A 121,896-nucleotide genomic window follows, 5' to 3' on the forward strand; every position below is an offset into this window, starting at 1 on the left:
ACTTTGTGTTTTGTGTTTAAAATAGCGCCACCTGCAGGAAGTTGTTATTTAATAACTTGAGTATTCTTTGGGTTATCAAAATTATTTTAATAACTTTTTGTTATGAGGGTTCATAGATGCTGTGTGCAAAGTTTGGTGCAAAACGATGAAATTGCCTAGGAGGAGTTCGAAAAAGTATGTTTACCACATTTTGCAAATTTGCGGGGAAAAAACTTGATGCGAAAAAGGGCGTGGTCGATATCACGAGATTCAGCACAACTCAGTGAACACGTGGATATAAGGTTTTTGAATGTGCGATAAAGTATGTGGGAGTTATTAGCCAAAACGCACTTTCCTTTATTATAGCGCCACCTAGTGGTGGAAATTCAGGATGACAATTGATTGTAACATTTTTCGGCAGGTGTGACTTATATTTAAAGTTTCATGAGGCTTGGGGTATGTTCAGGCAGTGAAAAATGCGATCATTTGGGAAGAAGAAGGAAAAAAATCATTCGAAATACAATAGGGACCTCGCAGGTTGTTGCCTGCTCGGCCCTAATAATCATAATCTAATAATATATTTAGAATATATAAAGCAATCTGAGTGGGTCCATTCTGCATAATGCATACTTTTAATTTTGATACTTTAAGTAGGCCTATATTTTGATGCTGATACTATTGTACTTTTACTTCAGTAAGTTTTTAATGCTTTTTTTACTCGTAGTGGAGTAATTCTGCAGTGTGTTATTCGTACTTTTACTAAAGTAAGAGATCTGAACACTTTTTCCACCACTGATCATGTAATAAATTAAAAAAGGTATTGTTATTGTTATAGATATTATTATTAAGCAACGGTTTTGGTTGCGCAATCTTGCTCTTGAACACCTAAGTGAAACGCGACGTCGCAAAGTAATTACGTCAGGAATTGGCGACTTCACGCCTGCGTACTGCAGATCCAGCGCTGATGCAAGAAATTTTCGGCGCAGCATTGTGGGGCTGATCGAGGGACAAAAAGTAGCCAGATTTCAGTCACTTTTCTGTCCGCAAACATGTCAGGAGACGAGGTGAGTCTTCTCAGCTTATCCGCTGTTTAGTCCGCGTCGGTGTTTGGACTTGTTGGGTGACACCGGGTGATTTATAAGGTCGGATGGGTGTTGAGGACTTTGGGCCTTGGCACTGCTGCTCCCCTCCCTGTCCGCACCAGCTCTCACATGGCTGCAGCCGAGCTAGCAACTGCCCGACCAGCTAAAATGACACGAATATAGACAGTACGCCATTATATCACGATCTATCACATCGTGTGGTTCATTACATCCCCATTTGGGTTATGAATCCGCCCTGTCACAGCTGCTGGAGAACTCACATTGAAAGGCTGAAGGTAGCGAGCTAGCTAGCGGTTAGCTGGCCGGTAGCTGACGCTGAGCTGCGGCGCTAACGGTCGATGTTCTCCAGCAGAAACACAAAGCTGCTTTAACGGCAGCAACCAAAACTCAGCTCTCGAACGGAAAATCCCTCAGTGTGATGCTGGTCAGCATTATCAAAAAATTACAATATCACAAAATATTGTCACACTCTTAAAATAATCGCCTATGTCATTTTTTATGTCCATTGGCTTTTTTTTGCCTAAATCATCTCCTCATGACGCCGGCCACCTATGGTAAAATCGCCTACATCCTCAGTTGATCAGATCATGTGATTTTACCCCTTTAAGATCATCACTTCTCTGACAATTTGCCACATTCATAGGCATCAGATAAGAACCCAGCAAAAAAGAGCTAGATGGAGATTGTTTAGTTATCAATTTAGTTTATCAGTGTTTTATTGTTCACTCTAATATTGGTAACACTTTACTCTAAGGTGTCTACATAAGAGTGACATGAGCGTGTCAAAAACATGACATGGGATGTGTCATGAACATTAATGACACATTGAAGTAACATTAATGCTCATGATACTTGTCATTGTAATGTTTCTGACAGGCTTGTGTGACTCTTATGTAGACACCTTCAAAATAAAGTGCTACCATATCTTGCTTAAGTCACAAAGGCATGTTCAAAAAAAATTATTTATTTCTCCTAAATTACATAATTTACACACAGTCTTATTACTATGCCAATAGCCATCCTTTGTTACATCCTTTTGAGTGAAACGATCAATAAATGTCATATGTTACACTTTTGGTGAAGTTTTTTGTGTTTCCTGCAAAACTTGAAAAATGAGTTAGGCGATTATTTTAACAGGGTGACGAACTGTTACTTACCTTTCCAGATTTCATCTTTGTATGTGTCGTACATGTGTTTTGAGTGTAAATCCATTCCAGTTGATTTGTGCAATTCCTAAAGTTTGCTATGTGGCACACCTGAGAAGACAAAGCTCTTATCGTGAAACAATTTAAAAACCAGAAACCTATCTAACTTTAAGATGAAGGATTTAATACATTCCCTAGGGTGGGCATGGACAGGCTTGCATTAGCTGCTAACACATTAGCTTAGATAGACATTAGACAATGGCATGTTCAAAAAATTGCCTAAGTCATTTATTTCTCTGCCTGTTATTACTATGCCAGTAGTCATCCTTTGTTACATCCTTTTTGAGTGAAATGATCAATAAATGGCACATGTTACACTTTTGGTGAAGTTTTTTGTGTTTCCTGCAAAACTTGAAAAAATGAGTTGGGCGATTATTTTAACAGGGTGACGATATATTTTTTCTGTCTTGTCTATACGCTTTAAATCGATTTATAATTGGTAGCATGATCTGAGATGACCGTTGGTTTATGAAAACAGACTCTGGAGATTTCTCTTAACTGACGTCATCCTTTGTAGCTAGAGCTTGTGTATCTGACAAACCAAAGAAAATATATTTTACCATGATATACAGTCATGGAAAAAAATATTAGACCACCCTTTTTTTCTTCAATTTCTTGTTCATTTTAGTGCCTGGTACAACTAAAAGTACATTTGTTTGGACAAACATAATGATAACAACTAAAATAGCGCATAATAGTTTATTTTAAGAGCTGATATCCAGCCATTTTCCATGTTATTTTTTAATAATGATTTTGGTTGTTATCAAGAAAACCATGGAAAATGGCTGGATATCAGCTCTTAAAATAAACTCTTATGAGCTATTTTAGTTATCATTATATTTGTCCGAACAAATGTACTTTTAGTTGTACCAGGCATTACAATGAACAAGAAATTATTGAAGAAAAAGGGAGGTCTAATAATTATTTCCATGACTGTACTATGTAATTTTATAGTTTCCTTGTGATAGACTATGAAGGGACTTTCACAGGCTGTCATTCAGCTGTAACACAGCATTTTAGAAAAGTAGCTGAGTTAACAAAAGCCTTTATGACTAGGAAGAGTATTGCAATATTTCATATCAAGTCTTGTATTAAAAAACCTTTATGAATACAATATATCGATTTTATTTTATGGCTACTGTTTGTTGTGGGGACATTGATTGTTTTCTTTTTTGATTAATCTATTATTTTCCTGATCAATTGTTTACTCCTACTATGCCAGAAAATTGTGAACATCACAATTCCCCAGATTCCAAGTTGACATCTTCAGATTTCTTGTTTTGTCCAACAAACTGCCCAAAACCAATAAAACAATATTTGTCCTACTTAATAGTCTGCAACCAGATGAACTAAAACTTGACATTGGAGCTGCAACTTATGATTATTTTGAGTATTTATTATTCTGATGATTTACGAAACGTCTGTATAATATGTCCATCCCAGTGTCTCAAAGCCCAAGGTAATCTCTTGTTTTGTCAGTCCAAACCCCAAAGGTATTCAGTGAAATATGAAACGACAAAAGCAGGAAATCTTGCTAATTGAGAGGCTAAAAACAACCTTTTCTGTTATTTGAAAAAAAGGAAAATATACTAAAACTATTAACTGATTATCAAAATACTGGCAATGGTATAAAAGTGATAATTCACAAAACATATATTCCTCATGGGGGATGGCCTTCCCCTCTGCCTCGTCTGGTATTTATTTAAAATATCAGGACACATTGTCCTGTAACCAATAATGATCACAGTGAGACACGCTAAATTAATTGTATCTGCTGGGTCACAGCAGATCATTTTCAAAGACATGTTAAGAAAAACAAAGTTCTAAGACATTAAATGTCTCCCGAAACACAAATACCAATAATAACAGAAGTGGAAGCTAGAAAAGATTTAACTAGCTCAGCAATTGTTTCAACAACAAATTATTTCCCAAAAGGGTAAAGGTTGGTTATAAACTTTTCATAGTTGTAAAACTTCATTTTCTCTTTTTCTTTTCTCTACCTCAGATGATTTTCGATCCCAACATGACCAAGAAGAAGAAGAAGAAGAAGAAGCCCTTCATGCTGGATGAAGAAGGAGGCGAGGGAGTGGGAGGAGAAGAGGCTAAAGAGGTGGAGGCGAAGGAGGCCGAACCAGAGACCGGAGATGACAAAGACATGGATCTAGATGAAGATGAGGGCAGGAAGAAAGGTCAGAATGAAGGATCTCGCATTTTACACTTCCTGCCAGTTAAATTAATGATGCATGGTCGGTTGGAATTGAGTTTGTTTTGTCTTCTCTAGAGCCGTCCGATGACTTGAACGACTTGAACTTCTTCAACCAGAAGAAAAAGAAGAAAAAACCCAAGAAAGTATTTGATAATGATGTTGAGGAGGGATTAAAGGTCAGTCACTGTTAAACCAAAACCAATTCTTCTTGTTTCTCCTCATCACCTGTATTCTGCATATTTCTGTTTGCTTCCATCCTCTTTATCTTTGATCAGTATTAGGCCCCCAGGCACATTTGTTCAAACTTTCAATAATAAAATATTCAAAATGTCATGAGTATAATCATAAATTTGATGCTCCTGACTCATAGTCGTTTGGATGTTGCTCTGCTGTAAAGTAGCTGTTAGTATTGAAATCCTCAAATTACTTGACTGGCTTAAGTGATGCTCTTAACTTCTGATTGGCTCAGGCTATAATATATCCGCCCCACCCTCAGCTCTCGCTCCATCTCTGCTGTCTTTATTTCTCTGTCTGCTTCTACGTGTGTGTCTGCTCGTCTCTTTCTCTCTCACAATCAGCAGCGGTACAAGGCTATTTCTGAAAGATCTAGATGGAGCTATCGTTGCAGAATGCGAGCTCCATGGTGCAGCGTTTAGGGCCCAAAAGGAAGCAGACACCAAAACATAGTGGCATAGTTTTACTTTGTTTATTCAGCTTAGGTAACTTGCTTATACTAGTGAGGAAAACCCCAGTTTTTGTTTTTATAACTTAATAACAGATAGTTTAATAACTTATAACCATTTTTGCCAGTTCCACAATATTTTCATGTTTTACAGTTTTTATTTTGAAATTCTCTGATTTAGTCCGTGGTTTCTGCATCACGGAAAACACGTAGCCCTATATTTCACATCAGCGCATCTTCTTCACTTCTACCATCACTTTCCCATCACTCTCCTTTTTCTTGTCTTTGTCACATTCACACGGCTACTTCTCAACATTTCCTCGCTAAATGTTACTTGTCATTGGTTCCGGAATCAGGAGCTGAAAATTGAAGGAGAGCAGACAGAGGTGCTGGAGGAGGACAACCTGGACCTGATGCTTCCTCAAAAAAAGAAGAAGCCAAAGAAAGTGGACTTTGATGAGGGAGAGACACTGGAGAAGGATGATGGTGAGAATAAAGTCACCTCAGGTTTAAATCAGACAACTAAAGGAACACGTGTCTGTATTAACATGTTTGTATGATGTGTTACCAGCATTGGAGGATGATGAGGGGAAGAACAACGATGGAATCTCATTCAGCTCCTCCACAGGACCGGCCTGGGCTGGCACTGAAAGAGACTACACATATGATGAGGTAGGGTAGCTGTAAACCTACACACACACACACACACACGCAGGCACAAGCATAATACAGATCCAATTAAACGGCTTGAGGATTTCATTATAATTGAAGTCCAGTGTGAATAAGTAAAAAATAATGAAATCTTACAAGTAATTAAGACAGAAAAATTTAATTTCACATTGATTACAATGTAAATTTTGGTTAAATCTTTTTGGCTATTCAGAATTCAGCTGTCTTTTATAAAAAAACTGTTCTGCAAAGTGCTTAGGTGCATCTCAATAACATTACATTACAACACATTATATAGATCCATTACACACAGAATTAAACATTTCATGTCTTAATTAATTTAATTTCTTCTCATAATGATTATGGCTTACATATAATGAAGACTTAAAAGTCAGTGTCTAAAAAAAATTTAATTACAAAAGACCAATTTTAAGTTAAAGTTTTTAAGTTAATTTTAAGTATGTTTAATCTGGATATGTTGGCGTCTGAAAAGTATGTCCATCTATATGCACTCAATACTTGGTTGGGGCTATTTGACTTGAACTACTGGAAATTTACTTTTCCGTGATATTCTAATTTATTGAGATGCACCTGTACATACAGACACTGCAAATTTATTAAAACCTCATAAGAATTATGTTTAAAATTTACAACTATCTTGTGGCTTTGCTGATGGATGTAATTATCGTTAAAGTACGGTCAGGTAAAACTCTAAACATCAATTAAAAATAGGGGAAAACCCTGAAAAAGAGTGCTTCCTGTAACTGCAGAACTCACCTGAGAATCATTACGTTTTAAAGGTTTATTTTATTATAAAAGTCCAGTGACCATTATCTGTACATTCATGGCCACATTGAAAACGACAACTGCTTATCGTTTATTCGACATTCTATTCATTGTGTCAATTTGCCTAAATGTAAACAATACAGGGGCTCAAGCTGTAAACCTCAGCTAACACACTGACTTCATGGCAACATTATGCTTCTTATTTACATCCAATAAAACCCCCAAATGATGGAATCATGATAATTATTATCCACACAATAGAGCTAAGACAAAGAATAAGAGGAGAAACCAAGTCCATCAATTTGAGGATTTCATGTTTTACCTTTAACTCTCTGACTTTTATTTTTCTGGAATATTGACACTTTCCTCTAATCATTCATATTCAGGCATATTGAATACCTGTGGACATATAGACAAAGGTCAACATTTTTAACAACAGTTGGCGTAACTCTTTGTGCTTTCTCCATCTTAGCTCCTGAACCGAGTCTTCAACATCATGAGAGAGAAGAACCCGGACATGGTGGCCGGAGAGAAGAGGAAGTTCGTGATGAAGCCTCCTCAGGTGGTCCGAGTGGGAACCAAGAAAACCTCCTTCGTCAACTTCACAGACATCTGCAAACTGTGAGCCTCCCACTTTACCACACCTGTACACCTCTCACACGGTTTAAAGCGTTCTCTACAAAATGTCCTTTCATGTTCTCCATCACAGGTTGCATCGTCAGCCTAAACATCTCCTCGCTTTCCTGTTGGCTGAGCTTGGAACAAGGTAAGGTTTTGTGTTTACAATCATTATATTCATGAATATACAGTAATTTTGATTCAATTAAAAACTTTAGTTACTAAAATGTGCATTGTTATAAGATGTTGATTTGTGTCGTTTTTTTCCTGTTCACAGTGGTTCCATAGATGGAAATAACCAGCTTGTGATCAAAGGCAGATTTCAACAGAAACAAATAGAAAATGTGTTGAGAAGATATATCAGTAAGTAGAACTTAAACCTAGTAAATGGCTATTAATTATAGTAATTACACATCCAGTTTGCCTCTTTTCAAAACAATGCTATGTTTTTTTAAGTCCCTTTTCCACCATACTCACTCAGTATTCAGCTGTGGTTTCTGAATTGAATACATAAATTATTTATCCAATTTACAAAGAAAGGTCCCTTGCAACCACGACCTACTCCTGTATTAAATCATTTTTACTTTGAGGACTGCATCTTCATAAAACTGTACCAATTAGCAAGACAATGTGGCATTTTAAGTTCGTATCTTGGATTTTTGGAGCTATATAGCTCTAGAGACCAAAACTGTTTTTGTACCAGGCTGTAAACACGTTTATTTCTGCTTGGGCATTTTAACATTGAGGTCTATGGGGACTGACTTACTTTCTGGACCATTCAAGGGAGTTTTTAGCACTTGAGGTAGCTTAATTTTTCTGCCCCGGAGATTTCCGCTTGATTTAATATCTAATTGAAAGGAATCATTATCTCATAAACGTTTTGAAAAGAAAAAAAAACATTTTTTCAACATGCTGTACAAGAACACCAAGAACAAACAACATCTGAAAGAACACAGTGAACTCTTGTTAGTGCTGCTGTGCTAATGACTGTCTTCTCACCCCCCGCAGAGGAATATGTGACGTGTCACACCTGCCGCTCCCCAGAGACCATCCTGCAGAAGGACACTCGCCTCTATTTCCTGCAGTGTGAAACGTGCCACTCCCGTTGCTCCGTCGCCAGCATCAAGACCGGCTTCCAGGCTGTGACGGGCAAGAGGGCGCAGCTCCGCGCCAAAGCCAACTAAAGACCACCGAAACCGGGCTCCCACCCCTCTTCTCTCGGCCTCCACGTTCCCTCAGAAGGGCCGAAGCCGGAGGTCGGACGCCCCCTTGATTTGCTAAAAGGACTCTATAAATCGAACTGCGGGAGGGTTTGGCTGTTGTTTAGTTGTGTCGTGGCCTAACCAGGCAGGGAGTGAGAGAGTATCTAAAGCTGACTGACGGGGTTCAGGCACCGTAAGCAGATGATGTGTACCGCACACACTGTTGGATGCGTTTGATTTGTTGTCTGGCTGATGAACCCGCCACCTCCTTGTTTTTTTTTCTCCCCATTTGCTGTGATTCTTGATTCCTGCAAGAAAACCCTGATTTAATATGGCTTCTTCATTCCTTCCTCCTCCCATTTTGCATACACCAGACATGAATGTTTCTTTGGATAAGGAAAACATTTCTCCATGCAACCAGCCACACTGTAGTTAGGCTAAGTTCATCTACAGCGACAGAGCCCTGTTGCTCTGGTAACTGTAGTCATGTGGCCCATGTGGTCACCTATTTACTCTTGAATTCCACATTGCTTAAACTCAAGATTGTGTTCCTGTTTCTGGTCTGGTCTTAAATCAGAAAAACGGACAGTCCAGAATTTCCTCCTCCAGCTTATCAAAGATAGAAATCAAAATCACTGGGCTTGAGTTTGTCACTGGAACTAGTCTGTGATAGGCTCCCAACACAGATTTTGTTTGGATCATCTTATAGCAGGAAATGACCACAAGGTCAGACAACGAGGGTTTGATAAAGGGGAGAGCACATTCTCACAGAAGACTTTAATAAAAAATAGATTTGTGAGACAGACAGAAATTATACAGTGTGTTTGAGTGCTTTTGTGGCATTGATGAGTGTACATTCTTCCTTTTGACTGACTTCTGAAGGTCAGCACATTTTACCAAACATTAAAGATTTGATGTGAAAATGATTACGATGAATTGCCTCCCCTTAAAAAGAGGTCAGTCTTCTCGAACAGATCTTTATTAGTAAGTGAGATTCAAGAAATTTACATCACAAGCTAGCCAGGATATGAAGAGTTTCAGCCCGGTGACACTGGAAACTACATGATAAACATGATATTGGTTCTATTCCTGTTGAAGGATATGGATATAAAGGTCTGGTTGGATCATTTTAAAACCTGGTTTTTACAAAAATAAACATTCTACTCTCTCTCTCCATTACTGCTCTCTCTCTGTGCTTACATCCATGTTGCAACAATGTGTTTTATACAGATTTTCTTTTTTAAATGATATGCCTCTTAAAGTTTTTTTTCTATAAAAATCTAACCATAGTGACTAGAGACAGTTTGTTCTTTGAGGTGAATCACTGATTACCCAGCAGCAGGGTTTGATCCTCATTTGCTGCCATTACTTTTGGCCAAAAATTGTTTCTCGCAAATAATTCATTTATATAGCGGTGCTAGAGACAAATGGAAAAAAAAAAGTTCAATATGAATTCTGCTAAATGCTAATATTGTGTAGATGTTGAAAATTAATATATACATATTTTGGATTGTACTTTACTGAACCAGATTTTAATATACAAAGCAATATGATAATAAAATGTTTTTAACCCAAGGCCAACATTAAATGAAGTAGTAAGATTGGTAGTTTGTCAGGTCCACGTCGCACATCACTCTCACTGATTATAAATAGTCAATATTTTATAACTAAATTACCTTTTGCACCAGGATTTATTTGGATAAAGGACTTGTTAAAGTCATGTATTACTCCGGTCATTCTGTGGTGAAATGGGTTAACTTGTAATCTGAAGGTTATTTGTTTTTTTACATGTTTTTATTTTTGTTGTGCTGTTTTCATGGTAGGGTCTTTCTTTGGATGAACAATTCCTTTCTTAATTAACGAGATGAATTTATTTAATTTTATGACAGCAAAGCAGTAATTCCAACTAGAAAATTTCCTCTGGGGAAATTCTGAAAGGGCCACTGGGGCTACTGCCGGTGTGTGTACACTATGATGAGATTCTTCAGAGATTTCAAACAGTTAATACTAGTAATATTATAATACTATATTATATACAAGGAGCACACCTACAACAAGCATTCATTTTCAAGTATTTCTTTATACAGCAACCTATGCCCTTTAACCTCAAAATGTGTGTGTGTGCGTGTGTGTGTTTGAAGCATGTGTATCTGGAGGAGTGTGCGCGCTTACGCACGTGTGTGTGCGTGTATCTGTAACTGTAATCACAGCAAAGATCAAAGGCAATAAGAGCAGAGCAATCAACAGAATTAACTGCCACCAACTGTCAAATGTTCCGGAACAGTGGCAGCAGCCAGAGGTGGACAGACTTGAATTTCTGGCCATTTTTGGCAAAACCATAATACCTATCATTGAACCGACTTCACTTTGAGCGTCCTGAATTCTTCCTGAACGTCTACATATGGTTTTTTTTAGGAAACATGAAAAATTAGCTTTGTTAGAGCGATCAAAAAAAACTGTTACATCTCCCTTTTTCAGAAATCTTCCTGTGTTTTTTTATATGGGAGCCAATGAGGCTGTTGGTGTTGCTTCTGTGCGTCCTACGCCCAAACTATAACTGACAGCTTTACCAGAGGATTGTGAGTGAGAAGACAAATTTTCCTACGTTTCTATGTATAAATTATTTCTGTAGAGTGGAATTTGCGGCCTGGAGCGCAGTTTTCGAATTTATTTATTTTTACTTGTGTCACGAACAATTTGTATTCCATAGAGAAAAGTAATAGCACACCGATCCCGATCAAACCGCACGTTTGGAAATATAATAGTGGGACGAAATTGCGTCCGGAAGAGGGAGAAGAAAAAATCCACAGTATAACAATGACCAGTGCTCGGTGCGATTGCCCCGTGGCCCTAATTATACAATTCTCACCCGTTTGACTGACCAGACATCCCATGAGACAAAACACTTAAACAGACAATACAAAAAGGGTGTGAAAAATAAAGCAGACTAAGCAGAGTAAAGCTAGATAAAAAGATAAATAAATGAAATGATAGACTTTGTCATTATTAATTTTAATACATTCCATTAATTTATAATTTTCTAGTAATATATATATACATATATATGGCATATCTGGATTTAAATAGTTTCAAGCACTTGGCAGAGTTTAGTTTTTATAAAATAGAGGGGGGTCTTTAGATTTGCAGAATTTGGAGGAAATAAGTAAACATTTACTATTAGGTCCAATTGTCAATTAACTGATTCCTGAACAACTAGTGAGGAAAGCATGAAACAGATACAGGCCGCACATAATTTTCTCTCAAGGCCGAATCTTAAGCAGAAGATCTCAGTTTTTATACTGTTGTTTGGTCAAACATATTCAAATTATTACTTCCAAAACACTGAGCAAGGAAGCATTCCTTAGTGAGATCATAAAGGGTGTATAAGATGAGTAAATACAGATTTAAGAGTGAAGTGGTGTATACAGTCATGGAAAAAATATATGAGATCACCCTTATTTTTCTTCAATTTCTTGTTCATAAAGATAAAATCCTGTCCTGGGAAGAAGTTAAAAAAGCAATCGAAGGCGTAATCTCAAAAATTTTCTTGATAAACCCTGCCCTTTTTTATTTTAGGATCCTATCCCCCGGGTCACACATATACCCCCATATTAACAAATATTGATAGATTTATGCCTTTTACATGCTAAAACATCAATTGCATAATTTGGGGAAAAGATTAGTAGACCATACAGTCATGGGAAATATGATAAGACCATTATTTTCTTCAATTTCTTGTTCACTTTAATGCCTGGTACAACTAAAGGTACATTTGTTTGAGCTCATAAGAGCTAAATTTAAGAGCTGATATCTAGCCATGGTTTTCTTGACAATGATTTTAGTTATTATAAAAAAAAAAACATGGAAAAGGAACAATTAATTGAAGAAAACAGTGGTCTAATATTTTTTAATGACTGTATAGTTTGCATAGATTAAGGACTTTTAATTTGAAGTATGATACCGGAAATGTCCCACCGCTATCTTGGCGCTGATTGGCTGGTGTGGCGGTTGGTTGGAAGAGAAGGCAGGGCGCTGTCGGCATCATCCAGCTTGGAGACGAGCCGCTCGGAGAACAGTCGAGAACAACGTGGATCAGAAACCATGCCGCGTGTTTATATCGGAAGACTGAGCTATCATGTCCGCGAAAAAGATATCCAGCGATTTTTTAGCGGATACGGAAAGCTTATGGAAATCGACTTGAAAAATGGGTGAGTTTTTTTAAGTGAAAATGAAAACGCGGGTTAGCTAGCCTTAACAGTAACCAACGGTAGTCATGTTAACGACGTCAGCGCTGATACATTAACATTTAATGCTTTTAATTGAATATATTTTGCTATACAGGCAAGCCAGTTTGCAAAGTGACACGCCTGGCTGTGTTTTGATCGAATATCATGACTAGTTTATTGCTGTTCTTTAACTTCTCGTGTCATCGTGTGGCAAATGTCGCATGGCCAACATGGCGTCTTTGTGTTTGCTACCGCGCGGAGCTAGCAGGCCCAGCTAACCATAACTAGCGTAGCTCGCTAGTTCAATGTAAATTAACACGTGACGCATTATTTTTATTGTTGTTATTGTATTATATTATATTTACACTGTTTCCCTTCCAGCTATGGATTCGTGGAGTTCGAGGACAACCGGGACGCCGACGATGCTGTGTACGAGCTGAACGGGAAGGAGCTGTGCGGGGAGCGAGTGATCGTGGAGCATGCCCGCGGGCCGCGGAGAGACCGAGATGGCTACGGTGGGGGTTACTGGGGTGGTGGGCGCAGTAAGTGCAGTCTATTACAAGATACCCTCTCTTCCCCTTCCCCTTGGGGTGAGGTGTCGATGTGGACTGCACAGATAACTTTTTTATTGTTAAATACTGTCGCTAATTAACTGACTCTCAGCACAAGTGTATACATATTTAACTATGGCAGGCGACTCTTGATTTTCAGGTACACTGTCACGGTTTATAATCAGAAGGCTTGAATCCCATCATAGTGTGTCATGTGGCTACACATTAAATATTGCTTAGTTTGCATGCAATCTTTAAAAGTTGTTACTCAGTAATTTTATACTCTGTTCCTGTTGACTTACATAGCGTTATGCCCACATGGAGAAATTTCTCATCTACCTTCCTCAGGGAGTTTAACTCTAATTAAAACATTTTTTGTGTGTTTTTGCCACATCCTGTTGAACAGTACATCAGGGGTTGTGACCTGCCCGTTTTTGCTCCCCCCAAGTGATCATGGGCCACTATTGATCGGTCTGTGGTTCATTATTGGGGTGGAACAATAACAAGCAAGTCAGAGTCCTCAAATAGCAGAGCTCATGCTGTTGAGTTTGCCATTAGCAAAGTAATTTGAAATCAAGGCTTTTCTTTCACAGATTGAAGTTTTCTTGGGTGATAGTTATTTTTGGAGAGCCATGTTTTGAAGGCGTGAATTTCCAAATTTGTTGTTTGCGCCACAGAAGAAAGCTATATCAAATTATTATTCACTTCAAACCTAGCTAGTGTAGTTGTAGCTTAATCATTAGGACTAGACTAACATTTTCATGTGAAATGTGTATTTTTTAACTTTGGTATATATTTTTATATTCGACATTAACAAAAGTCCTTGATGTTTCAATTTGAAAGAGTCCAGTTGCGGGCTGAGGCTGAGAGTCCATTGAGGCTAAAGATGACTGGCTAAGATGACTGCCTGTCCCGTTTGGCCTTGGCTTTCACCTTACAATGTGTGTGTGACCTTTGCCCCCCCTTGATCCTTGGCTGACCTAACCGGAAGCCATGATGACAGCAGCCTTTTGCCAATAGACCAGGGGTGATGGTGAGGATTGCCATTGGTTTCTATGTTGACAGCAAACATAAGTGGAACGGCTCAAGTAAAGAACTTACAATCAAAAATGTTGTAAGTGAGAAAACAAAATTTCAGGCCGACAAACGGTCAAAATACCAAAAGACTGGTGTATGTGTTTCTCTACACCGTTCTTTATCAATTTGATTGAACAGTGTCCTTGACCGCAACCTATGTGGATACCTCCTTTCTCTTTGTGTTACAGGGTTCGGAGGTCTTGAAAGAACATCACTGTTCATTTGTTTATGCAGCTAAAGCATCACGGTGTGATGTACCGGAGTAAGATAGGCTTTGTATAGCCGGAAACAGATGCAGTGGTGTTCTTTGCAGCAGAGAACAACAACAAAATGCTGAACAATACAAAGAGCCCGTGCAGTGGCCTGTAGATCACTTATCTGAAGCTTTGTGTTTGAAAATGGGATCAGAGGGCCTCTTTTCATTATTAAGTTCCAATTTATAGCACCTTGGACTTTTATCTGGCAAGTCACTGCCCTGTGTTCATTTGATAACCCAGACCAGTAGTTTTTTTGGCCTTGACCAGCTTGTTTTTGTTTGCTTCTAACTTTTTTTCATGTGCTGTTGTTTTTAAAGGTAGCGGTTACAGCAGCCGAAGCCGCTCTGGCAGGGATAAGTATGGGCCTCCAGTCCGTACTGAGTACCGTCTTGTCGTGGAGAACTTGTCCAGCCGCTGCAGTTGGCAGGACCTCAAGGTACACATTAAAACACAAACCATTGTTTCTCCTAAGGAGTTGGTAGTGTAGTTGTAAAGCTGTTTAGATTAAAACTCTCGACATATATGATTGTTTTTCCCAATTTATTTTTTTTTGTGTCCCACAGGACTTCATGCGCCAAGCAGGAGAGGTTACTTATGCAGATGCCCACAAGGAACGCACAAATGAGGGTGTGATCGAGTTTCGGTCCCACTCTGACATGAAGAGGGCCATTGACAAGCTGGATGGTACAGACATTAATGGACGGAAGATTCGCCTGGTGGAGGACCGACCTCGCAAACGAAGGTCTTACTCTGGCAGCCGCTCTAGGTGGGAACAATGAATATGCTCTTTGGTGCTTTCAACTTTTAGTAGTTGCCTCTGTGGCTTACCATCTCATAGCACTGATCTTGCACAGGAACTGGCTGTAGTTTTGTTTTTGACACTGTGCTTTCATCATTAGATCTCGTAGTCGCCGCCGCTCCCGCAGCAGGAGCCGCAGAAGCAGGAGCTCCAGGAGTCGCTCCAGATCTCACTCCAGGTGAGAAATGATCTTAAAAAATATTAGACCACCCTTTTTTTTCTTCTTGAGTTATGTTCATTTAATGCCTGGTAAAACTAAAGGTACATTTGTTTGGACAAATATAATGACAACAAAATAGCTCATATGAGTCTAATTTAAGAACTGATATCTAGTCATTTCCCATGGTTTTCTTGATAATGATATTGGTTATTAAGAAAACTATGGAAAATGGCTAGATATTAGCTCTTAAATTAAACTGTTACAAGCTATTTTTGTTATCATATTTGTCCAAACAAATGTACTTTTAGTTGTACCAAGCATTGAAATGAACAAGAAATTGAAGAAAAAAAGGGGTGGTCAAATTTTTTCCATGACTGTAGATTGATGGTGTTCAGGTTCTGATGTAGATGAGTATGGTACAGAGGCTATTCAAGTGAGTCAGTTTTGTTTGTGCATTCCTGTAAAGCACATTTTTTCCCCATTCTTTACAGGTCTCGTTCCCACAGCAACAAGAGACGTCGCCACTCCCGCTCTAGATCTGGAAGGAAGTCTCGCTCCAAGTCAGGAGACAGCAAATCACGATCTCGCAACCGCAGGTCCCGTTCTGGCTCCCACAAATCTAAATCTCGTTCACGCTCCCGCAAATCCATGTCCCATTCAGCTGACAGGAAATCCAAATCCCGTTCAAAGAGTCGCTCAAAGGTAAAGTCAGAGCGGGATTCTCGCAGCCGATCCAAGGAGATGTGTGTTGATAAGAAGTCCCGCAGTCGTTCGGCTTCTCCAGTGGAGAACGGAAATGAGGAACGTGTCGCCAAGTCTCCCTCGCGCTCCCCGTCCCCACATGAGGATGACCGCCGGTCCAAGTCCAGGGAGAAGCGCTCAGCCTCCCGCTCAAAGTCCCGCTCAAGGTCTCGCTCACGGTCTAGATCAGCTTCTCAGGATTAGTGGAATTAGAAAAGGGTGGCATTTCTCTCATTGAGCTTGATCCCTATGCTGTACATAATCAGCGGTGTTGTCATACTGGCTTTATGCTTCATGGTTTGTCTACTTTTCTCCTTCAGTCGTGCACTTGTCCTAAACATTTTAGCTGCAGTTTTATTAGAGGACGCTCCATGGTGACTGGACTACTTTTAGGTCTCTAAATCATCTGCCTTCCAAAAATTTAAACATTGTCTCAATTATTTTCTTTCTAAATTTGAAGTGATAATCTTAAGAGCTGCAAAGTTCATGGTTCAAGTCACTTTGTGACTTTTTCGAAAAGTTTCAACTTGATTGGTAAACTGTAGGTTAGTCCCACCAGTTTGTTTTAATCAAAATATGTATAGCTTTGCAAATATTAAGTTGTCTATATTTTACTTTATAATAGTCACATCACAGTTTGCAAGAGTTAGTTGTTTAGTTGGTAGATCAATACAATTTACAAGCACTGTAATTGCCCTCAGACCATGAACGGCTGGAGCGTCCATTAGGCATTGTTTGATGCAAATTTTTTGTCTTGTGCATTCAAACTGCATGGTTGTGGGAGAAAAGTAGTATTTGGTTACAGATTGAAGCAGTTTCCCTTTTGAGCTGCAGTCTAGATGCTTTCTCAAGGAATTGGCCAATCTTGGTGTTGCCTTGCGCCACTCAAAATGCACAACTGGGATGTAAGAACTTGTACTGAAGGAACAGCATATTTCCAGGAAAAAAAACAAAAACAAGGGTTTGTATTTCATGTTTTGAAAACTTGCATTATAGGTGGGTTATCCCTTTTTAACCTCTTGTACATAGACCGTGTGATCAGCATCAAGAACTTATTTCTTAATTTTTGTTGCTATGATGTCAACTATTTCCTTTCCTGTATCTTTGAGCAGGTAATCTGCAAAAGACCTTTTTGCTCTGAATTTGTTTGCCTAGAGCTTTGTGGCCTCTGATGCAATGTCCCGATTTTCGTGCATTTTGCTTAATTCTAAATGCAGCCCTGATGAAGTCCTTTTTCAATTTGTATTTCATCTTTTTTTTTTCTCTGCGTGTCTATTCCCAGGGTTAAGGTTTTTGTCAAGTCTCTGCTTATTTAAAGTGTGCAGCCAGTGCTGGAGTTTTTGTACTTGAAAGGAACATCATTCAAATCTCTCGAGGGTCTGTTTGTGGGTTTATAACAATCAGACTTACTGAACGCACCCCCATCTCCCCATCTTGTGGAACAGATTCATAGTATTTTTTTTCTTCATGCGAATGAGATCTAACAAATGTCCTTTTTTTATTGTATGTTCAATTAAAGATCTTAATGAAAAATACTGCTGTGTGGTGTTGCTCTGTGTGAGAATAAGAGAAACCTTGACTGCAGTATCGACATGACCTATATCCTGTTAATTATATAATAAATGCTCTTTCATTATGGAGCGGCCCTCTGGAAAAAAATGAACAGGATAGTTTTGCAGCTGTAAGAAGAAGCAGTGTTTTTAAATGTCAATTATAAGCGACCGATCTCCAGTGTCCAAACTAATCGATAGTCCACTACATTATTTTCACATCGAAAGTGGAGCGGCTGCACTGGAAGTCTTTTGGCGTTACATTGTAGCCAACGAGCGGCGGTGACTGTACTGGCGGCCCACGCATGCGCAGTCTGAGCCCCGGAGCCGCAGGAGATCATAGCTGGTAAGCCAAATTTCAGTTCCGAATTGATCTGCAAACACGAATTTATTTCACATTTATGATACACCTCTATTTATAGCAGCCACGAACATCTTTAACCTACACACGTTTAAAAGGGACAAGTGTAAATATGTGTTTTTGTTGGCGTCCGTTGTGGATATCATCAACCACAAAGCTTTCCACCTTAAAAATATATACATTTGACAATACCACGCGTTTAATTAACCTATCGAGTTAAATACTTTTAAATAAAACAAGTAGTCGCACCGATGTTACAGAGATATCTAACATGCTTAACGTTGTTGTGAGGTGAAAATGTTTCTCATTCATTTGAAATGCAGCCGGAATGGGAGACAGGGTTCATTTTTCACTAAATGGGATTTTCACAGCATTTAAGACACTGCTTTTATACATTTTTTTTTGCCTCAATGATTTTTTTTTCCCTCCGCCATTTTAACTGAAATGTATTTTTCGAATATGTGTGGACTTAGAAGCGTGTGCGTAAATATTGTTGGTGTGCCACAATTATTGCCTTTTTTTCATTGGAGGTAATGGATGGCTGTTAAAAAGTCACACGGGGTCATGGCTGTTAATGGAAGCTTCTGCTCTGCCATCATGTTGTAAATGCCACCTTTAAAAGTTACTCATTTCATCTTTTTTTTTAAGTTGGAGAGGAAATATCAAAAATAAAAAGTGTTTTTTTTTTTTGTTGTGGGAATTTTTAAATACATTTTTTGATAAGACTTAATTCATATTTCACAGAACCATTTTAGGAAAAAAATAAGTATAAATGTAGAGAAAAGTGCCCATCAGCAGTTTCCATGGTGATATAAAATACAAAAATGTTGTCTTGTAATTTTTTATGTATGCACAAAAGTGGGTTCAACTGCACCAGAAAGCATAGCGTTTTTTTTTTATTGTTGTTTTTTTTTACTGTTCCTCACACCTTTGTGCTCTCCAGCGCTCCGGAGTAAGGGACAGAGACACTGTTATGAGTGCCAAAGTGAATATGGAGGCTCCACCCAAAGAACCCGACCGCACCTCTCTGGACCCAACAACCTCCTCATCCCCAAGCGAGGCCGTCCTCATCTGTGGGAGTGATGGTGTGGCCAAGAAGGCTCGTCCTCAACCCCAAACCACCACCGCTTTCCTCCTACCAGGTGGGCACAGGTCTGAGGGTGGCAGTGAGGGCACATGGGTGTACAGAGGCCCCTCTTTAAGTCTAGGTAACACATACAAGCGTATTAGTAAAAATAAGACATGAGCCTGACCTCCTTTAACTGAGGATCCCTTTGAAAAGAGAGCGTAAGCATCGGAACGCCTTGGTAACTGATCTCTAACTGTATTACTTAATATTCACATAAAGATGCTTTATTGATGTGAAAATGCAACATATATATATATATATATATATATATATATATATCTACCACATTTAAAGGGGACACATTACGCTCATTTTCAGGTTCATAGTTGTGTTTTGGTTTTCTACTCAAACATGTTTACATGCTTTAATGTTCAAAAAACACTTTATTTTTCTCAAACTGCCTTTCTGAATATACCTGTATCCACCCCCTGTCTGAAATGCTCAGTTTTAGCGCCTGTCTCTTTAAATCCCACCTCTGAAAAAAGTCCAGTCTTCTCTGATTGGTCAGTGTATTTGGGTTTTCCACAAACGTGCTCTTGGTGTTTCTGCACCATCATTACAGCGAGAGAATGACTGTAATGGCACTGCAGCGGCACTTTCTCTCTATATAAAGTATAGTTGTGACATCAGTACTTTACACAAGTGCTGACAGCTCATTTAAAGGCACAGTTTCTGAATATGGGCTGTGCATTTCTCTTTGGAGCATTCTTATACTTTCATACAGCAGCTATGCCTAATTTATAATCAACCTTTTAACAATATGGGATGTTAAAAATGTATTGAAATATATGATAAGAAAATATAAGATACGCCTTTATTCATACCCATAGGGTGCAGCTATGATGTTTATGTCTTTCTACTAAGACTAACACAAAGACTATTTGCCTGATTAACATGGAGATAAAATGTTGAACTGAAACTAAAAGGGGAACGCCACTGATTTTACACATCAGCGTCTTTCCACAGTTGATCAGTCCACGTGAAATGCAACTGCACATGTGGGAAAAAAATGTTGTAGAAAGCTTTTTGTGGCTCAGAGAGAGCTGTGTCCTCAAGTTAAATTTCTTGTCTCTGCATCAGTTTGGGATAAAGTCTATACGTTGTGAAATTAAGAAAAATCTGGGGGTGTGGAGGGAGAAAAAAGTGATCTTACAAGACCTCTCTAGCTGCACGAGGGTACATCAGCCACTACAAGCATAACACAACCACATCTCTGAGTAAACTGTTGGCAGTTGCATTGTGTGTAATGTAGGTTTTGTCAAAGAAGAGGGATGAAATAAAGAGAATTTCACACAAGTGTAATGCAAAATCTATGGAGGACCTTTTTAAACTATTGGATGTAGCTGAAGAGACACTGCTCTCTCAACTAAGTTGGACTTTTTGTTGCAACAGGTAAATTGCTTTTCTTTTAAGGTTTCTTTAAGATAAAAGAGAAAACCAAATGATGCAATAAATTAAAACATCATGTGGTAAGCAGATTGTGCTCTCTTGGGTGGGCTCAGGCAGAAGGTTAATGAATTTGAATGGTGCCTCTCTCTAGCTCCTGCTGCCAGCCATCAGAAGCTGGAGGTGACTCCAGCTGTTGCTATGGGAGACCCAGGTAAAGGAGGCCGGGCCAATGAGACGGCCACACCCACTCTGACAGCACAGATGGGCGGGGCTTGTAGCATCGTACACGTCCTGGAGTGGAAGGAGGGGATGGCCATCCTGCCCAGCAGCAACCTCAAGGTAAAGTGACATTTCTGGCTTTAAAACAATATTTTGTTCTTCATGATGTAGCTGCCCAACAAGATATTGTTCGCTCACATCAACATCAACTTCAGGGAGGATTTCAAGTTGTTTTCACTGGCTTGTTTTCTCCTTCAGGAGCTTATAGATTGTCCTGGTGGCTCACTTGGTAAAGTCTGATTGATCTTATTCCCACAGCAGTTAGAATAACTTGCATCAATGGGAAACTCCATTCACAAGAGGAGGTTGACAGTGAATGAGGTGTCAAGAAACAGACAAACATTCATAAAAAGGTGAAAAGCATGGGTTGGTGGGCACTCCAAATTTGCACAAGCACTAAATAATTTAGTTTTTTTTATGTAAGGCCCCTTAAAACAATGTCACTGCCGATTGTTTTTATGTATGAATCTTCCACCTAGACTGTGATGTATAAATATGAAATAGACACAGTAAAAAATACCCTGTACCGGGTAGTATTACGTCTCGGTTTTAAACGTGGGCAAGGGTTTTTTGTTTACTTGGCTATCAGCTTGCAACTCTAATATAAAAGCAAAAATCCCAGCTGTGAACTAAACAATGAGAGCATTATTGCTGATTCGTGATGATCAAATCCCAGTTCAATTACCAGATACCAGGTATCTTCTAGTTAAACAAAATGTGATAAATGTTTTTTGTCACATTAAAAAGGGAACAGGTTAGGGACATGGAAACAAAACAGGCAGAAATAGACAGAAAAATTAGTTTTGAGGAGAAACAGGGTTTAAAAGACAAATCATCATCACAAAACAACAAGACACATTTTAACAGATGGATCCGTGGATGTGTGTGTGTGCTCGAATTGTGTGTGTTATAGTTCTGTGTGAGTGACGTAGGAACACTGAGCACACTGATCACCCCAGGGACCACCAGCAGCACCACTGAACCAGCAGCCGGGACTTCTGGGAGATGTGCTGACGCAGAAAGTGCTCCAGCAGACAAGCCAGGTAGAGTCATCATGGTTACATAAGGCTGTAGTAACGTCAGCGACTGAACTCAAAATACTGCAGTTTATTGCCAGTTTAAATGCCTGACACAAATTTAAATACCTCAAATTATTTCTAAGCCTTGGCTTTGGTTGTATCACATCTGCTAATTAAAGCATGCATTTGATCAATAAAGCTTTTGTGTGACGGGAATAAAAGACCCCAGTGTTTCTGCTGCTGATGCAGGTGTCATGCTAGTTAAGGACTGTTCCTTTCTATACAAGGCTGCACTGTTATCCAAAGTGTTTCAGTGTTCCCTTTTCAATGAATACTTGAGCAATAATTGCATCAGCTGCAGCAGAGCTTCTCTTGACAAGTGAGGAGAGTGCAGCTGAAGGTTTATGTTTAAAATATCAAGCAGACATCACTCACAGGTTTAGAAAAATCCTGCTGAAAGTGTGTAAAAGTAATCAAAGACTTCTGGGAAGAGCCCAAAATAATAGGTATTGTGCAGTAACAGCACCCACATGAATTCAATAAAGGAAATACAAATTCATCAAGACAGGAGATCAGCAGATTTTTTATATTTTAGGGTCTTCACCCTTAACCCTTAATAGGGCACTCATTGAAATACTTGCAAATTCCAAATTTCAACCCTAGAGAATATTGGAGGATATTACATACTGCCAGAATGTGTAAAAAAAAACACACGGACCCGGGGGATGGGGGTAATATTTTGAGAAAAAAGTTTACCAGATTAAAGTGGTAAATCTACGAGAAAAAATGCGCAGATTTATGAGATTTAAAGTGGTGAATCTGCGAGAAAAACGTTTTTTTTTCCCCACATTTTTCTCTGCAAGTTTTTTGCGCAGATTTGCCACTTTAAATCTCTTAAATCTGTGGCTTTTTTCTTGTAGATTTGCCACTTTAATCTAGTAAATTTGCAACTTTTTTCTTGAAATATTACCTCCCCTCTTACTTGGCCCTAATATGCCGTCATAGCCAAGTTCTCCTTGTACAAGTCATTGAAGAATAACACGACTGTTACTTTCAGATTTTTTTTCAAAATTTTTCATTTTTACATTGGAGGTCAAGGTCAACAAAGTTAATATTATTATATTATTATCATACTGATTGGTCAGATGTCATGGTGTCACTGTCTGTGACGAAGCCTGATCTTTGCTTATCAGCTGGAAGAAATCCATGTGGTTCTACGACCTCACAGAAAGACAAGGGGACCTCATTTTGATATCCACTGAAGTTACCAAATATAGTTCTTCGCCCGATAAAGGGTTAATAACTTCACCCGTCTTTTAAATGCCAGATGTGTCGGCTCCGGTTGGCTCCGTGAGAGGAGCGGCTGTGGAGCCAGAGAGGCTGGTGCTGGTCAAACCTGATGTCCAGGTTGGACCGGGTCAACAGAACCATGATGTCAGAGCTCAGAGGATGTACGCAGAGGAGCTACGCAGAGAGCCGCTCACTGACAAGTATGTTGGTAACAGATGCTTCTCCTTCATCTTCACACATGCATCTACATTAAAGACTGTATAAGAGAAGTGGACAGAGCCTCCGGGCTTGAAAAGTGAAGCTAATGCTGAAGTGCCTTAAACCTGCATTCTTTCTAACGGCCTGTAGGGGGCAACTTCACCCGCCACAAAAAGAAGTCTATGGCCGTGTTTACACTTTGTGTTAAAATGCGTCTTGGGCGATCGGATCACAAGTGGTCAGCGCTAAATACTGTATTGTCTGTAAAGTGTATTGTGATCGGATCGTTCAAACCGCTTGCCGAGGTGGTCTAGGACACATTTGACCACATATATTTTGTCCCAGACAAGAACATAACAGGAAAATATCAAATCAATGCAGGCAGTGTGGTGGTCGTTTTGATGACAGAGCCTGAACTGTCGAACACAACAAGTTGCTAGTTACAAATGTTTATGTCCTGCTTATGTAATTCTACGATTCTACAAAGTTATTTAGCAGACGCTTATATCCTAAGTGACGTACATTTGAGATACAAATACAAAGATGTAGTCAAGAAACAAAGTTTGAGTCAAATAGGATGCAAGTGCTTTTAGGCAGTGTGATCAGTCAGTGCAAACATTTTCATGTTATAACATTATAACGTGAAATTATCATGTTAATTCATGATTATATATTTTCATGTTATAACGTGATATATAGTGTTAGCCCCTAGCCCGTATCAATCACATTGCAATTAAACAAATCAAATAAATGAATGATACACATTTTAGTTGGTCTCTCTCAACCGAGTTGGTCTTGGTCTTGGTAGCCCACTAACGCTAGTATGCTATCGTTCACCGCTCAACGTTAGCATGCTATGATCGGCCGATAACATTAGCATGCTATTGATCTGTCCAGATCTGTGCATCACTTTTAAGTGTCCTCTGGACATACTTCTGTTGTGTTGTGGTCTTTGCAGCGCGTTTTCTAAATGCTGCGCTTGTGTTGTCAAATTGATGATGTTTTCTCAATTTGCTTGTGTTTTGTGTATTTGCATGTGTTTTTTAAGTTGCAGCGATGTGAGGTCTCAGGGCCACCGTAGAGATGAGTAACTAATTGCAATTGGCCATACATGTAAATAAGTTTATCTAAAATCTTTCTTAACTAGCCTAATAAACACAGTTTAAATCGAGCGACTCAAGTTGTTCTTCTTATTCTTGTTATTGTCCGACGTAAGAAAATAGAAGTGGCGCAGGTAGTAACGAAATCTGACCACACAATCGGTCATCTGTCCACTTGTGATCCAATCGCCCGAAACGCATTATTAATTCCAAGTGTAAGCATGGTCTATAAGAAAATTACGGTACTTTTAATTTGATTTATTACCACAGTAAACATTTTCCTAATGAGTTTATGCTCTGAATGAAGTAGACATGTTGACATGCTGAAACTGTGCGTAAACAGACTACAATCAACGCGTTTAGACTCTGTTTCTGTTTCTGTCGTCTTCAGGAGGAGTGTCGGGGTAGAAAAGGTGCCAGCAGGCGGCAGGGTCTCCACCCTTAACCCCGATCACCTGAAACCCATGAGGAAGAGGAAGAGGAAGGAGTACCTGAGTCCCTCGGAGGAAGACTCTGACATCGAAGGCACGGTGGGACGGCAATAATATTTCCATTTATTATCCAGAGATAATTTGATGTTCTCGTGTCTGTTGAGTTCAGTCAGATGAACTTTATTTTGGCCGTTATTACTGAAAATATTTCAAGTGACGTAGTTTATGAAGGTCAAATCATTGAATGAGTCTTCCTATGTGTAATTTCTATGAAATGTTTTTTTAGGATGAGAAAATGGATGATTCTAAAGTAGACAACAGACACATCAGAGGAGGTTTGAATATATAAATATATTTTCGTTTAGTTGAAACATTTTACATCCTTTTTTGTGCTTCTTGAGTCATTTGTTTCATGTCTTTCTCCTCCCTTCCTCCTTTCTCTCTTACATACATATAATGCATGTCAGAATGACATATCCATGATGATATAATGCAATTCCATACAACAACACAGCAAATTCTGACTTAAAATCTTCCATTAAGTTGAATCAATGTCTCTCTGACACCATCAAGCAGTTGTTAGTTATTTTTTATAGTCATCTTGCAGTGAATTGCTGCTGAATTCATCCAGCTCCTGCATGTCTCTAATGCCATTTATCTTTCCCTGACCCTTAAGTACTTTTTTCTTTAATTATTTTCCCTGATAGAGGAAAGGAAGTGCCTTAAGATTTAAGAGTTTCACCTTGAACATGTGCATGAAATAACAGATTATCCACCATAAGCCTGGAGTCTGTTTCCTTCCCAACATCTTTTTTGTGTTTTATGCATTAAAATTATTTCCTTTCCCTTTGTCTTTGCCTAAATTAACCAGCTAATTTGTATTTTTTGGTGAAGCTGGAGACAGTAAGACAGAGCAGTGGACGTGGGCTCTGTATCTGGAAGAGACCAAATCTGTTGCTGCGCCCAATAAGCTTTTCCAAGAGGTATGTTTGAGTTTAATATGCAGACTGTATGGTGCTGTTTCAGGCTCATGGACACACTGGTTTACCCAGTGCGGCCATGATTTTTTACTACTCTTTTTTACTGTCAATGCAGCTCGACCGACAAATCGCAGAGACAAATCTTTTGCCCTCAGTATAAAAAGAGTGTGGCATTATCAAGGGAGGAAATGAGAAATGTAAATTTACCTGGGAGGAAAAGATTAATGCAGCTGAAGGGCGTTCATTAATATTCTGTTTCAGTGTGGGGTTGAGGGAGTTTCATCTTAAAGGTATTTCTCTAAGAGTCAAAACAGTTTTGCAACACAAGCTTTGTTTTGAAGATACTTTTTGACATTACACGTAGTATGAGAATGATAAAAACTCTGTAACTGACATTTTCTTTTGCATTATCCTGTTTATTTTCACTTAATTTTATTTATATGTGTACTAGAGGTGTGAATCAGCTGAGGCCCCACTATATGATTTTATCCTGATACTTCAGTCACGATATGATATTATTGCGATTTTAAGCATTCATGATATATTCGTGAGTATTGCGATACAATATATTTCGATTTAACTGTTTAACTGCATTTTTTGTCCCCAAAATTATATTCAGATTAAATTTAAATTGTTTTGTCAAATAAGAGAAAATTATCAGTCTATTCATTTCACTTCAGTCTTTTTATTCCTCCACAATGAGAGCCAAACCCACAGACTGACCAACAAAGTATTCAGTCAAACTTAACTGAACTGATATTAAGTCATGGACGACAACAATTGTAGCATTTTCTTACTTTCTTTCCTCAACTTTAAGCTTCACTGCTGTGATTTTTTTTTAATGAAATATATAGAAAAACCTAACTTTGCAGCGTTATTTCGTCAACTTCCTATCACGACATCCTGGCACACCTATAGATTCTTTAGATCTTCTAGTTTATATGATACCAGTATCTCCAGTATATTCCTAAAAGTGAGCCCGCTACGGCCTCCGAAATCGGCGAAAATACTGCCGGCCCGCCGGCCATCGGAACGCTGAATATCGATACTTGCCGGCCATGAATCGATATAATATTGCCACACAAAATATTGCGATACTTTGCTGTATTTAATTTTTTCCCCCACCTCTAATGTGTACTGAAGTATTTGCTTTTTCCCCATGCGTCCAGACACAGAGAGTGCCAACAGTAAAGAACGGCTTTAAGCAGGGGATGAAGCTGGAGGGCATCGACCCGCAGCATCCGTCCATGTACTTCGTCCTCACTGTGGCCGAGGTGAGCCAGACGTCCATTACCACGGTCGATGAATCTTAATAGCCGGGCTGATTATTAAGGATTAAAAATCATCGTTTGCTCACAGGCTGCTTTGCATTCAGGAGGAGTTCAGCGCCTGGTCGCCTTCACCAGCCTGCCTGTGTTTTTCCTCTGATTCTCGTGTCATCATGTAGGTCTGTGGTTACCGGCTGCGGCTTCATTTTGATGGCTACTCTGACTGCCACGACTTTTGGGTGAATGCCAACTCCCCCGACATCCACCCTGTAGGCTGGTGTGAGAGCACGGGACACAAACTGCACACTCCCAAAGGTCAGAGGTCACAGCGCTCTGGATAGGCCAAATAGAATCGAAAGAGAATAAAAAAAACCTGAACTTGATCTCACCTTTCACATGATAATTCTTTGGGAATAGTTAATTTCTTTACTACACTGCCTTAAGCTGTTTCCACAGATTGCTAATACAGTCCTTGAAAAAAATATTAGACCATTGTTTTCTTCAGTTACTTGTTCAATTCAATGCCTGTTACGACCAAAGGTACATTTTTTTGGATATATATAATGATAACAACAAAAATAGCTCATAAGAGTTTAATTTAAGAGCTGATATCTAGCTATTTTCCATGGTTTTTGATAATGATTTTGGTTATTATCAAGAAAACCATAGAAAATGGTTATATTAAACTCTTATGAGCTATTTTTGTTGTTATCAATATATATATCCAAAAAATGTACCTTTAGTTGTACCAGGCATTAAAATGAACAAGAAATTGAAGAAAACAAGGGTGGTCTATAATTTTATGACTGTACATTGCAATGAATAGCAAGGCCACAGTGAGCTCCTATAAAGATGGGATGTTTTATCATATATGAGTCATTTCATCCTCCCTCTGTCTCTCTGTTTTCCCTGTAGGCTGTAAAGAAGAGGAGTTCACCTGGACCAACTACCTGAGAATGACTAAAGCACAAGTGGCATCCAAAGAACTCTTTGCCAGTCCTGGGAGGGTAACTGCTACTATGTAATATACGGTAGTTGTGTTATCTAGCAGTGTGAATGGATGAGGTGAATGATTGAGAGTCAGGAAAACTCCAACACCAATGAGAAGCAATTGTGATAAAACTAGCTCTAATTTCAGACCAAAAGTGCCAAAAGTCAGGCCTATGCTTGTTTGGGTCAGTGGTGTGAAAACTATTCAGATCTGTTACTGAAGTAAAAGTACTAATAACACACTGTGAAGTGACTCCACTACAAGTAAAAGTCTTGCATTCAAAACTTACTGAAGTAAAAGTACAAAAGTATCAAAATGTACTTAAAGTATCAAAACTAAAAGTACTTGTGATACAGAATGACCCCACTCAGATTGTTTTATATATATTCTAATTATATAATTACATTATTTGTATTGATGCTTTTATGTAAGCAGCGTTTGAATTCTGTAAAGACAGGGCTCATTTAATTAGTGAATATACTGTTATAAAATTTAATTTAAAAAAGTCTAATCACTTTAAATCAATTATATGTTTTATATTTACTTTAACTGAAGAGTAACTAAACCTGGCAGCTAAATGTAGTGGAGTAAAAAGTACAATATTTGCCTCAAAATGTAGGTAAGTAGAAGTATAAAGGTACATTAAATGGAAATACTCAAGTAAAGTACCTCAAAATTGTACTAAATTACAGTACTTGAGTAAATGTACTTAGTTATTCTCCTCCACTGGTTTGGGTTGACTTAATTCTGCGAGCTCATGTTCAATGCTTGCAGCGTTCAAATTTCTGTATGTCAATGTTTAGCAGTCTGCCCCTTTTTTAATGATTGGTGAACTCATAAACAAATTAAGAAACAGTCAAACTGCACAATCATTTTTAAACCACCTCCTCATCATTTGTCAGCTTGTCCTCAGCTCTGTCTGTCTCTACCTCCTTATGTGCACTTACCAAAGTTATAATAGTTTTGTATTTTTCATTAGTTTTAGTTTTAATTTCGTTGTGTTTTTTTGTTTTTAAATTCAGTTAGTTTTAATTAGTTTTTAGAGTGAGTTTGCTAGTTTTAATTTGTTTTTTGGGTTGTTTTTTTAAATGCTTAGTTTTAGTTTAGTTTTTATTCGTTTTAGCTTTTTTGTAATGAGGTTTTTGTTGGGTGCAGATTCAAAAAGGTTACAAAAAATGTTGCCTTTATTTCCTTTGCCTTACCATCTCAGCCCCAATAAGGTTATTAACTCATAAAAAATAGATAGATGAAATTGATTTCATATCAACCAAAAGGTTTATGTATGAAAAAAGTTGACAAAGACAAAAAACCAAGGACATTTTCACTATAATTTTAGTAGGTTTTGTAACCACACAATACAGTTTCAGTTAGTAATCTTTTTTTTTTTTTATGTTGTTTTTTAAAAAATTTTAATCTTTATTTCAGTAAGGTTTCTTTATTTCATTTTCGTTAACTATAATAACCTTGGCGCTTACCACATAATTTCTAATATTTCTGCTTTCTGTCTAGGTTGATGTAAAGTGCAGTTTCGAGATAGGAATGAAGCTGGAGGCCGTCGACCGTATGAACCCCTCCCTCATCTGTGTAGCAACCGTCACCGACGTGGTGGACGACCGCTTCCTCGTTCATTTTGACAACTGGGACGACACATACGACTACTGGTAGGCCTCAGAAACACTGGGGATGTATGGGCTTTGGAAAAGGACTGAAGAAACAATATAGAAGAGATATGTTACTGAGTTACTATATAACATTGTTAAAATTGACAACAATCTCTAATTGGATCAGTAGATACATTCTTTTGTCAAATCCATTTTTTTCAGTTAGGGATTTTATCGTAGGTTAAGTCCTTCCTTTCTTTTAATGATTTGGTGAGGGTTATCCATGCATTTGTCTTCACTAGATTGGATTATTGTAATACCCTCCTTGTTGGTGTCTCTCAGATTTCCATATCACAACTCCATTTAGTCCAGAATGCGGCTGTTTGACTACTAACTGGAGCACTTAGGCGTGAGCACATTTCTGTGATTTTAAAGTCCCTAAACTTGCTCCCTGTATCTTTTAGGATTCATTTTAAGATTTTATTGTTCACCTTTAAAGCTCTTAATGGGTTGGCCCCCTCCTATCTGTCTAGTCTTCTGCACCCCTGTGTTTCCTCATGTTCATTGAGGTCTGTGGACAGATCACTCCTGACTGTCCTGAAAACAAGACTAAAGCAGAGAGGTGACAGAAGCCCACTAGTTAGTTCCCCTGGGCCTCTGTTCCCATACAGGTACTTTTGTAGCGGCTAACCAACGGAGTCCGAATGTGACAACAGACCGACACGGCAAGCAGTGTTGCCAACTTAGCGACTTCGTTGCTATATTTAGCGACTATTCAGACCCTTCTAGCGACTCTTCTTCAAAAACGCAACTCGGAAAAATCCAGCTACTTTTTCTGGTGTTATTGGAGACTCGTTCCTTCTCTTATTAACAAGCGGTGTACCAAATCACTCAATAATAAGCGGCCCAGTCCTCCTGCAGCAGTCTCTCCCAGCAGCAGTCAGCAGAGCAGGAGCTGTTAACCCCTCAGTGTCCAGTTTGCACCAGTCTGCAAATGAATCATGTATACTCGAAATTGCCACTCAATAGCGGCTCAGTAGCAGCTCAGAAGCGGCTCAGAAAATACCTACCCGAGGCAGGTACTTTCTGAGCCGCTAACCGGTGAAGTTGGGCGGATCTTGGATGGATCCTCTCTCCCAAGCGACGACCATAGCGGCTCACTAGAGGGAAAAGTACCTAATGGAAACGCGCCTAGAGCCTTTGCTGTTGTGGCCCCCAAACTCTGGAATGAGCTCCCCCTACAGATTAGACTGGCCCCTACACTGCTTGTTTTTAAATCTCTTGTTCTCCCTGGCCTCTGAAGTCTCTGTCTGATAGAGGGTTGCTTTGTGGTCTGAAATCTTGTGTTTTTAATCTGTGTTAACTGTCTGTATTCTGTATTTTGTAATTTAAAGTTTATTGTTGCACGGCGCTTTGGACTACACTGTTGTTTTTAAATTAGCTTTATAAATAAATTGGTATTGTATTGTATTGTTTTCTACATTGTTGCAGGTGTGATTCCAGCAGTCCGTACATTCACCCTATTGGCTGGTGCCAGGAGAGGGACCTCCCCCTAACACCACCCCAAGGTGACCAGTTTGTTCCCTGTTAGTTATTGATTTAATCATGTTCACAGTCATAAAACGGTTTGTTAATTTTGAAAACAACTCGACCCCCATATAGATGGACATACTTTTCAGAGGCCAACATTTCCATATTAAACATTCTTTTTAAAATTTGTCTTTTGTAATATTCAGTTTTTTGAGACACTGAATTTTAGGTCTTCTCTAAATGTAAACCATAATCATTATAATTAGAAGTAATTAAATCAATTTAGATGTGAAATGTTTCATTCTGTGTGTAATGGATCTATATAATGTGTTATTTCCACTTTTTGAATTGAAATACTGACATAAATAAACTTTTCTGTGATATTCTAATTTATTGAGATGCACCTGTACATGTATACATGAAATATGATTATTCCAAAGGATTCTTAGTACAAATAGGACAAATATATAGGGAATGCATTTTTATGTTCACTGACTGACTTATTTTTTGTTTTGTTGCACCAGATTACCCAGACCAGGCCCGTTTCTCCTGGCCTCAGTACCTGGAGGAGACCGGCTCTAAAGCGGTGGCCGCTGACGCCTTCAAAGTGGTGAGAACAAAAATAAATGTACTGCTTTTGATCCAATTCAAAGTATGAGATGAAAAGAACACACAGCTAACAGTAGTTACAGTATGGGCTGGCAGGAAACTGCAGCGACAGTGAAGGCAGAGAGAGTTGAGAGACAGAAAATGTCAGAGTAATTAAAAATAATGAGAAACATGGTTTGTTACAGTCCCAATCAATTACAGTGTAGCATGAGTGTCATTAGAGCCGACAGATCTTTAAGAGTGCTGCAGTGAGTACATTAGGCACAGTTTATGTAACTGATGCTAAGGCACATTTCCCTTCTCTCTCCCTTCAAATCCTGTTATCTCACTACTGTAAAATCTATAGTAAAAGGCATTATTTTGATAAGAAGTTTAAAAAAGCAATCAAAAAAATTATCTCAAAAGATTTCTTGATGAACTCTGCCCTTTTTATTTTAGGGTCCTATCCCACCGGTCACACACATACCCCGAGTTAACGAATAAAAAATCAATTGCATTATTTTTTTAATAGATGAGTCGACCAAATGTGACCTTTTGGATTAGGCAGATGTTAACAGCTTTACCTCTGGAAGAAATAACATAGTTATGGACAAAATATTAGACCACCCTTTTTCTTCAATTTCTTGTTCATTTTAATGCCTGGTACAACTAAAGGTACATTTGTTTGGACAACTATAATAATCAATATATTTGAAATGAACAACAAAAATAGCTCATAAGAGTTTAATTTGAGAGCTGATATCTAGCCATTTTCCATGGTTTTCTTGATAATGATTTTGATTATTATCAAGAAAACCATGGAAAATGTCTGGATACACAGACATTTTCTGGGTGACCCCAAACTTATTTATAGTATTTATATACCCCAAAAAACACAGCAATTAAATAGTAGAAATTATGTTCGCTGCAAGTAAAGCCAGGTAAAGTGAAGTAATGGTATGGAAAGTATGTATGACATGTTAGGCTGTTTAGTGGAAAGTATAAATTACTGTGTTTTCCAACTCTGCCTTTGCAGCGTGCGGCCCACAGCTTCCAGCCTCAGATGAAACTGGAGGCTGTGGACAAGAGAAGTCCTGGTCTGATCAGAGTGGCTACAGTGGAGGAAGTCGAGACTCATCGCATTAAAGTAATACTCCATGCATGTGTTTGTATGTGTGTGTGTACTGAATATCTGAGATTATGAAGGTTATGGTCTTGTATAGGATATTCCCGCTGGAATAAGATCTTACATGTATTGAGCTAAGCATGTTTGATAAGATAGTATTTAATGTTTGTATTTCTCCCTCAGGTCCATTATGACGGCTGGAGTCACGTCTATGATGAGTGGATGGACTCTGATCACCCTGACATCCACCCAGCAGGCTGGTGTGAGGCGACCAATCATCCGCTCAAAGTCCCCCCACGGGACGCCAAAACACAGCAGCCACATGGTAGCAACCAGCACTTCGGTCAAAACTGGAAGTTAACTTTCTTTCAATTCAAATCACAGTTATGCTTGATAGATTGACATTGAACTGGAGCAAAAAAAGGTGCAAACTGTATACAGAGCTGACTGTATACAGGAAAGATGCCGTGTGCCGCAAATGGTAAAAACCCACTGAGCATGATGCATATTCCAAATGAGCTGTACACATCTCCCAAGAATGCCCCCTAAAAGCTCAACATTATCAGCATCCCGCACGTCTTAATTGGAATATCCAAAGGTCAAACGGAATATTCCTTTTGTATGACTCATATCAAATTTGTAATAGTGTCACGTTGGAATAATAGTAGAATGTTAATGTGCATGTAAACATTAGGGAAAAAATCAATACAGCATAGTATCGCAATATTTTGCGTGGCAATGTTATATCGATTCATGGCCACCAAGTATCGATATTTAGCGTTCCGACAGCCATCGGGCCGTCAGTATTTTCAACATTTTCTTTTCTTTTCTTCTTTAGGAATATAATGGATATACTGGTATTATATGAAACAAGAAGATCTAATGAATCTATAGGCATCATGTGCATCAATATATCATGAAGTTCATCATCGGGAAGTTGTCTAAATAACGCTGCAAAGTTAGGCTCTTTTTATGTTTCATTCAAAAAAATTCAGAGCAGTGAAGCTTAAAGTTGAGGAAAGTTTGAGAAAATGCTGCAGTTGTTGTTGTCCATACATGTTTGATATCAGTTAAGTTCAGTTTGACTGAATACTTTGTTGGTCAGTCTGTGGGTTTGACTCTCATTGTGGAGAAATAAATAGACTGAAGTGAGATCAATAGACTAAGAATTTTCTCTTATTTGCCAAAACAATTCTTGATTGAATTTAATTTTGTGAACACAAAATGCAATTAAACAGTTAAATCACAATATATTGTGTTGCAATACTAACCATATCACAACATGCTAATAATAATATAAAATCGCAATAATATTGTATCGTGACTACAGTATCGGGATAAAATCGTATCGTGGGGCCTCTGGTGATTCACACCTCTAGTCATCGTCACAGTTTGCACTATAGATTCACCAACCACTTAAAACTATCCTGACATTGATTTTTATAAATTCCCCCATTTACTCTGTTGCTTTTTTATTGATTCACAGATAGGATATGATGTTTATATTTGTAATATATATATTTTTTGATGTTTTTCATTTAATTGCCTGCAGGTCTGTGAACATCAACTGAATGTGTGTGAGGTTTTATACGTGTGTATTTTTAAATGTGCAGGTGTGAGGGATCTTCCTGCTCTAGGCCAGTCCGCCTACCCCTCCTCTGTCCCCTGTAAACCCATCAGCCACCCCAGAGCCAACAAGTACAGCTTCCACAACAGGTCAGCCTAACTCAGCACCATCATGCAGGCTTTATTCACCTGAACACTCATTAAAATTGCACATTAATACCTGACATCCATTCTGAGCAAAAGAAAAATGTTTCGAAATCTTACGCCTCTGTCTTTGCAACAGGAAGTGTCCAACTCCTGGTTGTGACGGTTCAGGCCATGTGACCGGTCGTTTCACTGCCCATCACTGCATATCCGGCTGCCCATTGGCTGAACGAAACCAGGGCAGGCTGAAGGCTGAGCTGTCGGACTCGGAGGGGAAGAGGACCCTCTTCTTTGGCCAGAGGACCAAGAAGACCCATTACCGTGGCAGGTAAAGTGTGTGTGCATGTGTGTATATGCATGCATGTTTGCATTGGTTTAAAATACATGTTTTCTTTATTTTTAGGATTGGCCGACCTCCCAAATACAGGAAGAACCAGCAGAGAGACTACCAGAGTGAGTTCCTTTAATGCACTGTTGGCATCCTCCATTGATGAGAGGATTTTACTCTGCAGCTCCAGGGTGTCTGCCTGTCAAACCTGCAGCCTTATCCTGCTTTAAGGAGCTTATTATGGATTTCAGTGGAAATATTTCATGTCCCCTGCAGATGTAAATGTTGTCTCAGGCTCATATATGTCCCAAAAGGGAACACAATTTGCTCTGCAGTCAACTCATTTTTGGAAAATTTGACGTTAAAATGGCAAATGCAGGACAACTAACTGTTGGACATAAGTCACTGTTTTGACTTCTGTGAGCAGGATAAGCACAGGTGGAATTAATACTTTTACTGATGGTGAGTCTGACTATCTGAATCCAAGCATGTTTTTGTGTGTTTGTCCTCAGACATGTCCTCAGAGGGCGTGTATCCGTCTCTGTTCATGTCGGCTCTGAGCAGTCAGTCGGACAGGACTCTGTCTCTGTGCTGGGAGCAGCACTGTAAACTGCTGCCCGGCGTCCAGGGCATTCACGCCAGCCAGGTGGCTGCATGGAGTGTTGAGGAGGTGAGCAAATCATGTCACTTACCTACAGTCATGGAAAAAATTATTAGACCACCCTTTTTCTTCAATTTCTTGTTCATTTTAATGCCTGGTACAACTAAAGTTACATTTGTTTGGACAAATATAACGATAACAACAAAAATAGCTCATAAGAATTAATTTAAGAGCTGATATCTAGCCATTTTCCATGGTTTTCTTTAAAATGCTTTTGGTTATCATCAAGAAAACCATAAAAAGGCTAGATATCAGCTCTTAAATTGAACTCTTATGAGCTATTATAAGATATATATTGTTTGTTATCATTATATTTGTCCAAACAAATGAACCTTTCGTTGTACCAGGCATTAAAATGAACAATAAACTGAAGCAAACAAGGGTGGTAATATTTTTTTCCACAACTGTACATACTGTATGTATTCTTTCTGGCTGCTTTGAATGTTTGAAACGTGATATATTTGTTCAACAGGTCTTCAGGTTTGTTCAGAATCTAATCGGCTGTGAAGAACAGGCTCGTCTCTTCAAAGAAGAGGTAAGACTTTCAAGTGGATACGAACAAAATGTGCCCCATACTACATCCTTCCATGAAGTTTTATAAAAATCTAGCTGGTAGTTTTTTTTCTTTTATCCTGCTGACAAACAGTCAAACAAACAGAGCTGAAAAAACTGCTTGGTGAAGGTAACAACAATCTGAAAATGATCTTTCAGCTGACAGTATCTGCTTGTTATGAGCTCTACCATAACAGTCATACTGATTCCGCAACGGTGTAATATTGACGTCCCCAGTATGAATTCAAGAGGAGACGGTAGTGTGTGTAACAAAACAGCAGTAGTATGTGAACAATAAGCGACGGCAGCAGCAAGTGCATTCAAAACAATGATGGCGTTTCTCACTGTAGAGATTCTACAAACTCAAGCAAAGTTGTTTTGCTTTTTTAACATGATTCGATTACTGTCGAACTCAAGTGAGAGGCGTGTTTCTGATGATACGTCCAGTGGTGGAATGTAACTAAATACATTTAGTTAACAACTCTGAGGTGCTTCTACTTTGCTTGAGTAACTTTATACTTGTACTCCACGACATTTTGAGGCAAATATTGAACTTCTTACTCCATTACATTTAGCTGACAGCCTTAGTTACTTTTCAGGTCAAGATTTAGCCCGAAAAGCTTGATTAATTTAGAACAATTTAACTTTTTAATTTTTTTTTTAAATAAAACCTCATAACAGTATATTAAGTATTTAAAATGAGCCCTACCTTGAGAAAATTAAAATTAAATCACTGCCTACATAAATGTATCAATAATAATAATCTAATTATATATTTGGAATACATAAAACAATCTTGGTGGGTCATTCTCCATAACAAGTACTTTTACTTTTGATACTTTAAGCACATTTTGATACTTTTGTACTTTAACTGAAGTAAGTTTTGAATGCAGAACTTTTACTTGGAGTGTAGTAATTTCAAATCAATTTTATTTTTTATTTATATCGCCCAAAATCACAAATCACAGATTTGCCTCAAAGGGCTTTACAGACTGTATATGGTAGGACATCCTCTGTCCTTAGACCCTCACATCGGCCAGGGAAAAACTCCTCAAAAACCCTGTTAACAGGGAAAAAAGAAGAAGAAACTTCAGGGAGAACGACAGAGGAGGGATCCATCTCCCAGGATGGACAGACGTGCAATAGATGTTGTTGTACAGGACAGATCAACAGAGTAGAATAGAGTAGATAGAGGTTGAAGGAGGAGAGGGAGGGAGGATAGAGAGAGACGGTTGAGAGAGAGACAGAGAGGAGCAGGAGTTCTGGGAGGGGCACAGCAGCAGCACAGAAACACCGGAAGTGACACAATACGCTCACCTCAGCACGTCCTCTATGGCGGTTCACAGTGTGGTATTAGTACTTTTACTCAAGTAAGGGATCTGAATACTTTTTCCACCACTGAATAGGATCGTTTTCTTTTTTATTACCTGGTGTTGCTCATGGTGTTGGTGTTTCCGTCCTGCCGGTTCTGCAGGTTCACATCGATCCCGCCTCGTACAGTCTCACCAATTTTAACACCTCTGTTACTACCTCTGAAGGCGGCACAGAGTCGGGATCACCTGGTCCTCCCGTTAGGCCTCTGTGACTGAAGGCGAAACTTTGGGGTGTAAATATCGTGGCTTGAAATGGCTGAAAGGGGCCACTGTTTCCTCTTTGCTGATGATGCTCTCCTTTTTTTTTGCATGTCATCATGATTTTGTACTGTTGTTATCACATCATTATGTGGTGTTTGTAACAGTTTGATAACTTGCCAGTGTTGAAAAGTACTCAAAGAATAGTGTTAGAAATGACCATCAAGCCAAATAATTTTATTATAAATGTATTTCTGTTTTGTCCATTCCCCGTCTGATGAGTGCCCACGGCAACCCTTTCTTGACCTGTCACCTCCACATCCAGTTACATCACCAACCTTTGTGTCTGCATCCCTCCAGATGATCGACGGGGAGGCCTTCCTGCTGCTCACCCAGACCGACATTGTGAAAATCATGAGCATCAAGCTCGGCCCCGCCCTCAAGATCTCCAACGCCATTCTCATGTTCAAGAGCACAGACGAGGTACTCAAGTGATCCCGCCCCTCTCCTGACCAGGGGCGTCAGGCCGCCACTTATCATGTGCCAAATTCATTTTGTTGCAGGGAAAAAGACCCTGGACCCTTTTTCATGTGTTTGGTGTCCTGTACCCATCAGAGAGGGGGGGAGGGGGGAGGGGGGAGGTCTGATCAGGGTTAATAAAGGAGAGGTTGGAAGAAGAAGAAGAGAAATAAAGAAATACAGATATTTTTTTGGAGAATTGTTATAAAGCTGATGGATAAATTGGTGTGGGGGAGGCTGATGAAGGTGAGGTGGAACATCAGTTTGGTGGTTTTCATAATATTACCACCCAAACCTCACTGGCAGAGTTTCACATCAGTTACACATCTGCCAGGTATGTATATTTCCAACCAACTGTTTTTAATGCTGAGGTGGACAAGTGGCCAAAAAGAGGAGTTAAATGCAGTAGATGAAGCTAGTCAGTGAGGCTGTTACAAGCCTCACGTTTTGTGCAATAAAAAAGTCAAGACAGAAGTACTGTATTAGGTAACGCTTGATATTACAGCTCCTTTATGTGATAAAATAAAGAGTCAATATATATAAGCTGCTGTGTTCACTTAAAACAGAGAGAACACCTTTTCTCAGTTTCCCGCTCACACTGAAGTCATTAAACTACTTTCTCACTGCACCCTTAATGTGAAAACTTGAGTGATACAGGAGCTGTAATAAGAAATGCTACCCTCTTATATAGAATCTGAGTCAAAGAACAGAAGCAACAATGTTTTGAGTTTTTATATCTATATGCAAAAGATCTTAAATTATTATTTTTTTGGAATCAATGAAAGTGAAACTTTGCATTGGAATTTTAGCACAACTGTGAAAACTTAAAAAAGATTTTACACAATGATGTTCCCACACTTGGTCACTAGAGAGTGCAGAAATCCATGTTTTAGCACCACGGACATGGATTTGGTATCTAGACAGTGGATTGTCTGCAGTTTACGTGTGATGGAGACAACATTCAGAGTGTGTTCTTCAAAATGTTTACATTATGTGTCAGAATTGGTTAAAAACATTTGATATTGTGACATGAAAGCTATTTTACTGGAGTGTTTTAAGGGCTCTTGGAATCTTTCTTCTCTGTGTGTCTCTCTGGTGGGATTTGTGTGTGCGTATGTGTGTATGTGTGTGTGCGTGTCAAGATAATCTTGGGTCACAAACTTCATTCAATCCATATGAATCAATAAACATCCAAAACTGTCTTGTCTGATTAAAGCCGCCGCCTCTTGTCTTTTATGAGCGATCACAGACGCTGCATTTCCTGTGCTTGTGCAGGTGTGTTGTGTGTGTTGCAGTATTGACTATAAACTTACTTTGCTTATATTACATCCCCCCTATTCACCATATTGTCGTCAACAGTTGGCTGTGCTGGTTCTTTTCACGCCATTTCTGCTGTCGCGTTTTATCTCCTTGTTCCACTGCAGAGGCCAGAGAACAAGCTGATAACCTGCAGAAAGACCACACAATGAAAGTTGACTTTCTGGTGGTAAATGTGTCATCTGGGACAGAATGGCAGGTGTCTTATTTTTGATCATTTGGAGGGAAAGATGCTTAATAACCAAAATTATTATCAAGAAAACCATGGAAAATGGCTAGATATCAGCTCTTAAACCAAACTCTTATGAGCTATTTCTGTTGTTATCATTATATTTGTCCAAACAAATGTACCTTTAGTTGTACCAGGCATTAAATTAACAAGCAATTGAAGAAAAGGGGTGGTCTAATATTTTTTTCCATGACATATTTTTTTATAAATGAGTATGCTTCTATGTCTTATTTTGAAAGTGAACCGAGTCCGGAAGTTAAATTCTTTGAAGTCTGGAGAGACAACACGCTTCTTTTTCACACACACACACACACACACACACGTTGCTCCGCCTCGTTTTGAAGCTCTGTAACTTTTCATCAATGATTCACTCTTGAAGTCGACCTTCTTCATGACCGTAAACAAAAAAAAAAGAGCCTGACCTCAGATCAGCTTCAGCTCAGTCAGCTGTGTGCTGTGAGTCTGCTCAGAGCGTCTGATCTCCTCCTCCGCACACAGGTGAGCAACTACTGATTTCACACTGAAAACCCGGATTATCAATTGAGTCACTGTTTATTCATTACTTATATATATTGTTGCCTATTTTAGGGAGAATCAAATATGTGCCAGGATATTAGGAGATTCTCATGATTCTCCTAATTCGCGTTATTTTGTTTTTGTTCAGCTAATCATCTTGCTAGTGATCTTATTGTGCTGCTAATATAACGGCATTGCTATTTTATATATTTCACAATGGTAGAAGGAGTAGCCTTCTCAGATCCTATACTCAATTAAATACTGTAGTTGTAAAATACTCCATAACAAGTAAAAAAAAGGTATGAGCAAAATGTTCTTAAAGTATCAAAAGTGATGTGCAAAAGGCTCCATTTGAAGTGTAATATTATATTTACATTGTTCTGTTTTTGCAAATGCATGTAAAGTACCTTAATGTCGTAGTTCATCGCTGTGGAGCCATTCTTACATACTTTTATCTACTTTATCTCTTTTTGTCATTTGTAACTATCACATGTAGATAAGTAAAAGTAAATGCATTTTTATTTTTATTTGTCAGTAAATTTTTCCTTCTGAAACGTAGTGGAGTAGAAGTATTAAATAGTATAGAATGGAAATACTCACGTAGAGTAAGTATGTCAAAATAGTACTTAAGTACAGTACTGTAGTAAATATACTTTACATTTCAACACTGATATTCTGATGTAAGACTATCTGAGATCCTTACAGGGTTAATAATGACCAGTCTGTTGCTGATCATCCGTGACATCACTGTTAGTCTATGCAGAGTTCAGGCTGTCGGTCTTTGAATCTGTGTTCATACAGATCACAGACCAAGTTGTCATTTTTTTCTTCTTTAATGAAAACTCATAATATTTCTGAAGAGGCTCAGTTTTGTACTAAATGGTGAGTCTATATTTGATTTGCGTTATCAATCTCCTTGTGGGACATACCTATAACATATTGGTAGAGGTCTCTGATTTATTCATCTTGACTTCAGTCAGGATATTATTATTTTATTCATCTTGCAGTAAGCCACTTATCCAAACTGCAAAATAAAAACAGGGAATGGTTTACATATGCATGTTGTTGATGGAATGACTTGTAAACTAAGTCCAGTGGTGAAATGTACTCAAGTGCTGTACTTAAGTAAAATTTTGAGGTATTTTTACTTTACTTGAGTATTTCCATTTTATGTAAGTTTATACTTCTACTCCACTACATTTTGAGGGAAATATTGTACTTTTCATTCCACTACATTTAGCTGACAGCTTTAGTTACTTTTGAGATGAAAATCATGATACATTTAAAGTGATTTTTTACCTTTTAATTCAACATCGTAACAGTATATTAAGTAGTAAAAATGACAATACATAAATACATAAATGCTCCAACAATAATAACCTAATAATATATTTAGAATATATAAAACAATCTGAATGGTTCCATTCTGCATTAAGAGTACTTTTACTTTTGATACTTTAAGTACATTTTGATACTGATATTTGTGTACTTTTACTTAAGTAAGTTTTTAATACAGGATTTTTACTTGTAGTGGAGTATCTCTGCAGTGTGGTATTAGTACTTTTACTTAAGTAATGGACCTGAATACTTCTTCCACCACTGACTAAGTCCATCTTTGCCCTTTTCTCTACTCAATATGCCAATAACGCATTTTCTTCATGCAGATACTAATGTGGGAGAACAAGCTATAACATTAATACAGCCTGCTAAAAATGGACGATTTCAAATAATATAAATGTTGCACTGTGGACCGGGATGCTGTTATTAATAGAGTATTTTCTTAGGGATCATACAGAAGTTTGCAGTAACATGCAGATTGATTCACAATGGGGAGTAACGTCCAAAATGGACTCAGTCAGAGTCAGAAGCTGCTTTGTGGCGTGAGAGTTAAAATGAAAGATTTGTTTTGAAATCAGTTATTTGACATGACCATCTCCAGATAGTTATTAACCTAATTCGTATTAAAATGTTTCTCCGTGAATACACAGCTAATTTTGGGGATGAGGTCTGGAATTATTGCAGATTTAATGTAGTTCTGTGCGTCACAACTTTATAATAAAAAATGCTTTGTTCTGGTAGAACATTTGTTGGCAGATTGAAATGTCAAATTTGGCTCCTTCATCTTTTTTTATGCCTATAAATAGACAAACAGGCCTGGAGCTCCCGAAGGAAAAAAAAACAGTACCTGTAAATGACATTGTTGTCATCCCGCATGTTTTAACAGGTATGAGAATGAAACAACAATATTTACCATGTAAACGTGTTTAATGATACAGTCCCTACACACACACACACACACACACACACACACACACACACACACACAATATAAACACGATGCCCTTCATTGTGTTACTGTTGCTCCAGCATCTCGTGCTCTACAAACCAGAACTACCAGCTCCTCTGGATCCTCATGCTGTCATACTGATGTCAGCAGTTGATTTGGACACACACACATGCACACACCCTTTTGAGTTCGGGGTCATGAGAAAAAATCTTAGGACTGACAGGTGAAGGACTAAACTGCCCTTGAGCAAGGCATTTAACCCCCCACTGTTCCATGGGCACGCAAAAAAATGTGCTGCTCACCACAATACGATTTTATCACGATAAGATATAATTGCGATTTTAAGCATTTTGCGTTATAGTGAGTATTGCGATACAATATATTGCGATTTAACTATTTAACTGCAACTCTAGATAGATAGATAGATAGATAGATAGATAGATAGATAGATAGATGGATAGATTACTTTTTTCGTCCCCGAAGGGAAATTCGGTTGTCACAGTAGTCTGGTATTCAAGTACAATAAAATACAATAGAATAAAATATTGAGGTAGAATAAATAAAAACAACAATAGAAAAAAAACATAGAATAGAACAAGGACACTTAAGAAGTTAAAAAAAGAAGATCAGTTGGTAGGTTGGCAAGATGATGATAATTATACTGATGATATGATGGCAACAATGCTATACAGTATATAATAGTATATAATAATAATAATAATAATAGTACAGTATATAATATATAATGTAATAATAGATAGTAACAATATAAAATAGAAATAAATAAAACAAAACAGAAAATTCTCAGTCTATTCATCTCACTTCAGTCTTTTTATTTCTCCACAATGAGTCAAACCCAAAGACTGACCAACAAAGTATTCAGTCAAATTGAACCGAACTGATATCAAACATGTATGGACGATAACAATTGCAGCATTTTATCAAACTTTCCTCAACTTTAAGCTTCACTGCTCTGAATTTTTTGAATGAAAGATAATAAAAAGCCTAACTTTGCAGTGTTATGTCAACAACTTCTTGGCATGATATTCCTTATATCATCGATTTCATATGATACCAGTATCTCCAGTATATTCCTAAAAGTGAGGAAAAAATTGTGAAAATTCTGACGGCCCGTCGGAACGCTAAATATCGATACTTGGCAGCCACGAATCAATATAATATTGCCACGCAAAATATGGCGATACTCTACTATGCTTTACTATACTATGATGTATCAATTTTTTCCCTACCTCTACTGCCCACTGCTCCTCATCATGGTGTGTTTGAATTTCCCCATTGTGGGACTAATAAGGGAATCTTAATCTTATATGTGCTCAAAGGGGTTGAAATTCATAGAGCTGTGTGTTGTTTGGATTTCTGCTGTATCTGGGACTTCCACAACAGGAACAGAGCAGCAATTGTGAACACCAGCAGATCTCATGTGAATAATGCAAATAAACACAAATGATCCTGCAGTCACACTGAATATTTGCGACGCTTCTGATGTGAACCCGCCACCACAGTTGCATGGTGCTGACTCTGAATACTTCCCCTCACAGGTCTGTCAAACACTGATGCTGATTCTGTGGGAGTGGAATGGATAATGGCCATGGCAAACTGTAATGTGAGTGTATAAATTACTGTTTTATGTTTGCCTGATGCTTCTTGTTTATTTCATTTTTGGGCCATGTGACAGGGGAGCCCAGTTTAAACTCCATTTACAAGAAAAGGATGTTTGTTTAATACATCCAGGCGATCTGGGGTGAACGTGTTGTGTTTTAGTATGATTTAATGTCATGTCACATTATATTAAATCATGAAATACCTCCACCGCCCCAAACAAATTCCTCCATGGATTAAATACATCAGTCAGATGGTCTCTAACAGTGGGATCTTTTCATCTGAAGTTCTGTGTCTACTCAGTGGTCACTCATTATGAGGCAATGTGATGCAGATCCTCGTGTTTTTATCCTATGTAGCTGTTGGTGCGTCACTAGTTTATTGAGATAATTTAAGATGATAAATGACTGTTAGTATTAATGTAGAGGGTTTTTGGTTTTCTTTTGTTGACTTGTTTTGTGTTTGTTTGTCCTCCAGCTGCGGTCACCGTCCTCCTCTGCTCATGATGATGTCAACCTGGGACCTTCAGCAAACCCACAGTCAGTAGCTCTGCTCTCATAATCAAGCACAAGATATAATAAAGTGTATTTTTTATTTATACAAATATTGAGACTTTATTCAGTAAAAAAAATTAAAAAAAACAGACGCTTTATTGATTTCTATGTTATATACTGTATTTTATGTATGAAAATGCAGCTTTCTAAAGACAGAAGCCCTTTTTACTGTGTTTCAAATGTCTTAATTTTGAAGCATTATTCACAGAAGTATCTGAACACGATGTTTGCTTTTATTCTTAAAATATCAAAATATGCATCTAGATAATTAAGGTATCAGAAAAGACAAAACGTGACAGAATCATATGATTCAGCAAATAAAATACAGTAAGGCCATTAATAAATAAATAAATAAATAATGTCAAACAACAAAATTTAGAAAAAAATCAAATAAAAAATGTATTAATTCAAAAAATACATTTCATACCATCACCTATAGTAATTCCACCTATTTGAGATTTTTTTAAATAAATAAAATGAATAATGTCAAACAACAGAATTCAGAAAAAAAGATCATATCACAAAAGTAAATAAACTAAAACATGTATAAATATCATACCATCAACTATATCAATTCCACCTATTTGAGAAATAAACACTAACATTTTAACTTAAAAATAAAAAACCCTAAATCCCACCCCCCCATTCAAAAAGTCTCCTTTTTTACTGATAGCATTTCTACCACTTGTAAACTAATTCAAACAGCGCTCTTCACAGGTTATTATGTAATCGTGTCGAGTTTTTAATAGACTACTTGTCTTGTTTCAGTGCCAGGCCCACCGACTTTGACTTCTTGACTGTCATTGGCAAAGGGACCTTTGGAAAGGTAACACTGAAACAATTACTTATTTATCTATCTATCTCATTATTGTTGAATATATCTTGTGTTGTTTGTTCAGCAGTTTCCTTATTGCAACTCATTCTGGTCACATATTCACCAGCAGTGAAAGTGATTAACCCCTGAGCGTCACTGGGGACATTTTTTTTAGCTTTTTAATTCTTCACTCATCTTGGCTCTGGTCATCAATTATTGTAGCCAAGATAGAGACACTCAGACACACTCACCCTTAAGGACAAAAATTGAAACCAAAATCTTTGATCCCACGGCCATTAGAACATAAAAATCATGCATTCTGTTATACCAGGCTTTTGATCTATAGTGCTTCTACTCAAGTAAGGGAATACTTTTTCCAACAGTGTTTATGGAGTACTGCACTGTTTGATGCAGTGCTTAATAATCAGTGTTGTTTCTTATCAGTGACATCCCAGACTGTGACTAAAATAATTTTAAAAATCCCTTAGCATTTCATGTATAATAATAATTCAGTTGAGGTGTATTTTTAATTTTGAAAAAAAAAAAATCAACAACAGTGTGTCCAAACAGTGTGACCCCCCTCAAAAAAAGTCATATAGTATATATAGTATGTATAAATTTTGTTAGTCTGTAGGTCTGTTGATACATATTAGAGCATAATATAGCCAGAAATGACAGAAAAACAGCATATTATGGGACGTCCAAAAATGACCCCCTAAAAAAAAAAGTCATACATGCATGCATGTCGATTTTTGTCAAAAACTGTCAAATTTTAAAATGCCTAAAAATGCTGAAAATGGCCCAATTACACTCTGTTGATACATGTGGTAGTATAGTTTGTCCAAAAATATCCCACATGAACCGTTGTGTGTCTTACTAATGTTGCAACAACATTATGTAAACAAACTGGAATTAAAAGGCTTATGATTCTAAAAAATGTATGAATATTTGTTATGATCAGAACCGAAGTGGGTTAAAAGATTTAACTCAGTGAAAGTCGAATATAATTTGCTTCAAATATCTTTATTGTCTAGCATTATTCACAGAAGTATCTGAACAGGTTGATATTTGCTTTTTGTCTTAATAAGCATAAAATATCAAAACATACATCAAAATAATGTATTATTATTTTTATTTGCAGATGTATACGTAGATATAGGTATGTATATATGGGATAGTCCTGTCTATGTACAGTAAGTGTATACAGTCATGGAAAAAATTATTAGACCATTGTTTTCTTCAATTTCTTGTTCATTTTAATGCCTGGTACAACTAAATGTACATTTCTTTGGACTATTATAATGATAATAACAAAAATAGCTAATAATTTGTTTTTATTTGAGAGCTGATACCCATTTTCCATGGTTTTCTTGAAAAAAAAACAATCGTCATTATCAAGAGAACCATGGAAAATGTCTTGATATCAGCTTTTAAATTAAAACTTATGAGCTATGTTTTTATTTTATACAGTCTATGGTTGTACCAGGCATTAAAATGACAAAGAAATTGAAGAAAACAAGGATGGTCTATTCATTTTTTCCATGACTGTATATGAAGAACATGATATGTAAACAAATGCAATGCAATTTCTATTAACTCCTGAAATAAAGTATTTTTAAAAAAAGATATCAGAAAGACTAAGCATTACAGAATCATGTGATTGAGCAAATAAAAATACAGTAATGCAGACACTTTTTGTCCTCTCAGGACATCAGAGGTAGTTTTAAAGTGAGCCACAAGGGTTAAACTAGACTGTGTGAACACCAAATAATAGACCCTGTAGCTGGGATTAATGACTAGTTGTATAGATTAACAATTACTCCCAGTGAATGTGATTTTATGGTGCTGACCTTTAATGCAGAGGAGAGACGGAGAGATAGTGAGCTGTTGCTGACGTTGCAGACAGGTTGAGAGAAAGTCTACCTGCTGACGACTGTCTGATCAAAATGTGCTCCCTGCTTCATGAATCATTAACTTTACAGTTCACTGAGGCCTCTTAAGGTTACCTGAACTTCCTCCAGTCAATGGAGCAGACAAATATCATAAAATATAAAGTCATGTTAATCAGGAATAGAATAAACTCTGAATGTGATTACCGGCCTTTGTCGAACATGTTTGTAACTCTCCGTTGAAATAAGTTAATAATGTTTTTTATTGGCCACAGGTCAGACCTTGTATCAACACGCTTCTCAGATTTCCCAGCATCATCTGTTTCCACAGATCACATATCTGTGTTCTGTTCTCAGAGAGGTTCGATGTAATGTCGTGACATCGGTGTGTCGAGATGCTGGCGCGGCGTGTTTACTAAACAAACCACTCACAAACAAACCTTCATGCAGGTCCTGCTCGCCAAGCTCAAAGCCGACAGCAAATTCTACGCCGTCAAAGTGCTGCAGAAGAAAGTCATCCTCAAGAAGAAAGAGGTGGGTGCTGCTGCCCCGGTGTGAAGGTTACCTGGTGCTGAACCAAACTCCACACCAGCACAAACAAAACCTCACTTAAGTTCTCACACTTCCTTTTTTTTTCCCCAAAATATTTTTATTGAAAAATACAATAAGAAATTTCCAATTACAGGAATACAATTATCCTTTTCTTATTTTTTATACATATATGTACATGTAAACAGTCACATATACACATACACAAATGAAAATGAACAAAAACACTGACAAAATTGTAGAAGAAAAATAATAAAATAAAATTACACTACATTGCGGTGTAAATACTGCATATGAAGGATAAAGGATTTTAAGAGGCATTTCCGTCAGAGCAAAATTATTTAAATACGAGAGAATATAATGCTGCTTTTAAAAATTTGAACTGGTACAAACTACGATATATAAACACAGTGTCTTCAGTGATTGAGCAGACATATTTTTATAGATTATGACCAAAAAATAAATGTATTTTCAGATACGCATTACTTTGATGTGTCAGGCTAGGTGGAAAATAGCTCAAATAGCCAAGCTGTGTGTGTGTGTGTGTGTGTGTGTGTGTTATTAGTAAACAGTGTTTTCACCCAGCAACATGATCTGAATCTTATCTAATCTGCAGCTTGTTCTGTACAAAGGACAGATTTTACAACTCCCAGAAAATAAACTGAGCCACTTCTGTGTTTGTCTGACAACACATCGGAAAAAAATCACCACTCCTGCTTTCATGTGTTTGTTTCTGCTCAAGTGGAAGTGTTTAAGTGGTTTTTTTTTAATTTGGAAAACAATGGATTGGTCTGTTCTGTTCTCCTCTTTAAGTTTTTTTTCTAACTTTCTTAAACTTAAATTTAAATGTCTTGAAATTGGATGGATCTGGTGACCTTTTCCTCATTAATAAAGATTTTTTTCCTCAGACAGAAAGAGAATCTGAAACAGCATTTAGACAATTATTACAAATTAAAACTTAATCTGAAACAAGGGTGAATATTTTCTCTTCTTCTTTTCTTCTCTTTTGTGTTACCCGTACATCAAGAATTAAGTTTTAAAAAATATTGAACAATTAAATTAAGAAATGAATTAATTTATGCAGTTAGCTTTTGGAAAACATGACTTTCCATTTTAAGGTATATTTTAAGATAATAAATCAGAAAAAGCAACATTTTCTGATGGCAGTTAAAGTGTGTGTGTGTGTATATAAATATAAATATATATATATATATATATGAGAAGAAATATACAAGAAGAAAAAAATGTTGAACTTCAAATCCCCATCCCCATTCTGTTTACTAAATTGTTCAATTCTTATTTGTTATTAATTAATTCGTTTTTTTGTTGTTTCATGTATTATTATTATTATTATTATGTATAGCATGCCAAGATTTATTAACTTATGATATTTACTGCATACTTCTACTGTGAAGCTAAAATACCACACAAGGATCTCTGCACCTCTAACATTAAAAAATACACCTGAAAAATGAGTTTTGCTGTATTTGTAGGATATTAAGTTATTGTGGTCATCCCCGTCTAACTCCAAAATCTCCTCTCTTCAGCAAAAGAACATAATGGCAGAGAGAAACGTGCTGCTGAAGAGTCTGAAGCATCCCTTTCTGGTTCGGCTCCACTACTCCTTCCAGACTCCAGAGAAACTCTACTTTGTCCTCGACTATGTGAACGGTGGAGAGGTATGTGTCTGTGTATAAATACTACGGAAGAAAATTGGGGCCAGGTAGGAGAAAAAAATAATGAGAGGAGGATTTTTTTTCATCATGGTGTTCAAGAAAAAAGTCAAAATGACGAGTATAAAGTCGAGATTACGAGAATCAAGTCAAGATGACGAAAATAAAGTCGAGATAACAAGGATAAAGTCGAAATGACGAGAATAAAGTTGAAATATGATTTTCAAGAAAGTCGAAATGATGAGAATGAAGTCTGGATTACAGTAATAAAGTCGAGGTGACGAGAATAAAGTTGAGGTGAGACCAACACATAAATGAGCTATTATTGGTAGTAGGCTACAACAGCTAAAGTTTTGGAAAAAATCTGCTTTTATGTAATTTATGTGAAATTTTTTGACACATATTGTATTATATTATATACTATATACATATTTTGTCAACATTGTATTTCGACTTTATTCAAGTCATTTCGACTTTTTTCTCGAACTTAATGATTTATTTTTTCTCCTACTGGCCCTAATACTTTTAAATAATTAGTGTATTTATTTCCAAAAAATACACACTGTACATGAATAATTGTTTTTCGTTGGACATGCTCAGAAAATGATCTTGGCGTAACACACATAAAAAATAAATTATGATCATGTTTTTATGGCATAAGGTGATTATTTTTCTCCCTGAACTTAGTCACCGTGTCTCCTATAATAAAAGCCACACCGTCAACACCTTGTAGACTTTATATTATAGTCAGATTTCCTGGTTTATGACACAAACTGCTTGGACTTCACATTTGTTAATTAATAACATCCTGGCAGACAGAACGCTTCAGGCTCTTTATTGTAAGAGACATTATTAGTCGCTGGACTGCTATTATCAAAGATGCTTTTAGTTTGCTCTGTTATGGTCTCAGATGTGTCTTTGTACACGGTCGTCCATAAAGTTGGAATCATTTTGACACAATCCTCTGTTAAGTGTGGTTTCCTTTTCATTGTGATATGTTTGGAAGAGATTGATTAATACAGGTTTGAGAAAATATACACTTTATCTGTCAGGAATAAATCACTTTATAGGCGACCGTGTACATGGAAAGGAAAAAGGGAGACCCGAGTTGTATCCGCTGTACTTTTCCTGATGTCCCATCCAGAGGGGAGTTTACAAAGCTATAATAGTAATTTAGTAAAATCTGGACATTAACCGTGCCAAAAAGTCCACTGTGAATATAAAGTCAGTTACATTTCGTTTCCTTGTTGTTGAGCTGGGACACAGCAGGATGCACCGAAACAATGTCCTAATAAGTAATTCTTTATTTACGCATGTCAAAATAGAATCATAAGCAGTTTGATGGCGTGCAGCCAGCGGGCCTGTTTTTGTGCCTCTGCTTCTGTGCTACTGTGTAGATGATCAAGTGTGTTACCCCATACCTTGTGTTAGTATTTCATTATGTTTTAACATCATGTTGCTATCTTTGTCTCTGTCTTCCTGCAGCTGTTCTTCCACCTGCAGAGAGAGAGGTGTTTCTCTGAGCCCAGAGCGAGGTTCTACTCAGCCGAGGTAGCGAGCGCCATCGGCTATCTTCACTCTCTCAACATTGTTTACAGGTCAGAACAGACACACATTAGTTAAAACCACCCTCATGAGTTTACCTGAGTCATTATCTACTATACCCAAACTGTTTACTGGAAAACGCAAATTCACAAATCTATTCTCACTATTTTTACAGAGATCTGAAGCCAGAGAATATTCTTTTAGACTCTCAGGTGAGTTCAATTCAACACATTTGTTTCTATAAACTTCAACCTCCTTGTATGTAATAATATGTGTGCTACTTTAATATAAGTATAAACCTTGGTTTGCTGTGTGCAGGGCCATGTGGTGCTGACAGATTTTGGGCTGTGTAAAGAAGGTGTAGAGCCAGAGGGAACCACCACGACTTTCTGTGGGACTCCAGAAGTGAGTAAAAAATACATATAAACAGAAAAAAAGGATATTAGATAACTCATGTGTCATACAACATACTGTGTATCATACATGGTTAGGTTTTAGAGGTGATGATGGTATATTAAAGTCTGTCTCTCTGTCTGCAGTACCTGGCACCAGAGGTCCTTCGTAAGGAGCCGTACGACAGGACAGTGGACTGGTGGTGTCTGGGAGCAGTGCTCTATGAGATGATTTACAGCCTGGTATGTTTGTGTGTGGCTGAAACATCTTGATTATAGACTAAAGTACAGTATACATTATCTGCAGGTTCGACACTTGAAGGTGGTGCTAAAGTGGAGTCAAAAATAGAAAAGGTTCAGCCTCCAGGGATGAATTTATACCAGTATGTTAAATAGAGGTGTGAATCAGCAGAGGCCCCACGATACGGTTTAATATGATATTATTATGATTTTAAGCATTTTGCGATATGAGTGAGTATTGCGATACAATATATTGCATTTTTACTGCATTTTGTTTCGAGAAAGAATTGTTTTGTCAAATAAGATACAATTCTCAGTCTGTTCATTTAACTTCAGTCTTTTTATTTCTCCACAATGAGAGTCAAACCCACAGACTGACCAACAAAGTATTCAGTCAAACTGAATTGAACTGATATCAAACATGAATGGATGACATCAATTGCAGCATTTTATCAAACTTTCTCAACTTTAAGCTTCACTGCTCCGAATTTTTTTGAATGAAACATACAAAAATCGTAACTTTGCCGTGTTATTTTGACGACCAGATAATGAACTTCAATATATCCTGGCGCACATGGTGCGAAAATCCAGTATATTCCTAAAAGTGAGCCCGCTATGGCCTCCAGAACGGCAAAAATGAGTGAAAATACTGACGGCCCGCCAGCCATTGGACCACATAATATCAATACTTGGCGGCCATGAATCGATATAATATCGACACGCAAAATATTGCAATACTATGCTGTATTGATTTTTCCACCCACCTCTAATGTTAAAACATTTTATCCTAATGATATTTGTACCCTTCCCTCTGCTTCAGCCTCCTTTCTACAGTCGTGATGTGGGTGAAATGTACGATGGGATCCTCCACAAGCCGCTGCTGCTGCCTCCGGGGAAGTCTGACGCCGTCTGCTCTCTGCTGGTGGGTCTCCTGCAGAAGGATCAGCACAGACGCCTCGGGGCCATCGCTGACTTTGTGAGTGTGTCTTTGTACTGTGTGCACCTGGTTTCCCAGACAAGAAATAAGCCCAGTCTTAGACAGAGGGTCGATCAAAGGACTACTCAATTAAATGTTGCTTTAGCAAAGGACTAAAAGACTTCTTCTTTCTGAGAACAGACCTGCACCCAGTCCCTCTGGGGAAATTCACCAACATGACATCAAATTCATACTTTCTTTCTCATAGTTCATAATAATTGTTTTCATTGGTGTGCCATATTGTCCTCATAAATGTGTCTGAATTTGTATAAGAAAAATAGGAAATGCCAGTATAACTGCAGTATATAGCCTATAGTACACGTGTATAACTTTTTTTTCTCTTTTATTTATAGTTAGAAATAAAGAACCACACTTTTTTTTCTCCTATCAACTGGGACGACCTTTACCACAAGAGAATCACTCCTCCTTACAACCCCAATGTGGTAAGTTTTGTCCAGGCTATAAACTAAAAAAAAAAAGAAGCTAATTTGAGCTTAATTTAAGAGCTGATATCTAGCCATTTTCCATGGTTTTCTTGATAATAACCAAAGTCATTATCAAGAAAACCATGGAAAATGGCTAGATATCAGCTCTTAAAATTAGCGTGTGTGTGTGTGTGTGTGTGTGTGTGTATATATATATACATATATATATATATGCATCTAGCATACTTTGTTGTTTATTTTTCGGTTCGAAAAAGAAGAATTATTAAAAATAAAAAAATAAAATTAACAATAAATTGACATTGAATTGAAAAAGTGCAGTCTAATCATTTTTTCCATGACTGTATATGAGGACACCTTGTTCGGCATCGTCACTCACATAGGTTGTTTGATGTTTCAGAGAGGCCCAGCTGACACCCAGCACATCGATCCGGAGTTCACCAGAGAAATGGTTCCTAGCTCGGTGAGTCGGACCCCGGAGCTCAACAGCAGCGGCAGCTCCATGAACGCCTTCAATGGTTTCTCCTTTGTCGGCACTGATGACGGCTTTCTGTGAGGCAGGGGTTAACTGTTCTAAAGTTTGAGCCGGTTTGTTTATTAAACGGAGTGATGACACCTCTTTTGAGTCTCAAGAAGATAAGTGCTCCTCATGTACCGTTGCTGAAATCCCACATGGCATCTGTCATGTTTGACTACTGCTGGGAATTTCCAAATTGTTCCTGTTGAGGGTGTAGCAGAGAGGGAGCATGCCTGCAATGGAGACATTTAAGTTTCAAATATATAAAACTTTTTTTTTGCCTGGAAGTCCCAGGTCTGTTCTCAGCGAGATAGTGAGGATCGATATGATGGGTTTCCAATTTAGAGTACTCACCCGCAGTAGTTGCATGATGTTTATTCCATTAATTTGCAATGGAATAAAGAGTTTGTTGTTCATTGTCTTTTTGTGCACATTAAGGGCACTATTTTCCTGAAATAGGGTGCAGATACAAATCTCAAGGTGCAAACACAATTTGCAATTTTGTCAAGTCAAGTCAAAGTTTAATTATAGAGCACATTTAAAAACAACCTCAGTTGACCAAAGTGCTGTACAGTTGTTAAAATACAATAAAATCATACACAAATATAGTAATAAACAAAAAAAAAATACAATCGAATAATACTAAAAACAATAAAACAATAAAATAGTAATAAAAAACTCTCAATAGAATTAAAGTTAAAAAGGAAATAAAAGGATAAAAAATAAATAGCCAAAATGTTGGCTTATTAATAAAACATAGCTTCTCTGCATATCTCAATAGCTTCATTTATGTCATTTCAGTCAAATAAGCATAAACTAGTCAATTTGTAAAACATCAGTCCTTATTTATCCAATAGACATAAATCAGAATCAAACGGCCTTTATATCTATACATATATATATATATATATATGGAGATTTTGAAAGCATAAGGTCAGTTATTATTAAATCCTGCTGTCTCATCAGAAGAATGTTTGTGGGAAATAAAAACATCAGAACTGACGTTAAATGAACGGTCATCAGATTACACTCATGTGGATGATATTACTGAATCTTTCTGAGTGACATTAACATTTTTATTTTGGTGCACATATCATTCTGCAGTAGCCTTGATGTAAAAGTAAAGCATAAAGAAAGACGAGAAATTCATGAAAAGTGCTTTGTAATTCAGGATAAAGTCTGTTTCTGTACATTTCTGCCAAACAGGGTGCTACTAATCTTCCCTGAGCAAAGAAACAAAAGCATATGTATTTTATTAACCGATAACCAAAATCAAACAAAGAAACAAAGACAAAAATCAGCTAAAATAATAGTAACAGCAATATGATAAACAGTCATGGAAACAATTATTTGACCATTGTTTTCTTCAATTTCTTGTTGTGTACCTTTAGTTGTACCAGACATTAAAATGAACAATAAATTGAAGAAAACAAGGGTGGTCTAATAATTTTTTCCATGACTGTATAACACCATGAGTAGTTTAACTGGTGGACATCAGCGGCTTGCAGTCCTCACAGCAGTGGTCTTGTTTGTTTGTGGCAATTATATAAAAGTTAATTTGCAGATGATGCACTGATGGTATAAACTGCTCCATGTAGCACCTTATTAAGTCTCAACTACTCTGCAATGTGCATAGTATGAGTGTTTATTCTGTGGTTTCGTTTTCTGCATTGTATTTGGGAAAGTGGAAAAAGGTTGTTTTCGGCTGTAGATAGCAGACTACGGTATTAGTTTTGTTTTATGATGCATATTGATGTTATCTTGAATACTGTATGTAACATCTGTAAATATACAGTAGAAGCTTTGAAGTAGGTTAATGTAGTAATGTGATTATATCAGTGTAAAGCATGAAGTGCCTCTCTGCCTGGGAAATGAAGTTTGTGATTGATGTTGGCAGTGATGTCCTTTATTTTTATTTTATATATATTCTTAAAGTCTTGTTTGTACATCTGATATTAAAGAAGCTCCTGTCTTCCAAATCCTGAACATAGCATGTTCTTATTTACCTCCTAAAAAAAGTTTTAATACTGTTTTTATTGATTACTCTATCAGATGCTTTTCTATGAAACCTGGGAAATGCAGCTTTAATTTCTTCTTCTAAAGTTAAATGCTGCTGTGACCCCGGGTTTGCCTTCTACAAATGTAACCCTGCATGCCAAGCGCTTGTTCCTTGACTGATCCTGTAAACAGAGAGGCTGACGTAAAAAGGCTGTTGGCTCACTAATGTGTGTGTGTGTGTGTGTGTGTGTGTGTGTGTGTGCGTGCACGTGTGTGTGTTTGTGTACATAGAAAACGTGTTAATAAATCAAACATCTGTCAAAACCTTGACGTTTTCTTTTGTATGAACCATTTAACATGTGTCCATAACAGAAACATTGTTTTTGGTCATTAACCAATCAGTGAGCAGCTTGTAAATGTAGCATGTTAAAAAAAAACTTTTCAGTGATGACCTTAGCCAACTGTGCTGAGATTACAGGTACACTATGAGTCTATACATTTAAATTAGTGTATTAAGCATTAAAAGTATGGAAAGTAATTAAGTTAATTTACTGAATACGGTACTTACTGTTGTAAATGTATTTCCATTACTTCTACTCTACCATAATGTAGATTTACATGATTTTTAAAAAATGTTGTGCAGCTGATTTTCCATAGAAAACCTGATCTGCTATTTAAATTGATATTTAAAAGTTGTATCTTCTTATAAAAACTGAAAACCAACTTGTTTTAAGAAGTTTCTAAAAGTCTACTTTACTGCTTCAACTTTTTTTCATGTTTCCAGGTACAGATACTCTTTTCTATAACTTTAACAAAGTCAAGTTTTTAGGACTCAATTAAAGACAGAATTTCATAAGAAGGTTCTGCAAATTAAAATGGCCAACAGTATATAAAGTTCCACCAACTACAAAAATAATGCAGCTCACACGTGTGTGTGTGTGTGTGTGTGTGCGTGTGTGTGTGTGTGTGTGTGTGTGTGTGTCTCAGGGTGTCACCAAACTGCAATCATCTGTGTATGGTGCCAACAGAGTCAAGTGGTATTACTAAACCCAAAACAAATAAATACAGAAGGTAACAATGTTGTTAATTTTATGTGTAAGAGAGCAGTGGCTCAAAACTTGCACCTGTGTGTGTGTGTGTGTGTGTGTGTGTGTGTGTGTGTTTAGCTGCATCATCTTTCTGCATCAGTGATAATGTGGGCCTAATCTGTGTGCATGCGCTACACATTAGTTAACATGTCATTATTTGTGTGTGTTTTGTGTGTGGAATCACTTCTGCATCCTTTCAGTTGTACTTCATTGTACCTAAATATAAAAGCACAAACCTCTCACTTTCTGTTAAACTGTTGTGTCTGGGCACTACTAAATATTAACTTTTGAGAGATTTGAGAACAAAGTTACTGAACAGACAGTACAGGAAGGTGATTATACAGATCTGCCAGGGAAAATGATGCAACTCAAGAAAGGAAACATTCGGACTCAATGGTGAACACACAATCGCTCAAAGTCCTTTTAGCACCAAGTTTCATTACACAAACACACACACACACTTACACCTCAGGTCTGCGTATCTCTATGTGCTGTTAATGCCACTGTCTCATTAATATTTACCCGCTCTGAGTCATCAGCAAGGAATATGTTCATAAGGGTCCCAATAAACAAACTATCACACGTCTATTTTATGACTTATCATAGTAGCTAAATGTTTTTATATAAAAATGGGAACAAAAAGTCTTTAAAAAATGAATATGATATGAAAAAATGATATTGTTGGTTTGGCAACTTCTTTTTTAATGTAGCTGTTTTATCACTGTATCTTATCATTTTTTATGACATTTCTTCTTTTTTTTTAATCTCAAAGCACTGCAAGCTGTGATCAACTTAACCAACAAAGAGTTCATATAAATTTTCCAATGCTTTTCCGGTGATTAACAGGTCAATTATTAATCCTAACAGACAACCATGTTCACCGGTTTGGAAGAAGGTTGAGAGTTGTGACCTTAATAACAGCTCACCATCTGAATTTCTGTACAACTGTCCCACTTAGTGGCCAAAATGAGAAGTGAGGTTTGAATGAAAAGACATTGCATAATGTAAAAAACAACAACAACACTCGAACCTATAATAAAATGTGGGATCCCTTTCTCAATAGTTTGTCTTTTTGGTACTAGACGGCAATTAAAGCATGACTCTTCCTGGACCAACTCAAAGTTCATTAAAGTAGTTGTTAATATGTGTGGGTGCAAGTAAATAAAAATAAATAAAAGAAAAAGTAAAACCATACTAGGAAGAAGGGTGACGGGTGGGTAGATGGAAACAGCTACTCTATCTATTAATTTGTATTTATTATTATTTTTTGGGATTTCTTTCTTCCTTATTACCACTTTAAACCTTGATTGTGTGTTCACACATATTTATTTACAATGTATTTACCCCCCCCCCCCCCCCAGTCAGTTTACTAGCAATACTCTACCCCTGTATTTTTATTATTACATTTTTTACATTTTATTATTGTATAACTATGTTATTCTTTGAACAAGAAATTGAAGAAAATGGTGGTCTAATATTTTTTTCCCCATGACTGTACAGTCTTGTTAGAGGGAACCAGCAAATGTAGCGAATGACAGTCAACATCTGCGCAACAGCAGCCGTTATTAGCAAGGCTGGATTAACCATATGGGCAACTGGGCAATTGCCCAGCAGCCCACGACCTCTAAAGGGCCCAGGGCAGTGTGGGCACAAGCAAAATATCTGGTTATCTCTCATATGTTAAACTGTCCATCGGAGCCGTTGCTCAAAAATGAATTTTGGGGTAACAGGGTGATTTCTGTTTAAAATGAGCTGAGGACCAAAATGCTAATTGATTCTAGATTCTTGATTTTTATTTGTGTCTTTTCTCCCTCTGTGATGGCTCTATCAATTAAATACATTTGTACTGGGAATAGGTGTTGTTAAATAAATATTGGATGCTTTGAAAGTGGTTGCTTACTTATTTTTTTGTGAAAATTGATGACACTTCCTTCCCTATCTTTTTCTCTCTTTTTGTACAATGTCCTCGAGTGCCAAGAAAGGCGCCTTCCAAATAAAATGTATTATTATTACTAGTATAAAAACTGTATATTACTGTAATTTATTCTGTATTTTGCCAAATTATGGTTATTCTGGGGTCGTGATGATGGGGCCCTTGAATATTGTTGCCCAGGGTACAGCAAAGTGTTAATCTGGTCCTGGTTATTAGCCGTTAGCGTCCGTTAAAACCATCACACCACCACATGGGTCGTTTCCGGGGAGTGTGTATGTGTGTGTGTAGTGTGAGTAGCCGTGGTATTCTTGAACACATCCCATTTTCAGTCGCGGGTAAATTGCTAACGATACATCGTCAGGAGTTACTGAACTATTTGTGTGTTTTAATAAGTGACGCACATTTTATATAGCGTATGGTGTTCGAACGTTCATTCCCCCGGTTTGTTTTGGTCGCTGTTTAAACTGTTCCAGCAGCAGTTGAGCTCCAGTCTGCACCGCGACCACAGACGGAGGAAGAGGATGTCGCGCGGGTGAGTGTGGGAGACATTAACGTTGTCCATTTCAACAGAGTGTGTTTTGTGCAGTGCGCTCGGTGGGACATGTCTTACAGGTTTGGTAGTTGAAATGTAAAGCAAGTGTAGCAGCTGTTAAACGAGTGGTTGCATTGCATGTTTGTGTGTGAGAGTGTGAATGAGACGGCGGTTTCCCTCATGTCCGTTTAAAGCCGTTTTTGTGTTGTGTCATGGTAGTGAGCTGGGAAAAGATGGACCCGGCTCTTTTCCAGAAGCAGTTGCACAATCTGAAATTTAGTATGCCATTTGTGTTCTTTAGTTTGCCATTTGTGTTCTCTGTGTTCTCACTAACTGTCATGTCGGCCAACTTTCTCTATCACAGAGCCATGCATCACAGTTAAGTTAGCCAACATCGAAATGATGACAAATGCCTTCATTTGCGGATGAATGTGTTGCATTTGCCCACATGCGCCTCTGGAGGCGGTCTACTTTCTGAACTAACAGTCAACGTTTTCTCAAGCGTGCCCATGATAGCCAAGCTAGCTTGAAGTTATAGCCAAGTTGCATCCTAAATTAATTCGTTTTACACTTTTTATGCATAATTAATCGCAATAATCGTATCTTAATAGTTGCAAAGTACACAATTTAGATGTATAAACATAGCCTAACGACCCCCTTTCAAGTTATGTTGAAGTATCATTAGATTTGGTTTGCACGAGCTAATGGCTACTAATTGGCTACAAAGCCAACTTCGGTGAATTTATCTGTGGATCTTTATCAAGCTTCTCTCTGGAGCACATTCATGCATTTTGAGTAGTTTGCAGGAGGGGAAATTCTATACAAAAGGTTGTAAACAACCGTTCTAAGTTAGGTAAATGTAAACATAGTTATATCTTAATTGTATTCTTTATGTCAAACATGCAAGTTTCCATGAAACAGTTGGGGCTGTGGTGACCAACCGTCCTGAAAAATCTTGTCTCTTGGCTACAATTTATTTCAGACAACACTGTTGAAAGTCTCAAATGTTTTTCCACTGATAAAGAATACCACAGTTAAATGTGTGTGTTTTTATTGGTTTTTCCCAGTTTTAACGTGTCAACTAGTTTTTTATGCCATTACTTGTGCACTTCCTTTTGATTAACTGTCTTTACCAAAGATTTCGAGGCTAAGTTGCAGCATTTATACAATATAAGAAGTGGCATAGTGAGAGAGAGAGAGCAACCTTTTATTGAAAATTGATTGCGATACACTGATGCAAAGTGAATGGAATTTCGTTTGAATAATTAAAATGGCATCTAAACTTAATAGCAGGGTTATAAAGTCCATATACCATGTCATATGTTTATATCAATGTGTACATGCTGGGATATCTAATCATCTTCTGTGTCTTCTCAGTCTTTGGAATCTTCATATGTTTAATTCCAGTAATGCATGATTTAATTATTGGTTATCTGTGTGGTTGCAGCATTGAAGACGAGGGGGATAGTAATATGGGCATTGACACTGACTCGGATGCAGCAGAGAAGAAGGATGGTACCAAATGTAGAAACAAATGGACTCAGGAAGAGGTGAATGAAAAGAAGACTCTGACCCTGATATGTATACTTGAGACATTATTCTGCTTATTATCTGGAGCAACACACTACCATTTTATACATGCTATATTGTATCTGAACTGATTTCTTCTTGTGTGCAGGATGAAAATCTCAAAATCCTGACCAGCAACATTGGGCAAAAAGATTGGAAAACCATTTCCAGTTTTTTACCGGTAAGTGCTCAGCGGAAGAAAAATCACTTGAGTGAGAGAATGAATGAACCAGCTTGAAGTTTTGTTGAATAGTTAAACCAGGTGGCTTGCAGTTTTTTGTCTGTCAAGTTGTTGAACAAAAACTTTAAATATCAAACTCTGAATGTTTTTTTGTTTTGGCAGGGGCGGACAGAATACCAGTGTATGCTCCGCTGGAAAAAGCACCTAAATCCTGATTTAGTCAAGGGATATTGGTCCAAAGAAGAAGATGAAAAGGTTGCAAAATTACACAGAACATCCGATACAGACATTTGCTGTTTGCATTGTCCCCTTTCACTTTGTACTCTGTATTAAATATGTATTTGCTGTGGACAGATAATTCAGCTGGTGAGCAAGTTCGGAACCAAACACTGGTCTATGGTTGCCAGGCACCTGAAGGGACGGATGGGCAAACAGTGTCGTGAGCGCTGGAGCAACCACCTGGACCCACTGATCAGAAAGACCTCCTGGACCCAGGAAGAGGACCTCATCATCTACAAAGCCCACTGCCTTCTGGGAAACCGGTGGGCCGAGATTGCCAGGCTGCTCCCTGGAAGGTGGGTCGGTTAGCTGTGGATGTTTTAACCAAAATTACTTTAAACCTAGAGTTTGTAATATTTAGCCAGATTTTTAGTATAAAAAATGTAAAAATGATAACACTGTGCAGCAGTTAGCAACTTTCTTTAGAGAAAGCAGAGCATAGAGAAAAGCTCAGCAGAGAGGAGTCACAGGCGAGATGATTCGAGATGATGCAAAAGTGAGTCAGGATCTAGGCTTAGCTAAGAGCGACCATACATAAACCTGCTGTACGGCATCTCTCGACCACTCTCTCATCGACAAGCTGTAAGACGCGAAATTGTGGATTAATGACCAGGCTGCATGAAAACATCCCTGACTTTGCATAACAGGTACAGGCTGCATCATCCTGACACCCGGCATCGCATCCGCATATAGGCGTTTCCACTGAGTACTTTTGAAAGCGGCCGAGTGTTTTGGCTACGCCCGTTAGTTCGCTCTGGGAAGACACCCCAGGGACCCATCCATTGCAACAGTCTCTTAAACACAGAATATCAGTTCAGGTGTAGGTAGCGGGTTGTTTGGAAAGTTCACTATCTATCAGTATCTATGGAGTTTGATCTTTGCATTTAGGAAATAATGCATTACTTACACACTGTGAAATACAGTCCCCAATTGTTTTGAGCATGTTTCCAATATTCACAAAGTGCACCTTTTTAAAATGTGTATTTTCACCTCATATTGCAGGACAGACAATGCTGTGAAAAATCACTTCAACTGCACTATTAAACGTAAAGCAGAGTTGGGCTTGCTCAAAGACGACACTGACAGCATTTCCCTTGATATTCAGCAGTTTGTGGAAGGAGAGGTACAGTACTTAATTAGATTTGTACATACTGTATCAGGCTTTAAAAAGTTTTTTTTCAGATTTTGCAGAAATTAAAAAATATTTTATTAATTAGATTATGGTAGTTGATTAATTATCAAAATGTTTGTTGGTTACAGTTTCAAAGATAATGCTGGTTTCAGGATATTATGAAATCAATACTAACATATTAAATTCAATACTAGTGTATCATTAAGGCATTACTGGTTAGACTGTGAATATATATATATATATATATATATATATATATATTCAAAAGAATAGCAGTCCAATGTGACTAACCAGATTAATCCAGGTTTTTAGTATATTTTTTATTGCTACATGGCAAACAAGGTACCAGTAGGTGCAGTAGATTCTCAGAAAACCAGCAAGACCCAGCATTCATGATATGCACGCTCTTAAGGCTGTGCAATTGGGCAATTAGTGGAAAGGGGTGTGTTAAAAAAAAATAGCAGTGTCTGATGTTGACTTTACAAACTCAAAACTATTTTGTACAAACTTTTTGGTTTCTAGGATTTAGCAATCCTGTGAATCACTAAACTAATATTTAGTTGTATGAACACAGTTTTTTATAACTGCTTCACATCTGTGTGGCATGGAGTCAACCAACTTGTGGCACCTTTCAGCTGTTATTCCACTCCATGATTCTTTAACAACATTCCACAATTCATTTACATTTCTTGGTTTTGCTTCAGAAACGGCACACCTATTGTTACCTTGTTTGCCATGTAGCAATAAAAAATATACTAAAAACCTGGATTAATCTGGTTAGTCACATTGGACTGCTATCATTTTGAACACTACTGTGTGTGTGTATATATATATATATATAATATGATATTTTGCAGCAAAGACACTAGTTTGCATTCACATTGTATTGTTATGTATATGTTTTGTTACAGGTGGACTTCAAGTGTGATGTTGTATTGGACACTGAACCAGTAATTCCCAAAGTGGTAAGCTCGCTATGATGGTTTTCTTTTATGATTCGGCTGCGTTTGTTTCTAAACTTAAACTGAAGGAGAAACACTCATATTTTGCAGATCAATCATTTCATTTTAAGTAATTACAAGAGTTGGCTGTTGATTCTGTCATAGAAAAAGTCCTAAATCTTTATATATTTTCTTCCATGATGTTCCCAGCCAGCAAGCTTGGTTTCACTCTCTTACTCGTTGCTTTGCTGCAGATCAGGCCAGAGAAAGAAAAGAAGCAGGAGTGTCACAAAGTGAAGCAGAAGACTGCTGTTCTGCTTCCACAGCCTTCAGCATCCATAAGTCCCTCCTTGCCCCCCACTTTGAGTTCCAGCCCCAGCTCTAGCTCTGGCGCTGCATCAGCAGCTGCAGCAATCGACCAGAAAAAATTTGTCAATGCAGCACTGAGGATGATCGCTGAAGACATGCTGCCCCTCAGGTGACTTGTGGTGCTATTAATGTCCAAGTCAAATAAATACTTTACCTTCCCTGGATGATGTCTTATGTTTCACCAGACTTTAAATTGGCAGCAGAAGGATAGTTGTCTTTTCTATATGTGTATCAAATAGACTTCTAACAACCAGTCCAGATCCAACAATCACACTTCATTCACATTTAAAAATGCACAATGCCAAATTGCCAATGTATCTTCACTTTGTTCCCTACAGTTTTGTGGAAGGCACCGGCTTTAGGTCATTCATAAGTACCATCAGCCCTGAATGCAGCAAGCTATCCCAGCGTGTCATGGGCCTCCAGCTCTACGATGATGTGGAGAGAACCATCAAGCCTCAGCTCATCCGCGACCTTAAAGCCTGCCTTGCCAAAACCAAAGATGGTGAGGACGCCATTCATGTCACCTTTGATCTCTGGGCAGGAGATCAATCCCATCCAGTGGAGGAGCCCGTCGTTGTCGTGCAGCTCCACTTTGTCAGTGACACCTGGCAGATCCGCCGCCCCATTGTGGCCTTCCGCCACCTGAGCCACAAAAACCTCAGCACCGCTGTGGCCAGGGAGCTGGAAGGTGTGCTGCTGAGCTACGGCATCTTTCCTCGCAGCATTGGCTACGTCATCACCAACCAGGCCAAAGCAGCCCTGGCTGGGAACAACTTGTTCTGCGACTACAAGATCATGTGCTCATCCAACAGAGGAGAACCAGATGGAGATGAGATGGTGGCATTTCTGTCGGACCAGATGTCTGAAACAGAGTCCCCTTTTTCAGAGCTGCAGATTGGGACCAGGACAATCTGTGTGGCCCAAACATTGCAGCTTGTGATTAAGGAAGCACTGAAGAACTCCCGTGTTGTGGAAAACTTGCTCTTGCAGGTCCACAATGTGGTGGCTTTTTTTAGAAGCAGCGCCTACTGGAGTGAGGTAGGAAAAATTAAAACCGATTTTGCAATGTATTTTGTTTTTGTAGAGCTAGATAATCCCGGTCAAGTTTTTAGAGATGAGGCAGCAGTAACAGGGTGTTTCGTTTTATTTATGTATTTATTAGCCTTGATTATGAAAGCTTTAAAATTCAGTGTCCTGAAACATCAACGTTTAGTGAGAATGTTTAGTTCACTGACATCAGCTGTGATTGGAAAGGTTTGTTTGAGAGCTGTAGAGTTATGTGAGTTCACAAATTAAACTACAGTGTCATGCTATTTGAGATGGAGCAACTAATTAACATCACAGTTAGAGATTTATAACTTGTTCAATTGAGCTCTGACAACATTTTTTAGTTAATGGAAACACAACACAGATATTTCCATTTCTAAATTGCTTTAACCCTTTTTTAAACTCATTTTATCGTTCAGGTCTTGTTGAAGGAGTGCAACGTGTCCCTGTGCCCTTCCTCCAGTAACTGTCGCTGGAACTCCATGATGCTATCTTTACGCCGCATGGTGCAGGAGTCCACCTGGAGCGCCATTATGACTCTCCTAGCCCAGGCCCGCATAGAGGCCAATGACACAGCCAGCGTCCCGCCTCTGATCATGGCCAAGAGGGAGCAAGTGATTGACATCATGGGTCTGCTTGAGCCCTTTGAGGAGGCACTGCAGGTAAAGAAGAAAGTTAATTTCATGGATGGGCTGGAGTGTAACATTTAACAAAAATTCGAACATGGATCATTCTAATATGTAATATTAATTGTGAATATAAGTGATTTTTTTTTAAAGCCCTAACATCTTTTTGACACCAAGCCTCTCCTCTTTATAATGGAATTTTCCAAATTTTTCTTGGTTTTCTTGTGTTACTTTTTTCTGAAAATTATTTTGGCAAATAATAAACAAAGATTGTCATCACTCTAAATCATATACATCGATATTTCCATAATTTAATATTTACTTTTGTCACTGGTAGATTGAGACTGGACTCAAGGAGAAATATTTTGTTTCTGAAATATTGTGTACATGGAAATACAGTTCTGTAGTATAAGGTTAGGTGAGATTACTTTCTTTTTGCCTCTTCTAACACAGGTCCTGCAAGGGAATGGAGTGACCATCTCTTTTATTACACCTTCCCTCATCGGCCTTGATAAGACCTTGGAGAGCCTTGTCACCAACTACACCCACTTCAACAAGGCCCTGCGCACAGGCCTCCACACTCACTTCCAGTCCCTGATTCACCAGAAGGACATGATACTAGCTTCTGTGCTGGACCCAAGGATCAAACTGCAGGTATTGAATCAGGACAAAAGCATTCCTGTTTTTGCCATTTTGAATCTGTAAAGTTGACGATCTGAAAACTTCAAGGAGGGTTGCAAAATTGCTTCATATGGCATTTTATATCAATGTCTAATAATTCCTGTAGCCCAACGTTTATAATGAGCTCTATATTACATCTCTGAGTACATAAGAGAAAAAATACCTATCTGTACTCAGAATCAGAAAGCTCATCCTTACTTTTTTTCCTCAGCCATTTTCTGATGCCAAACTGGAGCACCAGACAGATTTCTTAACGCCCCCCTCGAAGTACGAGGCTCGATCCATTGTGGAAGCTGCAATAGGAAGCATGGAGGCCTCAGCATCTTCCCCTGTAGAAGCGGATAAAGACCAAACAGGCAAGGACTTGAAGGAGCCGGATGGTGAAGAGGAGACCCCAGACGACATGGTGATTGAGCAATCTGGGGCCAGCTCAGATGACAACACCTGCGACGGAGTCAGCAGAAAGGACCTCAAGCGCAAGTCTATCTTTAATTTCCTCCAGCCGCCTGCAAAGACAGTGAAGATGACGGAGCTTGATGTGTACCTCTCGGAACCACTGTGGGAAAGCAACTCCAGTGTGCTGTATTGGAAATCTGCGACTCGCTTCCCCCTGCTCCAGGGCATAGCTAAGAAGCTGCTGGCAATACCGGCCACATCAGGGGGCTTCGACCGGCTGTGTCCGATGGCAGCGTGTATTGTAAAAGCCAAGAGGAACCGGCTGCCACCTCACACCACAGAGAGACTGCTTCTATACAAAAACTCTTTAAAGACTGTAAAGGCTGTTAAAAAGCCCAGTGGGGTTGCCAAACATTGATAGGTTAAGTGACTTTTGGGTCTGGTTGTGTCTTCCTCCACAGATGAGAATTAACACAATCCCTCAATTAAATTTCTTTAGTAGTCAACAGCAGGAAAATATATTAAAAGTATATTGAAAAAGGGGCTAATCTACTCAGAATATCTCTATTGAAATAATAAAATCTAGCTCACCTTTGCCCTTCACACAAAGTAACTGAACTGCATTCCAGAAAATATGTAAAATAAAGACTAATTCAACACTGTAAGAATCTGATGTTGCCTTTAGGACACATATTCTTTGAAGACCTTGTGCTGCTGCTGACTTCTCACAGGCAAAAGAGAAAATAAAGCATCTTTGGTCAGAGTCGTTGCAGCATGTGTAGGGTTTCTAATTTGCTAACTGGCTCCTCCTAAGAAGACACTGCGAGGCACACATTCCTTTATGCTGTTGAAATAATTTGAAAGTTGCTACAATCAAATCAGCAATAAAGTACTACACATCACACTTCTACAGCAGCCTGTGTTCCTCTTTATGCAGAAAATGGATATTTATTGCTGTACTCTTTCGCAGGTAGATGGCTATTGTACCATTTTTTGGTACACAATTAAATGAGAAATCCCATATTTGTGGCCTTTTATTTTCTTATTTTACAATTTGTTTATAATACTATTTGTTATTGGTCAGCAATGCTCAAAACTTGCAACAATGTTTTTCTCTCTTTTCTCAAGAGTCTTGATGATCGACTGTTTATGCTCTTAACTGAATTATAATGTATGATGGGGGTTGATGGGAAAGGTAATTCTGCATCGAACTTTGACATCATTATACAGGTCGGCTTTTAAAGAAAGTAAAGTTCACTTTGAATGACAGCTCAAATATCCAATCCGAATGAACTTGTATTAATTAATAAAGCTATTTTCTCTACAGTTTCCCGTATCTGTGGCCTGCAGTTCTCACGTCCGTGGTGTGAATGTTTTTAAGAACAATATCTGGGTTAGAATCTAACCAATACTGTAATCAGCTTGGAACGGTCACTACAACATGTAACAATAGCTATCGGTTTTGAGAATTTTAGCCCAAGCACGGATAGGATTAGGTTTAATAACATTGCTTTTGGAAATCAGACCGGTAATTGTGAGTATTGCACTGTAATGTACATACAAACAAAGTTTGGTGGTTCGATCCCTGACCATGGCAGCCTACATGTCGAAGTATCCTTGAGTAAGAGACTGAACCCCAAATTGCTCCCGATGCTGCGTTCATTGGTCTGTGAATGAATTTCCAATGGTGGCAGGTGCCACCAGTGTGCCCTGGTAGCCTCGGCCCCCAGTATGAATGTGTGTGTGTGAATGAGCGCAGTCTGTAGTGTAAAGTGCTTTGAATAAAAGCGCTATATGTGCAGTCCATTTACCATTTTTACCATTTACAAACCTTTTCAAATGTTATTTAAGTTTTGAAAAAAATAAGATTTCCTTTATGCGCAATTATAGTTAAAAGACATTAAAATGCCCTTGTTAATGTAATTATTTATTTTCAATGTATTTATTTGAATTATCTTATACATAACATACCATTGGATAATGAGACATGATGCCAAGATTAAAACAGCCCAAAAATAACTGCATCAGCAAGTCATGGCAGAGTCATGAAGCTCGAAAATGTCAAATAATTAAAATCCAAACAAAATGAACTAGGACTGCAAGCAGTACTGAACGGGCCCTTGCAATACACGCGTGTCGGGGCAAGCTGCCGTCGGGGTGTGTGTGTTACAGGGGCCAGTCTATACCACCCCTATGTATAAGTTAGACCACTGTATTTTATACTTCTTGACTTTTTTTTACATTTATTTTATTATTTTATTTTATTTTATTTTATTTTATTTTATTTTTTTATATTATTTTTTCCTGCGTTTCTGCGCATGAGCGTCTTTTTCCGCTTCTGCGCATGTGTAGAACCGCAGAAAAATTTAATAAAAATAAATTAATTAAAAAAAATAATAAATAATGATAAAAATTTCAAGATTTAAAAAAAAAAAAATAAAGAAAATAATATAAATGTAAAAAAAGTAAAAAAAAAAAAAAAAAAAAAGTAAAGAAGCAAAAAAGACAGTGGTGGAAGAAGTGTTCAGATACTTTACTTCAGTAAAAGTACTAATACCACACTGTGAAATGACTCCACTCCGCTCATTTTGCCTACCTAATAAACTTTTAAGTGGTTTAATTTATAAAAACGGGTAATAATTTTAAATGTATCATGTTTTTCATTTTAAATCTTGACCTGAAAAGTAACTAAAGCTGTCAGCTAAATGTAGAGGAATAAAATGTACAATATATGTCTCAAAATGTAGTGGAGTAGAAGTATAAAGTTACATAAAATGTGCATAAAAGTACCTCAAAGTTTTACTTTAAGTCAAGTACTTGAGTAAATGTACATAGTTACTTTCCACCATTGCTACCTGCCTCTTCTAACTTATACATATCAGTTAAGAGTCCTCCTTCAGACACTGTATGAGGATTAAAGGGATAGTTTGTGCATTATTATACAAAACTTGGTACAATTATTGTCAATGCCCTCCTGAGGATAACCCTTTAAGGTTTTGTTGATCGGCCCCTAGGTGGCACTGTGGTGGCAGTCTAATTTCATATTTGGTACCGTGGCCACACTATAACACTTAAGGCAATGAAATTCATAGGGGTGGTGTAGACTGGCCCCTGTAACGCACACACCCCGACGGCAACCTCTCATTGAAAAATAAAAACTCAGTCAACCAAATAGTAAAGTGGTCTAGCAGACTGATTGGTGAGCCACAGCTCAACGTGGAGACCTTGTACACAAAACAATTACAGCGCATTACTGGTTCAATTTTAAATGACAATTCCCATCCATTGCACACAGAGTTTCAGCTCCTCCCCTCTGGGCGTAGGTTTACAATCCCTAGGTGCAGAACAAAAAGAAACAAAAACAGTTTTGTCCCTGCTATGCTTTGCACAGGGGTTTATATATTGTTGCTTTTATGTATGTTTTTACTATTTCTATGTATACATTTTAACCTTCATCTACGTTTTTTACAGCCAAAACAAGTTTTATTTTATAATTTATAATTTTATAATAATATTTTTTTTTAAGAAGAAAAAAAAATCATTCGAAATACAATGGGGACCTCGCAGGTCGTTGCCTGCTCGGGCCCTAATAAGAACACAACAATAAAGAAGTTTGATAATATTTCACCATTATCCCTCGTCATCAGTGATTGGCTGGACAGATCGCCTACGTCACACGAAAACAGTGCTCAGCTAGTGCTTCCGGAGTCGCGACCTCTCTTCAGCCATGTGCATGGTAGAAAAACAATCATGGAGCTGCTTTTATAAAATGTGAGTAAGAAAAACAAAGCTGCTTTTTGTTCCCGTTTAGAGAAGACGAAGCTCTGGCAGGACTCGGAATGTGTCAGGCATGTGTCAGAAGTAAAACACCACAAAGTAGCCGGTAATCTAGCGAGGTAGCTTAGCTAGCTAGAAGTTAGTTTTCGACATGGCTCTGTACATGAAAGCCGCTGAGATCCTGGAGAAGGCCGAGATGAAGCAGGGCGCTTTGAAAACTCTGGTTTACGACAGCAAATTTGCCAACATCAAGCAGCTGTTCGCTCTGGTTTGTGAGACCCAGAAGTTTTCGTCCATCCTGGAGGAGATCATCGAGTCCACCAAGCTGCTCAAACAGACTAAGCTGAGGATACACCTGGCCAAAGTGCTGGTGTACGACCTGCTGATGGGCCAGGGGCTGAAGTGCGGCGGCTCCTGGAAAGCCATGATGATGAAGCATCGCTCCAGGCTGCAGGCGGCGCTAGCCCGCATGAAGGTGAAGCAGAAGGTCAGCAAGAATGAGGACCTGCTCCCGGTCAGCGTGCAGCAGCTCGGTGGGGTCCGGCTGCCCCGGTATGTGCGTGTGAACACCGTGAAGACCACCGTGGAGGACACTGTAGACTACCTGAAGAGGGACGGCTTCACCTACGTGGGACAGGCTGCCAGGCTGGATGACTTAACCCTGAAGGAGAAAGACTTTGTGATGGACATGCATCTTCCAGAGCTGCTGGTCTTCTCTCCTAAAACGGACTTCCATGACCACTTCCTGTACAAGGCTGGCCACATCATTTTGCAGGACAAAGCCAGCTGCCTGCCCGCCTTCCTCCTCAAACCTCCACCTGGCAGCCATGTCATCGATGCCTGCGCCGCCCCCGGGAACAAATCCAGCCACCTGGCAGCCATCATGAAGAACAAGGGCAAGCTGTTTGCCTTTGATTTGGATGCCAAGCGTCTGGCCACCATGTCCACTCTCCTGCTCCGAGCTGGGATCACCTGTCAGCAGCTGGCCAACCAGGACTTCCTGAAGGTGGACCCTGACAGCCCGCAGTATAAAGATGTCGAGTATATCCTGCTGGATCCATCCTGCAGCGGATCAGGTAGAGTGACCAGATATTCCTGTGGTTTTTGATTAGCTGCCTGGTGTCTTGGAGGCCCGGTTTGTTTACCAGCCAATTAATCAAATTGTAAAGGTCTCTCAGGTTCGTAAAATTGGATCCCAGAGAAAAAAATCTGGTCTCAATGCAGGCCTTTTATGAGGTTACAGCGCTGGACTCAGACTGACACAGCTCTCACAGGATCCCAGTCAGAATGAGCCACGATCTTAGTCACAATTCACATTTTCATTCTTCTACAGAAGTTGGATTTACACGCAAACCAAATCCTATTGGCCAGTTACCTATGACATGGACAGGCCAACAGCTGTTGAAGTCTCTTCGAAGGTTATGATAGACAATGTGTGTGTGTGCGTGTGTTGTTTTAACAGGCGCGTATCTAAACAAGATCACATATTGTGAGAACACACTGCCCTGTCTTGTGCCTGTCTGTGAAAGAAGGACAGAGCTACAGTGAAGAAAAACACTTTGGTAATCTGTCTTCTTATAATTTTCAAATGTAATATAACAGAACAGAGCACATCCTGACATCCCACTGATCTTATGGAACATGTGACTATAGTTTCATAGTCACATAAGTTATGCTAAAGTAAAATTATAGTTTAAAAAAAAATAAATGTGTCTAGTCTAGCCTGTTGTCAAATTTCAGAGGTCTGAGTTGTTAGCAAACATTTCCTCTCTACACCCTTCCATATGGTTTAATTTAAATAACTGTTTGAGGCCCATAGAGGCAAAAATATCCAGTGTCACATTGAAAAGAAAACATTAAGTCTAAAACTGCAAACAGATTTGTGTATCAGAACTTTTCATCCCATGACCCCTCTGATACCTCTTGTGTCCCTTTAGAGGGTCCTGAGGTTGGAAACTATCAGACAAGAGCACCTAACTATAGGTAAAGTAGATACATGGGCTGAAGTAGTAAAGTTCTGTTCACACATTGATGAATCAGCATTGAAATAAAATGCAATTAAAGCAAACAACTGCAAAAGGCAAGGAACATAAAAATTGATTAGACAAATTACCTATGTAAAAATGCTATACAAATGTGTGCAACCCAACTGTTTCAGAATGAGACAACTGTACGGGTTTGTGCTTGTTGTGCAAACTTGTCACTTAATTAATTAAAGAAGCAGATTCTTTCTTAATATCCCTGCTAGCATATCAGTATTTCTCACATTCAAGAAAATCAGATCAGAAACCAGAATACTAGTGTTCCTGTATACAAACAAATTGGAATTTAAATATCATATAATCTGTAATCTGTGTTTGGGGTCCAGGTATGTTGTGTCTCCGGGACGATGCGTCTTCTGATGACCAGGAGAAGGTTCAGGCTCGTCTGGCCTCCTTGGCCTCCTTCCAGCTGCGCTGCCTGAACCACGGCCTCAAGTTCCCTCGCCTGAAGCGCCTGGTCTACTCCACCTGCTCCATCCACAGTCAGGAGAACGAGGACGTGGTAACAGCCTGTCTGCAGCAGAACCCCGACTTCAGGTATCAACGGTCCACTGTCACTAAAACAAACCTAGAGATACGTGCAAATATTTGAGCACATGCTTTTTATGGTACTTATTTAATCCTGAGTGACACTGCAATTTTTATGATGGGGAACCAGCTCTCAGTTCCTGACTTCAGGAGTTTATTTTGATGAAACTGCTCCCTGAATGCAATTGTTTTCTCCTCCAGCTTGGTTTCTCTGCTGCCTCAGTGGCCTGAACGGGGCTTGGAGCCGCTCACTCAGTGTCTGCGTGCCAGCACCGCCAAGACCCGCACACACGGCTTCTTTGTGGCTCTGCTGGAGAAGCACAAGGGAGCTGGGATTAAAAAACAGGAGCCAGTGGTTCAAATAAGGTAAAAACTTGGGTGTTGTCTAAAGTTTTAGAGGTATAATAAGTACGTTTGCAAATTAAAATGCCTAAAAACATCAAGACATATCTCCTTTGTGCATGTGTCAGCGTCAGAAGCTGTCATAAATAGTTTATACAGTTTTAAGCCACATTTTAAGGATATGTTTTCTTAGATCTTGGTTGTTTTTAAGTAGATATTAGGGATGGGAGTTTGGAAGAAACCTGCCTACTCGATTATTTATAAAGTTAACGATCGACTAATCGATTAATTGCTGCATGCATACATGGGCAAAATAAAAGTTATATATACAGTACTATGCATAGCCTGTTTTGCTAACGGACACTTTTATTTTGAAAGGACGAAAAGAGACTTCCTGTCAATTGTAAAACTAAATCAACTGAGATACTGTAAAAATAACGTCAAGGACTTCAATGTTTTATGTTTTAAGTGTGTTTTGTGTTTAAATACATTTTGTATCAAATTAAACTCAGTAATTCATGCTAGCAAGGTTTGATACAGTTTTGCTCAAATTAACACTTGTATTTCTCTGTGTTTTATAATTATTATTGCAGCTTTCAGTTTGCAAACTGTAGCTTTTTCCAACTTAATTCTCAGCTCATTGGCTTATTGACCTACGGCCGCAGAACTGAACGCTCGGCCGTGTTTCAGTTCAGTGAGTACTGACATGCAGTCAGGGATAAAATTAAAAAATACACAGATCGATTAAAAAATTATCTACATTATCCAATACTATTTAAGTATGCCTTAAAATCCTATTTTATTAAATCCTATTGTTATAATGTAAAATATACCGTTAAGTAATATTTTCTCCAATTAAGCCTTTTTTTAATCAGTTAAACTGGAGGATGTTGACTATAGCTGTCTGCTCTGTCACAGGGAGCCGGAGGTGACGCCTCTCAGCCCGTCCACCTGCGAGAAGAGACCTGCAGCTTCAGAAGAAGAGTCTGAAGCTTCAGAGACGGAGGACACACCAACACCTGCAGCGGGACAGACTGAAGGGACACCCGGCAAGAGGAAGAGGAAGAGGAAAAGGAAGAAGAAAAAGAAGGCAGCAACAGTGGAGTGATGAGAAATTAAAAATGGGACTGCTACAGCATGTTGTGTGGAGGGAGGAGTGCTCTATGTAGAGGGAATGTCACAGAAAAGTAAAGAATATTTTTTACTGTATCACATCTCGTGTTTTATTATTGCTGTAAAGCTCTGCAAATAGTTTTTTCAGAAACATTTCGTCACCCTTTTAAAACAATCGCCTAAGTCATTTTTCAAGTTTTGCAGGAAACACAAAAAACTTCACCAAAAGTGTAACATATGACATTTATTGATCAATTCACTCAAAAAGAATGTAATAAAGGATGGCTATTGGCATAGTAATAACACTGTGTGTAAATTATATAACTAAAGAGAAATAAATGACTTAGGCAATTTTTTTTGAAGATGCCTTTGTGACTTAAGTGAGATATGGTAACACTTTATTCTGAAGGTGTCTACATAAGAGTCACACAAGCCTGTCAGAAAGTGTCATTAATGTTCATGACACATCCCATGTCATGTTTATGACACGCTCATGTCACTCTTATGTAGAGACCTTAAAATAAAGTATTACCATATCTTGTTTAAGTCATAAAGGCATGTTCAAAAATTGCCTAAGTCACATTTTCTCTTGACTTAATCTTGGCATAATAAATCTGCTTAAGTCACACACTTGACATAGGCCATTATCTTAAAGGGGTAAAATCACATGATCTGATCACCTGAGGATGGAGGAGATTTTACCATAGGTGGCCAGCGTCATGAGGAGATGATTTAGGGAAAAAAACAACATTTTGACAAAAAATGAATTATTATTTTAACAGTGTGACGATTTAGGTGTTTTGAAGTGAAGTGACAGTTTTTATCCAGTAGAGGGCAGAAAACCAACAGCCAACCAGCTGAAGAAGAAGCTTATTTCCGGATCAACAGTCAGCTATAGGCTGGCTTTTGTAACACGCTTATGCAAAAGTATTTTGTAACTGTTGGACGTTGTTGTTGTGACCCGCAGTTTGTAGTTTCTGGTGGTAGATAAGTTACTTTTATTAATGTTTATATCCTGCAGTATCAAACCATACATGAAGTTAACTGACCACACTTTATAATAGTGTGACAGGGGAAACAAGTTAAAATACGGCGGTATTTTTTTTGCCTTGTTCAAATCCGCGTCCAGCAGCTTCTTCCCGGCACTGACAGCAGGATGTCCCCGGTGCCTAAAGTCAGACTGTCCGGAGGTCTGGAGGTCTGCCGGGTGCTGAACGGGATGTGGCAGGTGTCCGGGGCGCACGGATCAGTGGATAATGCCAAAGCAGGTAAACATTGAGCCGGTTACATGATTTAAATATATATGTATGTATGTATAATAAAATGTTGTTTCTTGAAATGTTTTGTTTTGTCAGTTCAAAACCCAAACATATTATTTTATGCTTAATTTATGATATTTATAAAAAAAGTCACTTTGGGAGTCTGGATGCTTTTTCTGTCATATACAGTTGAAACCAGAATTTTACATAAGAGTGTGTCATTATCCACAGTGAAACGAGTACTGTACCGACATGGGCTGAAAGGCCACTCTGCCAGGTAGAAGCCATTACTCCAAAAGAAACATAAAAAAGCCAGATTACAGTATGCAAATGCACACAGTGACAAAGACCTTAATTTTTGGAGACATGTCCTGTGGTCTGACAAAACTCTTACCTGTTAACTGTTATTATATGAAGCTTACCAGCTTCAGCCAGCATCTTCACAAGGTCTTTTGCTTTTGTTCTTGGGTTGATATGCACATTTTGGACCAAAGCACGTTCATCTCTGGGACACAGAACCCGTCTCCTTCCTGAGCGCTATGATGGCTGGACATTCCCATGGTGTTCATACTTGGGTATAATTATTTGAACAGATGAATGTGGCACCTTCAGGCATCTGGGAATTTCACCCAAGGATGAACTAGACTTGTGTAAGTCCACAATTCTCTTCCTGATATCTTGGTTGATTTCTTTTGACTTTCCCATGATGTTACACAAAGCAGCAGTGTGTTTCAGGTGTGTCTTAACATACATCCACAGGTGTGTCTCAACTTAACTCAAATGTTGTCAATAAACCTATCAGAAGCTTCCAAAGACATGACAGCATCATCTGGGCTTTCCCAAATTGTTTAAAGGCATAATAATGTTAGTGTATGTAAACTTCTGACTTTGAAGAAAGTAATAAAAAAATCCTTCTCTCATTATTCTGGCATTTAGCAAATAGAAATAATTTTGGTAATCCTAACGGACCTAAAACAGGAAAAGTGAGAAAAAAAGTACATGTGTCTTTTTATATAGTATATGTAAACTTCTGGTTTCAACTGTAGGTGTCAGATACTACTTGTCCCATGCCCTTAATGTGTCGGTTAACAGTAATAATAATAATAATAATAACAATAAAACATTGAATCTAAATGTTTCCCTCTTGTCTCTCCAGTTGAGGCCATGCAAGCCTACGTAGACGCTGGTCTGACCACATTTGATATGGCAGACATTTATGGGCCCGCAGAGGAAATATTTGGAAAGTTCAACATGGTACACACGCACGCACACACACACACACACACACACACACACACACACACACACATGTTTCAATGTAGTAATGTTTATGAGTAACATATGCACTTACTTGCTATTTTGTTCAGTTTTCCTCCTTTCAATACGTGACATTATTATAAAGGGCAAATATGACAACAATACGAATGATTATGCATTATTATGCAGGAATATTATTTAAATTATTTAAGTGGATTTCAAATAAAATGTCAGTGTTTACTCCATATTTTTGGTCTCTTGAAGTATCTTTGAATATATATGAGGTCCCTGACAAAAACTTTACCATTTCTACCACATCAGATTTAATGTTTAAAAATGCATGGGTTGAAATAAAACCCTAATAGATAAAGTCACATGCAAAATTTCCATTTGCTTTAGATTTAGTTTATATTGTTAACTGGAATGATCTGTGGAGAGATCAGCAGTCACACAGTGAGATGTTGTGACACTTCATCTTGCCAGATTCATTTCTTTCTTGCCTGACTCAGCCATATAAAACACAAGAGGGAGCTGATGTACTGTTGAAGATTGAAGTTGGTGCTTCACTGAGGCCAGTGTGTGTGCGCGTGTCTGTGTATATATGTGCGTGTGTGTGTGCGCATGTCTGTGTGTGAGATTTACACACTTTTTTACACACATTACACACCATTTTCCATGGTTTTCTTGATAATGATTTTGGTTATTATCAAGAAAACCATGGAAAATGGCTAGATATCAACTATTAAAACAAAGACTTATGAGCTATTTTTGCTGTTATCATTATATTTGTCCAAACAAATGTACCTTTAGTTGTACCAGGCATTGAAATGAACAAGAAATTGAAGAAAAAGGGCGGTCTAATAATTTTTTTAAGTTAACGTATATATAGAAGCGAGACATGACAGGTGAGACAAGACAGAACTTAATACTTATGGTAAAATGACAGGACTACTGCAACAGTGAAAAAAAACCCAAAAGAGTAATATTAGTTGTTATGGTGTGGGGTGTGTTTTAGCAAAGGTGCGGGGTTCCTTTGTGGGTGTTTGTGAGTATAGAGGAGCCAATGTGGTGGAGTGATTCAAAAAAGAGTGATGATGAACAGAGTTTTCCTGGCAGGGACGGCTAGTGATATCCCACGATCTGACCATTTTATCACATTTTGTTCGTCTTTATCTGCAGTTTTTTTCTATAAACAATTTTATTTTGCTATCAGTATTGCAAACTACCAGCACTTAGAAGAAAACTGTACAATTGAATACAGTTTTATTGAGGTAAGTATGATGGATACTCGTTCCTGCCTGGTTATTGATTTGTCCATCCAGCTGTTAGTGTCGGTGTTCTCCACAGAGCGGCAGATACTCAACACACACATTCAGAAATGCTCTCACACTGCACTCACACACAGATAAGCATTCACAAGAGGATGAGAAGTAGCTTTTGCTTTCTCTGCGTTTCTTTTACAAGCACACACACACACACACACACTCACAGGTCCCGGTGAGGCTCAGATCAGAGGTTTTGTGGTTGATGTGCTGTGACAGTCTAATGGTATCGACCGTGCTCTCAGTCGTTCACCTGGAATAATGTGCAGAGAAACACAGAGCTCTTCTCTCCGCCAACCAGCCTTTCTCTCTCTCTGTCTCACATTTTACCTCATTGCACATGCTTTCAAGGCTCTTTGTCACTGTTTTAATCAACTAATCAACAGACAGATCTTAACTCAAGCATGCTTTGAAATAACTTGCTGTACAGTATTTTTTAGCAGTTCAAAAGTCGAAAGGACTGTTGTACAATATTTAATAATTTGCAAGATATTTTGTATGGAAATAATAGGTTATGAATTATAAGTTCAAGCTAAAGAGAGCTGACAGCTCAATTCAAATGTTTGGAGTTTGTTATTGTATTGTTCTGACTTTTTGATCTGTAGAAGTGGAAGTCATCTGGGGATGACATCCCAGCTCTGCAGGGTCTGACGAAATACGTACCAAGTCCAGGACCAATGGGCCGCAAGGTGAGCTGCTAACAGATCTTTCGAGACAAGAGTGGCTCATGTTTTACAGTGAGAACACTTTTGTCCACTAGAGAGCAGTGTGCGTCTTTGTAAAAAAAAAAAAAAAATCAAACATCCTCTTTACTGATCGACTAAACAAATGTAAGGCTTCATAGAAATTCTCAGGAATTTTTTTGGTGTTGTGTCCATTTCAATGATTCAATCTATACCCTTTGTTTCATGAGGTCTTATCATTCACAATTCACATCACAAGTAATCATTCAGATTTTATTTGTGGTTTCAAGTTATTTGTACATACAATATACCAATAAAGAGAGAGTAAACAAAGATAAACAAACCAAAATCATGTTTCTAGTTACGATAAAAGATCCAGTTCATAGATTCACAGATATTAGTGCTAGAGCAATACTAGTAGTACAATACTACTACTACTAATACTGGCCAGTATTGACTTTTTGCATATATTGGTATGTCAGCTGATAAGTAATCAGAAATTTCAAAACAGAAATTAAAAATACTTTGTCCACCAGAGAGCACTGACAAGTAGATTTTTCAACTGTAAAATGTCCAGGTATCTCGGTTAAAATTTGACGTTATGTGTTAATTTCAAAGATTTACTGTTGGTTATCAGATTTTTAAACTCCCAAATATCAATGGCAGTCTCAGAAATCCAGTGTCAGTTGGGCTATATCTGTCTGACATTGTATGGTTGCAGTAATTTATGCAGTGAGACTTCTGAATCTGGACCTTGAGACTGAATGAAACTCTGCTCATTAAATGGGTTTCATGTCTTTATTTTTACTGTTGACAGTAGAGACATTGCCTTAGGTGTCTCTCTGTGTGTGCAGGTGGTGGAGAAGGCGTTGCAGCGCTCCTTAACCCGTATGCAGGTGGACAGTCTGGACTGTGTTCAGTTCCATTGGTGGGACTATAGAGACAAAAGATACCTGGACGCACTGGGACACCTGTCCGACCTGCAGCAGGAGGGACTTATACGTACGTAATTTGAAGTACACAATGCAAACTGTAAAGTACAGATACACTGAAAGAAACAAAAATAATATTAGACTCTGACCAAACATATTAGCAATACTGATAATGGATATTTCAGTATTGGTGCATGCAGTATGTTTCAATATATTAATGTTTTATTGGCTGCATTTCATGTATATTTGAGATGTCTTAATTTATTACCTAGAAACTGAAATTTGGAAAAAGCCAGTAAGTGGACCTTGAGTTAAGCTTTTTTTAATCAGAGCTTTCAACTGCATCTTATGGGCTTCATCAGTTGATGGAGTCCTTGGTAATCTCAAAGTTTTCATCTTCTGAGGAAGGCCATGAGGTTGAAAACTTCAGATTAAAAAGAAATTTGGACCATTATGTCATTATTGGATCATTTGAACTCTTGAATATTTATGAACAGCAGACTAAAAATTCAATGAATTAGACTGTAATGCTGATCACACATATTCTCACAGTAATATATGCCTCAAGTGTCAAAAAAGGGAACGCAGATCTGTTTCTTGATGTTTTTTTCCTGTAATCTTGGATTTGTTATTCTGAGAAGACTTGCCTGTTTCTTCTTTTTTTTCCACAGAAGAGCTCGCCCTCACTAACTTTGACACACAGAGGCTGGAGGAGATCACCAACAGAGGCATCCGCATCTCAAGCAACCAGGTATCACTTCCACCCTCATGTTAATACAATACTCCTTTAGTGCATCCATTAATCATATATTTAATGTTTCTGCCATGCAGGTTCAGTACTCTTTGATTGACCAGCGACCTGCAGCAAAGATGGAGCACTTCTGTTTAGCCAACAACATTAAGCTTCTTACTTACGGCACTCTGGGTGAGATACAGAACATCACACACATCAACATGTCATAGTATAATACGTCATATAAATCATAAAAAGATTTAGTATCGTGCAATATAAAAAAAGTCATATTATAGTATGTCATAAAAATTCATATAAAGTCTTAGTATATTATGTCATGAATATTCATATAAAGTCATAGTTTAGCATGTCATAAAATGTAATAAAAAGTCAAAGCATCATATGCCAAGAAAAAGTAAAGTATAGTATACTGTGTCATAAAAGTAATAAAAAGTCATGGTATAGTATCTCATAAAAAGTCAAAATATAGTTTTTCATAAGAATTAGGAGGATTCCTAAGTCATAGTATAGCATGTTTTAAAAATTTTGTGAGTCGTAAGTATGTCGATTTTTGTAAAAAATGCTTAAAATGGGTCAATTTTAGTCTGTTGATACATATTAGAACATAGTTTGTCAAATAAATAACAGAAAAACACCATATTTTGGGACGTCCAAAAATCCCCGTCAAAAAAAGTAATACTCTAGCATGTCGATTTTTTTTTAATTGTCAAATTTTAAAATGCCTAAAAATGTTTAAAATGAGTCAATTATAGTCTGTTGACACATGGAGTAGTATAGTTTGTCCAAAAAGAGAAAACCCATATTATGGGATGTTCCAAAATGTCCCCCCAAAAAAAGTATGTTGTCAAATTTTAAAATGCCTAAAAACACTTAAAATAGGTCAATTTTAGTCTGAAAAACCATATTAGGGCATAACATGGCAAGAAATGACAGAAAAACACTATATTTTGGGATGTCCAAAAATGACCCCCTCAACAAAAAGTCGTATGTCGTTTTTTGTTTTTTGTGTTCGGATTTTAAAATGCCTAAAAATGCTTAAAATGGGTCAATTGTAGTATGTTAATACATGTAGTATTATAGTTTGTCAAAAATAGCAAAAAAAAACACGGTAATATGGGATGACCCCCTCAAAAAAATACCATAGCAAAACTCATACTATAGAACAGAAAGACATTATCACATTTGTTATAACTTTATAGGCCAGTCATTAAAAAGTCAAATGTTTCAAGTTCTTTATTGTGATGTGCTAAACAATTTCAGAAATCATTAATTTACGATGAAAATCAAACTTCTCCCTCTACCAATGCTAATTAAGTGTATATCACAGAAGAAAAATCATTCAAGTAAGATTAACAAAATAAACAAAAATATATGTTAATTATAAAACAAAATAATGATTATGTTTGAGGTAGTCTGTATTTGCAGAAATAATAAACAGATGTAAACCATAATGGAGTAAATGCACATTTATAATAACAACTAGTAAATAAATAAAATGTAAGATTACAATGTCAAATTGATGGGCTCAGAAGCCGTCCTGAAAAATGTTATCAGAGTTTGCCATAAAAACTGGCATTGTGTTATATGTAATAAAAAATGTAAAACCATACTATGCCCTATAGTATGACCTCAAAAAACATCATAGTATTATTATTATTGTTGATAATGGCATGTATGATATATCCAAATAAAATATCAAAACATTACAACGCCCAAAAATTGGGGAGAAAAACACCATACTATAATCAAGGTTTTTCCACAAAAAGGTCATAAAATTTTAAAATGCTCAATGGCTCAATTATAGTCTCTTGATACATGTATAGTTTGTCCAAAATAGTTAAAAATACAGCATATTTTTTGACGTCCAAAAATGACCCCCTTAAAAAAAAGTCATACTATACTATGTAAATTTTTGTCAAAAATCTTCAAATTTTAAAAAGCCTAAAAATGCTTAAAATGGGTCAATTGTAGTCTGTTGAAACCTATAGTAGTAAAGCCATACAGTATGATGTCTAACTGTCATTAAAAACGTTACAGTATAGTATGACTTCATCATTTAATTAAAATTGTCATAGTATAACGTCAAAATGACATAAAAATGTCATAGATAGTACGACCTTAAAATTTTCTGAAAAAGTCAGAGCATGCTTTGTCATAAAAATTATAAGTCACAGCACAGTATGTCATAAATGTTATTGAAAAGACATTCAATCTTCATGTATTAATGTTTTCATCATTTGCTGTTACTTATGTACATGAATATCGCTCCAGTAGAGCAATTTCACTGAACGTTAAATGATGTAAGCAGCACATTTATCAGTGTAAAGATGTAAAATGGAGGGTTTCTGAAATGGAGTCAGTCAATGTGACGACACATCCTCTCCTCTCTTTTCTCCTCCTCCACCATCATCACTCCTTCCTCTGCCTCCATCTCTGCATCTCCTTCTGACCTCAATGGTCTCCATCTCTGCCCTCTCTCCCCTCCCTTCCTCTCAACTTTCATTCGCATCACCCATTTCCTCCTCTCCGCCCCTTCGCTATCTCATCTGTTCTCCTCCTCCATCCGTTTATCCATGCCGCCTCCTCTTCCACCTCTCTCCTTTCACTCCATCCTCGCTGACTCCTTTTAACTCTCCCCCATCCCTCTCTCACTGTGCTCTCCCAGCTGGCGGTCTACTCTCAGAGCGTTATCTGGGGAAACCGGAGCCTACATCGAGGGCGGAGCTCTCCACCGCCTCCCTCTCAAAGTACAAGAACATGATCGACTCGTGGGGTGGCTGGAGCCTTTTCCAGGACCTCCTTGTCGCCTTGGAGGCTGCTGCCAGGAGACATGGATGCTCGGTGGCCAGCGTGGCAACACGTTACGTGCTGGATCGCCCGGCAGTGGGCGGGGTCATTGTGGGCTGTCGGCTAGGCGTCGCAGGGGCGGGGCAACACATCAGTGACAGTCTGCGTAGCTGCAGCCCCGACCTGGAGCTGTCGGTGGAAGATCTCGACGCCATCCAAGCAGTGACACGACGCTCCGGGGACCTCATGGTGCTCATAGGGGACTGCGGGGATGAGTACAGGAGATAAAGGGGGAGGGGGGAGTGATTGGGTGTGACAGACGGGGTGAGGAGGAGGAGTTTAAAAAGAGAGATGAGAAAATCAGTTCAAATCTCCATTAAAAATGTTGCCGCTTTTGTTGACTCTAATCCATATTTGTTTCTTTATACAAAGACAGCAGCTGCCGTTCTGTTCTGCATTATTTACATTACATCATACAATAAAATGACCATTCAGTAATCCAGCTATTACAGCTTTAAGCATGCCTGTTCCTTTTACTTTTGTACAACCTGTGAAGATGATGTGTGTCATATAAAGTATAAGTATTTTACCCACGGGATATTTGATGAAACACTTTCCTCAGCACAGCAGCAAATTCTTACACTGCTGAAGTGCTTTTTAATGTGGGAGAGAAACTTCTCATTCAGGATGAAATATAATTGCACTGAGATGCACAAACAGTAATCGTGTTAAATATACATGTGTAGTAAGAGAAATGTAAGGATCTGAACTATATTTTCATGCTTTTATGCTGTGATTTGATTCAGTATTGTGTATATGGCGTCTCATTGTAATTCTGAGGGTTTTTTTGTGTTTTGAGGAGAACTTTATGTTTAATTTGAATCAAATAAAAATCATCTTAAGGATTGTGTTGCAAGGGTAAATAAAACGTTTTTTCATCAAATTTGTGGGTTTCCTAGCTTTCTGTAAAACTGTATTAAAGGATTATTTCACACAATTGACAAAAAAACGAATTTTCTCACTAAACTCTTGTGTTATGCCATGCCATTAGTTTACAAAGAACAACTATTTTCAATTAGGTTTTCATTTCTGCTGTTGACTTTTTAATTTCCCAATGCTTTGAGCTTTGTCAGTATTGGAGATGTCTCGGCAACAGATGTATCCCAAAACTTAGATTTAGTTGACCTTTGAAATTGATATAATGAGACAATGAACTGTACATTAATATTCCTTTGTGTCTGAGAAACTGGCCATGAGGTAGACTGTATGTATGTGTGTGTGCGAGTGTGTCGGGGGGGCAGGGGCTCAGTGAAGTGGAAGCAAGTCGGGAACCCTGTAGCACTGTCTGGACCTACACATGACGAGAAAGCGAGAAAGTGTACATATATATGAGCTACAAAAATGGTAGCCTGATCATATAAAATTCACTTTTAGGATGTCCATGTCACATGTAGTATGAATGATGAGAGTTTGTGTGATTTTGGGCCTTCAATGGGTGCATAAATAGGGTGTAGTACACTAGGAATTTTAATAATTATAATTTAATATATTAATACTTGAGGGAACATTTGCCCTCTCTGTATAAATAAATCTGGATATTTAAAATTGTTTGGGACATTTAAATAAATAATTAGTGCATAAAGTTGACGTTTCTTCATTTGAAATGAGCTCAGATTAAAATACATACTGTAATCACTAGCGTTAATAAAATAAAAAAAATATAACTATCACGACCATATTCATGTGCTTGAAGCATGTTTTAATGCAGATTTTTGTTCTGCATGTTCAGTATGCATGTTTGGAAAGTGCTGAAGTAGCAATAACTAAGCTTGACAGGAGGTGTGTGAGCCACTCCACATGTCTTCATATGTGCTATAGTGTGTGTGTGTGTGTGTGTGTGTGTGTGTGTGTGTGTGTGTGCATTAGTGGACAAGAATCCATACGACAGATTGAGAGATATACAGACAGATGCAGAGACGGCAGTCAGGACAGAAACGCCCAGCCTGTCTGCGCTCCCAGCATCTACTGTATGTGAACAGGACGAACACACACACACACACACACACACACACACACACACACACACACAATCTGTCAATCCATTTTACTTTTCTCCCTCACACACACTCACAGCTGACACACACTGTTCACCTCAAAGGCCAGACAAGCTCCTGCTGAGCTATAGGATGGAGGTCAAAGGCCGCCCCAAATATCACATCCAATCTTCTGTGGTCCCTCTTGCCAGCTGGAGCTCGGTACAAAGGACAGAGGAGTACAGGAACACAACACTGCAGAGACAAAGAGCACCTTGCTATATTTGATAAAGATTCATACAAACAAGAGTTTATCCTTACAGCAACTATAGAAAAATAAAATGGGAAGATTACAAATATAGTCAAACTGTAATTTTCAAATCCTGTTTCATAATTCTCATGTAACATGAGTTGATTTGCTAAGTTGCAAACAGTTAAAATGACATAATTACGTAAAAACACACATTTTACTGTCACACATTCATGCTGCAGTCTTTGTGAATCTTTCAATAGGCTTTTCAATTATTAACACACATTAAATATGCACACCACATGGTGGATGTGGGCTTGATGCTACTGACTTCAACCAGTCACAAGGGCACTTTAATCTAAATCTAACCAAAGATACGGGCTGCAGAAGGTGAGGCACATATCTATATACAGAACTGTACATGTTTACATAAGAGGACATTAAAAAGCGTAAAGGACCCACAAGGTATTTTCTGCTGAATGTCCCTGAAGAATGGACAGAGATGCTCAGAGAAGTCTTCAGGAAAAACACTATTTCATCTCCATTCTGTCAATCATTTAGTACAATCAGAAGTCAGACGTTGGTGAACAGATATTTAATTTCTAGGTGAAACTGGATGAAAAATCACCATGAAACATTAAAAAACAGCATAACTTTGCAGCAGTATTTCGACCACTTCCCGACACATGGTGCCTATAGATTTCCACTATATTTCTAAAATTGAATGTAAAAAAAAGTTGATTTTATAAACAATAAAATGCACCTGCTCATTTCAGTACACTCAGGAGTTTCACAGCTAAAGCTGGGAGTGTTACCAAACTTTACATAGATATTACTGCACCAACCAAACCAGTCCACGTTCTCTACTTGTGCTTCTAAAATGTTCAGCTTTTACCAGAAAATGATCTTGTTATGGTCACTTGTAACCACTATTGAGCAAAAGTAACCTGCCGATTTTATATCCTTGAACTGTGATTGTGTTTAATGCATTTCCTTCCTTATCAAACAAGTATGCAAGCTGATGTTTTGCTTCAGTCAAATGGTGTACAACCATTTAGGCTGGAGTGTTTAACCATGTAATGGTGTACATGGGCGTCCTCATGCACATATGCACACAAACAAAATTGAGAACCACTTGATGAAATCAAAACAGCTCATAGCACTACTAGAGGGCAAAACTTTGCACGGAATCTTTAATTCTTATAACGTATAACACATATAATACCAGGACCCTGAAACTGAAGCCGCTAAATGGAATTCAGGCATGTGAATAATGTCGTTATTTAGATCTGTACTTTTCCTAGAAGAGCAACATATCTCTTTTATTTGTTAAAACCTAGCCACACTAGCCCGGTTCTCCAATTGATGTACACTAATTTAAGATGGAAACATTCTGTTCTTGCAAATATTAAATAAAATATATTTGCATAACATGTAACATTTTGTTATGATGCTGACATGCCAGCTCTGACATTAGTTTCCATGCAGGTCACAATTAGATGCTGCCTTTAGCTATAGGGTGTTAGCATTCATGCAGTATCATAGGAACAGGTGAAACTTAAGCAAATATTTAGCTACATAGTGGTATGCTATGTTAAGGCTATAGCAACTTCAGTGGTGAAAGGTAACCAAGTACATTTAGCTCAAACTAAATTATCCGTCCCTTTACCATTTTGCTTTTGCTACTTTAAGTACATTTTGATGCCAAATATGTTACTTAACCCATTTAATCCCACTGGTCACAATAGTGACCGTAAAAATATTTCTGAGTTATAAGGCTCTATTCCTGCAGAATATGTCAAACAAAGCTGCCCTGAGCCAATGGCTGTTCTCCTCCTCCCACTTTAAGGGAGATCATATTGGAAGTGTCCAAAAGTAAAAATGGTATGTCTGTTACAATAAAGTAATAATGTTGAGATAGACTGATAATTGCTTTTTTTGTTTGCTCCATGTATCGGTCCTCTCAGTATTCATATTGGTATAGTTGTATATTTGATAATGAAGGCCAAAGTCACACTAGAATAACATTCTAGTGGCAACGTTGGAGACTACCAGTAACAGAATTCTACATTTGTTAATAACTGGAAAGGGAAATATAATGATTTTTATGCCTGCATAGGAGAAACATGTTAATGTAGTCTATAAATCAAATAAAAACATCAAAATGACTTTATTTATCCCAGAGGGGAAATTCAGTTAGTCTGGTAACTCTGGAAGAATGAGACAGCCTGATGGGTAAATGGTAGATACAACATCTTATCCCACCAGTCACTATTGTGACCGAACATAAAACACACTTTTTCACCTATTTTTCCATGAAAATCTTTTAAACTAATGGTTGATTATTTCAAATGAGTACTAATGACACATGATTTGGATATTTTCATGTCTGGGGAAAATTTGGGATTGGATGGGTTAAGTAAGATTTTGATTGCATGACGTTTATTTGTAACAGAGTGTTTTTATACTGTAGTATCACTACCACACTCTCACTATTGCTATGAGCTACAGAGTCCTAAGATAATATTGTTAGAAAATAATGAATGTGGTGGAGGCAGAATATTTTTTTATTGCTGATTTTTTATGTATTTATAAGCAGTGATGGAATGTAATTAAGTACATTTACTCAAGTAGCCTACTGTACGTAAGTACAATTTTGAGGTAGGCCTACTTGTACTTTACTTGAGTATTTCCACATATGTAACTTAATACTTCTACTTCACTACATTTTAGAGGCAAATATTGTACTTTTTACTCCACTATATTTAGCTGCCAGCTTTAGTTACTTTTCAGGTTGAGATTTAACATGAAAAATACAATCAATCTGTTCTAATGTAAAAAATTAAACCACATAACATATATCAACTAGTTAAAATCTACCCATCCTTGACGAAATACTTACATAATATATATATATATATATATATATATATATATATATATATATATATATATATATATATATATATATATATATATATATGGAATATTTCAAATCTATATAACAATCTGAGTGGGGCCAGTCTGCAAAATGAGTACTTTTATTTTTGATACTTTAAGTACATTTTGATGCGGATACTTTTGTTCTTTTACTTCAGTAAATTTTGAATGCAGGACTTTTGTAGTGGAGTAATTTCACATTGTGGTATTAGTACTTCTACTTAGGTAAGGGATCTGAATACTTCTTCTACCACTGTCCATAAGCAAAGATGAGACAGTACAAAGTTTCACTGTGATGATTAACGTGAGTTTCATGAAACCACAACCGACAAGAAAGACCCCAGACACCAGTATTGTGAAGAAACCATCCCTTTATTGGTGAAGCAGTCCCATCCAAGTCAGTCAAAAAGGTTAAAAACAGTCAGTGCTCAAACAGACCAAACCAGAGTTTCTCCACACCCTGCCGAATCTAGTGGGGTGGGATTTACAGAGTCGTACTCGGGGCAGACGCATGAAACGTTGCGCCCAGGAAGTGAGAGGGGTTCCACAGAAAATATAAAAAGACTTCACTTTACTCCAAACCACGTTTACTGCTTTTACTGAAACACTACAGCAGTACCAGAACTTTCTCTGGGAGGTAGGAAAGGGTTAGAGGTTGGAGGTGTGTGTGTGTGTGTGTCTGGGGGGAGGGGGAGGGGTGCGTTTACACAAACTGATGGGGTAAAAATCGGAGGTGTCAAAACCACATCGATGACAGTTAAAGAGAAAAACCAGGTTATCTTTTTTTTTTTTTCAAACGAATGTTTCATGAGGAGGGGAGCGTGAGTGGGCCAGAAGTGCTCCCCCTCCTTCTGTGTTGGTTTATTTGTTTGTTGTCTCCATGGTGATTGCCAGTTAACCACAGAGTCCCTTTACCGTATTCGTTGCCACTGCTGCAACGTTCTTACTTGGCATTAGCGGAGCTGCTGAGCACCTTACGGACTGCTTGAGCGATTGCATCGCGGTCGATGCCAAAGATTCGGAGCAGCTCGTTGGGCTTTCCGCTGCGGGGCACCTGGGACACCGCCAGGCGGTGGACGGTGAAGCCGGTCTCGTTCACTACCGCCGAGCACACTGCCTCGCCGAGACCACCTGAGGATCAGAATAAACCGCAGTCAGTATATACGATGTTTTGATGCTTTTATTTTTGAAAATGTGCCGTCCAGTGTGAAACGGGCAGTGGTGGAATGTAACTAAGTACATTTCCCCAACTACTGTAATAAAGTACAGTTTTGAGGTACTTTTACTTTACTTGAGTATCCACATTTGTAACTTTATACTTCTACTTCACTACATTTTAAAAGGCAATTATTGTACTTCTTACTCCACTACATATGGCTGACAGCTTTAATTACCTTTCAGGTCAAGATTTAACATAAAAACATGATTCATTGATTCAGATCAAATGATTACGCATGTTTATACATTAAACCACATAAAAGTATATTAAATAGTTCAAATGAGCCCTATATTGACAACAGTAAAACGCTGCTTATATAAATGCATCAACAATAATAATAATCTAATAATATATTTAGAACACATAAAACCATCTGAGTGGCTCCATTCTGCATAATGAGTACTTTTGATACTTCAAGTATATTTTGATACTGATACTTTTGTACTTTTACTTCAGTAAGTTTCAAGCGCAGGACTTTTACTTGTAGTGGGGTAATTTTACACTGTGGTATTAGTACTTTTACTTAAGTTAAGGATCCCACAGTCAGGACTATTGAGTAAAGGCTCAGTTCACCCAAACAGACAACATATTTTTCTACAATCTCTCTTCAAGTCTTGCAATTGTTCTTCAGTCTTCCTTATTTGGATTTCCACCATTCACCAGTCATTTTAAATCTTTCGCACCTTCACAGGCGATTGCTGTGATGTGATGCGGACTGACAGGGCGGACGACGCCCTCCCTTTACCTCTGTCTCACTTTCACCCCCCTTAACGCTTTTCTCTCCCGCCATCCTCCACTTCTCTCTCACACTATTTTATTTATTTTTTACTTCTCACTCCAAGCTGTCATTCAAACATTTCTGATTGAGTGAACATGAAAGCTGAGGAGTAGAGTAAGTCATTACATGTTCACTACTGAATTTTTTCCCAGCCCTTTGATGATGTTCGCTTGAAACTGGTGTGTGAAAGAGACAAAGAGAGGTGCACTGTATCGTGAACCGTATATTATCTGCAAATTCTATCTATGCTTTGACATTGCTGTGCGTTCATTCAAAATTACGCCTTAAAATGCCAGGGGTGAAAAGGAAGTGAAGAAGGCGATGTGGTGGCTCTGGAAAAGGTTTAGACGGGATAAAATCCTTGGAATAATACATTTTATAATCATGTTACAACCATTTAGTTACAGCAAACAGATCAGATTATGTGTCATAAATTGGTGTAGGATATTAATTTATTATATATAAAATGTAGTAGTAATTATAATTTATGGGAAGCTGAAGTCATGAGTCATTTAGGTTAGCTTTGTGCTAGCTTTTACTGGTGGGAAATTTCTCAGAGGGTTTGTTTGAACATTTTTTCCAAAAAGTTGAAGAACTTTACTGTTTTCTGTTCATATTCTGGCACAATTGTATACCTCCACAGGTTCTTATACTTTTTTAAGCATTTTTCAAGCACTTCTGAGGTGGATTTTCAAGCTTTTCCAGCAACTTACAGTTGGGGTGAATAACATATTTAAATAGTGCATACAGTATACTGATAATTACACTTCTTCATTACATGAGGTTTGTGACAGTATCTATAGAAAACACAACAAAGTTTCATGTTTCAAAATGTGTCACCTACTTGTAAGTGGATTTCACATCCTATATAACTTACATTTCAAATAGTTTCAGGCACTTTAACTTAACTTTTTTCCCTTTTATTTCCTTTTTAACTGTAAGTCTGATTTTAAATTGATTTTTTATTTATTTATTACTATTTTATTGCTTTAGTATTTTATTGTTTTCATTGTTTTTATTTATTACTGTATTTGTGTATGATTTTTATTGTATTATAATAACTGTACAGCACTTTGGTCAACTGAGGTTGTTTTTAAATGTGCTCTATAAATAAACTTTGACTTGACCTGACTGATGATTTCCACCTCCAATAAGAACCTTGTGTAGTAGAGTGTAAGAGTCGGATAGATGATGATCTATCCGACTCTTTCCAAAGACTGATCAAACATATCTTCTTTTCATTATCTGACAAAGCACAGTGAACCAGGTTACCTCTGCCCCTACTTCCTTCACTTGACTGTGTCTCCAAAATAAAATGAAATAAAACTAAAAAATTGGTTGAAAGAAATTGTTTTGGAGAGCCCTTCTGCAGTGGAGGAATGCTGCCTTTTGAAATCTGGACGCCATTCACCCATCAGTAAACACATCCCTGTTCCCTGGATAGCACTTGGTTTCCATCCTCTGCAAAGTGCAAATGCACGCATGCATACACCAAACATGTTCTTGGACAGCTTATATTTATATCTGCAGCTTCCACATACATGGACATATCCCAACTCCTGCAAACCTTTTACATTTGTACGTACACATACAGTGTTGCCTTCCTTCATTTGTTTGTCTGTATCACTGCAGAAGACTTAATCTCAACAGGCGGAGGAAGCAGCTACATGAATGACAACGGAAAAACACACAGATATAATAGGAGAGAGATAGAAAGCAAAATCTGGACACTTGTTTTTGTCATGCTGGTACTGTATGTAGGTCAGCGAGAGCCCAAAGGCCGAGGCTGAAATTAAGAAACCCTGACAGGCTCTCCCAGCTCCTCCTCCTCCACCCTCCCCCATCCCAAATACCGTTCTTATCCATTTCACCTTTTTTATATCCTCCATCTCTCTCTCTTCATACCCACAACTTACACCCCAATTCTCTGCCACATAAAGCATCCCTATACCTCTGTCATCTTCCTCCTCCCCGCCTCATGCTGCTTTTCTCTCTCCTCCCTCGCTCAGACTCCAGCTTCCTCAGAGCTTCTCTCTCTTTCTCGCTCTCTCCGCAGACAGACCTTTGTCCTCATGAATAAAAATGCCTGGAGCGGCAAACACACAAGCAGCTGCATATAACAATGCTTATGCCTGCTTGTTAAAACTGTCCTGTTAATGCCAGGGACTCCACACAGATGTGACTGTCATCATTTTAATTGGGAATGATTCAGTAGATCTATGCAGCACTCTGGCACTTAATATTGCTCTGTATAATTTGAACCTGTTGAAAAGCATAATGTTTAATATGAAACCATGTAGCAATGTCTCGAAAGACAAAGAACATTAAACTTTTTTGGAATGGAAAATACTTTGTGACCAACTTATTTCTTGTATATTGTAGTAATAGTATATCTGTCTATTGGACAAAGGAAATAAGACCATTAAATCATAATTTAAACCATGTACGGTCATTTGCAACTCCTCACCTTCATAGTAGTGGTCCTCCACTGTGATGATGCGTCCTCTGGTGGCCCTGGCGTTTTCGATGATGGTCTTGGAGTCCAGGGGTTTGATGGTGAATGGGTCGATCACACGGATGTTTATTCTTTCTAAAAAGGGGAGAGAGGAAGGTGGAGCTCAGTCCAACTCTTGCTTTATATAAAGAATGAATGCTTTTCTGCAGACATAGGTTTGTTTTTTTTGTTTCTTCTTTTTACCTTTCTTCAGCTGTTCAGCAGCAGCCAGAGCCTCGTGGAGGGTCACTCCTGCTCCAATCACAGTCACATTATCGTCATTGGTTTTATAGACCACCTGGAGTGGAAAGGGAAGAGATTTTGTATGCAGAATAGAGCCTGACAGATATATATTAGCTGACCGATACCGACTGATCGGTATCGGTGTATATTCTGTCCAATATGTGCTGATGCAGAATTTTTTTTTTACACAATATATAATGCAGAAAATGCTGCTCGCCCTGATTTAGAAATGTTTACTCTTAATTTGTTTTTGGTTTTGGTTTTTTTAATAGTCAGCAATTGAACAGAAATTGTTGATGTTTATTTAGCTATCTTCTTTATCTTTATCTAGCTTCTTTATTTTCTCAGTTATCATTTATAGATTTTGCTGACAGTGAAATACACTGCATCGGTTACTGATAAAATTTCCCCCCTCTAAAATCCGTATCGGCATCAGTCTCATAAATCCCATATTGTGGGGCTCTAAAGCAGACTCCATAGAACTTAATGAAATGTGCACACAATCTAGTTAATCTCGTTTGTAATAATGAGAAATAAGAGCAAAATAAGAGTCCAAAGAGCATCCAAGAGTATATAAAACGCCACTACAAACCTTAGCCTGACCAACATGGAAGTCCTCATTGGAGTTGTAGATGATGTTGTTCTCAGGGCGGCTTGTTCGGATGAAGCACAAACCCTGAAAAAAAACCCAGAAATAAGTCACAAAAACTATGCATCCAAACATCTCAACATGATGGAGCCTTTACACTAAAACACGCTCTCGACAGGTGACTATGGATACCTTTGTGTTGGCGGCGAGCTCCACAGCCTTCTCAGTGGACACGCCATCACTTGGGTAGAAGACAGTTGCGGTGGGAATGGCTCTAAACATGGCCAGATCCTCCAGACCCATCTGAGAGGGCCCATCCTCACCTACATATTCACATAAATCAGCAGCAAACAGACAAAAGTCAGCAAGTCAGCAAGACTCACATGTTTTAATGTAGACTGGAAAATAAATTCTGGTCGACTGGCATGCTTTCAGTCTGTAAAAGTGCACATGCAATGTACCTGAAGAGGTGGAGGAGAAGGAGAAAGGGGAGGAGGAGGTGAAAGAGAATCAGGCCGCTCTGTCATCACCTCCATGACACAGAGACAGTGAGAGGGAGGAGGGGAGGGGGCAGTGCTGATACCAGGAGAGGAAGATGGACAACAGGACAACAGTGGAGGTGAGAAGTTGGGGGGATTCAAATTTTAGGATCAGGAAAATTAAAACCAAGATGTACTGGGGATAAATTCAACCCACTGTAGTGAAATTAAAGCAGCACCAACATCTGATAAAACTAGGGATGGGAGTTTGGAAGAAACCTGCCAACTCGATTATCTACAACGTTAACAATCAATTAATCGCATGCATACATGGGCAAAATAAAAAAAATAAAAATATATATACAGAACTGTGCAAAAGCCAGTTTTGATAACAGGCACTTTTGTTTTGAAAGGACGAAAAGAGACTTCCTGTCGATGGCAAAACTAACTCAAGTGAGATGATACTGTAAAGATAATGTCAAGGAGTTCACTATTTTATGTTTTAGCCCCCGAAGAGGCGTGAGGTTAGTTTTCACAGTAATCTTAGATATTTAAATGTGTTTTGTGTTTAAATAAGTTTTGGATAAAATTAAACCTAGTAATTCATGCTAGCAAGGTTTGATACAGTAAGCTAGTTTTGCTCAAATTAACACTCTTGTATTTCTGTGTGTTTTATAATTGTTATTGCAACTTTCAGTTTGCGAACTGTAGCTTTATTAGTGAAGTACTGACATGCAGTCAGAGATAAAATTAAAATAAAAAATACACAGATCGATTAAAAATTCCATGTGATTGACCAAATTCTTAATGACCATTAATCGATCATTGATTAATTTTTTCCATCCCTGGATAAAACAATGAAGACTTAAAGATCTTCAGCAGCTGTCAGTGTGCCTTTATATCAATCAGTGGGATGAACTACTCCAAAAGCAGCATTTTGCTTCCAAACTGGATTTAAGAGAAAGGAGTGGTAAGAGGAAAGGTGGGCGACAGTGAACGTCATAATGATACAAAATCAGTTACAGTGGCTAGCAACATGATAAAACCTTCAATGCACAGCTTGTGACAATTATTATATGCTAACAAATCATGTCTGTCTTCCCCCTCTCATCTTATTAAGATCAAGATTATCATTATACAATCCTACAAAGAGAGACAGAAACTGACCAATGGAGACCCCGCAGTGGGAGCCGCAGAGGTTGATGTTGCTCTCAGAGATGGCGGCCATGCGGAGCTGGTCGTAGGCCCGGCTGAAGAATGTGGCGAAAGTGCTGGCAAACACGACATTGCGGTCCCGCACAGCACAACCTATCGCCACGCTCACCTGCAGGAGAGAAGAGAGAGAAAAAGGAGTAGGAGAAACAATATTGTCAAATTGCCCAAAGTACATTCAGTCAGTGGTGGAAGAAGTATTCAGATCCCTTACTTAAGTAAAATTACTAATACCACACTGTGAAATTAGTCCACTAAAAGTAAAAGTCCTGCATTCAAAATTAAAATTTAGTAAAAGTACAAAAGTATCACCATCAAAATGAATTTATAGCATCAAAAGTAAAGTACTCGTTATGCACTCAGATTGTTATATATATATATATATATATATATATATATATATATTCCAAATATATTATTGGATTATTTGTATTGATAAATTAATGTAAGCAGCGTTATAATATAGCAAAAATAGGGCTCATTTTAACGTCTTAATATACTGTTATAAGGTTTAATTTAAAAAGTTGAATATTCATGTTTTTCACGTTAAATCTCGACCTGAAAAGTAACTAAAGCTGTCAGCTAAATGTAGTGGAGTAAAAAGTTAAAGTAGTTAAGTTAAAACAAACCAACTCTTTAAGATGTCAAGAAGAATTTTTCACAAATATATACTGTACAATTAACTTAAGCATGCAAATATCAAAATGGCTAAATGGCTAAATGGCAAAAAAAAAAAAAAGCTAACGTCTCCTTCTCACCATGTTCTGCTCTGCGATGTAACACTCCACGTAGCGGTTGGGGTGTTCGTTCTTAAAGAGCTCGGAGAAGGTGGAGTTCTTGGTGTCTCCATCCAGAGCCACCACGTGGTCGTTGTAACGGCCCAGCTTGGCCAGAGCCATGCCGTACGCCTTCCTCGTGGCAATCTGGTGACACATACTGAATTAGCAGTAGCTGAAGCTTTGTTGTCTCAATCTGAAAGGTTAATTGTGTCAAATTTATTTGTTTATGCCAATGTAACTCCAAGAGCTCATCTGCCACCCCTGGCCATACCTTATCTCCTGGTTTGTAGCTGGGCCCGCTCGGCATGCGGATGTTGCGGAGGCTGACAGGTGAAGCATCCTCATTGGGAGGAGAGGGATACAGGCGCTTGTTGCAGCTGATGATGCGGCTCTGCATCTCCTTCATGACGCTATCGGCCATGTCTTTCGGCAGGGGCTTACCATGCCAGCCCATCTTATCCTCAGCCGCTGAAAGACACACAAACACAACTGAGGACTAGTGCAAACAAGTACCACTGGAGGTAAAAACGAACTTTGTATTAATGAGAAAAATAAAAATGGTGTCATATGCTGCCTTCAGTGGAATTGCAATATGGTCTAGTGCAGTATCCAAAAAGCAGGAGGTGCAATATTTGTCTAAATACTATTTTCCATGGTTTTCTTGATAATGATTATCAAGAAAAACATGGAAAATGTCTAGATATCAGCTCTGAAATTAAACTCTTTTGTTTATCATTATATTTGTCCAAACAAATGTACCTTTAGTTGTACCAGCCATTAAAATGAACAAGAACTTTAAGAAAAAGGGTGGTCTAATAATTTTTTCCATGATTGTATTTTCCAATGAAAACGAGAATGAAAACAATGAAAGACAATGAAAAACTAAACTTTTCATGACATCTGTTATGCTTATCTCCTCCACATTTATGCATGTGCATAAAGTAAACCACAGCCAGCTGTCACATTCACAACAACTGTCCACTTCAGTGGGTCTCAACAGGCTATTATAAACATCAAAAGGTTAGACACACACGCTGCTGTTAAAACAACTCATAGTCACACACATTGCCCCTTACCATTATCACAACAAAAGCACAATGGGCTGTTGCTGCGAGTGTATCCTACACATTCTGAGGGATTACCGAGCTGCAGCAGCTAAAACACTGAATCGCTGCCTGGATTACAGAGAGTTAGGGCCCCTCTGCAGTTAAGAAAACTTCTGACAGAAATATTACTCGCAGTCAGTTGTCACCGTTTTACCAAGTCATCATTTAGAAACAGGTTTTTGTAGTGGGTTTATTGTCTCTCATTCTCTTACTGGGGTGTCCAATGTCACATAGCTCCAAAATGTCTGATAGTTGTACTTGAATTTTAACTGTTTTGTCAATAAACTGAACTGAACTCTGTGGAAGACCGTGGATCCCTGTGTTTGCATGTTTGTTGTACCTGGGATGCCCTTGCCCTTGATAGTCTTGGCGATGATGGCGAGTGGCTGGTGGCGGGGCTGACTCAGCACCTTACACAGCTCCTCCACACTGTGGCCGTCCACAATGATGGCATGCCAGCTGGGAAACCAGAGGAGATCAAACTTTACAATGCAGTCCTGCAGGGGTGTTTCTATAAATTAATAAAACTCTGGGTGCTGTTTTTTTATTGGAATAATCCCACTGGAATAGACCTTGGCTTGATTAGTGAAGTAAAGTACTGATAATTGCAGCACTAAGGGACACCCCACACACTTAGAGATGTACAAATACATCACAACCACCAGTGGTGAAATGAAACTAAATACATTTACTCAAGTACTGTACTGAGTATTTCCATTTCATGTGACTTTATACTTCTACTCCACTATATTTAGAGGTAACTATACTACTTTTTACTCCACTACATTTAGCTGACAGCTTTAGTTACTTTTAAGATTTAACATGAAAAACATGATTAATTTAAAATTGATTAGACTTTAAAAAAAAACAAAAAACTCATAACCTCATAACAATACATTAAGTACTTAAAATGAGCCCTATCTTTAGAAAATTAAGAAGCTGCTTACATAAATGCATCACAAATATTATTACATTAATATATTTAGAATATACAGTCATGGAAACAAATATTAGACTACTCTCATTTTCCATGATGTTCTTGATAATGATTTTGGTTATTATCAAGAAAACCATGGAAAATGGCTAGATATCAGCTCTTAAATTAAACTCTTATGAACTATTGTTGTTGTTATCATTATATTTGTACAAACAAATGTACCTTTAGTTGTACCAGGCAACAGAGATCTAATATTTTTTTCCATGACTGTATAAAACAATCTGCATAACAATTACTTTTACTTTTGATACTTTAAGTACATTTTGATGCTGATACTTTTGTACTTTTACTTCATTACGTTTTGAATGCCGGACTTTTACTTGTAGTGGAATCATTTCACAGTGTTGTATTCCCCCTCAGACTCCCCCCTGCTCACCCAAAGGCTTCGCAGCGCCGCTGGTACTTCTCCACGTGGTGCTGGAGTGGAGCCGGGTCGCTCTGACCCAGCCGGTTGATGTCCAAAATGGCCACCAGGTTGTCTAGCTGGTAGTATGAGGCGAAGGCCATGGCCTCCCACACAGAGCCCTCGGACATCTCTCCATCACCCAGCAGGCAGAACACCCGATAGCTACAACCAGAGGGAGAGAGATGTTAATTTAATTTAGAATGAATTAATTAATAGTAGGGAGAGGTAATTTTCCATATCAGCTCCATTTTTCCTCTTGGCACATCCTCTCATCTTCTGATTCACCCAGTGGACTCAATGTGACAGCTGACTCTCACACCTTAACACACACACACACACGCACACGCACACGCACACACAAACACGCACACGCACACGCACACACACACACACACTTCACCCCCCCTACTGAGCTCTGATCATCCTCACTAGTTGCTCCCGTGGCGTAACGACTCCTGACAGCTTTCCAGTCAAATAGACACATTCTCATTAAAGCTGGAAGATCGGCTGAGACACGCCACATTACACCACGCATTCCGACTCAGAGAAAACACAATACAAAAGAAAGGAAGAAAGAGAGGGGAGGAATTCCACAGCAGTGGAGATGTAAGAGAGGGAGAGAGAGAGTGACAGAGAGAGAGAGAGAGAGAGAGAGAGAGAGAGAGAGAGAGAGAGAGAGAGAGAGAGAGAGAGAGAGAGAAGAGAGGTAGAGACTTGAGACTAGAGGGGAAAATATTAAAAAACTGTTAGACTGATCTCTGAAATGTGTCCGCTGAAGCTATCCGTACTGATATATACAGATGCACTGAACCAAATATGAAAAAAGTGCCAGCTTGTATTCATCATTTCAGGTTTTTAAAATATGAAGAACTTAGAACTCAGTTTAGCACTAGAAGTTTTTTAAAGATATACAGTAAGAGCTCAATCAAACAGCAGGTAACTCATTTACTAAATAAAAATATTTATTTATTTCTCAGAATAATCATGACCATTAAGGAAACAGCTAAAACTGTATTAAGCTTCTTTACACAGCCCTATTCAAGGTGGGAATGTTGAGTTGTTATTCCACTTCACTGTACTTTATTAAAAATACAATGAATAGAGGGACTGAGTTGCTCTGCTGTTAAGCCCTCAGTGGAGGCAATAAGACCAATCAACGTCTGTGTGAAACTGAAAGCTGGCATGGCGGGATTACACATGTACTATACACAAACTAGACGCTGTTGTGTTACACGCTGTGCCCCTTTTCCTCCCAGAATGCTGGCGTGGGATCTAAAAAAGGGGGCAACATTGTGGATCACAACGGTGAATCTTGTTGACAGGGAATCCAGTACAACACCAGCAGGCTGAGACAGTGCTTCAGCTACAGGGTAAAGTTATCCCTCATGAGGTGAGAAGGGTGTGTGTGTGTGTGTGTGTGTGTGTGTGTGTGTGTGTGTCTGTGTGTGTCTCATTCATTCTGTTTGAGCAAGGTGAGAATAACAGAATAACAGATCAAGACATGGTGATACCTCTCCTTGCAAACAGCCCAAACCCGTCCAGCTGGCGCACATACACACATACACACCTATCTCACATTCTGTGTCACCCACACGGTTACACTTTGCCAACGCAAAACCAACAAAGAAGAAACTTCGGAGATGCATTCTCTCCTGGGTTTGGTGCAAAGCATGAACGAACATGAGGAGGAACCCTGCTGTATGTGTTTGATCCAATAATCTCACATTCACAACGGCAGAGTATTGAACCAGAGTCACATAAGCATGAAGCAACGAACAGTGTCAGTTATTCAGTCTCTGCCGTTAAGTGTATCTGACGGGTTCATTCATGTATCGTATTTTAATAAACCACATCGGGTTGGTCGTTGATTCATTTCCTGATACAGTTTGACCAGAAATGACAAAAAAAAGTGAGATATCCCGGCTGTTTCACTCCAGTTGGTGCTGCTAGTTGGTTGCATTTATGTGTGCGCGCCTCTAGAAACAGTTGATATGGTTACCATTTAGCAGTTTTGGTCTCAGATTATTTGATAAAACCTCTAATGCAGCTTCCTAAAGTGAGCAGTTATGTTGCAGCAAATTAGTCTGACAAGCTGCTCGGAGCATCACAAGGGGAACACACACACACACATCCTTGTGCTTGCACGCACAACCACATACATTGTGCACAATCGCATGTACGGTGAATACGATATAATGCACCTTGCATGCACAGATGCAAAAGAGATTTTGCCTTTTTTTGGTGAGGATGAGCATATAGGGTGAGGCGGAGACGTGAGGGCGGAGCTCTGCTCTTGCATGTGTGATTATTAGAGCAGAAACAATCGAGTGCACACAGAATGCAGAGTGAGAGATATCAAGGGCAGCCAGCTCAGACTGCAACTACGGCATTCCCTGACCGCCTGTTTCACTGCGTTTGTAATGTTAAAAATTTTTTAAATTGCCTTTGAGTCCCCCTCTGTTCAGTCCACAGTGAAATTTGTATTCTTGAAATTCAGAGTTCAGCCTGGAGGCTTTTATATCATATCAATTTTCTATGAAAATGTGAATGGCATGCTTTCCCATCTCTCTCTATTGTTGGAATGGAAACCATGTGGCTTTTTCTAGATCACACGAGAACAAAGGAGACAGAAGAGGACTGATCTGCAACCCGGCTAACATTCAGCTGACTCGTACATGACCACTGTGGACTGCAGGCCTGTTTATCTATTATTATGTAAATATGTTTGAAACATTGGATATAACAGAAACAGCTGCAGAAATGTGCAATGCTTTTCAATTTTAAAAAATAATCTATAAATTTGAACTCTGCCTTATCAAGAACATACCCTCATTCCTCCCGATCTAAAGGTAAAACTGATCAGAGGTCAGATCTCCTGGCTCTCTGAGTGGCTACCTAAATGCCAGTGCTGCTCCAGCCTGTCAGCCGCAGTTTGATCCAAATGTAAAGGCTGAAATGTCACATGTCAGCACGGTTCACTGCAGCGTACATTATGCCATGCATAATTTCATAGCGTCTACCTTAATATGTGCAGATGCAAGCTGAGCTGCTGTGCTCCTCTATGCAAGTCTTTTTCATGCTGCAGGGTCTCTGCATCATAATTTCTGTTTGTGTTTGTGTGTGTTTTGTATACGTTTACCTGGCCTTGTCAAAGTATTTCCCAGTGTAGGCCATTCCACAGGCAGCTCCCAGCCCCTGCCCCAGAGATCCAGTGGCCACATCCACAAACTGCTGCTTCTGTTAGCGCACACACACACACACACACACACACAAATCAAATCAATTTTATTTATATAGCCCAAAATCACAGATTTGCCTCAAAGGGCTTCACAGACTGTACATGGTACACAGCATGCATCTTACTCTACAGACTGTAGAAGGTTTGCAAACACAGACAGCATGAAGTACAGTAGATGGATTATTTTGAATTTCTTAACATGCAAGAAAAAACAAATCATGTTGCTACAGTCTAGCACTGTGTCAGTATCTGAACACACTGTCTTATTAATGTCTGCAGCAGAGGAGAAAGGAGCCGAGGACGACCATCTCTGTCACACAACAACATCTTTGTCCCCATATGCCTGTCTGCATACAGTCTGCATGTTGTAGTGTGTTCATGTCTCTCTGTATGAGCATTAAGTGGTCATACACAGACTTTTTGGATTAAAAAGGTGAAACTATTCAGTATTTTAAAGGGAAAAGGCAGAAAAATATTTAATATTCTTTTTTACTCATCATAATTATATTGCAACGCCCCTTCAGGGTCTCAATCCCCAGGTTGGTAACCACAGTTCAAAGACTCATTGTCTCCATTTTTATTGTGCAGTGTGAGAAACATTCAAACCATTTTTTGAAGAAAAAATGAGATGTTCCTCACTTACTGAAAGGAATATTTTGCATATTTTGGAGCTTCAGTATATATTTCCTTTGTCACATCATGTGAATATTTTAAGATTCTAAGATGTGGTCAAAAGGTTATTTGCCAAAAGCCCAAATAAGCTCCAAGCAAGTTGAGTCAGACACACAGCTTCATGCAGCAAAGTCAAACTTAACCTCCAGCCTTTAGCAACATGATATTACAGTTGGTAAAAGATATCATGAAACAGCTTAGGGAACTGTTTTTAAGCTAAATCAGAAGGTTTCTTATGTGTTAATGGTGGGCAATGAGCGTTGCCTCAATGTTTATTTACTGGTATAGTCACGTTTTAAATACATCAACATCGATTTAATGTTAAAATACCAATAATATACCTCAAATTAACACTAAACAGTTTTTAATGTATTCGGAATGCATATGCATTGGCATGTTTCAGACCCAGAACTTCCTGCAGGTCTGAGCATCCTCACCGGCACAGGGTGTCCCTCCAGGATGGAGTCGACCTTACGGAGGTTGAGGAGCTCGTTCTCCTTCAGGTAGCCTGTCTCCGCCCACACGGCGTACAGCACAGGGGCTGCGTGACCCTGAGGAAGCAGAGGGGAAAGGTCAAAAAGTTTCCTGCTGAATTAAATGTGTGAGAACAGAAATTTCATTCTGAAGTGTGCGTGTGTGTGTGTGTGTGTGTGTGTGTGTGTGTGTGTGTGCGTCAGTTGTGTTATGCGGCACAATTGGCAAAGTCTGGATTTTACCAGTGTCACTTTGTCAAAAATAACACTGTAATCTAAAAGCATGCATGTAAACTTATAAACACATGCACATTTTTCAAATATGTATCTTATAATTGGTAAATCAGTTGTTATACATTCCTAACTTCTCTGTACATGCATCAGGAGAACACCTGCCACCCATATAGTATGTCTGTGTTACCTTGGAGAGGATGAAGCGGTCATTGTTGGGGTTACGGGGGTCTTCAGGACGGTACTTCATGGTATGAAAGAACAGCACAGACATGATCTCTGCCACACTGCAACATGATGTGGGATGGCTGCAACAGAATGAGGAATTAGATACACAGCAATCAAATAAAAAACTTGATGTGCCTTTTTAAATCTATAAGCAGGTTCAGAGCATACTGTCCACATACTGATGCAGAGACAAAGTGGCAATCATAGGTGGAGTCTGATTATTTCTCATCTTGGATCTAGTGGGTTAATTCATCCCTGAGCGACTGTAGTCAGAGAGTTATGTAAGACAGACAAGTGAGAGTGACTTTATCAGGGTCACACAGTCAGTAAGTACATATACATTATCTCACTCTCAAACACACAAAAAGCATAAATGCATTTGGAGGATGTCGCTTTTCTTCAACCGCTCTCCAACATGCACACACAGTAAAACAAGAAACACAATTCAATGTGAAGTCCCAAACGATTAAACTCAAGACAATTTAACACAAAACAGGTTATGTCTTCAGTCTTGTTATTCTCTTCATTTTCAGACCACATGCTAATAATAATACCTCACCCAGGCCTCCTCCATGAAGGCCTTTTTTCCTTTCTCTCCTAAAATGAAAAACGTGATCAAATAATCAAAAGTAAGTAAAAGCAAAACCCAGCAGGAGATGATGAAAAGGCATGACCTTATGCTCTACGAGAGGAAGGAAGGTGACCGTTCTATATTTTTTGCAATGTGAACACTGGCTATGTTTATGGATGGAATTAACAAAAAAGAAAGAAAGAAGATAAACAGAAAAAAATGCACATTACACTTTATTTTGTGTGTGATTCAGTTATCAAATTAGAATTAATTCATTCCCTTAATATCTTCTGACTGGCTTCAAATCAGCTACTTGATGCTCTGTCCACCTATTCATACAGCACTTCACTGGCAAAAAGAGAAAGTAGCCCACCTATATCTCAATCATCAATAATGTATCACTTGAGATGATCAAATAACCAACCATAAAGCCAAGGGAATAAAAAAAGGCAATATATAGGTTACATAGTGACATATAATGGAATGAACAATCAATGAAGTTGACATTTCTAATGTAACTTATCTGCCCTGCTGAAGGGTTATACCTTGTGCAGTATTTCATGCATGGGATAGTCAGCTTCGGGTGTTGAAAAACGCTCAGAAGTTACAGATTTATGAATCCTATAATTTATTTTTATTTAAATATGTAGTTTTCTATCAGTCCAAAAACGTTGCAGGCAAAGAGTATGTATAATACCATAATATTATAATCAGTCTATGGTTATATAGTATTCGGATTTTATTTTGAAATTCCTCACCGGACGTTTTTTCCCTCTATCTAATTATAATTGCTTGACATTAGTGTGCCAAGCTGCACTATACACGCACACACGCAGACGCGGCTGAGCGGCAAAAGCGCGACCGTGCGTCCCCCGGTCCCATTCCGCTGCGTCCACACACCACGTCGACCCACGAGCTGGCTGCACGGGATCATGCGTGTCCCTGCTCCTCCTCCCTTACATAACTGCTCACAGAGTACGCAAAGGGTTACAGGAGAGCGGAACACTGTGCACCTGCAGCGATGTATGCCGAACCTTCAAATCCGACACGATTTAATTAATATTTCATAGTTTGAAGGGGCGGTTGTGCAAAACAAACACGCCTGTTAATTTTATTTATTTTTGTGTCGATGTTCGAAGACGCCAAACAAGCGCGTCAACTGAAATTCTGATGCAAAAATGGCAAGAAAATGAACCCTGACCCTTTGCAACTCTCCTTTCTTGAGAAGTGCGTAAATTACGCGTAACGCATGTTGGCACAGAACTATTTTACGCTCAGCGAAATTAAAATAGAAAACTGAAGACTAGAGAAAGGTCCTCAGTTTTGTCGTAAATATTCTGATAATGTGCATCCGTGGCTTTATACTGCTGATCCTCTTGCACGCAGTCTGCAGCGGACAATAAGTGCATCTAAAAATAAATTTGTTTTTTGTAAATTCGAGCCCGCGTTTCTACTTTTAATTTACTCTTAAAGCAGAGTGCATGGATCATACAGCAACTGTTCCAGGACAGTGACCTTGTTTTGTCATGCCACAGTGTCCTACATCTCCAGCTCGGATTAATCTCTCCGTATTGCTCCTCTTACCCGCTGCCCGCAGCAGTTGTCGCCTTGATGGAGTTGATCCGGAGCCGGGTGGCGATGTTCCTGAGCGCCTGCACGGTCTGCTGGTCCGGTTTATGGTAGTCCTCCATCTGGCCGATGCACCGAAGAAAAGCACACACACGCACACACAAGCCGGTTAAATGGAGTGAAGAGTTAAAAGTCCCCGGTCTGCTGTGTCGAGAATAAAGGCGTTGAGTGTGCAGGAGACGATGGCAGGGGTTAAAAGAGGCAGTGGTGTTGAACCTGCTGAGAGATAGAGAGGAGGGAGGGGGGCGTGTTTGTAAGCAAAGCCTATGAATATGGCTAATCTAAGGCTAAAAGGAGCCTACAGTTAGTCCAAACTGTCACGCATGAGCACAACCAATAGTAGGACGGCTCTGGGCTGAGACCAAGGCCACACGAACACATGCACGCTCAGACGCACTCTGGTCAGGTTCAAGCTCAATAACTCCATGTTGTACATATTGTAATTCATGCTATTTTTTGAGGAAAGTTAAAAATAAAAAAGGGGACAATTCCGTTGTAAAATAAACACAGAAAAATGAAAAAACTTCCAACAGTGCTGTGAGCATTTTAAGGAGAAATTATTCTTAACAGCCAGAACTGTAAAATGTTAAATAAAGGCACGTGGCAGCAAAGTTGAGTCCTGATCCAAGTTTCTGTAAGAACAAAATTCAGCTTATTATTTCTGTAGTATGTTTCATCTTCACATTGAATGAATGAATAACTGTCACCTACTTCCGTCACCATGCTCTAATACTCATACTAATGGACTTTCCATGTAGCAGCGCCATGTGGCAGTTTGGATGTCAAACTGTAAGTTGTCATATATCGGCACAAATGTCCCCAAGAAACACCCTCTGCTCAGAAACATCCTCCGTTTCTGAATGATTCTCTACTGTATGTTTCGCCGTTTTCATCCAAGTCATATAATATCATGTCATCAAGTCACTTTTAAAATATTTTTTAATGTTTGATGACTTATGACCGATAAACTTCTGAGCACATCTCTGGTAAAACAAAAAACAAAAAACAACTGGATTTAAAGTGGTCCTTTTTTGATTCTTTGTGAATAAAATTCTGGGAATCTTCAAAGTTGGAAACTTTGGGATTTAACGGTTGGCTCTTAACAGAGACCTATAGTTGGAAAAAAATACATATTTTAGCATTATCCTGACTGAAACAACCAGATTTCATGTAGGTACACTTGAATATCTGCTATTCCTCAACCACATGCATACAGCAAACCGCACACTGCAGGGCTGAGGCCACGCCCCCTACATGCACTGTACATTCCTCCATCACATGTTCAATTCAACATTTACAATGGGACTTTTTGGGGATTTTTGGAGGTGGGGGTCATTTTACATAATTTCTGGATGTGGTTGGGGTTTATATATAATATAATATTTACCTCAACATTTATGTTTTTGTTGATCAAAGAAACACTCGATTGTTCAATAAAATAATTACACCTCCATAAAGTTCAACTTACAAATCAATCTTTTGAAATGTCATGGGTTGTTTTTTTTTATTATTTTGCATGTATGTCTGCTTATGACAAAACAAAATGTTTTTATTTGTTTGAATATGATAGTTTCTTAAAAATTACGCTCAACTTACAGTTAATTCCTAAAAATTTTCATTACGTCCATGGAGAGTTTCCGATTTGGAATATTTCCAAAAATTCCCCAGCTTAACTTCCCATTGACAGTTTCTGGAAATTAACCGGAAATGTTCCACCCCTTTGCAACCCTGGTCTGGCAATGGAATCAACTAATTGATTATCAGTTAGCTGACTAAGTATTTATAAAGTCAGTTATTTCTTTTAAAGACTTAAGCGTGCCTGTCCTGTGAAGATAAAGCATTGACATGAGGAGAGTACGGGTGACGTCCAACAGGAAGGATCACAAATGACAGTAATCTTGCCTTAATGCCATTTCCCACTGAGGCTGAGCTGATTAGCTGCAGTACAAACCAGCTACACCTGCCGCATGCACTTATATGCCATTCAGAAAAGCACTGACGGATAGTAGTAGAAAGATTTGTAATTCACAAGTGGGGTGTTGATTCAGTGCGACTCAGTCATTAAAGGACAAACCTTTTCTGTCTTGAGATTTTCAGAGGCTTGGCGACTGTCATCACTGACTAATTTCCCACATGTAGCCAGCAGGGGACCTGGGGAGGGTGAATCAAAATGGGAAACAACATTTTCCTTGCCAGTCTTGTTAATCAATACCTCCCTACTGAAAAGGAGACATTTGTTTTGTCACCTAAACCCAGAAAGACTTGCAGATCAAATTCTCTGACCAAATAATCCCTTGCATGAGCCTGATGCCAACTGATTACAATTTAATGTTGAGCCTTACAACCAAAGACTGTTGAGTTAAAGAGATAGTGAGCACCTGGTGACATCTAGTGGTCAAAGGGAGAAACTGCAGCATGAAATTCCAGTTCCAGTTCTTTAAAGACGATTTTTATAGCTGCCAGAAACACATTGGCCGCTATCAGCAGCAAACAAAAAACAGCCAACTCTATTTTCAATACTTTAATATCACAAAATAGTCAAAATAAACCAAATATTGTACAGTGGCAACAATCTTGAAAAACATAATTTGCAAAGGCTTTCCCAAAACCATATCTCTGGCCAATAAGATAAATTATACCAAAGAGTAAAATAACCTTAAAATCTTAAATATGTGACCGGGATTAAAAAAATACATTTCAATCGTTCTTCCTGTGTGCATTTATTTTACCAACACATGTCATAAATGTTGGCAAGATGACCTCTGAAATGAAATATTAACGGGGCAAAGATGTGTACAAATATTTGTTCTACTCGCTGGATGCAGACGTGTCCTTTTTGCATAATAAAAAAGGAAAGAAACACAGTTGGCGCTGAAAGCATGTGGATCTGAGTTCAACTCAAATATGCAGGACACAAAAGAAAAGACTGGCACATATATACTGCAAGTAATCAAATACATTCAAATAGCACAACCAAATGTAAAGCTATGACATCACAATCGAGACAGATATTTATGCAGAAATTCATAACACTGATTCAGTTATTTCCAAATGTTGATTAAATGACTTTCTGCATGTTACATGAGTGAAATTAAAGTTAAAAAAAAACCCGGAATCTTTGCAATTCAGGTTTGCAAAACCTAAAAAAAGGTCTTGTACTAAAGTTTCCATGTTGAATGATTTCGTGTGCTGATTGCGTAGATAACTAGGGTAAAGTAATCTGAATTGTAACATGTGAAAAAGAAGCCAGATCGTTCATCAACTGACTACAAACGTCACTGGACCATTTGCTTCAAAACCTTACAACTTAAATCTGTCATGCTTTATATTTTAAATGCCATTTTATTGGTCTTGAATGTGCTGAACATTTTGTGATGAGTAAATCAAACCTATGTTTTCCGTGTGTTCAAAAATGCCCACATAATACATAATTTTAATAAACTCTTTGAAAGCTGATTTGCTGATGTAGATCAGACCAGTTTCCTTTGTTCGTGAACAGCATAAACAACCGATCAGAGTTGCGCATATCGAGAAGACAGTTGTGCTTCTTCCTGTTCCTACTGCAGTCTGCAGGGTTTACGGTTCTGTGGTGCAGTAGCCTTTTACTGCAAAAAGCGACAAGTTGCCACTATTTGTTATGTCTTTGTGACTTAAGACTTATCTGTGGCCTTGAAAAATGCATTTAGAAGCAGGAATGGAGGTATTTTATACTTTTTCTTTTATCTCAGTTTGGATTATTGGTATGAACTAAACATCCTGAAGCTATCAAAATCACATCAGATAACTCTTTTTTTAAAGTGTGAAAGTAAACAAAGATCCAAAAATCAATAGCAATTTTTCCCATGACATTTAAATTTTACATAGCTGCAGAACCAAAACCCAGAGGTTCATATACACAAAGCTCTACTGTACCATCTTAAAGTATGCCAAAAATGCTGGTATCCCTAAAGGCGTTTAAAGTCGTCTATTGCACGATCCCCTCCAATAAAATCAAGTACCGAGCTCAGCTGGTGGAGGAGCGCTGAACGACACAGACAAGAGAAAAGAAAAAGAGCGAAGATAGGGAGAAATGTGGAGAAAGTAAATGTAGCAAAGAAGCTGGTTTGTGCGTTCACCTCTTTGTCTTTATGAACACATCACAGTTTGTAACACACTTTAAAAAGCAGCCGAGAGGAAGTGATTCTTAAATCCAGCTGCAAGTGCTTCTCCAAACAACAAAGTTCTTGATCGTCCCTTGACAAGGAGTTGAAAAAAATATTTTCCTCAACAAGCTCCTCCTCAAACAAAATGCCACAAAACATTGACAGCTGTCCAATAGAGAAGGTTCGATGAGTCAAAAAGGGGTAATTGAGAGGTCCTTTTTAATGCCAAAATGTGGGACAGTATGCCTGCAAAGACTCCTTAAACACTCAGAGGCTCTCTGTCTTAATGAGCAGTGCAAGCGTGTCATCACTGTTCCCATACATTCACACTGCAAGAAGTCCAAAGATGTGAGATGAGTAAGGGAAGCAGCATCTGTGATCGCAAAAATCAAAAAGGTCGCTCCACTGTGGTCCTGTCCTCGAGCCGATTGAACTGGCAACAGCTGAATTTACCAGCATGTGGCCAACTGTTTTTATCACATCGATAAAGTACAAAATGAAATCTCAAGGCCACACTGTGGAATTGTTATCTCATCCTCCTCCCCCACAGAAGTTTGGATTTTGACAAAGCAGACAAAAAGTTGATCCAAAATAACACGAGTACCCGGGATGGTGTCAGTGTTCAAGTGAGTTCAGAGTCAGGAAGGTTAAATGTTGGCTGCATGCTATAATAACCCTAAGAACACAGACTAGCTTTGAAGAGTTATTGTGTAGAGTGTATGAAAAACCTGCTATCTGCGCTTCTTTTAACTCCCATTAAACTCTGGATCCTTCAAAGGTCACAAAAGGGTCGTAGCACTGAACGTGATGGTGGTGATGGTTGAAGGAGACTATAGCTTCAAGTTGCTGAAGTCCTTGGACACACTCTGCAGGTAAGCATCATGAATGGCACTGAGGAAGTCTGGGTCGTTCTAGACAGGGTGGAAGTAAATGAGAGAGGAGTTAGCATTTTTTTTCAGTAGAATTGTAAAACTCTAAATAGGTCTATTATAGTCTATCAGATTCACAATAAAACACTTTAACTGCAGGAATTCCTTTCAGAATCTCTGTAACTTTGTTAGGTTTAGTCACAAAACACCATCAATTGTTTTATTTGGAACGGTTTCTTCAGCAGAAAGGATAACAAACTGTAGATAATGAGGTCTGTAGATTACCCTGAGTAACATGGATACTGTTTCAGAAAGGACAAGCTACGATTGCATTATTTAAATGTAATTTTTTTAATCATCTGAGCATCACTTTCTAGTCCACTCAGCCCAATAGTTGTCTCTCTGTTTGCTTACACCATGATTCTGAGTGTGACTTGTGTTGTTTTGATTGTGTACGGACTACAATAGCACATTTCCTCCATAGAAGTCAATAAAGAATGAATCTGAAGCTTTCTAAAACTCGACTTGGCAGTTGTTGACCAAAAATTTACAGAAATGATGGAACCAGAGGAACTAAACCAGGAACTAAAAATCCCTAAAAAATTAAATATATATAAAAAATAGGGGTGCACCGAGCCTGACCTGTTGATTCCGATTTTGGCCGATACAGATTTTTTTATAACTCACAGCTGAACCTTCAATGTTTGAATCTTATTTTATTGAAAAACAATAACACAGCAGCATTTTTCTTTAACAAATAAAAGGAAATCACAATGTCTGAGGTAGTTAATAAATGATTGAACTTAAAATAAAAAGCAACAATTTACAGGACAAACTAACAAAATAACTGCAACCATAAATAAAGTGAGTTTTTGGTTTCGTAATAGTACAACATACATACAACTAGGGATGGGCATCGATTTTCGAAAAGTCATTAAATCATAAAAAATCGAATAGTTCATCATATCTGGAAGAAAAAAAAAGTTGTATTACTGGTGCCTTCCGCACGGGGGCAGCGTAGCATTTGATGATACAGTGTGGCGGCTAGATGCCAAGCTGTAGAAGAAGAAACAAACAGGGGAGAGGATGTTGTCCACGGCGGGACAAGTTAGCCCCCAGAGGGGTTTAGAGACCCCGGAAGTGACGTTTGGTTTTCACCATCGTCAACTGTGCACAACGTCAGCAGCTTAAAGCAGCATGACTAATTATGCACAGGGTCCCCGCTAATCATAAACATAGTGATTGTGAATTAACGACATCGCTAACTGTGCACAGAGTGTCCGGTGCTTGTTGTAAACAAACAGAGATGTCTAAGTGAACACCTCCTGCAGCAGCAGCACATACACACTGTACTGGTACAGAGCTAACTGTAGCTAACGGCGGCTCTTCTTAACAAGCCGGCCTCCGGTGTACACGCAGACGCACTTTCAAACCTTTGCGGAGGTAGATAAGATCGCTAGATAAGATCGGTTTGACGTAAAATAATTTGCCGATCGCCGATCCTGCAAAATTAAGGAAATCGGTGCCCCTAAAAACAGAGCAGTCAAGACCTACATTTTCACACAAAAGAACAGTTATCATGTTTGTACTTACTGCTGAGCAACTGATGTTCGAGTGGATGTCATTTTTTCAAAAGAAATCTCCACATATAATAGCTGCCCTCAGATTTGTTTTGGGCCAATCAGCAATTCTAAGCCCAATGAAATCCACCTGAAAATATCCTAAACTATCAGCGAGTACTAACTTTGGACAATGGGCTCTTTTGCAACCAGGAATGTAGTCTCTGGTTCCTATGTTCTAAAGAAATGTCTGCATCCCTTCTTGGTCCACTGAGAAAATTAGCCTTTAAACACTAAAATTAGAACCAATATTCTGTTACTAGCTTTCCTTTCAACTTAAAAATGTAATGGTATGCTAATAAAGAGAGCTAATAGAAAAACAGCTTAAACTGACAGTTTTTTTGACTCCAAGAGTTCTGCTTTTATGTATTGTACAGCCCTTTACCTTAATGAGGTGTATGAGAGTATCCTGTAGCTGTGTTTTGCTGCAGGGTGCTTGTGGAGGCTCTACAGCTCCCACAGAGACGGAGGAAAGTTCAGAAGGGGCAGGAGGGACCACTGATGCTGCTGCTGCTGTTGTTGTTTTACTGATGGTCTGCTGGAAGGCGCTCGGGGAGAGAAGCACAGAATTCGCCGGCCCTGGAACAGCAAGACTGGGACTCATGGGGACAGCCTGAGAATAGAAAAGGAAAGGTGTGAAGGGAGAAAGGAGAAGCAGTTACACAGGAACAACTAAAATACTGGATTAGATGTTTGTTGTGGTATGAAGTAATACAATATGTAGACACTGATGTAGGTAACACTGGAAAACAGCTCCACAAAAATAGCTCTTGAGAAAACTGTTGCACTTACAGACATTGGTTTGATCAGGTTTGGAGGCTGAGAGAAAACATCCATCTCCTTGCTGTGCTGGAGAAGCGGTTTCCCCATGGGCTCTTGGAAGCTGTGGGGTGGGAACAGCGCGCTCGGAAGGAAGTTGGGTGCAAGGATGGGTTTGTGGATGTCCGAATTCACAGATGGCACTGGTGCTTTGAGGGTGCCGAGTATTTCCTGTCCCAAATATGTCATAGGAGCTGCTGATGCTGCTGCAGGAGGAGGCGGAGCCGCACGAGGCTCTGACCCAGCCGGCAGCACCATGAGAGGGGAGACGGAGCACCGAGGTTGGGGGTCTGACCTGGGCACCACTGACTGGAAAACAGGGCTGGGGTGAAGTGCGTACGGAGCTGGGAGCAGGCCGGGGACTTGGTGCCGTTGACTTGAGCCAGGGTCCTGGGCTGTGAGATGGGGTGGAAAGAGTGGGTTCTGGTGTGCTGGAGTGGGATAAGACTGGCTCTGGAGGTAAACAGTGGAGGGGTCACTGGAAGCAGTGGTGGTGTTCTGTGTGGGCATGGTGGGCAGAGAGGGGTCCTTAGGGAGGGACGAACCAAAGAGCTCCTCAACTGTGATCTGCTTCACCATTGTGTGAGAGCTCTGCGGTAAAAAGAACAAATCTGTGAGATGTAGTGGAAAGAAAACGCATATTATGCAATATTTGTACGGAGCTCAATTTCAGCAGATTACCATTGTTTTCTTCAATTTCTCAGCCATTTTCCATGGTTTTCTTGATAATAACCAAAATCATTATCAGGAAAACCATGGAAAATGGATAGATATCAGCTCTTAAATTAAACTTTTATGAGCCATTTTTTGTTATCATTATATTTGTCCAAACAAATGTACCTTTAGATGTACCAGGCATTAAATGAACAAGAAAGCAAGGAGAAAACGAGGGTGGTCTAATATTTTTTTCCATGACTGTATGTCTGACCAATACTATCCTTTGACTATCATTGGTCATAGTTCGATTGACATCTTACCTCTAACTCACCTGGTTTAGGGGTAAGATGTTGACCATGAATTGTCTAAGGTCATTTTTTCAGCAAAATGCTGCTTTTTTTCTTCTCCAATTAAACAATCTTTGTCAAACTCAATTGTCAAAAAAAAAAATTATAATTAGCTCTGTACCTCATATAAAAATTGAGGCTGAATGAGTGACAAAATATACTTCTACAGCAGCTTTTTTCAACCAACTTCATATGGGGTGACAGTGACACCCGAGATAAAAACATGTACCATCTTTGTCTGCCTCCACAGTTTCTGTATGTAATAGTTAACAGGCCGACTCTAAATAAAACGGTACAGATAAATTAATAAATATCACACCTTTCCACATGTTTTTGTATTGCATGTACCTTTTCAGGTTGAGGTGTGCTGTGCACGTGGTCTGTGGTGTTGATAGCGGCTTTTACATTAGGCTCTGCTGATGAATCCGTTTGAGCCTGCAGCAAACAAACAAAGGAATCAGAGTTTTTCCCCCCACTATTTCAAAAAGAACCAGAGGATTAATATATAGCTTGACAAGAAATAAAATCAGGCGCTATCCCTAGACGTTGAAACAAATGCCCTTAAAACTAAAAATAAGCATAATTTAGTTCCACTGTAATGTCAGAGAATAGGTGTGGCTGTTAGTCAGACCTGTGAAAGTGTTTCATTCATTGTTAAAGAGGTATGGATGGAAATAAAAAACTGCAGATGCTACAGGCCATGTACAGTCTGAAACAAATTACTGTTCTTGCAAGTATAGACTGAAATGACAATTAATGGCTGTGTTTAGGCAACAAATACCAAATGCCAGTTCTAAAAATACCTAAGCAAAACAGTGAAGTAAAGTGCAGTCCATTTATTGTGTGTGTGTCAGCCTCCTCACTCTCTGGTATTCCTCCTTGGCTTTGCTAAGCAGTTCTAGTATGTCGATGGGGCGTGGTTCTGCGACACCATTGGTCCTCCCCGGCTCCGCCCTTTCTGGCGACTCTCTCTGTGCATGGTCTGCTTCTAGTTTCACAATCCTGGGGGAGGGTTAAAGCGTGACAGATAAGTCTAAACATCGAATTGTTGTTTGCTTTGTCATAGTGTGGATTCAGACAGAGTACAGGTCTCAGCGCCTCTCTCATCCAAACACAGACGCAGTGTAAACATGTTGGCTACTTACTTCACCATCAGCTGAGCGATGCGTTGGCAGTCCCTCTTGTCATAGAACCAAATACTGTAGATACCCACTGGAAGACAAACACTTTATATTACACTGTGTAGCGCTGGTGGCATTACATTAGAACAAACTCTTTACAAATAAACAACAATTTTAATCAATCTGAATAACTCATTCCAAGGTTATACATTTTGTTTAAAATGTAGCTTTTTACAAAAACAACAATACAATCATATGATACAATGAGACCTAATGCTGATTTACATTGCCGAGACCTATTATATATGGCTTGATCTGAGCATTTATCACTTTTATTAATCGAAGTGCAGCGTTTCAAATCGAACAGTTTGTCAGCAGCTAAAACAATAACTACTTATTCTACATTGGTTCTTTGTCATTTGAGGGTGTGTGTGTGTCTATGTGATGAAACACTGGTGTATTCAAGGTCCCTCAAGAGGCTCAGGTAACCTAGCAACCTGAATGTTTCCCTCCCTGTAGCATCGACTGCGACCACGGGGGACATGGAGAAGTGTAAACAGGTGTGAGTGTCTAAGTACACTTGTCTCTCTCTAAACACTTGTGAACGTCAGGCAGCGAGTTTATCAGGACTCAAAGAGGATCAAGACACAAATAACCATTAATCATCAACATCTCTCTGACGAATCCATCTTCACTGCGTTTGACTCTTTAATCAAACTTCTATCTATTTTATTTGCATTCAACCTTCATCGTTCCTACTTCACAGTGGAGGGAGGAGTCCTAGAACCATCTTGAAGATATTTCTATCTCTCGCTCTCCAGATCAGAAACCTGGAATCTATACCACAGCAACCAAACCTTAACAGGAGCGCAATCACAAAGACCGACAACTGCTGACTGTGAACTACCAAAAAGCTAAGCTGCATTACTGAAGAACCCTAATGGACTGAAGAAAAAAACCTTTTTCTGAGAGAGAGAACTTCACCAGCAGTCAAAACCAGCCAATGGAATAAAAGCCAGAGGACAACACTATCAGACAGCATTTTCTCAGACCAGTCTTCCAACAAGTGTTTTATGAAACAACTGCACACAGTTTAATTGGTCTGCAATCCACCCCACTCAGAGGAATTAAAATGCTAACAACAGCACTTGGACTCAAGTGAAGCTACTGGAGAAGCTGCTCTGGCCTGAGCACAAACAAGAATTACATCATGTCCTCCATACCAGGCAGGCTGATGGGCAAACCCAGTCCAAAAGGGGAGCAGTCTACTTTGACGTTGACCATGGCGATGTTGTTTTTTCTTATAAGCAAACAATTGGGAAAACCGTCTAATTCCTTATTCGTCGCCTTGATGAAAGTCCTATTCAGACTTCTAATAGATTACCTTGGTGGCAGCGCCGTTAGTTACTTTCTCAAGATCTGAGGAATTTCATCACTGCTTTCTTTTCACCTTTTCTCCTCTTTCCATAAGGGGAGAGAAGTTTGACCGTAGTGTTGGCACCTCACTTGATAACGTCACCAGTAAAAGGACAATTTATATAATAACATATTTAAAAGAACAGTAGTCAGATTCATAATTAAAGCGATTAGTGTTTTTGGCTGTTGCCCCAATGCAGAAGAATATTGACAGAGGCCAAAGCGAGCTGAGACTTTTGCAGTCTGGTAGGCCTGCCTGAGGCCATGAGTGGAAAAACCTCTTCAGATGAAGTTTTCTTGCTAAATGAGACTCCAAGACGCCGAAATGACTTCAAGCAAAAGGGAAAAGAAATGTTCCAGAGGACGTTGGGGAGGTGTTTGTTTGGCATTTTCAGAGGTATCATTATTTTCTGTTCCATTTGTGTGTGTGTGTGTGTGTGTGTGTGTGTGTGAGATACTGAATGTCACATCAACACCTACACAGCTGTCTGCTTGCTAAGTAATCATAGTATGTTAATTTCTTAAACAAAATCTTCTCTTCACAGTAGTGTTTCATTGTAGTTGAGCAGAAAAATCAGATTCTGGGGCAAGAAGCAATACAAACTATTGCATTGACAGTAGAGGATTTTTGACATTTTGCAAAGCTTTTGTAATGGTGTGGTGACATAGTTCAGATGAGCATTTTTTCTGGGTTAATGTCAGATGAATTTTAAGAATCTTAATGTTGAAAAATGTCTGAGAATGGTTTTGATTCCGTATATTGGACTATTAAATATAAATATTGGAATAATTATTTCCAATTATATTCATTTAGTCCACTCTGACAGACATGTCTGTACTGTGTAGGATATCTACTGGTTTAGGGCTTCAATTCAACAAAATACTCACAGTTGCCGTTCCTATAGAGAAGGAAGGGATCCTGCAGCTGGAACTCTAGGTCTTTGTTGATCGGCTCCACCAGGTTCTCTGTGCTCAGTCGGTTCATGATGGTGAAGCCATGGTGAGGCGAGGCAGACCTTAGTTGAACAAAGATGGCAAACATTGTAAAATAATACTCAAGCAGTACAAAACATAATCATCACCTCCCTAATTGCACTTTACAACATCTAGTGCACTCCATCTAGTAAAAAGTGACTTGCCCGATTTCTTTCATGAACAAAATCTAACATTTTTGACATACATTTCTTTAAAATATAAGATACTAAAATATTACATTATATTTAAAATGTAAATCATTTTTAAATGTGTATATGCACAGTTTAAAATTTCAATTATCATATGTTTACATGAGGTAGTGGCTATGTCATTATTCTAATGTTTATGCAATAAAAAAAGTGCTGCTAATTTTTATTATATTTTTTTATAATCATATGTAAAGTGTATGCATCAGTAACTTTTGAACTCTCATTCTACCACTACCACAATAATACTGATAATCGTGATCATTTTGGTCACTAAAATTATGACAATAAAATGTATACTGTTTTATCTCTATTTCTTCAGTTTAACCAAGCCAACAACAACAAAACTATCCAACAAACAAAAATGAATGTAAAGTTATAACAAGCAAATCTTCATACATAAAAGTCATTACCTTGTATATATATTATTTAGTGTAATAAACAATTTCAATGTCAAAACTATGGACATACAGAATCACATGGAGTGAAATGTGGGAACAAGGCTGTAATAAAAAGCAGAAAAACGAGATTTCTCTCAACGAACCGCAGTAAATGTTTGTTTACAAGACTGTGGCCTGCTCATGTGTGCAGAATACGTCAAACGGCTATGCAAAGAAGCGTAACTAAACAAGTAAACAAGCGTCACGTCGCTGTGTTACATGAACGCCAACGACACTATGCTTACCTTGTATAAACAAACAGGGTGCCCTCGATTTCGGTCTTCTCCTGTAACGACAAGTGACGTCATGAGTGAAAAACAACAACTGTTAATCCAAAATGTGCCTCTACACGCAATAGAAAGCGTAAAATACGCTCTTTATTTCAGGAAAAAGTTGTTTCAACTCCTTATGTAACAACCTATTGGAATAACCTTATTAATAACCTTAACTGGAAAAAGAGCTGTAATTTACCTTCTAGATCATGTTCTAGATATAAAGTCAATAATAAGGTTAAAGAAGTATCTTTTAAGATAATTCACAGAATTTACCCATCTAAAGTTTTATTTACAATGAGTTAAGAAAGACATAGACTTAAACTGATCTTTCTGTGAAGGACACCCTGAAGATGTTTTTCATTTATTTTGGTCTTGCCCTTTCTCAACTAAATTATGGGAAAATATTTGTAACCTGATTTCTTTTTCAATTTAACCTCATTTGTCCCTGTGCATTGAACATATACGGTTTGGTTTCACTGACTTTCCTTTTGCAAAAGAAAAACAATACTATATCATCAATCTCATGATACAGTTAGCCAAATGGCATATCCATAAATGTCGTTACGTTAATCAAAAACTTCTCTTTCTTGTCTTTGAAAATGAAACCAAACAATATATTAAGTCTATTAAGAAATCTACCAACATGAAAGCTATAAAAACTTTGAATTTATGTACACTTTACATTGTTTTTGTATGAAAGCTTGCCTCTGTATTGTTGAAACCCCGACGGCTTTTTGTTGGTGTATTGTCTTGTATAGCATAGCACCATGTTGCTTTAAAAAGTAAAAAAAATATATATATATTAATAATAACTAGAAAATTTCCTCTGGGGAAATTCTGAAAGGGCCACGGGGGCTACTGCCGGTGTGTGTACACTATGATGAGATTCTTCAGAGATTTCAAACAATTAATACTAGTAATGTTATGATACTATATTATGTACAAGGAGCACACCTACAACAATCATTCCTTTTCAAGTATTTATTGATACAGCAACCTATGCCCTTTAACCTCAAAATGTGTGTGTGTGTGTGTGTGTGTGTGTGTCTAACTAAAATCACATAAAGTTACTGCTGTGGAATCTTCTAGCACAGTGACAGCAGGTGGACAGACAGGAATTTCTGGCCACGAACTGAAAGCATTTTTGGCAAAACCATAATACCTATCACTGATCCGACTTCACTTTGAGTGTCCTGAGTTCAGCCCAAACAGCTACATATGTTTTTGGTGAAGAAAAATGAAGAAATAGCTTCGTAAGAGTGATCTGAAAAAGTGTTAAATATGCTTTTCTACAGAAATCTTCCTGCGTTTTTAATATGGCTGTCAATGAGGCTGTTGGTGCGTGTTGGTGGCGCATATGTACGTCCTACGGTCAAACTATAACTCTGACAGCTTTACCAGAGGATTGAGAGTAAGAAGACAAATTTTCCTATGTTTCTATGTATAAATTATTTCTGTAGAGTGGAATTTGCGGCCTGGAGCGCAGTTTTCAAATTAATTTTTTTCTCTCCCTCTGCACTCTGGCGATGATGTCACACACTGTGACAGGAACATTCCATGCAATACACATCCATTATAATCTCAGAATTTCTCCAATAATGATCATGGTCATTGAACAGGGATTGATAAAAAACGATATGACCTATCGAAACGTGGATTAACACACAAATACACAAGACTTGTGTCTATTGTGTGGAGTCTCTAGGTGAAATTATGCCGGAGAAGTAGACGTTTGAAAATCTCCAATAATTGTTCTATTTCGCTCTTTTTTGTTCGGCCGTCCCATCCACTTCAATGCAAAATTTTGGGCAGTTTTCGCGACTTACGTCACGAAAAATTAATATTCCGTAGAGAAAAGTAATAGCACATCGATCCCGATCAAGCCGCACGTTTTGATATATAATGTATCCTGCAACTCTTCGAGTTGTAGGACTAGTAGAGGGACGAAATTGTGTCCGGAAGAGGAAGTAGAAAAAATCCACAGTATAACAGCAGTGCTCCAGCACTGGTCCCTACAGCTATTGCTGCTATTACTGTAGGGACCAGTGCTCGGTGCGATTGCCCCGTGGCCCTAATAATCCAAAACGTGCTGAAAATAGCAACAACCGCTAACCGTTGGCGTCACTAGGTAACATATGTTAGCTGTGATAAGATAACGCTGACTCATTTAAGAAAAGTAACGACAACAGTAACATTATGGCGCTGACTGAAAAACAGTACACATGTGAACATATGGGGATATGTTATATTTTTTAAAAAATAGTATAGTTTCTTAGTGTTTTCTAATGTTATCTAGGAGCTAGCATTAGCATGCTAAGTGACTACTTAGCATACTTTTGATTGTTCATCCTCGAAATTGTTTTGCGTATTTCGGCAAACTTACCCATTCGTTCGCTTTGGAGTTGAAGTTGTAGAGAGCCACCTGGCCTGTAACGTCGAGCAGTTTGTTTATGTACGGGTCTTGTCTCTGTAGAGCTGCTAAGCTCATCATCTGTCCAGCATTTACGGTCTCCATCTTGGATGTGATTGTTGCTCCCGCACGGACGGATTTCTGAGGGCACTTATAACTTCCGCTCTCATCGGCTCTCAAAAAAAAGTTCCCGACACATGAATTTATTCCGCACAGTTTCTGGAGTCCATCTTTTTTTGAAAATACACATTTTATTTACAGTAAAAACTTAAATTATATATGATATGTAGACAAGCTGAGAAAGCCAGTTGAAAGTGCAATCATAGGAGCTTTCACAGTTTGCCATTTATGTTTCTAGACCATTTTTAAATTGTGAATTTTCTTTCTACAATGAAAACTATTACTATTTTTAATTTACATGCAAATAGACTGTTTTGTACTTTTATTATTTATTATTTTTTCTGCTGTT

General features: G+C 38.4%; 9 protein-coding genes across 13 annotated transcripts; 7 read left to right on the forward strand and 2 right to left on the reverse strand.

Moving 5' to 3' along the window:
• Nucleotides 1-884: 884 nt before the first annotated feature.
• eif2s2 (eukaryotic translation initiation factor 2, subunit 2 beta) lies at nt 885-9,626 on the forward strand. The gene is made up of 9 exons (XM_059333839.1): nt 885-1,043; nt 4,293-4,476; nt 4,569-4,669; nt 5,532-5,661; nt 5,747-5,847; nt 7,103-7,251; nt 7,340-7,396; nt 7,526-7,611; nt 8,257-9,626. Exons 1-9 carry the CDS (start codon nt 1,029-1,031, stop codon nt 8,430-8,432), a joined length of 999 nt encoding a protein of 332 aa, XP_059189822.1. The 5' UTR covers nt 885-1,028; the 3' UTR covers nt 8,433-9,626.
• Nucleotides 9,627-12,481: 2,855 nt separating this feature from the next.
• Nucleotides 12,482-17,796, forward strand: LOC131971692 (serine/arginine-rich splicing factor 6-like). 2 transcript variants are annotated; one of them, XM_059333246.1, is made up of 6 exons: nt 12,482-12,658; nt 13,058-13,218; nt 14,879-14,997; nt 15,125-15,327; nt 15,461-15,538; nt 16,012-17,796. In XM_059333246.1, exons 1-6 carry the CDS (start codon nt 12,552-12,554, stop codon nt 16,463-16,465), a joined length of 1,122 nt encoding a protein of 373 aa, XP_059189229.1. In that variant the 5' UTR covers nt 12,482-12,551; the 3' UTR covers nt 16,466-17,796. The 2 variants fall into 2 exon arrangements, with proteins under 2 accessions (XP_059189229.1, XP_059189230.1); XM_059333247.1 differs by having other exon boundaries at nt 13,058-13,191.
• A 1,327-nt stretch (nt 17,797-19,123) lies between these two features.
• On the forward strand, nt 19,124-38,564 carry l3mbtl1 (L3MBTL histone methyl-lysine binding protein 1). Of its 2 annotated transcripts, none has more exons than XM_059334048.1 (21): nt 19,124-19,314; nt 20,842-21,029; nt 21,883-22,012; nt 23,316-23,478; nt 24,968-25,106; nt 25,294-25,342; nt 25,902-25,990; nt 27,157-27,261; nt 27,435-27,570; nt 28,171-28,262; nt 29,756-29,907; nt 31,339-31,415; nt 31,902-31,987; nt 33,002-33,112; nt 33,275-33,443; nt 34,705-34,807; nt 34,941-35,129; nt 35,205-35,254; nt 35,642-35,799; nt 36,263-36,325; nt 38,274-38,564. In XM_059334048.1, the coding sequence occupies exons 1-21, from the start codon at nt 19,146-19,148 to the stop codon at nt 38,406-38,408; spliced, it is 2,553 nt and encodes an 850-aa protein (XP_059190031.1). In that variant the 5' UTR covers nt 19,124-19,145; the 3' UTR covers nt 38,409-38,564. The 2 variants fall into 2 exon arrangements, with proteins under 2 accessions (XP_059190031.1, XP_059190032.1); XM_059334049.1 differs by having other exon boundaries at nt 33,275-33,416.
• A 1,769-nt stretch (nt 38,565-40,333) lies between these two features.
• sgk2a (serum/glucocorticoid regulated kinase 2a) lies at nt 40,334-56,293 on the forward strand. 3 transcript variants are annotated; one of them, XM_059334004.1, is made up of 14 exons: nt 40,447-40,476; nt 42,639-42,718; nt 44,341-44,405; nt 44,879-44,940; nt 45,724-45,781; nt 48,109-48,192; nt 49,755-49,886; nt 51,366-51,478; nt 51,601-51,637; nt 51,744-51,830; nt 51,965-52,060; nt 52,878-53,033; nt 53,387-53,476; nt 53,877-56,293. In XM_059334004.1, exons 3-14 carry the CDS (start codon nt 44,385-44,387, stop codon nt 54,030-54,032), a joined length of 1,092 nt encoding a protein of 363 aa, XP_059189987.1. In that variant the 5' UTR covers nt 40,447-40,476; nt 42,639-42,718; nt 44,341-44,384; the 3' UTR covers nt 54,033-56,293. The 3 variants fall into 3 exon arrangements, with proteins under 3 accessions (XP_059189986.1, XP_059189987.1, XP_059189988.1); XM_059334003.1 differs by lacking the exon at nt 42,639-42,718 and having other exon boundaries at nt 40,334-40,476; XM_059334005.1 differs by lacking the exons at nt 40,447-40,476; nt 42,639-42,718 and adding an exon at nt 41,146-41,376.
• Nucleotides 56,294-59,293: 3,000 nt separating this feature from the next.
• Nucleotides 59,294-68,108, forward strand: mybl2a (v-myb avian myeloblastosis viral oncogene homolog-like 2a). The gene is made up of 12 exons (XM_059334124.1): nt 59,294-59,544; nt 60,992-61,094; nt 61,223-61,294; nt 61,457-61,549; nt 61,649-61,869; nt 62,576-62,696; nt 63,617-63,670; nt 63,901-64,124; nt 64,354-65,056; nt 65,485-65,727; nt 66,145-66,345; nt 66,584-68,108. Exons 1-12 carry the CDS (start codon nt 59,534-59,536, stop codon nt 67,184-67,186), a joined length of 2,649 nt encoding a protein of 882 aa, XP_059190107.1. The 5' UTR covers nt 59,294-59,533; the 3' UTR covers nt 67,187-68,108.
• A 2,437-nt stretch (nt 68,109-70,545) lies between these two features.
• Nucleotides 70,546-74,856, forward strand: nsun5 (NOP2/Sun RNA methyltransferase 5). Its single transcript, XM_059333379.1, has 4 exons — nt 70,546-71,621; nt 72,914-73,124; nt 73,317-73,481; nt 74,376-74,856. Exons 1-4 carry the CDS (start codon nt 70,697-70,699, stop codon nt 74,563-74,565), a joined length of 1,491 nt encoding a protein of 496 aa, XP_059189362.1. The 5' UTR covers nt 70,546-70,696; the 3' UTR covers nt 74,566-74,856.
• A 526-nt stretch (nt 74,857-75,382) lies between these two features.
• Nucleotides 75,383-84,502, forward strand: LOC131970997 (uncharacterized). Its single transcript, XM_059332255.1, has 7 exons — nt 75,383-75,838; nt 76,986-77,083; nt 79,014-79,097; nt 79,946-80,093; nt 80,695-80,774; nt 80,855-80,948; nt 83,443-84,502. Exons 1-7 carry the CDS (start codon nt 75,727-75,729, stop codon nt 83,850-83,852), a joined length of 1,026 nt encoding a protein of 341 aa, XP_059188238.1. The 5' UTR covers nt 75,383-75,726; the 3' UTR covers nt 83,853-84,502.
• Nucleotides 84,503-89,146: 4,644 nt separating this feature from the next.
• LOC131972175 (transketolase-like) lies at nt 89,147-106,345 on the reverse strand. The gene is made up of 14 exons (XM_059333958.1): nt 106,087-106,345; nt 103,894-104,011; nt 103,437-103,550; nt 102,229-102,326; nt 99,060-99,251; nt 98,027-98,145; nt 96,852-97,048; nt 96,560-96,724; nt 95,757-95,913; nt 94,303-94,433; nt 94,114-94,197; nt 93,483-93,576; nt 93,252-93,374; nt 89,147-89,918 (listed from the first exon to the last, which is right to left on the reverse strand). The coding sequence occupies exons 1-14, from the start codon at nt 106,191-106,193 to the stop codon at nt 89,731-89,733; spliced, it is 1,887 nt and encodes a 628-aa protein (XP_059189941.1). The 5' UTR covers nt 106,194-106,345; the 3' UTR covers nt 89,147-89,730.
• A 2,545-nt stretch (nt 106,346-108,890) lies between these two features.
• dcp1a (decapping mRNA 1A) lies at nt 108,891-121,557 on the reverse strand. Its single transcript, XM_059333817.1, has 9 exons — nt 121,401-121,557; nt 118,988-119,028; nt 118,010-118,137; nt 115,730-115,796; nt 115,448-115,586; nt 114,933-115,019; nt 113,554-114,171; nt 113,147-113,374; nt 108,891-111,184 (listed from the first exon to the last, which is right to left on the reverse strand). The coding sequence occupies exons 1-9, from the start codon at nt 121,530-121,532 to the stop codon at nt 111,104-111,106; spliced, it is 1,521 nt and encodes a 506-aa protein (XP_059189800.1). The 5' UTR covers nt 121,533-121,557; the 3' UTR covers nt 108,891-111,103.
• Between the last annotated feature and the right edge of the window lie 339 nt (nt 121,558-121,896).

Source organism: Centropristis striata, chromosome 5 (genome assembly GCF_030273125.1).
Source record: "Centropristis striata isolate RG_2023a ecotype Rhode Island chromosome 5, C.striata_1.0, whole genome shotgun sequence".
Lineage (NCBI taxonomy): Eukaryota > Metazoa > Chordata > Actinopteri > Perciformes > Serranidae > Centropristis > Centropristis striata.

Coding starts and splice junctions, on each gene's coding strand:
- nsun5 (XM_059333379.1), top strand. CDS start 70,697: ATGGCTCTGTACATGAAAGCCGCTGAGATCCTGGAGAAGGCCGAGATG. Junction 71,622..72,913: donor TCCATCCTGCAGCGGATCAG/GTAGAGTGACCA, acceptor TTTGGGGTCCAG/GTATGTTGTGTCTCCGGGAC. Junction 73,482..74,375: donor GAGCCAGTGGTTCAAATAAG/GTAAAAACTTGG, acceptor GCTCTGTCACAG/GGAGCCGGAGGTGACGCCTC.
- LOC131970997 (XM_059332255.1), top strand. CDS start 75,727: ATGTCCCCGGTGCCTAAAGTCAGACTGTCCGGAGGTCTGGAGGTCTGC. Junction 75,839..76,985: donor AGTGGATAATGCCAAAGCAG/GTAAACATTGAG, acceptor TTGTCTCTCCAG/TTGAGGCCATGCAAGCCTAC. Junction 80,094..80,694: donor GCAGCAGGAGGGACTTATAC/GTACGTAATTTG, acceptor TTTTTTCCACAG/AAGAGCTCGCCCTCACTAAC.
- LOC131972175 (XM_059333958.1), bottom strand. CDS start 106,193: ATGGAGGACTACCATAAACCGGACCAGCAGACCGTGCAGGCGCTCAGG. Junction 99,252..102,228: donor AAATACTTTGACAAGGCCAG/GTAAACGTATAC, acceptor CTCTGGTTGTAG/CTATCGGGTGTTCTGCCTGC. Junction 93,375..93,482: donor TGCTGAACAGCTGAAGAAAG/GTAAAAAGAAGA, acceptor TCCCCTTTTTAG/AAAGAATAAACATCCGTGTG.
- sgk2a (XM_059334003.1), top strand. CDS start 44,385: ATGGCCATGGCAAACTGTAAT. Junction 45,782..48,108: donor GCAAAGGGACCTTTGGAAAG/GTAACACTGAAA, acceptor ACCTTCATGCAG/GTCCTGCTCGCCAAGCTCAA. Junction 53,034..53,386: donor TCGGGGCCATCGCTGACTTT/GTGAGTGTGTCT, acceptor TTTTATTTATAG/TTAGAAATAAAGAACCACAC.
- LOC131971692 (XM_059333246.1), top strand. CDS start 12,552: ATGCCGCGTGTTTATATCGGAAGACTGAGCTATCATGTCCGCGAAAAA. Junction 12,659..13,057: donor GAAATCGACTTGAAAAATGG/GTGAGTTTTTTT, acceptor TTTCCCTTCCAG/CTATGGATTCGTGGAGTTCG. Junction 15,539..16,011: donor CGCTCCAGATCTCACTCCAG/GTGAGAAATGAT, acceptor CATTCTTTACAG/GTCTCGTTCCCACAGCAACA.
- dcp1a (XM_059333817.1), bottom strand. CDS start 121,532: ATGGAGACCGTAAATGCTGGACAGATGATGAGCTTAGCAGCTCTACAG. Junction 115,587..115,729: donor ATCGCTCAGCTGATGGTGAA/GTAAGTAGCCAA, acceptor ACCCTCCCCCAG/GATTGTGAAACTAGAAGCAG. Junction 115,020..115,447: donor CCAAGGAGGAATACCAGAGA/GTGAGGAGGCTG, acceptor TGTTTGCTGCAG/GCTCAAACGGATTCATCAGC.
- eif2s2 (XM_059333839.1), top strand. Junction 4,477..4,568: donor AGATGAGGGCAGGAAGAAAG/GTCAGAATGAAG, acceptor TGTCTTCTCTAG/AGCCGTCCGATGACTTGAAC. Junction 7,252..7,339: donor TTCACAGACATCTGCAAACT/GTGAGCCTCCCA, acceptor TCTCCATCACAG/GTTGCATCGTCAGCCTAAAC.
- l3mbtl1 (XM_059334048.1), top strand. CDS start 19,146: ATGAGTGCCAAAGTGAATATGGAGGCTCCACCCAAAGAACCCGACCGC. Junction 27,571..28,170: donor CAAACTGCACACTCCCAAAG/GTCAGAGGTCAC, acceptor TTTTCCCTGTAG/GCTGTAAAGAAGAGGAGTTC. Junction 33,113..33,274: donor TCGAGACTCATCGCATTAAA/GTAATACTCCAT, acceptor TTTCTCCCTCAG/GTCCATTATGACGGCTGGAG.
- mybl2a (XM_059334124.1), top strand. Junction 61,295..61,456: donor CCATTTCCAGTTTTTTACCG/GTAAGTGCTCAG, acceptor TTGTTTTGGCAG/GGGCGGACAGAATACCAGTG. Junction 62,697..63,616: donor AGCAGTTTGTGGAAGGAGAG/GTACAGTACTTA, acceptor GTTTTGTTACAG/GTGGACTTCAAGTGTGATGT.